The 125,124-nt window shown below is 37.6% G+C and overlaps 1 protein-coding gene across 1 annotated transcript; it reads left to right on the top strand.

Annotated features, from left to right (window-relative positions):
• The first annotated feature begins 44,741 nt into the window (after positions 1-44,741).
• On the top strand, positions 44,742-118,718 carry LOC124166912 (cuticle protein 7-like). The gene is made up of 3 exons (XM_046544623.1): positions 44,742-44,921; positions 105,522-105,699; positions 117,749-118,718. Exons 1-3 carry the CDS (start codon positions 44,898-44,900, stop codon positions 117,985-117,987), a joined length of 441 nt encoding a protein of 146 aa, XP_046400579.1. The 5' UTR covers positions 44,742-44,897; the 3' UTR covers positions 117,988-118,718.
• The last annotated feature ends 6,406 nt before the right edge of the window (positions 118,719-125,124 follow it).

Genomic DNA, 125,124 nt, shown 5'->3' with positions numbered 1-125,124 from the left:
TGCGAGACGAGAAAGTGCTCTCCCTCCACCATCGGTGGCGTAGCCAGGAATTTCGTTCAGGGGGGTCCAAAATCAGGGGTGAAATTTTTTGAAAAACAGGGTACTAATTGTAAGGAGAGGGTTTTAAACTAATTTTAACACTTTTCATAATCAAAATAACTTCATTTGTTAAAGAAATATATTGTATATTCATGTTTTTTCAACATTTTGTTTCTTTTTATGAAGGAAAATAATTGCGATTTTTTTGGGGGGTCCGGACCCCTGGCTACGCAACTCTCCACCAGTATTTACCAAAGACCCTCGGAAGCAACACCCTCAAATTTATAAAAAAAGAAGAGAACTTGACTGCCACCAGCTTTAAGGTGCTTCTAATTAATTCAATTTATTTTTATTTCTCACTCTGAAAACATCACTATATTTGGCCTTTATATCGGGGGGCTACAATACGGAACAATGGGTGACCAGAAGCATCCATGCCTTGGTTAGGGAATATCTACCTATGAGGGGCTCGAACCCACAACCTTTAAGCAGGTGATACTGTATCGTACCACCACTAAGACCGACATTTGTTGTTTCAATGTTTATGTTCTAAGTTTGTCAAACCTGACAAAAATCGCAGTATTTTTCAATTCTTCCTCTTTTTCTCATTCCTCTCAACCAGTGGCGATTATAGATAATATTTTTTTTGGGTGGGGGACTAATACCAATGATAAGTAATCAGTAATCACAATAAAAGTTTTACATTAGTTTTTGGTAGCTTAATTCAGAAAATAAATAAAAATAAAATATTAAGTCGGTTGATTATTAAAATACTGTTTTTTTTAAAGGTAGTAACGCTGTATCACTATTTTCTTACACGCATTGCGTTTATATTTATTCAGATTAATTATTTTTTCCATTTCAAGGGGGGAATCCCCCTGCTGTCACCTCCTTTGGCTTTTCCAAGTATCACTTCTCCTCTCCCTCCTTCTCTTGACAAATACTCAGCCTCCTCCCCACTCTTCGCCGCTGGGCACATCCTTATTCTCGCGGCCAGACAGGCGAGGAGGATGCGTAAGAACGCTCAACCGGAAGCAAGCGAGCCCCATCAGCCAAAAGCACACTCTTCTCAAGCACCCTAGTCCACTACTCTTCCCCTCCACGTGGCTGGCTGTCTCGTCTCCTCCACCTTTTCCCGCGTAGTATTTCCCGCCTCCGCTGTCTCCCTGGCAACGGGTTGGGCGGCTAGCCAGTCAGCGAGCAGGTGGCAGCTACCTTGCCAGACAGGAGCTCCGTTCGATGCTCGCTCCCTCCTCTCCTCTCCCGGACTCCATTGGCGGATTCACCTCAGTGTAAATTCGGATTGCCAACCCTGCCGTATTTTCCGTTCTGTACCGTCTTGCTACAATATTTTTTCTCAGTTCGCCAATGGAATAAATGCCTCTCATGCTAACATATTGGACTTATAAGCAAATGTGCACTTAGTATGTATTCGATGAGTAGGCCCGATTCTATACATTTTTCTAGTGTAAGCGAACAAAATTCCAACCCCCCTAAAAAATAACCAGGGAGGATTGGTAGATTTACTGGACACATTTTAAAATAAATACAAACACTTTGGGAATAAGGGTCGAGACTTAAATGTCAGCGTTAGCTTCTAACGTGCTTTTCCTTATATATGTTGAATGTTATATTTTTAGGGCTTGGGCGCCCTCTTTTGCTTGGCGCCCTTCGCGGCCGCGTACTTTGCTTACTGCTTAAACCGGCACTGCCGATGAGATGCATAATGATTTATGTTAACTCTCTTAGCGCCACCTAATTGGAGAGAAATGCAAAAGCAATTTAAATAAAATGAAACACCTCAGGGAACAAATTTTTGCAACCTCCTGTACATAGTATATCAAAATGCATTAAAAATTATTGTTGATGTTTAAATGCATAATTAATCCTGATTTTTTTATCCACGACTTTAGTTGATGAATAATTATTAATTTGAACAGTTAATTACCTTAACGCCAACATTTCGGCTCTCGGCGCTTTTCGGCAGAGCAGGAAAAGTCGATATATTGGACCGCAGCACTAAGATGGTTAAGTTCACTACTCTAATGAATAATTTCTTTTTCTCGTGAAATTTTGTCGTGTTCCTGTGCATCCGGTTTTTTTCAAGAAAAATTTGGCAACCCTTCAGGATGTAAACCGGGCAAGTATTACGTTAATCGTACTATTTATTTTATATGGCTGTTAATCCCCAAATAGCAGCAATTAATGGATTGCGGTGAGCTATTAAAAATTATAAACGAGCAAAAATATTCTCATTAAAAACTTTTCCGCATGTACTAAAACAAAGAATCACTCTTTCCAGTTATCACTCTCAGGGATTGGCGAAGTGAGGTGAATGAAATTACCTTTAAGTAAATAAAAATTTTGAGTTCTGTAATTTGTGGCCATAACCCTCGGGTACATTATATTACACCGTATAACGTATCCAGCTCACATGTTTTTTTTTATTGGAAGGCATCGCGAAATGTGGTTCAAGATATCTTTTTAAGGGAAAATTACTAATGGAGCTCCACGATTACGAATTGCAGCTAGACCAACGAAAAATAAATAGATAAATTTCTGTTAGAGTAGCTTTTCGAGTCAAAATTAGTTCTTTTACGGAATCAATACCATTGTGGCATTTTTAGTGAACCCCCAATAATTTCTGGTACCCCCCAGAAATTCCTCCGAATTCCTCCGAACTTATCCGCAGAACTTCTCCCGCTAAGGACTTTTCGCGCTAAGGTTTTTCGCGCAAAAGATTTTCGTGCGAAGGCCCTTCGACTCAAAGGCTCGGAGACTGAGTCTCGGAACTCTTGTCTCCGAACTCTGTCCTCTGAAGCTGCCATCCGAAGCAGACATCCGAACAAGCCATCCGACCCAGCCCACCTGGAGATCAAGACTTACATAGCTAGTATGGCGGAATAACTACACCTTGCAATATAGGTGAAGTGGGTGCTGAGTCATAAGAATGCAGTTTGGAGTCAGAAGTACTCCACTTTGTACTATCATAACTCTCTCTCCCTCCAAGACCTCATCCTAATATGTCTTTTCCCTCCTTGAATTCCAATGGCTTGCCTCAATCACTGATCACACCACTTGGCCATGTCTCCCACCCAGGAGATAGAGGAGAAGAAACCCGGCGCGGCGGTACGCCATTCTCGTCCAACACCTGCTTGGATGACGAGAAGTGTTCCAGAGGTTCCAGTCAACACGGGCTCTTGCAGGGAGCTTTTGAATACCGATGCGGCTGACTAGGACATCGCAGTAATCCCCCCACTCCTTTGAAAAATTCCCCCCCCTCCACACTGCCACTGTTCCGGCTCGGGCAGTGCTCTTTGCTCACGAGCGGTCTTCGCGATGACATCGGTCGACTGAGAGAGTGATTTCTGAAAAATCATTTTTGGTCCTGGCAGGCAAACACAGCTTTGTACTTCGCCTTTCAAAGTATTGATAATGTTGCTTATGAGCTTATTAGTTATCATCGTTGATTTTTGTACTAATTTTGATTTTGAATATTTCTATTTGGAATACATTTTGATTAAACATGACTCGTAATTTTGTGACAATTGTTTCTTTGACTGCTGATTATTCTTGTTTTATGGAGTCTTTCCCTCATCCAGTTAGTGACTGGCGATCGGAGTTCCCTTTGTCTGGGCTTACGTTACGAAGCTGCAAGATTTAAACACGTAACGCCACACAATAATATAATTTGATAAAAGCCGAAGAAAATCCAGCGTTCACATTGGTGCTGTGTAAATCGAGATATTGTCAAATCAAGATGGTGGAACTCAGATCACGGTTAGAAATGGTAAACGGCACTTCCTTACATTCCAGCCTCTTTGTTAATGTCCATCCTCCGTTTCACAGACTCGCGAGGCATGAAAGAAATTGCGGCGGATACGAGGTTCACACCCCTAGGATCAAGCGTGTAGGCAGACATTTTCTTCGGAGTTGCTTGGGTGATATGCGGGTTGCCTATACGAGTAATTTGTTACCAATTCTCAAGCATTGGAAAACTATGGATTTGATTATATAAGTTATGAGGTCCGTTTGCTTAGTGCTGAAATTTAAAGTTATCGTTCGTTTTTATCGATACGATCAATTATGGCTTCGTCTCCATAGGCCTTTGTTTATTGCGTACCCCCGCACGAATTTTATACGTTTTACGGTCCAAATATTTTTTCGTGGGTTAAATAATACCGGAGCTCCACGATTATGCCGTGAAATTAGTCCAATAAAAATAAATTTCAAGCTCTATAAGAGTAATTTACGGGTCAATGTTTGCTACTTTCATGAATTTCTTCAATAATTCAATTCGGTCAATAATCGCCATGGCATTTTTCGCGTGAAAAATTATTTTTTTTCCTTTTCCGTCCCGAAGTAGCCTAACATCTCAAAGCATTTTTTTGGACTCCAAACTATCCTTATACCTAATAAGGTCAGTCATCATCTTAGTATGTTTATCTTAGTTTATTCTGCCAAGTAGGTCCCATAAATCTTAAGAATCACCTCCCTTTTTTCTCCTTGTGCCTCAATTTATTTCGCTGATTGCGACGATAAAAGAATTTTCCTGGCGGTATTTCCCAAAGTCGAGAACTAACTCTTTCCTCGCATGCCCCTTAAAAAAAATTCACGCCGCAAATGGTCGCGACTTGAAGTCCAAGCATTGCAGAGTCAAGTCGACAGACTTCTTTTTTTCTCCCTCTCTTTCTCCAGTCCTCCTAAGACTATTTCTTTCGGACAGTCCCGTCTTCGTCGTAGGCACGTCTGCCTTTGATCGTCTCCCACGAATTTTATTGACCCAGCTCCTTGATTTATTCCCGGGAAGTTCCACGAGAAAAGTTTGCTCCTACGTAGATGTCCGCCCGTGTTTCAGTCAGCGGGAAGAAACTCCCTCCCGGCCAAAACTGTGACTGTCCTCCCAAAATTATATTACGAGCGCAAAAACTCCGACGAAGGGAAAAAAAGGACACAGTGTTGGGCCATTCACGGCGTGATCCGACAAACTTTTTCATGAAGTAAACTGTGCTTCACGGGCTGGAATACCAGGAGGATGGTTATTTGATATAGAAGCAATCGACCGACTTTTGACGGAAGTTGTCACCGGGCCAGTGCACGGCCAGTTTTCCAGCTTTTTCATGGCTGTGCGTAGAAATGACGCTTTGATTCGTCAAAATCAATTTTAACACGAGAGGATGGAGTATATAACTAGAATTTACCCAAACTTAACTTAATAAGCAAATATGAAAGATCTTTTTTATAAAACAGAACTTCCTTCCGCTTTCAGTCCAAAAACAGAAGCTTGAAGAGGCGAAAATGTACTGCTGCTTAGGAAGTCGAATAACCAAAAATGGTCGAAGCAAGAAAGAAATAGCCAGTAGAAAAGCTCAAGCAAAGAGGTCTTCCTACAAAAGGAAGAATCTTCTTACAACTGAGAAAACAAGCTTGGAAGTAAGGAAACAATTCGTCATATCCTCTTTATGGAGCATGTTTCACTATGGAGGTAAGTATTAGACGTTGACAGCAGCAGAGTAATCAGGAGTGGAAGCATTTGAAATGTGGTGCTACCGAAATTCTTCAAAAATCTATTTTATTAATTTAATTGCTTTGGGGGAAACCAAAATATATAGAGACCAACTCGCAGTGCAGTTCGCTAGTTTAAAGCAATTCAATTCGTTGCTCTTAGCTAAATCACAAAGCATAATCGTTTGTCTCCACGGTCTATGTGCGATAAATTGTAATAAATACGACCAGTTTTATTACTACGACTAATATAAGAAAAAAATTAAAATATTAGGGAGCAGGCTTCTCTATGGGAGCGACGCTTAGACGTTGATCGAATAATAATGAATATAAAATTGATTGACCGTGTAACTAACGTGTAAGTGCTAAGAAGAGTGGGAGAAAAGAGAAGCCTCCTAAAAACCTTAAGCAGAAGACGGGACAACTTAGTTGGCCACATTATGAGGCACGATGGCCTGATGAAGGCTATCGTAGAAGGACAGGTGAAAGGGAAGAAGGGTAAGGGACGGCCCCGAATGAGTTACATAGGACAGGTTACAAAGGATGTAATAGAGAAGAAATACGTCGCTTTGAAAAGGCTAGCGGATAGGAGAGAGGAATGGAGAGCTGCGTCAAGCCAATCTTAGGATAGACTTGATGATGATGAAGGGGTAAAAAAAATGAAGCCTAAATTCATATTTTTTCTTAGGAGAGAGAGTTGGTAATACTTTTATATTGCATGTAGTGTTTACCATAAACTGTGATAAATTGGTGACCAAATAAAAAATGGTCAAATCCTAGTTTCGACGCTCGCAGGCAAAATTTATGGTGCTCCATAAATAATTATTCAACTTGGACAAAACTGTTCGTTCAAAACTAGGATTGATATTTTTTGGCTAATTCCGATACTATTCACGTATCAGAGCGAGTAAGTTACCATGTATCAAGAGTGATTTTGCTTCAATCACAGCATTAATTCGCTAAAATTCAAAACATTGTATGGTGATGTGCCATAATTTTATTTTTATTAGTTATGATATGGTATAAAGAACATTATATCAGTTTGTTTGATGATGTTTACGTGATATGCACTTCATGTGTCCATCTTCGTAGACTACAGTTTCGCCAGCACTGAGGCCGGCTTCTTTAGGTCGATGAAGTACAGTGCGGTGGTTTCGACCGCCATTTATATGGGAAGCGATAGTCCTCCCATAAAAGAGCCAGCACAAAAAAGTCTGTTTCTCAATAGCAAATTTGAAGAAAATATGTCACAGAAACCTGGTTTTCGTGGACGCCATTTGATTGGGAATAGCCAGAAGAGAATGTTTTGTACTTAACCTAATGAAAATGAGAAATTTTTTGTTCCTAGAATAAAAATTCTTAAACCCTGATGACGTCGAATTAGAATCGAAACCGTTTAAAATAATAAAATATTTTGGAAAATTACCGAGTTTAATCATTAATGATGTCAATACTTCACAAAGCCAATACACTTAATGTCATGATCATAAAAATTTCAAGGTAAAAAAATGCATTGGGTGAACACATGCGGAAATTTGAATTTCAGTGAGCGAGAACTTTATAGGAGTAGGATCTCATGAGTACTCAGTAAAAAGAGACAGATGAAAGAATTTTCTCGATCCCCATTGCTCCTCATGACATAACCGTGTGCAGTGTCGGCATTGCGACAACCCTGAGCTCAGCTGAGCGTTATTCTAGGATGAGGCATCTCGTACATTCTTGAGATTTTGGTATTCCTCGAGAATTCGCGAAGTCGGAATGAAAAAAAGAATACCTTTGTGCTGAAGACCCTTCCACTTATTCCCACGAGAGGTATTTCTGCTGTCACGCACAGGAGGCCTACGGCGGGAAGATGCATCCTTTTGCGACAGATAGGGATGTAACGTCTCGCAAGGAATTGTGGGTTACCGGTGTGAGCGGAAAAATAATTTACTTGTGACAATATGCGCGGTGTCTCCTCGTAACCCATTACGGCTAGTGAAGGAAAAATGCCGGTAAAAATCAATTTTTCCAGAGATCGATGTTTCGATAAATCGATTTTTACCGACGTTTTTCCATTACTAGCCGCAGTGGGTTACGAGGTGACACCGCGCATTTTATCACTCGTGAATTGTTTTTCCGCTCACACCGGTATCCCCGAATTCCTTGTTAGACGTTTCATCCCTATTTGTTTAGATTGGATTTTTGAGAAATCGATTGAAAATCGAAATGAAAAGTTCGACTTTTCAACAAAAATTGAAATTTGAACCGAAAGATCGATTAATCGAAAAAATGGACGGCTCTTTTTTAATATACAGTTTGTACAAGAAAATGTTTATAATGCACTAAAAAAATACTCAAAGTACACATTTAAGATGTGGAAAAAAATCGTAGACATTTGGTACATGCGTAATTTATTTTTAGTAAAAATTTACATATGCACGGACTTTAAGTTTAGGGATCACCGCTTGGAACCATTTGGCCTCTCTAAAACTTACAATACACATCAGCTAGCTAAAATTCAACTAATTAAATTAAAGATTGAACTAATTGATACAATTTCTTAACAATCGAGGATGCGCTCTTCAATTTGACCGGCCTTAGATAAAAGTCTTTCACTTGGGACGTATAACGTTACCGTAGGCCGTACGAGACGCAAAACAAAATGGTGAAGATAGAAGTTGACAAATCGAGTTTGAATGTAAACTAAAAGAATTTTATTCTTTCCGCCACGAGGAAAAAGTACGTATATTATGCTTTGCATCTTCACCAGCAAGTCGCTTGCAGTTGTTAATTTTTTCGATTCACAGGAAAATCCGTTATTAGTTGTTCAGCTCTTATAAAGACGCTGAATTTCACCGGCAGCCTAAATTCCTGTTGGGGGGATCGGGTTGGTGTGGTGGATAGCGTGTTGGCTTTCCATCCCGTGGGCTCGGGTTCAAATCCCGGCGGTGGCAGAGAATTTTCAGAGTGTCCTTGATCCCTGCTTGAATATTGCGTGGAGAACATTTCAAGCGCAACACTCCGTCCGTCGGATGGGACGTTAATCCGTGGTCCCCTTGGCGCCTTTCGTTAAGAGTAGGCTAACGCCGACGCCGGGTTTCTCTCCACCCTAACTTACCTACCCTTCCCCCATGGCGCAAATGACCTAAGCTGTTGGTCGCCGCCTCCAAATACCATACCATACCCGAATTCTTGTTGTGCAGAGCTTCATCTTGATTATCTCGATCTTTGACATTCAGTTCCTTCCCCTGGACCTCCTCGCACTGCAAGGATTTTTTTTAAGGTGTCCATCAAGCTTCACATCGGATCCAAACCTAAGACTCAGCGATTGGAAGCCTAACGTTTTATTCACTAGGTTACCACGACCCGCTATAACGTAGTAATACATACAATAGATTAGCTTTCGAAGCATGGGATTTAAAGAAGGCATCAAAAATCACAGGATAGGTGGTTGGTGAAAAAAATGACGGAAGATAGAAACTGTTTAATCTACATGTGCATAATACCGTGCGAACCACCTCAAGGGTGTTTGGCAGGGGGTGATCAATCACCAGCGTGCAGCATGCAAGATGGTTCCCACATGCACACCACACGGTCACAAAAATGTCACGAATATTTACAAATTATGCATCACACTCATGCACAGGAAAAATTTTCCAGCTATATATGAAGACAATCTGCCTATGAAGCTAGCAAATGCGAAAATTGCTGGTAGAAAATTAAGGTAATAATATTTTGAAAATATTAGAGACATCATTGTAACACAGGTAGCCTAAGCATGATAAAAATAACGTTTTAATTTCGTTTTGCAGTGGAGCTCCCTCAAGACCAAGGTGTATTGTTTTGTGAAACAATTTTCGACCTCCGTTGACCTTTTTGCAACTGAACCATCAAAAACATCTTCCGTCAAGTGTCGCATTGGTTTAGAACGAGGCACAGTGCGAAACTAGCCTGACCTTAGCGTTCACGGAGCCGATGGATGTTATTTTTGGGGCCGCAAAATGCTTCCTTATTTGCCGAGAGCACGGCAAGGAATCGTATATCTCTCGCATGTTTTTCAGACGCTCGCGGGTAAAAAAAGTGGATGGGAAATTTTCCACCGCAGCCCAGCAGAGGAAGAACGTGTAAGCATGAATTGCTGTCGTCGGCTTATGAAAAATGCGGAGCTATGAGACCTCAATATCCTCACGGTGCACCCTAGACGAAATACACGCGGCAGGTTGCTTCAGAAATAGAGGAATATAGGATGAACGCGAGACTCGGTATCATCATAAGCCAACTCGTATGTTTTTGCGCAAAAGCGACCATATTTTCAAAGCACTGACGTGGATTATCTTGAGGAAGGGATACACAGGATGAGCATAAAGTGTTGCCTGATCATGGAATTTATTACTGAATAACCGTTTGACATGATACTTTAAATTTGAAGCTGTTACATATGTCAGTGTTGCTAGTTTTTTCGAGATACCAAGGGGGCACACGTTGAAGTTTACTAACGTAAGTGGTCTTAAAACAACTAGTTAAACTGACCTATGTAGCAGCATCAAATTTAAATTATTATGCCAAACGGTTATTCTGTAATATATTTTTATAATTACGGCAAGACTTTTTGGTCACTGTACTTTATGGGATCCATCCGTCTGCGTTTTATCCTAAAGGGTCATCTAAATTTACACACTACTCCGTAAGCCGCCTACTGTCTGTAAAAAAAGCAAGATACCCGAGTTTGAGGAGATCTAGCGTCTAAACGAAGCAATCAATTTCAATGTTACAAAAAGCACACGAAAGAGACTTCATTTCTACGTTGCATCGTGTAATTTAAAAAATCAAAAATAAAAATAAAAAGATATTGAATATACTGCTGACATTTAACGTGTATCATATACGTACATGCATTACTAACATTTTACGGTAGACAACAGTACCAATCAATTTTCAATTGACCCACTGGTTTCGAAGTTAGCAGAGGTTTGCGTTGTTTACAACAACTCCGTTAATTTTAGTGGTATAAACAATTTGTTTTCGGCAAACTGATAACAATAGATGTGGCTTCTTTTTATTAAAATTGCAAGTTATAAGAACAAAAACTACGGGAATGCCAAGCGCTCGAGGTTGGGCAACTTGATTTTACGCGCAAAAAATGGGTACTTTTTTGAGAAAAAATGAAGTACAGGAAAAATTATTGAGCCGAAGATTTTTTAAAGTACATGATACAACGTAGAAATAAATTTTCTTTCGTATGATTTTTGTTGCATTGAAATTGATTGCTTCGTTTAGACGCTAGAGCTCCTCAAACTCAGGTATCTTGCTTTTTTTTACAGACAGTAAATAGGCGTGTGGTGGGGAGTGCAAGGACATCAGCCGTTTACAAAAATACAGAAAAGAGAAAAAAGTGAGCATTGAGTGCTTTAAATGCTGTGTACCACCAACATTTATAAAAGTCCTTTTAATGGTTCGAAGGAAAAACGAATTATTAAATTTAAACATCGCTCTTGTTTTCTCGCTTCTTTCGGATCTAGAAATATGGTAAAAATAATGTGTTAGCAAGATACCGTACTAATTTTTAGTGTTGTTAGCAAATTAACTCTGTAATTGAAGTAAAATATCGTTAATTTTTATGAAAATGGCGTTAGGTCGGCTCGAATAGTTGAATTAAGTGTAAACTGTTAAAAATATATGTATTGAATTTTTCAATTTCTGATTATCCTTATTTTGATATTTGTCCACGATAAATGTTGTCTAGGATGCGCATAAATGTTTTGCATTACATACGCGAAAAATATATATTTTTAACTGTTGCCAGCCTACCTCCTCATCTACTAAATGAAAAATAGGGATCAATTGTCGCCTGACTTGCGTTGTCGCCAATTGATCCCTACTTTTCTCAGTCAACGGATCAGTCTCTCTGGCAGGGCTCTGTATACTTCAATATGATTTGAAATAATTTGCCATTTTGACACGAATGTCAGGAATATTATTTTTCAATTCATTGAATGAAAACTGCTGTGGAAATCATTAAATAGTGAAATTTAAATTTTATCGTCAGTTCTATTTGGTCCAGTTCATACAGTATCAATCCTAAATCTAAAAATTTACTCAGTACTTCATTTAGGATGAGTCCCTAATAATTAAATTTCAGTACGAAATTCATGGAGACATCATTCGAATATCCTTAATTTTATACAGGTACTAAAGGCGATAGTGGACTGAGCATAGGAAAAGTGTTGACTAACGCTAGAATATCGGTATCATTTTAACAAAATGTCACGTTATATCTTAAGAGTCATGGCATTAATTAAATTTAGGCTAGTTGGTGGAATGCATATTAAGTTATTTGCAAATGGATGCTCTAATTGGAGTACAAATGCTATTTGCTTGGATGAAAATGGCGATAATGTCGGCACAAATACTTGGTGAAAGAGTTAACACATTAATTATTTAAGGTTTGAATTATCTACAGAACATTCCCCGCGTCCTAACTTCGCCTTTTAAAATCAATTGATGCCATCTGTGTTGGGGAAGTTAAAATAATGATAATACATATATGCGAACAGTGTTTGTTTTGAACTGCGCCGTCGCAAAATCCACCTCCTTCGGCACTCTGAGATGGCAATAGGGTGGCTTCCTATTATTTTTTTATCGCCTAAATCGAAAGATTATTACTCCTGGAGTACATATTTCACGCTTTTAGATTTTTAAATGAAGATATCTATTTTTCGCGATTAAATGGAAAGTGAAAATTTTCAAGCGCGCGAAAACGCGACGGGTAAGTATGAATGCCGGGAAAACTCCCGTGTGACGTAGTTCTGCTTCCCGCTGCCGCCTTGTGAGGTGACCTTGGGGCGAGGCTCTGAGCGCTGATACGACGCAGGATGCTAGCAGGTAGCAGAGTATTATGCTAGCTGGTAGCGCTTGGCTTAAATAAGGATTATTAATACCTTTTCAAACGAGGAAAACTTTCCGACCTTAGCCAGTTTTAATAGGTGATTATTAAGACATATTTCCCTGAGCTCTGTGCCTCATGCATGCATTGGTAACCTCAGACGATGTAAAACTCCTATGTACTCGTATAGAAACTAGGTCCCTGTGACGTCACGTGGAGTGGCATCGCATGGGCACCAATCTGGAATTTTCAAATGAGGATAAAATTGACCCTTGCCATTCGTCTAAACCGGTATTTCTAAAACCAAATAATTTGTATATTATGAATACACTAATGGTGGGTAAGGAATCGCAATCAATGAATTTCGTTTTCTTTGATGAAGGAAACTACCCTATTAGCCAAGATACAAATTTCCCGGACATTAAAGGTTGATATGACCAGGAAGATATGTAATCTAATTCCTAAAGACATAAAATATGTGCAAAAATTAATATCTATCGGTTGCTTGTATAAAATGGAATTAGGTTTAGAAATGTATTATTAAGTCCATACTAAAACCATTAATAGTTATTAAACTCGATAAAAAAATATGCATGAAGTGATGGCTTACACCTAATTATTTTTATAGATTAAAATAACGTTAGTTTTCTATCCAATTTATAAATGAAATATATTTTTTATGCCATAGCATGCTGTCGTCATTTCTTCTCATAAAAATCTTTTATTTACATTAAAATCTATTTTATTCATTTTTGAAATTAGAGGGATTGTGTTCTATATTTCAGAGTCAGAACTCTATGTTACGGTTTGCAGTAAAAGCAGATGAACAACGCCTGCGTTGTACAGTCAGACCTGCGGTTTTACTGAATCCTCAGACTAAATTTCGACGCTACAATAGGGTAAGCTATCTACGGGAATTGGTACCGACGTTTAACAAGCTTCGAGGAGGCGTGCTATTTCCTACTAACAGCCTGTCACTAACAGGCAGTGATAACATCTCTCTGGACGAAATGGGTTGTAAGCAATCCACATTTGAGCTAAACCCATCAATGCTCAAATTGGGTGATTTTGCCGGCATCGGTGTTCACGTAGTAACGAAGAATTGTTCAATGGCTTATGCCTGGTGCAATAACATTTTATAGCCTGTCAAAAACTGTATTAATGACTCCAAGAAAACTAAATTGGTAGCCCAAAGTGCGTAAAATATTTTCCACGAATATTCTATACATATTTTCTGCATTATAGTTATCTTAAACATTTACCAGATGGCTGTAAAATAGCTAAATTTAACAATGGTGAATTCCTCTCGGGTTCTCAGCCAGGTTAATTCTGTCGTATAAGCCGAAGTTTCGAGAGACGACTTGTCTCCCATCTTCAAGGCCATGTTACTCAAGGACTTTCAAAGAATTCATCTATAGTATTCATCAGGAGAAATTAAAATCGTTTATTAAATTTAACAATTGATTGATGTTTTACCCGGAAACTTACGCAACACAGAATATTATTTGTGAAACCTACCTCATTAACTCTCCAGGGCTGTTTACCTTGGAGAAATAACATGTGTGTAATATTGATGTGGGCGTTTTCATCACAAAATCCAGGATCTCCTATTTTGATTGGAAAGGATACCACATTATCTTTTATCAAGATCTGATTTGAATTTTTATGAGAGTGCGCGGGTTAGCTATACATTTAACCCATATTTACAGCAGCGAAAAATTCACATGACCTATACATTTTAATTACTAGGAATACTTAGTAAAATAAGGCAGGTAAGAATAGTATAAAAATTTTGGAATGGGCCATTTTCCAGCTCCAACGTATTTAATTTTCTACATATTTTTCCTTTGTAGATGTTTTTGGGTGAACAATTTATGATTCTGATAACACTACTTACATCATTTATCTTCTTCACCCGTAAAATTGTAATGATTATCCGGAAAATAACCACGATCCGCTAATGGAGGAAAAATTAGTTATCACGGGCTAGATATTATGAGCTCAAAAAATGCCATGAATTGGTTCTCATATAGAATAATCACAATTTAATATTCTATTATTTCCTTCATGAGTAAGTAAACAAATTCACAATTCCTTTTCTCCTGCTACAAAAAGATATTATGGGGAAATTCCATATTGAGACAGGCCACGTCCGCGTTGCGGCGATGATTCTGGAGCGATCCAATTTCTTGCAATGTTTTCCATATTAACGATTTGCAATAGCAATGAATGGCACTAAAAGTTATTAATGAAATAAATTAGGAATAACTAGGATTGTAAATTTTGGTGAGAAGCCCTGAGTATAGCTTATTTCTCCGTGAAATCCGGATCGCTTTAAGGTACGTTTCCATGGTCGCATTTTAGGCTAACAATAAGAATTGAGGCAGGAGATAAAATGGAATTTTGTGGGTCATATGGCTATTGCAGTTAGTGTGCTAGTACTGAAACATATAATCTTTGGAGTGCTTGGAAGCGCACGTTGAAAATAGTTTCCTGGATTCACAGAACCGGGGATACAACAGCTCGATTCACACACTTAACCGCAATATCCGCTGTTATGATTATAATCACAATGATAGAATTACGTAGTAAACCCGTATAGCTGCGGTTGTGATTGATATATCAATGGAAATGGAATCGTAGACCTCATTGTGCACGGGGTCAAATGAGATGATAGAAGTTCAGCCAAACAATTGAATTTACTCCGTCAAATTTGGTTAGCATCAAAAGGGAAGGATTTGAAACGCTCCCCGTAGATGGAGTAATTAACTCTTCTCATCAGATAAAGCATTTCGAAATCATATTGAATGCACAAGAAAAGGAATAACTAAACCAACGCTAAATCATACTCTTCCGACAATCCCTTTCATGGATTGATTAATTACATAAGAATTATCATATCTCAATGATAAGAAGCACAGGGGCGCAGCTAGGAATTAAGGCTAGAGGGGGTTTCAGGCGCAACTAATTCCGGGGGATCTGGGGGTATGGAATACCTGCCAGGGTCAGCGGGAGGTGTGAGGGCCCTCCGCCAAAAAAAATTATGATAAAAGGTTCAAAATGGTGAGTTTTACTTTTTTGGCCTTTTGAGGGATATTTCATTAATCCTTACACTATTCTATAAGTAATATTAATACAATTAAATAAAATAGATTAAACTTAAAAGATTGTTTGAGCTCTGGGGGGGTTTTATTCCCCAAAACTCCCCCTCGCTGCGCCACTGATGGAGCAGGCCTAATCAGTGGTATCTCATTTTCATGAACTATGTTTTTTGGCGTTTCACTGCAGTGATTTTTATTCTTGCTTAGTCGTGTTTGACAAATTTAGTCTCTTTTAACGAAGTGCATTACTCTTAGAAATATTTAATTTTTGCGATCAGAAAAAACTTTCTTGTTTCGCGAAAACTTACTGAATTTAAAATAATCTCGTCCATCCATTGTCTAATTAGTTTAAGATAAAAAAGGCGAAATTTACCATTTACCTTTCGTGAGTTAGCGATGTTCCAGTTCACAAAATCGTTCAGGATGGTCCGCAATTGGAGGGTAGAAATCGTAAAAAAATGTAAAAATCTGAACCACGCTAGATTATGCACAGTGTTAAGTAGTAGCTATGAAGTGGTGACCCACTCGGTAGGAGTGAGTGACGTCATCAAATTGTCTTCATAAGTATCAATCGTGACCCGATAAGTAGAAGCACGTGAGGTCATCAAATTATCTTCATAAGTAATAATGCCGTTGATTTTTGCCACAGATAGCTCCATAAGTAGTCGAAATATCGAAAAACGAAAAAATGTGCTAAATTTATTTTTATTTTGACAATGGGAACGTGGTAGCTTTGTGGGTAGAACAAATTGCTGTTGATCGAGGGGTACCAGGTTCAAATTCCGAGTGAAGTCCTCGGACAACATCCCCTCCTACCACGAACGCTTCAAATTCACACGCCTGTGACTTATTCTGGGGTGACCTCTAGCCTCAAAATAAAAGAAACGTTAAATCACTGACAAGGGGAGACCACGTACCTTGCTTTGCTCTTACCGTATTTTTTATGGCATTCGGAATGGCGAGCACATATCGGAACTGGCATTGGTTCAATTGAATGGGCCTTAGTTTGGCTGTAATTAATTAATTTTCATGCGGTACTTTAAACAAGCCTCATATAATTCCAAAATAGCGCATCCCCTTGCAGACGGGTCACGTGGTTTGGTGGTGTGAGTAAGCTATTATGATGGAAGTATTAACGAATAGTAGTTTTTCGTACAGTTTTAATTTTATTGAAACTCAAGGGTAGAGCGAGAATGACGCAATATGTGTCGCAACCGGTTGAGTTAGATAAAAATCTGTACGAAAAATTACGAAGGCGTCATTATTCCCATGATCATGCTGATATTCCACAAAGTTGGGCCAGAAACGATTAAATCATTGCGTAAGTTACATCTAAAAGTTCATCACAATCAACAAGGAAAAGAGAATGGTGATCAGTCTCTCCAAGGAGGCTACATCTACATAATACCCTGCGAGCAACCTCTAGGGTGTTTGGCGGGGGGTGATCAATCACCTTCCTGCAGCATGCAATAGGATTCCCACATGCACACCACACAGTACAAAAAACGTTACGCATACTAACAAATTATACTACCGCATTCATTCAAAGGCAAAACCTGCCAACCACTCATTCAGGTTTTCTGCCAATAAAGCTGGAACAGTACATAAAGGAGGCCCAAATCAATCCTAAGGAAGGTGGATTTCTGTTGCCACTTCGGTCGCTTTTTAATCGGTTACCAAAAACGTCCGTATCGCAGCGATGATTGCGAAGCGATCTACTTTGTTCCAATGTTTTGCATAATAAGGAGTTGCAACAGCAAGAAATGGCACGGAAAAATAATCAATAAAATAGGTTACATCATTAGGAATGTGAATTTTGGTTAACAGCCCTGATTATAATTTATATCTTCGTGAAATCCGGATCGCTTTACTCGTCAGTGAAGCGAGTGGAGATTCTTGAGAAGCCATTTAAATGCGCGGAGGGTGACAACTAGTCCAATGAAACTCCCTTTCTCTTCCCATTGGAGCCCATGTTTTTTATTGAAGTCGTTTCCTCAACCAGCCGCACGATTGTCGGGTCGGCGCCACGCGTTCTGAAGGGCAAGCATTAATGGGTATGTCCATTTACTGCTCCTTAATCGTTTGTTTCGGGCGAGTGGAAATGTTGATGTTTGCAATTTCTTTAGATTTTATTTTCATTTACTCTCCTATGTAAGTTTTCTACATTATTTCCTTTATGTTCTACCGCAATTTTTCGTGCAGATATAGCAGATATGCTAAAAAAGTAAGTAGAAAAATGCCGTAATAGTGTGAGGTACCGACTTCGGGAAATTACTTCATTAATTGACCATGCAAGGGCGAACAGTTTCCAGACCTTATAAATGGAGAGGGTGAAATGGACGGAGAGGAAAAGGAACGACGAATTGCTGGATATGGTTGGCGAGGAGAGGCAGCTTTTAGATGAGGTACGGAGGAGACAGAATGCATGGATGGAGCGAATACTTAGCGGGGAGGGGATGTTGAAAATGGTGTTAGAGGGTAGAATGTTAGGGAAACGAGGGAGGGGAAGGAAAAGAATAGGATTTTTAGATAGATTGAAAGGGAGTAGGCCTTACAGTGAATTGAAGAAGGTAGCGCTGGAAGGAAAGGGAGGCTCCCAGATCACTTCTTTAGTACTCCTTGGAAACCTACCTTAATCGGTAGAATACTGTAATAATAATATATTTTCTAAGACCGTGGTGACAACATATTTTAGAGGCCATATCGAGAATCCTCTATATTAATATTAGTGTTCCTCATCATTATATCAGAAATAACATTCGCCTAATTCGGCTGCGATGTTTCCGTGGAATACCTGTCTTGGCTCATCCGGCCGCTTGAGAACTTCGTCGAGAGGTCGCAGGAAGGTCAGCACGGGACGGAAGTCCGACCTTGCACTTTTCCTCGGCGGCAGGCCCTTCTTCACCCCGCCAACAGGATGGCCAAGGGCCGGGAAGAGGGGAGCCACACATGTGGGAGTTGTTGGGCTGGCGACGGCGGGGGAGGTTGATGGGGGCCTCCCCCGCCTGATCCCTCAAGGTGAGCGGGTCGTAAACACATAACTTCCCCCCCTCCACCCCCTGCGCTCCTTTACAAGCCATTGGGAGACAGCCTGAGGGAGAAGATGAGTCTGCCAAGGCCAGTGGACCCGGAGGAGAAGGATGAGGCACTCCGAAGACTCTCTTTTGCGCGTTAATATTTCCGCTCTGAAAGATTATGGAAATAAATTGTAATCATCTGGTGTTCTTAAACAGTGGCGCAGCGAGGGGGGTTTTGGGGGATAAAACCCCCCCAGAGCTCAGAGAAACTTAATTTTAATCCATTTTACTTAATTTGATTGATATTACTTATAAAAGAGTGTAAGGATCAATAAAATATCCCTCCCAAAAGCTGTAAAACTCACCATTTTGAACCATCTATCACATTTATTCTGGGGGAGGACCCCCGCACCTCAAGCTTACCCTGGTGGGTATACGACAACCTCCAGACTTAGTTTTAGTTGCACCTTACCCCCCCCCCCCCCTAGCCTTAATTCCTAGCTGCGGCCCTGTTGTTAATAATAATTGTTCAACCCCTGCCAAACAACTCTATATGTGGCTTGCAGGGTATTATGTAGATGTAGAAGTTGAGCAAGCAATGATTGAATCATTGCTTATGCTACTTCTTAAAGTGCATCACAAATTTAAATGAACAGAGAATGTTGAATGCTTCGATCCGCGAAAATTTCAATGGAAGATTTACCACTAAATGAATAAGTAAGGGACTTAAGCTTTGTTGACTCGAGACGCTAAAAGCTAAAATTAATTGAAGAGGCAATCGTGGCTTATTCCATTAAAATTTATTTAATTATTCAAAACAGCCGATGTGGCCTTTACATTGGTTAGAAAGCTTATAATCTGAAGCTTAAACAAATATAAACTATAAAAAAATACTATAAAAAGGATAAAACAAAGATTCAGGAGAAGATGGCTTTTCGAATCTGCTTCTTGAAAGTTTCAAAAAGCGTTGAGATATCTACGCAGTGGCGTAGCTAGGGGGGAGGTGCAGAGGGTCCGGACCACCCCTAAGTATAAGAACACAATTACTTTCCTTACCAAAAGAAAACAAATTATTGGAAAATCATGAGTTTACAAAAGATTTCTTGGAAAAATTAAGGTTTATAGATTATGAAAAGTGTTAACATTAGTTCAAAACCCTCTACCAAGTAAGCTGTTTTTTATTTTTTATTTCCCCCCCTGGTTTTGGACCTCCCGAACAAAATTCCTGGCTACCCCACTGAATCTAGCTAGGGGCACGTAGACGAAATGGTATTGAACCAGTTAGGAAGTCTGTTTAAGTGATGTCTGGGATAGAGAAAGACGGGAATTTAGGTTGGTGCAGTTGCCGTGGCCCCATTGGCGCCTTTCGCTAAGAGCAGGCTAATGCCGACGCCGGGTTTCTCTCCACCCTTCCTTCCATACCCTTCCCTCATGGCGCAAATGACCTAAGCTGCCGGTCGCCTCCTCCAAATACCATATCGTACCATTAAAATTTTAAGGGGTATTATAAATAAAAACTATGAAAAGAGATTAATTACAACAGTGAATTGATATTTACCAACCCACAATTTCAGTAAATCAACCTCAAGACTGGTTTCAATAGGTGAAGGTTGAATTAACTTTATCTAGCTTATTTTTTCTTTTCTAACTCTTCGTTGTACCTCTTCCCACTTCACCATACATATTCTCCTCCCTGGCTACATCTCCAACACCTCTACAGTAAAAGTTTCTGAAACAGTCTAAGTAAATAGGAAATAATTTAAAACGCCTAGAAATGGGTAAGAAACTTGGGTAAAATATTTTGGGATTTTTTCGGATTCGGATTTTCCCCCATCTTCAATAAAAAAATCTCCAATATATTCATATTCAATCTCGATCTCGAATATTCATTTCCAAATTGGTGAACGCATAAAGAAGAGAACAGTAAAGAAAAGACTTCCCGCCAAGTAAGAAATACTACCTTTCACACGCATTGAAATTTATAACTCTCCAGGCATGAAAAAAACTACCTGCATGACGTGTTCGTGGTTCGGACAAAACTTCACACCTGCGGCGGTAACAAGTAAAACGTCATAGCGTTTCATAACCTCAATAAGCGAACGACGAAATTAATGGCCACCCACATAAGTCTTCTTCTCCAAAGCTTTACCTGATGTTGTCACCAATGAAAATTAAACGTTTATTTCTCTCAAATTTCACTCACTTGAAAATCTTTAACATAATCAAAGCACTTGCCTATGTACACATTTTTTAAATTTCTACCGACCCAGGATTCGGCACATTATGCCATTTTCAAGGCACCGACAAAGACAGTCTTAATAGCAAAAATAATGACGTTATGTGCCGACACCTGGGGGTCTATTCTCTAACTCGAAGCTCCCGTCGTGGTAGCTTCGAACTAGCCACCAGAATTGGCTACCAACCTTATTCTCTAACAGGGAGTAGCTTTCTCAGACCGAGAATTTCTGGTAGCTTTCTCAGACCGGATATGGGGTATGAGAAATATTTCGTGCGAACTCAGATTTTACTCTTAGAACCAATGAAATCGTTCGTTTCATTTCGTAACCTGCGGGAAAATCATAATGTAGTCGTTCTCGGCTGACTTTTTCTTCTAGTTGAAATTAATGTGCTTTGTAAATTACGAAATGCTGAGTGCCTTCAGCTTTCATAATAATAGAAATACGAATAATAATAGAAATACGTAGACATAATTATATTTGGCTAAGCGGCTTTTATATCAATTCAATAGTTTCGATCGATGCAGCAGTTTGTGTCACGATTGATAATCATGTAGGCCATGTAAATATAATGAAGAGAAAATGTTTATAAACTACCAACACATTAAACCAATGCTATCACATTGTCGTTCTAATTCCCGAGAACTTTACACTCAGCGCTCCTTATGCTTTTGCCTGTTTGATGCAAAAATTTTGATGACCAACTGTTTCTGTGCAGAGATTGTTCCTTCTTGCACTGCGAGAGAATATCGCAATAACATGTGCATACGATAAGTGTATATTATTTCGGGAATATCTTCAACAAAGTTAATGGGAAGGTGGAGAAAATTATGTTTGAAAGTTACGTCATTTCACTCAGATTGGCCTAAGCAATCATTTTAGGCTCACAATATGCTTCAATCGATATTTACACAAAACTCTACTGTCGTGCCGTTCTCACGACGGCTAAATTAATATTTAAATGGTTTTATGAATAAGTATTATATGCCAACCGCCAAGCTTGCACTATTGCAAGCGAGGGCGATTCATTAGAACTTGACCATCATTGTGAAAAAACAACCTATTAAACGTAGTTCCTTCTCCCAATATCAAAGCCATATTATATTATTGTTTTTGTGATGACTTCCTCCGTGGGCTTCTGGAATATCCATGGCTACACTTTCTCAAAATTCAAAACAAATACACCAACTTAACTACCGGCACTGAAATTAAATGCGTATATACGGCCAAAGACACACAAATGAAAGCAGAATGATATCATGAACACATTTATTCATTGGAAGAGCAAAAAATTTATTAATAACTATCATGAAACACCTTACATTGCATTATAACACAATAATATATCCACCTCTCTCCGGTCTGCATTTATGTAACACTAAACTCTCTTCACACAATCACTTCACAACAAAGATCGATGCTAATAATGCACGGTAAAGTTAATCATAAATGATAAAAAAACACTTGCAAAAATAAGACATCCATCTCTGTGCAGTGGATACATTGGCATTGGTAATGATTTCAACGCATCAATTTGTACCGTCACTACAACAGTCTCTCGCAACATCAATAATAATCACTGTTTTCGGGGTTTTTCTTCTCACTAGTAATGACTTCATGCAAAATAAGATTTCACGTGATATAAAATGATTGAAAGTAACATTTTTCTTCTCCAAATAATGAATTCAACTAGTTAACGCGATCGATAGTTCACTCCGAAACATATATGTTTAGTCACGAAATTTGTCACTCATGCCCACTACTTTGTTAAGAATACAATAATTGAAGGCTTCAAATAATTTACGTAGCATTCCCGACCTCATTAAAGAAAATAATTACGCAAAACAACAAAAATAGTCAACACTTTTCTTGTTTACCACTCAATCGCTAGCCGTGTCAAGAAAGACTGATGGGATAGAACAAAAGATTAGCGACACGCGCCACTTGGTTCACGGCGGTTCATAGGAATTCCCATGGAATTCCCTATGTATTTTGATGGTAGCTAGCTGAAGCGCGGGGTTCGAGGGCGCGCTTCGCGAAGCTACCGTGGCAGCTAGTTTGAAGCTACGGAAGTAGCTTCAAATCCCATAGAGAATAAGGGTTGGAGCCTAATAAGCTACCGGTAGCTTCTGCAAGCTCCCTTCGCCGGAGCTTCAGCGTTAGAGAATACAAGTGGGAGCAAGTAGCTTAATTAAGCATCTTTCCACCAGAAAGCTACCGCGCTTCGAGTTAGAGAATAGACCCCCTGGGTCGGTATAAATGAAAGAAATGTAGAAATAGAAAAGTGATTTTATTATGTCAAATATCAAAGATCTACACTGAATTACGTGAGAAAATGTATCTTTTAACGCTTGAAATCACTTTTTTTTTCGAATGAGGCCAATTCAGAGGTGATTTTTGGTACCAGTAAGAACGAGGAAAATTGATTTTAAATTACTTAAACCGTAGTGGCCTATTAGGTAGAGCACTTGGATATTCGACTCCATCACTAAGGGTTCAAATCCCAGGCAAACCCTTCGGTCACCCCTAAATCAGATCCTCGCAGAGCGAGGTTGCCAGGAGAAAGAAAAACAGTCCCGTTTACCCTGGATGAGTGAAATTCACGCGCCAGTGGCTAGTATGTGTGAGTTATACCCTCACCTATCGAAGAGAGCCTTGAGGTTGATCTACTGAAATTGCGGGTTATTTTATATCTATCCAAAGTTATTTTTAATCTCACTTCATAGTTTTCATTGATGAGAGCTAATTCAAAATCCCTCCAAAGCTGTTCCCTGCCATTGATACTTCATAAAATCATCTAATACCTAAGTGGGAAGAAAATATTTCACACAGACTCGAATCTGCAACACATGAGGCGTGGGATAAGCTATACGTTAGTGAGGTGTATGCCACATTATAAAAAATATTTTGGGAAAATACAATACGAGCCGTAGGCACTATACTTGCCGGTAATTTTTGTAGCATTGATCAAATAATGATTTCGATAAAATGCTAACTTTCATGTTAACTTATTTTTGCATCAATTTGACAAAAATCATTGGCAAATATAGTTTCAGTAATTTTAATTGTCGCTCACTCACTTTATGATTTAATCTGAACGTTGGTTTGGTTAGGTGAGGTTAGAGCTCTCCGCGGGCTAGGCCACATAAATGCGAAATTCAGGGTAGTTCCTTTCCGAGGGCCTCCTCGCAATTCTTACTTTATTCTCCGAAAATTTTGAGACACTGTACTATCAGGGTCGGGAAGTCAGTAGAAACTGCATTACAATTTGCACACAATCAAAATATCAAATTTTCCGCTAATACGGTACGGAAAAGAATACTCGTGCTAGATTTAAACTAGAACTAGATTTTTCATTTGAGAATTAAAGTTTACCTTTTGTGTTATAATGTGGTGCAAAACACTTTGTGAAGCAAAGTGAAAAACATAAATTTTTCCTCTAAATCATGTTAAAAACACGTGAAAATAGAACATTAAAATTTTTTAATTAAGAGTAATATAAATTGTCTATAAAATTAAAAAATTTCACTATAATGGATTCTTAAAATGTTAACTTTTATCATGCAATAATTTAAGTTTAGGCATTTTAAAAGATAACACAGGCCAACAAAAAAAAACTTTTTTTTTGGTGCCGGGAGTTTTTGAGCTGATATTAACAATATTAGTGGTGCTGAATCCAAATATGATATCCGTTTTTATGTAACAGCTCTACTTTTTAGATACGGTGCATTTTATGATTATATTCTTTCAAATTTTTTTTTTTCAAATTTCAGAAAATATTTTTCAAATTTAAATCAATCTATAAATAAACTAATTGATAATCACTCTGCAGTATTTACTTTGAAAATCACCTTTATACCTTTGAGAAAGGGGTTGGGGAGGATTTGGCGAGTTTGAAGAAGGGGGAGACAGGCGCACAGAGCTGAGGCAGTGGGAAAAGATACAACTAAGGGATGTGGGAAACCCACGGTGGAAAAGGACCTTAGTCATAACTGTAGAATAACGACCCGTGGGAATAATAAGTGGAGAAGAGTAAAAAAGGGGAGGGTAGGGTCAAGAGAGTGTGGGTCTTTGAAAATGGAGAGGCGGGAGTAAGTAAGCAGTAAGGGGATTTCCGAAAACAAATGGTCAAATTCTCAAAGTTTTTGTAAAGTAGCCTCTAAAAATGAGCTCAATTCGAAGAAGCTGTGTAAATCATTGTGATGTGTTTTGTTACAGTTGTGGGGAATATACTTTAAAAGAAAATAGGAAAAACATTACAGACTTTGTGAAACGTGCATGCCTAGGATATTTTGGTGTTCAGCTTGGTGACCAAGGTAAAAAGTAGGCACCGCATGTTGCGTGTAAAACATGTGCAGAACATCAGCGGTATTGAACTACAGGAAAAAGGAAAAGTTTAAAGTTTGGTGTGACAATGGTTTGGAGAGAACCTACAAACCATATTGACGACTGTTATTTTTGCATGGTAAATGTTTCGGGAATTAATCGAAACAATCGCCACAAATGGAAATATCCAGATTTGCCTTCAGCTAGACACCCGGTACCCCATTCAGAAGAAATCCCGATCCTAATATTTCAGACATTACGAGATGTATGTGAGGATAAATATGAGCCTGATTCTATTGACGATAGTGACAGTGACTACGAGGCAGTATCAACAAATCCTCAACATCAATCAAGATGAACTAAGCAAACTTGTTAGAGAATTGAACTTTCCGAAGGAAGCATCTGAACTACTAGCTTCAAGGATGCATGAAAAGAATTTAATGGAACAAGGTACAAAAAATTAATTTTTATCCCACAATTGAAAAGGATCTGCTACCCCTCTTTACTCAAGAAGACAATCTTACATTTTGTTTAGACGTTAGAGGTTTTCTGAAAGGAATGGGACTACTGCAATATGAAACTAGTGATTGGCGTTTGTTCATTGATAGCTCCAAGCGTAGTTTAAAATGTGTTCTTCACAATGTTAACAAGTTTGGCTCAATACCAATCGCTCATTCAACTGAAATGAAAGAAGAATATGATACAATAGTATTGGCCTTACAGAAGATAAAATACCAGGGACATCGCTAGGTGATTTGTGTAGATTTAAAATTGGTGCACTTTCTTCTTGGGCAGCAATTTAGCAACACAAAATATCCTTGTTTCTGGTGTCTCTGTGCTAGCAGGGACAGACAAACCACTGGATAAAGGAGTGGTCAAAAGGAGAAAATTTAATTATTGGGTAAAAACATTATTGCTAAGTCTTTGGTGAACGGGATAAACTCACCTTACCGCCCCTTCATGTTAAACTAGGCTTAATGAAGCAATTTGTAAAGGTTCTTGACAAGGATGGACCATGCTTCGGCTACATAAGAATAAAAATGCTGCAGATAAGTATAGAAAAACTTAAAGCTGGTAGTTTTGATGGGCCACAAATCAGACACAGATGGGCCACAAAACTGCTTTTGTCAAGCCATTGAATGAGATTTCAAAAAACAGTTGGCTTTCATTTGTTGAGGTAATAAATTTTTTCTGGGAAATCACAAGCGAGAGAAATTATCTTGAGCTGGTAAACAATATGCTCACTAACTTTAAACCACTTGGATGTAATATTAGCATAAAAGTTCACTATACACAGTCACTTAGACTGTTTTCCTGAAAATTTAGGCGACACAAGTGAAAAACAAGGCGAATGATTTCGCCAGGAAATCAAAACAATGTAAGATCGCTACCAAGGAAGTAGGAATAAATATATGATGGCAGATTACTGCTGGTGCTTAAAACGAGACTGTTTTAACAAAGTGCACGCAAGAAAATCGCACAAAAGGAGCTTCCGTAGTGTTGAGTGACGTTTTTACGTCTTTTTTTCTTTAAATTGTTTTATTTCAGTGAAAAATGTTACTATTTGTATTCAATTGTATTGTAAAACTATTGTAATTGTAGGTGATTTAACATTCCTATTAATAAATCAAGTCTTTATATTTTGTGGGTTTTATCATTTATGTAATATCATCATATTGAACAATTTTTTACGTAAGTAACAACATATCTGTATCTTGAAAACTAGAGCTGATAGGAAAAAACTAATATCATATTTGGATTCAGCACCCCAATTATACTTGGAATCAGCTTTAAAAGCTCCGGCACCAAAACCACTGTTGACCTGTGTAATTCAAAAGTAGCAAAATTCTTCAGTCGATTTTTTCAAAACATGGGAAAATATTTTTGACATAATTTTGTATATTAAATTGACAGACGTCTCCTGCTTTAAAAAATTACTTGGGAATAAAATTATTTCAGTATTGTGGTCACTGATTTGAACATATAATCGTTTTTCCATAGTTAAAAGTGAAAAAATCATTTTTGGCCAGCTTTTTTCGATTTCAGCCCACTGTGGGGGGCTGTCTTCAAAACCACACAAACAAAAATTCAGTCTTCATTGCCTTGCCTGGCTTGGGTTACCGTCACCTATTATAATAAATTTAGTCAATGACTTCTCCAGTCAGCGTCCGGCATCCGAAAAAAAATATTATGATGACGATTTCAGAGGTAACTTTTAAAATGTTGGCAGTAGATGAAATCCTAACCCGGCAGGAAAAGCGAGGTTCCTATACTACTTGGATGCAACTTAGCCAAAGAACCTACTCATTTCAAACTCATTAAATAGCTCTTTCCAGGGTTAAAGGAATCAAAGGATAAACTAATATTTAGTTATGATATGAAGGCTGAAGTCAAAGAAATACGTCAATCGGGAATATAAAGTGAATCAGAGCTTGAATGCATAAAATTAACGAAAAGTTCTAAAAAAAAAATATTGAGCTGAATTGGAATAAAAATTAATTCAAGCGAAATAAGTTGAAAATATAAAACCAAATTCAGAGAAACATATATCATCTCATTATAATTAAAATGTATTTCTTGGCTAAAACTGGACAAGATTAAAATTTCCTTGAAAACTTAAACATGAGAATCATATGATTTTGTAACTGTAACACAGTCTGCTTTCATTAAAATAGCCTTACCATTAAATATTAATCGCCAACTGTTCAAATAAGCAACTCAAATTAAATTTGGGTAGCAGTGGTTCCTTTATTCATCCAGAAAAGAGTTGCTTTTGATTCTTCTCACAGTAGAATACTAAGAAATAAAAAGAGGTTTTTAATAGACAGAACTCAAGTCCAGAGGAAATTATAGCATGATATACTGAATTTGAATTGTAATTAAATCTTGACTTGCGCGGAGTGATTAAATTTGTTACCGAGGCACCGCGAAAAAGCGTACACATACATTTGAACTGAGCCTTGACTCGAAAAGTAGCTTTTGAAAGTCACTCAGGACTTTTACATTTCAAAAGAGAGGGTAAATACATCAAGAGAATTGAATAAAATATGGATGTGATTGAATTTGTTAAGGTCGGAGTGAAGCCATTAAAATATGAGACAGAAAGTTTTTATGTTACGTATTAATTACGCAGGAATTTCTTAATTAATTATTCGGGGCCATTCCAAGGCTATGATTTTTCAGATGATTCAAACATTTCAAAGTGATACGTCAGCAAAATATTTTCATGAGAAGATAGCTGATGCTCACGAATTAAAAAAGGAGTTTCTATGTACTACAACTAGATAAATATTTAGATAAAAATTAACTCGCCGGTGCTTACCTTCATTTATACAGAGATTAAGTAGGCTGTATTTTCATTTAAAAGCATTAAGGTTGAGTATAGAGTGTAATCTAAGTAATTCTCTCTCCCAAAAAATTTACTTCTTTCATGTCAAGTCATGCGATTCACTTTAAAAAATAGTTCTACACTTTATTTACATAACAAAAGCTATAAAAGTAATCAAAGGTGCGAAATATAATTTTCATGAATTTTTATAAATCTGTTCCCAAATGGGAACATTGCACCGTTAACGGTTAAATTGTAAGGCCGTTTTACACGGTACACGGAATTGCGCAATCTGACGTACGTGCGAAGGCGCAATCAAAATTGCGTCGTGTAAAGCGGTGAATTGCTAGAACACATGCGAGAATGCGTGGATGCGAGACAGCAAAATAGCCCCTGTTCTAATTTCGTTCATGCATTCGCGCAATTCCTCGCCATTTTAGAAATTAATGCTGCTCTAACCTGCGCAATTCCGTGCCCCGTGTAAAACGGCCTTTACGCAGTGGCGGATACATATGGGAGGCCCCCTTGCGAGGCCACCCGCATTGCCGAAAATTTCAGAACCACAAATGTAAATTTTTCATACCATAAGATAGTATTCTATTGTATATGTGTATAATCAGTTTTAATTCAACTTGACGAGTGATTATTTTTTATTACGATAATAGTTAAGGCAGTTCAAGATAACTTTTGCGCCTCCCCTAGAGTATTTTCTGTATCAAACACTGCTAGCACGTTTTCACGTACCGTGGAAACAGGCCTTTATATACGAATCTACAATTTGTGGAATCGTGGCATGGCTGAAAATATGAAATAAAATGTCGGTGGTTGTTTTCGGGAATTGCTGCGTAGGTAAAATTTTCTTAATCAACGTTTCACTCCTCCTACTGGGAGCGTTTTCAAGAGAATGGGAGGGAAAGCGTTTTCGTTCCGAGCTTATATAGGTTTCGTTAACCCATTGTTGACCCAATTTTGAATTTTCACGGAAGGCGATAGACGTCGGTCAATAGATTGGGCCAGGAACCCTCTCCATTTGCGGCTGAGGTTATATCCATCCTCCCTATTAAAGTTGTTTGGCCTTTTCGCTATCTCGACGGATTCACGTATAAGACGCGGATAATATTCTTTCGTCTTCGCCAATACCCGTGTAGCGTTAAACATTATTTTATGCCCGGGGCTGGAGGCGTAATGTTCAGCAACCGCTGATGTGTCCCACTGAACAACCACCAACATTGATAAAAGAAGCTGTGAAAATCTTCATGCGAAAATGAAATAAAATGGTTATAACTTCTCCCAAACACCACCAATACGCAATCTGAGAATACTAGTATGAACTGGAAACACCTTAGGGGATGTCCATTAGTTACGCGAGGTTATTTTGGCGATTTTTTAAAACCCCTCTCTCCCCACTCGGTGAGATATCGTAAGATTTGGCTCGAACCCCTCCCTCTAATCTCGCGTGATATTGGAAATAAAAGAATAAAACTTTGTAAGGCTCACTTGTATATTTAAATAGGCACGACCCGAGTTTCGTAACGTAGTTACATCTTCAGGTAAATATACAAGTGTACCTTAAAAAGTTTCAATCTTTTACTTCTAATATGGAGAGGTTTAACATAATCAAGCCTGAAGTTATCAGTTATATCACGTGATATTGTTCAAAATGCATATTCTCAGCGTAAATACGTTAATCTATCCTTCGTTTTATTGGATTTACTCAAAAATAATTTATTTAATTATTTTTATTTAAGATTACTTAACACTACCATTTAAGATTACTTAAGGTCGCAATTTTACGCAGTTTCTCGTGGAAAAAAATACGTAATACTTGCCAGGACCCCATCATCCCCCACGTAAGATTGGGTGAGAATCGACTTGACCATCTAACTCCCTAAACGCCTCACCTAATTTATGAATGTCTTCTCATCTTGGCATGGCTGAAAAATGAAATAAAATCGTTATCACTCCTCCCAAACGCCATCAATACGCCATCTGAGAATCCTCGTATAAACTGGAAACACGTTACTGCTGACGGCATGACTTGGCTCTCGCAGAAAAATGAAGGAAGGCGTATTTATAGATGTAAATCGCAATTCGCTCCCGGATGCTGGTAAAAAAGGACGGTATGTCAACTCTCATGCCGGTGAAACGTAAATTTTGCTATACTCAATCGGATGAGGTCAGAGCGGTGACCAAGACTTCTGACGTAACCAACGACTTCGGGACGTCCTCTCCGCACGGCCAGTGGCTATTTCAAGGAAGACCGCTCGCGAAAAAAAAAGACGCACGGCTCCCGCGACATCGAAGTTGCATCCGTTCGCAGACCCGAACTACTTCCAGTTTCATTACAAACCCCGTGTTGATCACGTATCTCGACTTCTGAAATTTATCGATGCCTTTTCACTGGAGAGAGATCAGGAAATTTTGCGCGAGGATTTTCTGGATTTTTGCCAAAATCAACAAGGCTAACTTGCCCCTCAAGATCTCTCGTTGGAAGCTAAATCGCAAATGAATAGCGAGTGCGAACATAAAAATAAATGAAAAAAGACTAAAACACGCTTTTCCAAGTATGGTATAAAATGTACTAACTAGTAAAACTTAAAATTTACATCAGTAGGAGAATAAAACGTGGGTACTGACTAGATTTGTTTTAGATGTGATTGTAGAAGAGGTGAGAAAGGATTGACAAGCAATATTAATATCTAAATCCAATCAGCACCTACGCTTTATTCTTTATTTAGTGATGAAAAGCTTAATTTAAAAAAAATAATGCATTTTATTACGAGGGTCGTTTTTCAACCTCCGATACCTCAGCCAAAACATCATACAAGCGACAGGCGGGTAAACTGCGTAGATAAGGCAACTGCGCGTCCTCCGCTCCATACGCTCAAGTGATTCCTGGCCTTAAGTTGTTAGTTTAAGGTTAGTAGCAATCACATTAACTACCCTGCTTCAATGGATTCTCCCGCCAAGGGTGCATTTTGGAGCGACAGCCAGAAAGTAGTAGCAGCAGTGTTCGGGTTCGTCGACGGCTAGGTCCGTCCGTTAAACAAGTTTTTGCCAAAAAATATAACCCGATCTTCTTTTGAAGAATTTTAAAACTATTTTTGACTCAAAAACTTGTTAATTAGAGTACAATGGAACAAAATTGCAAATGCCTGAATATTTCGTATTGCATTACCATTAAAAGCAAGCAAATGTTCAAAATTTCAAGCCGATCCGACAATGGGAATTAGGTTAAAATCAGTTAAAAGATTCCATCGATGAAAAAAACAAAGCAAGTGAAGAAAAAGCGAGTAATAATTACACAATTGAAGGCGATAATGAATAGTCAACCTGTTTCTCACGAAATCTCGCAATAGAAGTAACGTCGCAATAGCTGCTTCATGAATAAGATTTTCCATGCATATCGTTGACAAGTACCAAATGAGGTAAATGAAGTTTCAAGAAAATAAAATTTCAAATTATAGGAAAAATGAAGGCAGGGTTTTTTTTTATGGGTTCATTAACTTAGGTTTTGTACACAATAATTTAGAAACATATCTTCGTAGACGTGAAATAGGTGAAGGTAAATTTCAATCAATCAAATGTTACTGGTAAAATACACAAGGCTTTTTAACCAAGAATATAGCTGCAACCACTTCTCGATTTTGAATGAATTCGCAAAATTAGTGTAGTGCTTTGAGGTTCAGATTCTTTTTCAACAGCTATAAAGCATGCAGCGAGAAATCTGTCACCACCAGTTCGCACAAAGGTTGGATTTTGGAAGAGGAAATTCACCTTTGACCTCAAGAGAAGAGGTTAAGCTAGGGTCAGAAGACAGGTGTGAAGGGATACTCAGATAACAAGTCGAGAGGACCTTCCGCCTTGGAATAATTGAATTAAAAAGCAATTTGCGGTATAAGTGGTTATTCCTTTGAGCTAACTAGTGAGTTGTAATCATTCGCGATGCCTTAATCAGCAGTCTTTTAAGCCGAAAAATATTTCTCAACTTTGACACCACTTTCCGATACATTTACAATTTGCTCGAGAATATTCAAGGTAATTAAGACTCCTTTCAATCAAATCTATAGATAAAGGAGTCGTGTGGTTCAAAGCAAACGTTAAAAAAGTACAGAAAATATTTAATGAAAACTTAGCACGATACGGTAATTGGCTCTGAATATTGCCGCATTCATGAAGGGGATTGCGAATTTGAAAATGCATAACATGCCCACGAGTTTAATTAATAAGATTATATTTTACAATGCTCTCTATCAAGGAAAGATCAAATTTCTTATTATTCCTTAATAATCTTTATTCTTCTAATGCGAAAAATTTTCTCCAGCAATTATTAGCCTAATACATACCGTAACCTTTATTCATAAGAATACATCATCTTATCAATTCAGAAATATTTACGTAAAATAAGATGCAAAAACAGATGCAATTTCAGTAATTGCTCAGTACATACATATACACGATCGATAAATTTTTATTAATAACTCTCTAGCCAATCAGATGCCTTTTGGAAAAGGGTCTGGGCACGCACATGGCTTTTCAAAAGACAGCAAAATACAAAACCTTAGGCAATAGGTTGCATGGTGATGAAAGTTCGACAAAGAAAAGGGAGAAAAGAGGAAAAAATGAAGGTTTACACGAGGTAAAACTGGGAAAATATGCAGGTAATACGATGGACAGAAGATAAGTTAACTATCTTTAAATGAAAACATAACTCGGCGTAACTTCAAGAGACTTTTAAGCTAAGACTTCGCCCAGGGTTGATAACGGAACGAGCGGGTTAGCTAATTTTTTTCTAATTTTGCAATGGACAAACCGCAATCTATTAGAGATCGAACAGAATCTATTAGAGATATCGCATTCACATAAATGTTTTTGGAATGTAAGCATCAATATTAGTCCACAAACGTAATATATCATGAAATATATTGGCTGCAACCTTTGTGGACCTTAAAGGGTTAACACATTCTTTTATGATAACCCTGCATTTAATGATAAAAATGCTAAATAACAGGAAGAATTGAGTGCACAAGATGATAACTTCAGCATGCACGTGAAATTCTCTTGATCAAACGAGCTTTAAAAAGCATTGTAATGAATGGATTGTCATCACTACTTAACTTTCAGTATTACTTTTGGCTACCCCAGAAACTCTATCACCGTCTAAAATGTTAACCAAGCAATAAATTCAATTTGACCAGTGCCATAAATGGTTTGCATCTTCCCCCCAAACAGTTCTGTAGGCCATCCACTGCCGCAGTCGGCGAATAGGATATGGACCGAGGTCGTAAAATATTTGGTCATCGACCTTCAATTTTTGCTCCGTGGCCGTGAATTTCGAATGCTGACCATGATTCTTAGTCGTTGTCACCAGATTGAGGTCGCAAATAAGAATCTGGAGCATTGGTTAAAGGAATTTCGCTGCCCTAAGAAGGACGGTAGACTCGTGTCATAAAAAAAACCCGTTTCCTTTCCCTCTCCGCTAATCTGCAGATGTGATCGTAACAAAGATTTATGACAATTTCCAAGATTAAATTTTAAAGGAAGCAAATATAATGCTATAGTGCTAATGTAAAAATGAACTTAGACACATCAAGTTATGACTCCACCCTCTAATTTATTAAAAAAACGTAAATTGTGGCTTGTGACTGGGGAAATGTTTACTCTTGTATTAGTGATATGAAAATACCGTGCATATAAACAGCTTTATGGTGAGTAAAGTAAATCTGAAAAGAATCTTCCAATGAGTTGCAATTAGGATCGGAAGGGATGTTAGTAAATAAACTTTAAAGTAGTACTCTAATGTACCAATACTATTTATTTTTAATCCCCAAAGCAATAGATAAAAGATTTTTTTTCTCCTTAAGTCGCCTAGAGATTATTTAAAGTGATTAAAAATAAATGAACCTCTTACGGTTCAAGGAAATTTTTGATGAAAGCTATGTATGAAACACATGATCAAAAAATATTTGTTCACGGGCTTAATTACACTTATTACAGTTATTAAAATTATTACAGTGTTAAACTGGAATATATTAACCCACTGTAAGCAAATGTTGCTGCTAAGTAGCATCAAAGAAGTATAAATTTTCAGCTCTATTCAGGAAATATTTAAACTACGTGTTCTTTTGTGCTGTAAACTTTAATGGTGAGCTATGTAGCTGCCACAATATTATGAGCAGAAATTTTCGCATTTAAAAAATGAGAAGTCTTGAAATGCAATTTCTCCCAGAAGCAGGTTTGTGTTAGAAATTGTTATATTGCATTACACAGCCACCACAATGCATAGCATAAAAATACCTCCATATCCCCATACTACCTCCTTGAGAATCTACCGGCTCCTATTCTTCGTCATGCGTTTAAAGTACGTAAGACCACCGAATCAACACAAGCGTATTAAATCAAATAAATCCTTTGCGTTTGTGCAACAAGAATATCGTACGATTACTGTCGGCGTAAAAAAGGTAGAGCGCTGAACTTTCAGTTGTTGTACGAAATTATGCCAAAGTTCCGTAGGATCGTGGTACATATTGTTTTACTAATTGTTTATTTGGCTACAACAATGAATAATTTAACACTGTTTAAACGTAAACGTTGTTTTCGTCGTTTTCAAAAATCGTCGTTTTGGGCATTGCCGCGGGGCGTTTATTGTCTTTTTGGTTTATTTTGAGTATGAGGAACAATATAAAAATTTCCTTAGATGAAAAGTTTAGAAATATTTTTTATTTACAGCATACGTAGCTTCAATATTTATGTATTCTTCGAAACTTCGGAAATTGAAATCTACCTTTCAACCATTTTAGAAATCAAGAAATAGGTAAAATTTAATTTTAAAAAGCTCTTTATAATTCGAAGATGGCGTTCTCTCTAAAATAATACAATGAAATTCACCAATCAAATATTTTTCCCGTGACGAGATGAAAAACACGACCGTTTCGCCGTTTTCATAGTTTTTCGCGAGTTCTTCTTCACTCCTTCGACCGTAGAAGCTAAAAGTTTACGTTTAAACAATTTTAAATGATTTATTCTTGTAGTCGAATAAACAACAAGTAAAACCATACATGACACGACCCTATGGAGCTTCGGCAGAATTTTATTTTATATATTTTTTTATCTACCTTTCTTGCGCCGACAGTAGACTTATGTTCTAGAGTGGGGAAGATAGAAAGCGAACATCTTGTAGTGAAACAGAGCGGTTGCAGTGATGACAGAGGTAAAATGTCAAGGGACTGGAGCTCTCATTCTTCCAGCGGAAAAATTCATAAACAACGAAGGAGGCGCTATCCAGGGCGATGCTCGGTGGTGAAGGCGATTTTTCACTCTCAGCTCTTTCAAGAATGCGGACGGAACGGACGCCGAAAGATGTCTTGCAGCGTGTTTAATGGTCTAACAAGTTTCTTCTAGCACCATACCATACAAGGAATGACGGTGCTATCCTATTTATGATCAAATAACATCAAGCCTCTGATAAATTTTACAAGCATTCCGCTAAATCTTGGCCTAGGGAAATTTTAACACAGCTGCTTACTTATTTAAAACAAGCTAGTACAATTTATCAGAGGCTTGATATTATAAATAGGATAACACCGTCATTCCAAAATTCCTAACGGTAAAATTTCCCTAGGCTAAGATATAGCGGAATATGTTTCCGTAAAATGATTTCCAACTAATGTTTATAGTACGAAAATCCACAGAGAAACAATCACTCGCCTTGAGCAGGATTCAAACCCGGTTCCCCCGACTTCTGGTCGAGTGCTTTAGCCAGTTAAGCTACCGGGTTCGAAGCCTGGTCAAGGCGAATGATTTTTTTCTCTGTGGATTTTTTTGCACAATTTGTGCATTGCGGGTGACTCCGAAAAGATATCACCGTAGCTAGTCCCGGCATTCTTAACATAATGTTTAGGTATAGGTACAATGCGTGGTGAGCATAAATTTTTAAACTAAATAATGATGTGAATGTCGGAATTTTCCCGTTCACATACCCTTCCTACGAAAATTAAGCATAGAATATTTTCCTGGCTCTCCAGATATGCTATTTCTAACGTTATCAAAAAAAAGTACAATGACTTCCGATGGAAATAAATTTTGATGTTGTGGTAATAGAAGCACAAAATATAAAAACAAAACATTTGGCGGAGAAACTGAGATAAGTATACATCGCAAAAATTCAATAAATATCACAAATATCATAGGAATGCGCCAAACATCTACTTCGCCTTCCACCGCGAAGTTGGTCCAGATCTTCGACACTGCGCTGAATTGGAGCTTGGTGGAATGTTTTTAGGTATACCAATATATTCGAATACTCATAATGTTGCTAATTGATTTCATGAGTATTATTTATAATGATCAATATATTATTATTGAGCAGACCAGAAAATTATGAAGAGTTTGGCTCCGGAAAAAACGATTTATAAGATCAAATAAAATAAAAAGGTGTTGAACGAGGAAGTATACAAATAAATAACAGAAGAAAGGTCAAATTGGAGCATCACGTGCGAAAGGTGAGCATCTTTGGTGAGTTAAGTGATGAGCAGCTGCAATTGCGCGTGAAAAATATTTGTTGGAAAATTTGTAAGACCTCATTAAACTAGATAGACTTGAAATTAACATTAGATGAACCCTCACTTCTGAATGCATTTTCATAAAAAATAAAGCTATGAGCCAATTCATAATTCATTTTGAATGGCATTAACAGTGGCTTAAAATGTGACTACGTAGGTTTACGCGGTGTCGAGGTTCCAATGTGTCCATTCTTCTGGTGCTACCGCGTCGGTTGTTAGTTTAAGACAGCAGTTTCGCTGGCACTGCTGCCAGCGTCTTCAGGGCGAAGATGCCGGTCCACGATTCTCGTCCTCCTTATATATGGGCTCAGTCCCGCCAGTTGTGGCTGCTGCTCTTTCATTGGCCCGTTTAATCAGTCTCCTCCAATTGGTATCCAAGTGGTAGCCATCGTCCTTACTAAAATTATTTTTTTTTCATCCCCACTTTCAATTACACTCGACCCGATGAAAATTTATCTTCAAGTTTTTCGACGGCTAAAAATCTTTGTTTTAAGAAAAATTTGAATGACGAAAATTGGTAATAATCAATGCATTCATAAATTACTAGATTTTGCCTATACATGCATGATCAACAATTCACAAATATAAGTTAGGTTTAATGATATTCAAATAAATAACGAATATTGGTAATAATCAATGCATTAATAAATTACTTGATTTTGCCTATACATGCATGACCAACAATTCACAAATATAAGTTAGGTTTAATGATATTCAAATAAATAACGTATCGAAACCGGTAAGAAAATAAAGCTAACAAGTTAAATCATGCAATAATTCTTGAAATTATATTAATCAAGGCCCAAATCTCAGCTACATTCAGTGAACAGGTAGGATTAAAATTACATTCGGAACCAACGGAATTTTTTTTTCAAGTTTTCCACCAACTTCAAATCTCTGTCTTTAGTAAGAGCGATCTGTGGGAAAGATTTGGTGGGATTCCCTTGGGCAGACTCAGAGGAAGAGGGATAAATGTCAGGGCGGGCCGTTGACCGACCGCAGTTGCGAGAGAAGCTCGTTTCCCACAGCGAGAGATGATCCGTGCCTCTCCTCAAGTACCCGGATCGAGATGAGAGTCACAGCCTTGGGATGAACCTCTGCGGCTATTTAGAACATCTCTTCCACTTAGAAATAGCCCGGATAATAATCAGCAGCTGCAGAGCGAAACTAAAACCCTAGAATGAGTCATAAAGGAGGTTTGTAGAGGAGGAAGCAATGTAAAACAAATGGGGAATTTTCAACACAGGAAATATTCTCAAAGCAAATAAAAACCAGCGTGTATAAGCTATTGAAAATAGACAACATCTTCTTCTTGAGTATTTATTACGAAAGGTTCTAGGTGTAAGTTCAAGTAACTTATAATTTGATTCATTCCACTCACTTTAATACGCACGGTGAAGTTTGGGCTCACTTTTATTCGAGTGCTCATTGCACACAAAATTCGACTATACATCCTAATCTCTGGTTCTATCAACGTAAATAATCATCCTAATCTCATTATGCACTTTTCAAAATCATAAGCAGCACATTTATCTCCTCAGTTATCCAATTTTAATGTCACATGCATATGCTCAAGCAAATCCTATCCATGGAGCTCTATTTCAGACGCAACATCCAAACATGTCCATCTAATATCCAATTCTAACCAAATTGTACTCTGTTTTATCTGAAGAACTTAGCGGTAGAATCCAGGAGGTTACAGTGTAGGTTTTTATGCCGAATGCAAATGGTTGATTTAGTATTAATGGTAATGCGAGAGTATATATATGCATGATATCATCCATAAATATCTATCACTTCCAGACTAAATTCGATATTTCAAATTTTAGACCAAGTTATGGTAGCTTCTGATTGTTTGCGTGAATAATTGATTTTTAAATCTCTTAATTTTTGAATCTATTGCCCTTATTTTCTACCAAATCTCCTAATTAATGAAGTTAGTTAGTTATGTCGAGGTCATGTATGAAAATATGAGAGGGAAATTTCTCAGTTTAGCTAACGTCTCAATTAAATAATTCTCTATTCGTTCGATTCGATAAGCTATTCTATAAGATTCCTTCTACGTATAACCCGACCCTCCTCATCCTTGCTTTCATCTATTTCTGTATATTTTCTCTTTTCTTTGAGATTTAATTTGGCTTTTGGCGCACTGTTATCTTTACAACTCATATTTTCTTCGGGTCCTTATGATATATATCGCGCGTGTTTTGGTGGTTTTGGTCTTTCGTGCTGTTTTTGTTGACGCCTTGAAGCGTGCATGAGTTGACATCACTCTCTTTGGCACCTGTTTGAAAAATAAAACTACCTTATTTTGCTGTCTCTCTTCTCATTAAGATAGGAAAAGGAAAACTGTGGTTGGCGAGGAGAGGAAACTGCATTATTATTCGGGGAAAATAGGAGGATTGGGATGGAAGGTATACTGCGGGGCGAAAGTTAAGTGAAAACTGCACTACATGAAATATTTTACGCAATGGGGAAGAAGAGCAATAGATTACTGTCAATAAATAGGAAAAGTGAACTATAAGGAAATAGAACGAAATACGATTAGATAATAGAGGTTAATGGGGAAAAACAATACATTTGATGAGACGGATTATAATAGAGACTTCATTGTTAAATGGAATGAAATTAAAAAATTCATGCACATAATTTTGCTATGTCTACGAGAGATATATTCCTCCTTTGTTCCCAATCAAGGTCTGTGTACACTGCATGGACAACAGTTCCACTATGTCGCAGATAGAGGTATAAGCAGGTGAAATAATACAGAGTAGCTCCATTGTTAAAATGGCATTAACTGGAAGACACTGCTTTCTCTACACGGAAGGAATTGCCAAGTTTTGAATGAAGACGGTCGGACGAATGGTTAAATTTTAGTTCAATCCCCATTATCCTTGTAAGGAATTGCTCAATTCCATTTGCTTCAACTATTGGGATGCTAATTCAGATATAAGGTGCTTTCAGCAGATTGGGTCTACCTTATAAAAATTTCCAAGTAAAAATTAGTGATAAGTGCTCAAGTTAATTCCAAGGTGGTTCGACATTACAAAAATAAATGTTTTCAAGAATTTAAATATGTGTTTCTTTCTACCTTATTGAATTTTTCGTTCTTTGCCATTTGAATAGCCTCACTAATGAACCACGTTAATCAGCACAAGTGTTAAGCATAACTTTAACATGAATAAACATGGAATTAACCGCTTAAAAAATCAATGCAGGTGAAACATCATTTCCAGCCAAATAATTTTTCCTAGCATTCATTAACTTTTATCCATCAACCTAATTGTCGCATAGAAATAATTCATTGTGGGGTTACAACAAACTACATTTGAGGACCACAAACAACCATGCCCTATTCATAAATATCCTATTCCAATACCCTTGCGGGACTCGAACCCGCAACCTACTGTATGGCAGGAGAGGAGTGTACCTCGCCGTCAAAGGCAAAGCTTAGAAGTAGCTAAAAGGATTTACTTTATAATAAGAGATGAACCTCTAAAATTATTAGTCAAAGCTTCAAAGAAACAGAGAGCTGACAGTGAAATAGCAATCATAAACTTCATTTCTTAACATCTCGAAGGATGCATCCCACAGCACCAGCTTCCTCCATGACTCCGCATTCCACGAATACTCTCGCCATAAGATTTTACGAAATACGCGATGTGATATGCACATAATGGTGAGTGCATCATGTGCTCAGCGTCCTTGCAGTCGTTCAAATCTCCGTGCCCGGCCGCAGTCCATTGCTCAACTCGTCCCCACGCCAGCCTACTTCCACTCTCCCACAACCCACTCGCACGCCAGACCCCCCCTCACCTAAATCAAGACTGCCTCACTCTATGGGCCTCCCTCACACCATCCGGATGACAGGGAATGCAATGGCTCCAAGAACAGAGAATGGTAATGTTGAGTTTTTAACCTTACAAGATCAAACGATGTTTTGAAGCTTCAAACTGATGTAAGCTATTCGCTTTATCTACATCTGCATCATACCCTGCCTCATTAACACTGTGTTAAGCATAACTTTAACATTTAGAGACGTAGAATGAATTGCTTAAAAAAACTAATGCAGATGAAATGTAATTTCAAGCCAAAGAGTATTTATTCATATTTTCTTATCTCCATCACCCCAAAAGCAGCTCTATTTCGCATTTACATCATGGGGTTACAACAAACAACATTGGAAGACCGCAAACAGCCATACTCTGATTAGGGATAACCTAGCCAGGCAGGCAAACCATGATACGTCTATCATAATACAACATAACAAATCATAATAACTATAGGGTGTTTGGTAGGGGGTGATCAATCACCAAAATGCAGCATGCAAGAGGACCGCCATATGCACACCGTATGGTCACATATATAACGCATTATAGCAAAATTTACGCGTATATTCATACAAAGACAAAAATCGTCAAAAAGTAGTAATTCCTATAGCAAATCATTGCAAGGTGGAAGAAAAAAACATGCAATGAGTCGAATTACGCCATTTATTCTATTAACTGTGACACCGTTGCATTCCCTAACATTACGAGGGAAGAACGACCTTTTAAATATCTCTGTTTTGAAGTCAATTTAGTTTATTTTATTCTCATGATCACGCCTACCATAGTACGACGGTAAACGCTGGATATGTTTCTCCTTGTCTGAGAAAATATCTTCTCCAAAATTACAAAGTAAATATAGCCTATTTCTATCTACGCCCACCCCTTCCTGCCCGTTATAAAAAAAATTACGCACAAATTATTTACATCAATGTTTTTTCACCACACTTATTTTAAACTAACTCCGCCCTTAACGAGTGAAAAAGTGAAATGGGTAGTGGGTCATTTGAACCATTTGTCGAAGGTCAACGTGTTCTGTTGACCTCCGACCTTCAAATCTGTGTTGCTCGTAAGATGATGGTCACTTATTTTCATTGGTGAGTAATTAACTTTGTATAGCCTGTGGATATTCTCACGTCGTGAGCATCGAATAGTGAAATGTTAATAATTAATGTATATATGTCCATTGGTTAATCATATACCATTTACCAATCCTATTGCTATCGATACCTACCGTCAACATCGATGGTGGCAAATTCCAGTAATTTTCCGAAGTTACCGAAGACGGCTCCTATCTTCAAACATGTACCCATTTACGTATACAGTGGCACCAACATAAATAAGAAGTGATGCGCCTGCCTATCGAAAATAGTGCTTTTAGGTAGCATGATTAACATGCTAACAAGAGAATTTAATTTTTTAATAGAGCCAAACCATCGCAGATGGTGGCAAATTTCAGCTGTCACCATCGTTTTATGGGTAAGAAACGCCAAATGGATGTTCGTGAAATATGTTAAATCCTCATGTTATTTGGTGGCCCAGGGAAAGGAAACGCTACCCTTACTGCAGGGATTTTAAACGCCTTTGATTTAGTCTAGGGTAGGCTCTAACGTAACTCATCGAAAACAACCTTAAGGGTGAATGGCAGTGAAAATGTTGCAGGTTCTTTATTAAAAATGGCTGTATTATACCATTATTTCAGATAAATAATTACTATGGTTATGAAGCATTTGGAACAGGCAACGAGGGATTTGAAAAAGAAGAAATTTGTAGGTATAAAAAGATTAGCTGATCGAAGAATTGAGTAAAGAACTGCATCAAACCAACCTTAGGCTCGTTAACCAGTGATGACGGTTACAGAACTAGAGATAAATGGAGCAATATCCAAGATTTGCGGCGTAGCTTCGATCAAACTCCGCATGAGATGGATGGAATGATTATTTTTACAAAAGCCTTGACTGATCGGAAGCTCAAATTAATAGAGATAACGAAAACACAACTGTCGTAATCTTTAAGTGTTTGCAGTCCAAATTTCCCATTTGGGAGCAGATTTATAAAAATTGATGAAACTTATATTTCTTATCTGTGATAACTTTTATAGCTTTTGATATGTAAATAAAGCATGAAAGTATTTTTTAAAGTGAATCGCATATCTTGCTATACATTGGTCGTTAATTATACCTTTTCAAAATTTGTTATTTCCATCACCTCTGTAGTGTGTTTGCGGTTTATTCGATATTTTTCCCTACACTCGTTCTCCTGTAACATATGCTCATTTATTAAAAAATCAATAATATTACATTGACAAATTTAGTTTTTGGGCAAAAGTATGTTTATTTTTAAAGCAACGGCAAAAATTTGTGACATGTTCCCATTAGGAAACATGCTTGAAAACGCATTTAAAATTTTTTCCCGGGTTTCCTTTCATAATATCTTTTAATTAGTCGTAAATAAATGGGATATGCAAAAAATAATAAAAATCAGTAGGTAAGTTAGTTCGATCTTTAAAGGGTCAAGAGCCAATAAGTCAACACACTTAATTAGTTACTTGTCTAGGCTTTCACGGTGTGGCGAAGATGGCGAGAATATTTATATTGCTCACGAGAAATATAGAAATTAGTCGATTTTCCCGTACCCGATCCGTTCACGGATTCTGGGTAGTTTGCATAATGATCTGCGAGTGAGCAGATAGCTCGCGGCATGCGGTTCGAGACCAGGGAGAGTGATTTTTTCTCATGTCAACCGATCCTAATTAATGTTCCATCCCCTGAAATAGGCACTTTGAAATGATTTCCCCTTTATTTCCTCCGTTTGTCCCAAGGATTCAGCGGAGGGGTTCCCGGGATTTACACCGCGTGTATCCATATATGCAGACGACAGTTTCACCAACATTGCAGCTGTCTTCTTTAGGTCACTGAAGGTCACGTATTCAGTGACCTTAAGAACCCAGCTGCAATAGGGTAGTTTCCTTCATCAAAGAAAACGAAAGACATTGATTACTATTCGTTACCCACCATTAGTGTATTCATAATATACAAATTATTTGGTTTTAGAAATACCGGTTTAGACGAATGGCAATGATCAATTTTATCCTCATTTGAAAAAGGCCATATTGGCGCCCATGCGATGCCACTCCACGTGACGTCACAGGGACCTAGTTTCTATACGAGTAGATAGGAGTTTTACATTGTCTGAGATTACCAATGCATGCATGAGGCACAGAGCTCAGGGAAACATGTATTTATAATCACCTATTAAAACTGGCTAAGGTCGGAAAGTTTTCTTCGTTTGATAAGGTATTAATAATCCTTATTTAAGCCAAGCGCTACCAGCCAGCAGGGTACTCTGCTACCTGAAAGCATCCTGCGTCGTATCAGCGCTCAAAGCCTCGCCCCAAGGTTGCCTCACTTGTGGCAGCGGGAACCAGAACGACGTCACACGGAGAATTCCCAGCATTCATACTTAGCCGTCGCGTTTTCGCGCGCTTGAACATTTTCACTTTTCATTTTACCGCGAAAAATAGATATCGTCATTTGAAAATCTAAAATCGTGAATTACGTAGGTACTCCAGGAGTAATAATCTTTCGATTTAGGCAATAAAAAACTGATAGGAAACCACCCTATTCCGAGGAAACTGTCGTCTACAGAGATGGACCCATGCGATGTAAATCCTGTTAACCTTTCCGCTGAACACTTAATTAGCAACTGAAGAGGATAATATCTACAACGGTCAGGCGATAATGCTTCTACGGCATAGCTAGCTCTATTCTGAGGCTACGTGCTCTCGTAGACCACACCTCCACTGACATCTCCGGTTTCCCCTCCTCGACTTCCAGGCGTTGAAATCTCCACTTCCATCTCAACCCCTCCCCCTCCACCTACCTCCCCCACTTCCCCCTCCAGGCTCATTAAAGTGTGCCTTCTAGAAGAGGCCGAGGGAGCTTTCACTCCGTACTCACGGCGATCCACTCAAAAGCTCTTCGACGTTCGACCAGCGAGGACAGTGAGAGAGAGAGTGTTAAGATTCTTATCCATATCTGGAATATTTACAGACGGCGGACAGATCCCGCGAGGAGACAAAAGAAGCGGACATGTTTGGGATAAGCAATGCCAAGGTACGTGCCACACTCCAGTGACAACCCTCGAAGTGTCTTCCCAAATAATCCTTTTGAATACCCTTCGGATTCTGAAGGAATAACTCTGTGATTCAGGGAGATATCTAGCGACTTTGACGCGTAATAGCGAAAGCACGCTGGGTGAAATTTTCGCGCTGTGGCGTAACTTCGTGAGATGGACCCATGCTTGTTTTATTATTATGATACTTCAATTAATCTTGATTAACTGTCTTTTAGTGTGATTGTTGGTATCTTCCATATAGTTCACACGTCTCAGTTGTGACATAGATATGTGCAAAGTCTCGTTACTTCTGATTTTTGTCCTGCACGATCTTTAAAATTTGACCAGTGAGTAAGACAGCAGAAATATGTGTCATTTTCATGGATTTATGTGGTAATAACATTTTTAATGTCAACATAACCGTAATTTAAAGCATACAAATGTCAATTTACATTAAACTTATTATCATATTATACAAAATGCCAATGTAAATTATGAATACCCCATGGAATTGAAAAATCTTCGACTACTTTCAATCATCACTTTGATCTTGTAATAAGTTTAAACGCCTCCTCCTCTACGAATATATTAAAGTCTCACAACGATTAACATGTTGGAAACCCCGGTACCGTCACATTGGCTTATGAGGATTCATATTTCTTAAAAGGTTTTCAAAAGAATTTAGTCACAGATGCGATCAACTATTACAGACTTGACGTTATGGAAGTCATTAATATATAATTGAAATGAACTTTGTACTTATTCGAACTTTTGTTTACACGGTGCCTTGGTGCGAACCTTATCGAAAACTATTCTGGCATAAAAAAGATATCAATCTGGCCTGTAGGGCTCTCCTTGTTAATACTGTTTCCTCAGGTAACAGGGGATCTCAACTAGGCTTTTACTAGAAAGAAACTTTATGCGTTCCTTATAGTTGGAAACATTAGTTTTTATTGAATTATGCAGATTTTTTTCGATGCCCATTCGATAACTACTATGCAAAATAGCTCAACAATAGCCCACCGCATCAAATCCGCTCATATATGCGCCCAGCAATACGAATGCGCCCAGCTGGCAGTAGCCGGAGCATAAACGCTTACCTCCAATTTTCCAAGCTTTGGAGGTGAGCGTTTGTGCTTCAGCTATTGCCAGCTGATCGTAAGCGTATTGTTGGGCGAGTAGATGAGTGGATTTGATTCGGTGAGTGATTGTTGAGCGCTTGTGCAGTGGAGGTATCGCATTGTTGACGATCTATCTGCATGTCTCGTTTTAATTAGGACATTTTTATACTGCCAAAAGTCTCTGATATAATTACATTTGAGGTTATTTTGGTCACTAATGGATCAATTAAAACTGTGCCAAATCCATTGCTCATTTTCTCCAAATTAATTTTCATAAGAATGTCAACTAAAACCCTGACAAATTCTCAACACAATAAAGACTGACGTTAACTGGTGTTAATTGTGAGGATTATACAAGTTTTTACAAAAACCATTGTTCCAAAAATGTCATTTAATTGGTCTTTCGATCAAAGATCATTGTGTCCGACTCAATCAATTTAAATTCGAAGTTTCTATTGCTTGTTTCAGCAAAGTTTTTCAGTAAGTACATTGAAGGAGTTGGCCGAAAATTTGGTGCTCTAATCATAAATCTGGGAGGAGATATTTTATATTTTAAATGCAAGCGGAAGGCCAAATTTCAAATTCATTTTCCTTTAAAATCACGGACTAGTGAAATTTTTGAAAGGCTGTCATTATTAGTGCCATTATTATTCAATCAAGGTGATTAAGATAAAGACATAAGGATGAAAGAAAAAAGTTACTGCACGACTGTTAAACAAACGCATGCCTTAGAAATCTAGTGAATGGCAGCGGATGCGAAATAGCTTTGAGGTTAAGGTCAGCGAGATTAACATTATTATTTATTTTTGGACCCAAAGACTGGAGCTGGAATGCGCCCGAAACTGTCGTCCGCCAAAAATGAATCGACGCGGAACTAACCCGGAAAACAAACATCAATTATTGAAATATAATTTGCCGAATTAAAAATACAGTCTATTATCTACCTTCAAAAAGTGACAGTCACATAAAACAGGGAAATATACTCTTAGCAAGTTTTAGGACTTTATATTTCTGTGCTGTACTTTAAGAGATGACGAAGGAGGAAAAGGATAGCGGATGCCATTCACGTGTCAAAATACCCACATATCAATTATTACCCTACACCGATGAGGAATGAGCCGAATAGAGAATAGATTATATGGATGATCCGCTGACATTTAGCAACGTTATCGTTTTCTTACGCCTTGCTTTTTCCTAAGTCACCTCAACCTCTCCTGGCTGGTGCTATCACATTGGGTTATTCATGTTCCACCGGAGCCATCCTGAGTTTAAGCTAGCAAGTGCTGCATAAAAGTTAAAGGTAATCCGAAAATCTAATCTAAGCAAGTGACTTTATTCGACGATTTGTGATTAGTTGTAGGAGAGGATATTGCTTATAACTCTAGAAGTTTATTGACTAGTCAGAGATAATTTATAACTCTTTATCCATTTGATCTATATCCTAAAATGTACTCTAGTTAGTTCAGTCTCCTAAGCAGCAAGTGGCTTGATTCGACGATAAATGATTAGAGATCGGAGAGAATACTGTTTCTAACTCTAGAGGCATGCGAGCATTGAACTTTCTGCATTGCGTTCAGGTCAACGAATATAAAGTAAAAAATCACTCTTCCATTAAGGTTCTACTTTCATGAGCGTTTCACCACCGTAACCTCCAAGACATACAAATTACCGCTATTAAATGTAACACGTCGAAAAAGGGAAGGGAAATAAAAACTGGGCTATGAGCAGCGTCTTACCCATGAAGGGCCAAATACCTCGAAGACTGTTTGTTTTTTGTAAAACTTAATCTTGGCCGCGCATAACTACAGGTGAATATTTTATGCTTAAGTTTGAAATGCGACTTATCCTCATATAAATTATAATTTTTCGCAATATGTTCATATTATGATTCATATGCTTATATTATCCTATCATCAACATATGAATTTATATGTCTTCTCAACAGAGTTTCGTAGAGGTTGAGTTTTCACAAACAAGAAACACACCATATATGCATTTAAAGTTTACGAAAAAGCATTTTATTATACGTGAGCACCCATGCAAGTGATACGAGCTTCCACCAAGCATACATCGCTTCTGACAACGAATGAATCTACATCACAAATACTCTCCTATAGTACGCTAATATATAAATATAGCTTTAGGGATAAATGAGTTTAAACAGATGAGGGTAGTATCGAATTGTTTATCACAAAAAAATTATAAATTATTAAAGAAGAGTTACAAACACGCCACGATAGACCATCAAATCATTCTAAGAAATCATCACCAGTTCCTGGATATCAAATAATATTCTAAAGTTAAAAACGTAATGTGAAGGACACCATTAAAGTATAAATAACAGCAGAAAATGCTTTATGGAACAATGAAAATTGATTCAAATGCAGAGTAATAATTATTGGACACAATCTCATTAAAAGGTGCACTACCAACAAAAAATAATTAAGTCATACGAAAAACTTTCATATTCGTGGCCTTCCCACGAGTGGTGGGATTTCAAGAACATTCGTGAGCTGTCAATATTGTGTTCAGAAGGCCTCAATGATTGAAATCAGCACTCAGGAAAAGCGATAAAACTTCACCGATATACCTCCATGGCGATAATGACTTTAAGTAAACCATATCTTGTACCAGCAAAAAATTATATAATTAATTTCAGTGAAACGTCTTTGATAATTCAATGAACAATGTTCTTGTTGAGCTAAATTAATTTATTTTCACAAAAAAAGCGAAGCAATACTCAACGCAAAATAAATATTAATAAGAGCTTCAAGTTATAAACCGTGTGGATCTGCCATTACATTACATTCTACGAAGGTTACTGCGTCAACGAATTAAAAGTAAAAAAACATTTCTCGAATTCTATGTGTAGAATCCATGTGTCTATGCGTAGCATTTTAGGAGTGAACTTTTAGTGTAATGGCAGGTCAAGCTGAAAAAAAGCTAAAGCTCTTACAGGAATGCCAAAGAAGCGCGAAGATCGACTTACGGATCGGGAAGAAATATATGACAGAAGAACTTAACTATAAAAGAAGAAAGAGAGAAAATCTATATTTGATGATGCAGTCACTGACCATTCGAAAAGGGACACTTTACTTGGAATCTCATATAATTTACAAGAGCGCCAGGTAATAAACCATACAAGGTAGCAAAAACTTCCCTTCTGATGTATTATAAAAAAGTGAAATACATATTATTAATATTTTGATAAATTATATTATTATTATTATGAATTCATCGGTGAGAGAATAGTATGGTCATTTGATCGAAGTTCGACGGCATATTTGGATAATGAATAAAATTGTAACTTCACCCTCAAGATAAGCTAGCACGGACATAATCCAATCTTTACAGAGACCTCATTAAGAAATAAGATAACGTCCTTTCAATCAATTTCAGAATTAAAAATCGAAAAAAAACTGAGCTTGTACATATATTTGACTATATAGAACCATAAAAAACAGGCCCATAATATTCTCCACTACTCCTTATGACTGTAAAATCGATTTACGCTAAGTAAAAAAATACCACACATGATTAATTTTCCGATTATAGTTCTTTTTTATGCCTTCTTGCATCGAACTTTCCATTGCCCTCGGGCCATTTTCACTGGTAACACTACTCATGACTTTTAGTTATAAATCCCCGTCAATCTGTTCTCTTAAGATATTCATCTACATATGTATTTATTTATTTATTTATTTTTATTTAAGTAAATTTCACATACAGCCGTGACGCCAATTTACAGTGAAACTTTTAACATTGACATACATGAATTAGACACAATACAATAACAATATAAAAACAAACAAAGAATTAACCAGTAGGGAAGTATAACATTCAATTAGCAGACATATGGGTCAAAGCTTGTGCGGTGAATTTTTTACGTGACAGGTAAAAAGGATCTATGGAAGGAGGGAGCGAATTTAGAAGGGAGGAGAGGCGATATAAAGGTGAGCGCTTGGTCAGGGAGATTCTGGGAATCGGTAGGTGGAGTAGGGAGAGCGAGCGGGTGGAACGAGTCGGTATTCTAAAATTCAACTGTGAGAGGAGTTCAGGGCAGTCAAAAGTCGAGTTCAATATGTTGTGTAGAAAGTTGAAGTCCGTTTTAAGTCTGAGATTCTGCAGATTAGACAAGGAAAGAGAAGACAATACAGCATCAGAGGACATATTGCGTAAGTGAGGGATTCTATGCCTAACTATTTTGGCAAAGAAGTGGGGGATGCAATCGAGGGATTTTAGGTTAGTCGGGGCTGACATGGACCAAATTGGAGAGCAATACAAAACTATGGGAAGGAGTGGAAATGGAATGGAATGGAATGAAATGGAATGTATCCTGATTATCGCCTCTGAAGTACTTATCAGGAAGAGAGGTTGCATCAACATGCACTTTAAAAACATCTACATATTTATTCTACAAGCAAAATAGCTTGCTAGATAAATTTCGACACCAGGTTACAAATACCGAGAAGTCTCATCGTGAAATCTCAGTCTCTATTCAAAGATAAACTCTTTAAAAATGGAAAAAATACAACTTCAATAGTTCTAACGAGAATGCCGATTAATTAAATGGATTTCGTCTCTATTATTCTTCCCGATAGCTTTAGGAGAGAATAAAATGCCATTAATATTTCGTTCTACAACTATCTCTCTCTGATTGACGAAACCAACTAAACGCTCCGTCGCCATTTCAATCGCATTATTACAATACCCGTTAAATACATGAAGAGTTGCCCGGTACGTTCGAGAATACATCTCAGAATAACATCTACAAAAACCTCAATTATTATTGAAAAACGCAGTCTTCCACGCAAGGATGATTTTTAGATAGCAATATTTTATTCAGGAAATGTACTTAAGTGGAAGAATTTTTAATTTTAAGATCTTTTACGTTCGTTTTTCTCCATCAATGAAGGCTTACAGCGACTCGTTTATGAAAGAAGAAGAAAAAAAACTACAAAGAGAGAAGGACACACCGAGAATATTAGATGTGTGAGGGTTCCATTAAAACCTTTTGAAAGAGTTGTGCCAACAACTAAGTAGCTTAATTTAAAATGCATACGGTACGTGTCACCGTTGAGAGGCCTTAGAGTGCAGATACGCAGCCAAAGATGCCTTGACGGATTCCTGCCAAGGTCAATGATTGAGAAATTTATGTTTGACTCCACTTCTTTGACATGCGAAGGATATATAACGTAATATATAATTTAGTTACTCGTCAATGCGATGGTACTGCGCGAAAGTTCATATTGACCTCGATTATCACTAGCTCATGAATATCGAGGATGCATAGACGATCATTGGTCCGCTAGAAATCGCCTCACAATAAATTATAATAACTCAACCTTTACGTCTTCCTTAAAAGCAATGTTGACTTTGCGCTACTTCCCGAAGCTGAGCCCGTGCTTACGCTAAATAACACGTTTTTAAGTTCAAAGCGGGTAGAAACATGTCTTCAATTTTGTAAGGGACTGATGTCCCCGTCTTGATCGGCCTTTATCGAGATGTATTATTTGTTACGATTTCGTTATCACCTTGAAAATTTAAGAATATATACAATAGATCTTTGTCAATATTTGCCTGGAGTCAAAATATGAGTATCATACCTAAGTAGTTTCTATTGGAATAAAATGTTTATATTTGAGATACAGATAAATGAGGATCTTAATAATTTGAAACTTTCAAAATGATGATGATGATCATCATCACTGGTCAACAATGCAAAGATTGGTTTGATGCAGTTCTCCACTCAATTCTCCGCTAATCTTTCTTAATATTTCTTCTCTTTCTCATCCTTCTATACTTGTTCCATATATTTTGTTCTAGGTATTCCTTTTCCGTTCTTTCCATACACTTGTCCCTCGACGATTGTCTTCATCAGGACCTCATATCACATTATGTGGCCTATAAGGTTGTTCCGTCTTCTTATTAATGTTTTCATGAGGCTTCTCTTCTCTCCTACTCTTCTTAAGACTTCCTCATTACTAACTCGGTCGATCCATTTGATCCTCATCATTCTTCTGTAGCACCACATTTCGAATGCCTCTATCCTTGCTCTCTCCGCTGCTGTCATTGTCCATGCCTCACATCCATATAGGGGCATGCTCCTAATGTAGGTTCTTATAAATTATTTCCTTACTTCGATATTCAAGTTTCCCGCTGTTAGCAGGCCTCTCTTTTGGTGGAATGCTCTCTTCGCTTGGGCTATACTTCAAAATGATAGCACATCGTTTTAAACGAGGAATTCGTCACGAAAAAAGATGGAACATGATTTTATCAACGGGAGTGACGAGATCTCTTAACTTAAAACCTCCGCTTAAAATTCTTCACAACGAAATTAATTGCAATATCTATAAAAGCTATATTTTGTAGCACAGTTAAACTTTCGCAAATTTCGGGAGCTGACTGTGGCCTCAAATCCACTCAAGTATCTTTAATCAAAGTAATCTCTTTGGAAGCACGAATACACCACCACGGTGGCCAATGTAAAAAAGTATATTCAGATGGTGTGAAGTCATATACCAAGTCAGTATTCACATCAACACGCACACGGATATGCTATACACACCGTGACGTAATCATCTCCATCGGTCATCGTGGTCGAGTCGTGAGGAATCGTTTGAACATGATCGTACGAAGAAGACCACGAAACCACAAAATGAAATCTTCAGCTAGCGTCATTAAATCGGGTCAATGCAAGGTAAGGCTGTACATTGACACTAATACGATATGTTCCTGAATTCAAGATCCTATGGGGAAGGAAATATTTGAAATCGACGCTTAAGATTAAGATAAAATTTTTTAGGTAGATCAAGTGCTCATGACATTCAGTACCTTCCATGTATCACAAAATATGCAATTGTTTTGAATAATCTTAACCCATTTCCGCCCAGAATAATGCCTGAAATTCCTATTTGCACCCACATTTTCAAGCAAGTGGGATTACGTGTACCATCTTCAAAAATAAACTAATACATGGATTAGGTCATCACAGCTTTTAGCAGCACATTTGTAGTAATTTGAAAACAGAGTATAATAGTAATATTTCATGGACTAATTGTAACATAGGTAATGATCAATTTAAAGTATTCCATCTTAGAGAACATGCCCGTCACATGGAATAACATGATTGCACTCTCTATATTTTTTGGGTCATCACTTTAATACTTTTTATTTTTTGTCTTTTATGCTAGTAAGGATTGTTTTTGATAAAAGATGTAAAGCACGATGAATATTAGAATAAGATCCTTTATATTCCAATACTATTTATTTTTTCGATCGAATACATGTGAAAAATCAAAGATCTTACTTTTACGCTAAGAAGGATGAGTTTCATATTTTTAGCATCGTAGCTATTAGGGAATTTTCAGAAAGCCACAAAAGCGCCAATTTCCACAGTCCTATTGCCATTTTCTGCACTTTATAGGCATGAGGAAACATGAAAACGCTATTGATTCACAAATTAGATTTCCACACTCAAAGATACAGACGTTAACAGTCTCAAGGAGACCTTTTTTCCGCGACGGAAAATGTAATCAAATACTGGTCAAATGAAGAGTTTCTAAGAACGAGATTTTAATCCAGATATTTTATAGAGGGGTTTCCTTTTAATTAACCCAGTTATTCAAAGTCCCACCCTAGGATGAACTTTTTATTTGATAGCCCAGATTGACCTTTTAACTTATTATACATTTTTCCATCTCAGCATGCTAAAATGCTATGTCCTCTTCTAGGGCGACACTAAAAGTTTAAACCGACGTTTATTAATTAGGGTTTTCCCACCTGACACAATCTTCATCAAAGTTATTCGGAGACTCGAAAAAAATGCTCTTCCGTATCAACCGTAGAGAATATTTTTTTGAAATTGTTTAATATCTTCCACTTAAAGTCCCGCTTCAAAAATTCACTAAAATAACATAATATCAACAATATTATTCAATAAGAGTGACGATTGTTATTGGTAAAGGGTGTCACTTATGATGAATATAGGAATCAAATTCTCATTATGAAAAATATGGACTTAATATTTAGACTTACATTTAAACCTATACTTATTTTTGATCTATCACTGCATCAGATATTCTTTTCAGGTTTACTATTGTGCTCAGAAATATGATTGAATCCTTGGAACATCCCCAAAGATGTAATCAATTGGAGAGTTTTCGAAATGCCTTTAAAGCGCACATTTCAGAGCGTAATATCTAATTTGTACTCTTTACATAAGCGTGAGAAAACAGGAAAATACAATTGATACATGGATAAGTTTTCCAGATTCTGAGATACAGCCGTTAAAATCCGGAGAACACCTTTTCCGCATCGTAAAATTTAATCAAATAATGGTGGGATCAGTAGTTTCCATGAGGAGAATTTTTCTCCGCACATTTTCTTCCAGACGGTCTTCCTCCTTTATAACCCAGTTACACAAAGCCTTATAAATCCTTGGAGATCGTTTTTTCTCGGGTCCAATTACAGCGATGGCGCAGAATCTCGACACAAGAAACGAAAAGGATGAACTGGAGATACCGCTGTTTTTTCGCTCCTTATCACTTTGAGACGGCAATCAAACTGCATTGAGCGCTCACACAGAAAGGCGGAGAATTAGGGCATATCGTGAAGGAAATGAAGCAGTCCAATATCTTCGTGTGCGCAGTTTTTCTGTTAAAATACCTCTCGTGTGACCGACGATCTTGATTTTCATTTCCTCGTTTTATCCGGAAAATGTTCCTCAGAGGAAGAGCGAGATTAGATTAGTCAAAACGCTCCACCATTTCCTGTTCTTGACGGTCACGGAATTTTTTTCTCATCATTCGACTTGTGCTATGAGCAAGAAAAAAAATTATTCACGTAGAGTATTTACAAATGCTTATTTTCCAATATCAGGGTAAATATCAAAATAGAGGGCTTTTACAATTTTATGAGGCTAAGTATGAAGGCTTGTTTAACATAGCACGTAACAGATGGTAATATGTCCACATTGTGATTCAAAATACCACGGTGAGGTTACATTGGAATTATCTTATACTTACAGGGGATATCTTACTTTTAACATGGTTGGTATTTATACAGGTAAATAAAAAGTTTTACATTGTGTTCCAAATAACGTGTTATTTTGAATCACTTTGCGATGAGGTTAGAGTGGAATTCTCTTATGTTTACAGGGGATATCTGATTTTTAACATGGTTAATGGAAGAAATAATCAATAGAGTAAGAAGGCATATTGAGATTTCACAACATCATGGTATAAAATTTCCTCTGACTAGGTATGGTAGCTAGGCGATTAATAACTCTCTGCGTTATTAAAACTTAAGAAAAGCTGTATTTCGCGTATTATCTTTGAGTGTATACAACATTCACTTGGCTAGACTCATCTCCATGACTTAAATAGTGCAGTTAATTTGTTTCCAGAACTGTAAAGGATATTTCCTAATTCATTAACTCTTTTTGATGCATAGGGCTACATATACTTGATGAGATGTCCAATCAGTTGCTTGGAGGCGTATCTGTTCGCGCTAAGCGTAGCGTGACAATGTAGTACAGAGTGTATTGAGTTTGGTTAAAACTTACCTTTCGTCCAACACCCTTGAGGTATCTCTCAACGTATAACGCAGATCTAGAAAAGATATTGATCACAATTCGCTAAGCAAACTTTTAAAAATTCTGCCATTTCTATTTAAACGGCAAAAGGTCTTATCAAAAATAATTATTAAATACTCTTGGAGAGAGGTAATTGGTATAAATTGCCGTCAATGAATACCCTTTTTAACACTTGAAGAATATTCGAAAATTTGGTGTATCTGGATTGCTAAGATTAGATTCTTACTACCACATATATATTTAAATAAAATACTGAAAAAAAGAAGAAAAAAAAACCTTAGGCAGGAAATTGTAGTATCTACCAATTTAAATTACTATCTAAAGGTTAGGGCTCCGATGGCATAGCCTGTGCTTATATCACATGAAGGTCAGAAAAGCTACTGAAGTATTTTTGCACAGAAGTCTCATGGAATTCCGAAATACTCATAGTACCCCATCTTCTTATTGATGAGTAGTTATGAGTAGCGCAGTGAAAGGAGTGAGTTAGCTTAACTGTAAAAAAAAACTCAGCGTGGATTTATAAAAACATTGGACTTTATCTCGATAAAATTCAAAATCAGGTGAGGAATAGGGTAAAGGTTTTGCTTTGCACACCGTGCTTAAAGGCGTTTACAGAGGGATCATTCAACAGATAGCTAATATTACTAATAGGCTGAAGGGAAGTGCGATAAAAATGCATGGCGCTAAGATAGATATTTTGACAGGAAATAGGTAAAATCATGAATGGAAGACGGCAAAACCGAGCCTAAATAATCTACGTTGACTAAGGGAGTGGCTTATAGTCCAGAATTTGTGTTGAAGCAATTGATGTGAGCCATTTAATCTATAGATTCATTGGGTAAGAAGTTTAGCGGTATTCACTAATTAAAATGACACTGTATATCGAATAAATTTCGATGCATGTTATCAAATTGGACGAAAACAAATGGGTGCGTTGCACGGATTGCAGACAATTGCACGGGTTAATGCGTAATTAGGCCTAACTGACCAATTGGAGTGAAGTAGAACTGCTATTATATTTAATTTGGATGAATTAGTGCTTATGTATGCGCAGGTTGAAACACATAATATTGTTCCCTATTACTTAATTATTATTATTTAATTAATAGGGAACTTAATTAATTAGGATTATTAATTAGAAATAACAGGGATCACTATAGTTAATATTGTTCCCATCATCGCCAGCACAGTTATTATCATTCCATGACATTTCGGTATGACATAGAGACAATTTATGGATGTTTAATTGCTTACTTACGAGTCTAATATTCAGGTTCCAAATAGGATGACAATTAGGAACTTCTGATCCATTGAGCAAGAAAATTCACTTATTTTCGAATACGGGGTTGTTTTCACTAGTCAATTGGTATGATTACCTTTTATATATTGAGGAATAAAAGCAATCAAATTATGTGAATGGAGATTTATTGCCGATAAAATGGCAAGATTTTGGGGTAGAAGTTGAAGGAAAGATTTTGACAAATTTCAATAAAAATTGAAAAAATGTACATACGTTTAAGATGTTGATAACTTGAACTTGTCCTCAGGAAATACGGCATTTTATTGCTGAAATGATTGTGTTATTTATCTGGAAACATCGAATTTACTGGAAACATCGGAAAGAATACAGGAAAATTTATTGAAAATGATTTTTGAGACCGGTAGTTAAAAACCAAATGTTAAAAAGGTATGTTAAAACCATTTTTTGGTGATGTAACTTGGTGGGTTTTCGCAATCATTTTTCACAAAACACTTAGATCTTTTCTACCAATAAGTTAATAAACCTAAATTGGATCTTTCCTTTGCAAATCTGTATTCTATCTTTTATAGACCTTCATTATGAATTCAAGAATTTCACACATCTCTGCGAAATTATAGTGATACTCAAAAATGATTATAAAGTTTAAATATGAGCCAAAATATGGTGTAGAAAGCGCCTATACCAGCAAATATCATTAAAATTCATTTTTAGGAGTGAGATAAGTTCGGTAAATGGACAATCCATTGGACACCAATTCGCTGTTTTAGCTCAATCGAGTATCATATTTGAGTACACAATGCGATAATAAAATATTAACCAACATTACGCGACCAATCCAACCCAGTTACTCCGAAAAGAAAAGATTATATGGTTGTATTTTAAGTTTTTTCCTCGTTCTAAAATTTTCATTCATTACACCCATAATCAAATTAAAAAAGAACTCATTGTTTCCGTTAGGAAACGCAGTGTAGCAGACTTTTTTCTCATTGTAATTCATATCGCGTGGTCACGCCTTGTTCAAAGCAGCCGCCTGATTCTTATTCCCATTGCTATACTCTCGCTGGAGGCCATGTGAATGACTTTTTCCGTATCCCAATTCCCAGTATATTTATTTTAAAGACCGGATACTGTTTGCGACACCACCTCGTATCCGTGGAAACAATGCCTTCTAAGTTCTCATTCATTTCTTCAGGGACGGTCATTTATTTCGGGAAATATACGCACAACAATATCGCACACAAGCGTGGGTTTTAAAAGCGGAATTTCGCGTTACACAACTTATTGTCATGATAAAGTTCACTAGATATTATCAGTTAACTCCATAACTTAAAACTCTTGATATTGCAAAGCATCGTATCCTTTGCCATCCAAACTGTCCGTTGAAAATTATCTTTTATATTTCATGTTCCAGGTATTCCATCTTCAAAAATATTCATATCCTGATCCCTTCCTAATCAATCGTACCCTAATGTATTTATTTTTATTATGAGACATTTGGAATCCATCCTTATTTACTCGAACCTGATCCAACTTGATTAATTATTCCTCATATAGTTATTGAGGAACAAGTTCGTATAGTACTGGGAATAAAATTATTAATGTTAACTTAATGCAAGTAACAGGGTATTTTACATTCTGGTGTAAATGTCGTTTTAATAGGTCTTCATGTAAACGTAAATGTCACAACACCAAACCAATTATCCAAAATTTCCTCTGTATAACTTTATATTACCCTAAAAACCACTTGCAAAAATGAGGGTGAATTTTTAGTTCCGATGACAACATAAACAGGCTTGCAAGGATTTAAACAACAGCGTGACATTATACATATTGCGATAGGCAGACGTTGTTTAGTGACAGTGATAGTGATACAGTAAAATACATTTTCCAACGTTTGGACAAATTATTGAGCTTTATTTACCGTTATTAATTTATGTTATTAAAGTCCTTATTGACGTATAACATAAGATTCAATTTAAGTTTATTGATCCTCAGCATTTACAGATTTAAAAGTAAATATTCCCAAAAAAATTTGCCTCACTATTCAAAAAACTTCGTAATTTTCAACAATTTTGAATAGCAAAAGAAAAACTCTTAGATAAAGTAAAGAATTCCACGTAAAGAGAAAATTAGGTGCATCCATGACTTCAGAAATTAAAGTTAAATAGTTCAAAATTTGGATTGTATGGAAATATAACAGAAAAAATAGGATGCTTTCTTGACTTGAAGGTTGAATTCCTTGAAATGTTGAAGGTATACTGAACTGAGAGGCTTGTTCACATTTCGTTGCATAACGCAGGGCGTTAACTTAATTTGAAGAAGTGAGGTCACGCTTTAAGTTCTCTGTCCGGGAATTTCCAAACTGGGAACAAAATGCCTTCGGCTGGAGCCGCGAATACCGATAATACGATGATTAATCTAGAGAAAACAAGGTTAGGCTTTAAGAATCCCCGCACACACGTTTTTTTCCAAGAATGAAAATTTATAAATTCTGTTAAAATTTGAATCCTTGATAGTATCTGCGGAAGCCAACGAGTTCTTAAGTACTGGAGATTAGTTTCGCTGTAGCGAGTGTGACTTCATGGAATCGGCTTGATGTAACGGAAAGTAAAACACTTTGCAATCCCACATGAATTTATGACCTATGTTTCGACGTGGCACGTAATCATCTGGTTATGACGAGCCCCGTCTACACCCTGGTCGTAATTAAATGAATTTATGTTGAATCACAAAGTTTTTAAAATTTTCATTTTAAACTGGTTAAAAATGGGCCGAATTTTGTTAATCAACGATTTTTAGCCATTCTAGCAATAAATAATTTGATTAAAAATTTGGGGTTTAAATTTTTAATCATAGTTTTATAACCATAAGAATATTTTTACTGCAACATTAAGAAATTATTTCTTTAATCACATAAAAACATTTAGTAAGCCAATATTCATGACAACGCTCAGTAGTTTTAAGTGATATCATTATAAACTATCCAACCTACAACTTATATTTAAGGTATTTCATTTTCCGACCCCATTTATTACTGAACACCAGAGTTTCTGCAGAACTTGTGGGCCTTCAGAATACTTATTGCGGTCTCTCCTGGGCACAATAGTCGAAGTTTGGGAATGTATACACTGGAAAACATTATTTCTTCTTTACAAAATGATTTTCTCCACCTAAATATATGTATCATGGACACTCAAAGTGACCTTCTCGTGAGAAAATATAAGAAGTCACTAGAAATCGACAAACCTAAGTAAATTACTGTTTTTACCCTCAGTTGAAGTCATTTATCTCGCGAAACTCAATAGTAATTAAATAAATACGCCGATGAAACCAGCTGAGGTCCTATGGCACAAGAAAGAGTAAGTCGTTTCCCTTTCTTCATGTGAGAAAGCCATTGCATTGCGTGCATTCAGACCATTGAGCTTTGTCTCCGACGCTACGTTGCATGCCTGTGACCGCAATTTCTGCAACTCAACTGAATGCCTTAGAAACTTGTTATCATCTCTGCGTGAAAGCTATACTTATTAATGCCGTATTCTGTGCCAATTTAATATTTGCTCTAATAAAGAGCATTCACATCCGAAAGGAATGACCTTCGAGAACATCTTTCGAATATAAACATTCGGTTCGATTCGATTATCCGAACAGTAAAACGAAGACTACAGAATATATGGAAATATTTAAAATTGAACTTGCGAGTATGAATGCAATTTCACTGACGTAACAGTGCTGTATAAGCTGAAAATATTTTCGTACACTATTATAATAAAAGTACGGAAACAAAAATAAAAATTGGTCAAATGAATGAATCGCAAAAAGTTCAATTACAGGGAGAAAAATTCATCAGATGCTTTGAAATATTCATAGAAACGGAAATGAGGGTAAAGAACCACTTAAAAACCGGGTATGGCTGTGCTATTAATCCAGAGGAGGCAATAACAAAGCAAGCTGGGGCAATAGTAGGGATGTGGGAGGTTGAGCAATTTCTCTCTGCTGATTGTGAGTGTGCCTCAATCTATTTAGATTTCTTTTTGAGCAGTGGAGTAACTAAGGATAGAGACTTTCAAAATACGGTGCTGCAAAAGAATGATGAGGATAAGACGAATAGACCGAGTTAGCTATGAGGAAGTGCAAAGAAAAGTAGGAGAGAAGGGAAGGCTCATGATAACACTAATAAGAAGACGGAACATCCTTATAGGTCACATCTTGAGACATGGAGGCCTGATGGAGACAATCGTTGAGGGACAAGTGGATCGCAAGAGCGGAAAAGGAATAGAATAGAATATTTTTATTATGCTCTAGGTAAAACCTATAAGAGCAAAAAATAGATAATACAGGAAATGTTCAACTCTTAATAAAAGGCATTTTGACAAAAATAAGGCATTATGGAGATTATTGTTAGGCTAACAAGTAGTAGATACTTAGACAAAAAATGCAAAATATTCAATACTAATAACACAAAAATATAAGTTTTAACTTATTGTTAGACAGTAATGAACACACACATACATATACACATTTATGTGGAGAGTTTTGATATCATAACAACTTTAAGATGATAACTCTAATGACTTGAGGAGGCTCGAGGAAGACCTCGAACAAAATCTGTGGCTCAGGTTAAGAAGGATTTGAAAGAGAAGAAATACGTAAGTGTGAAAAGATTAGCTGCTAGGAGAGCTGCGTTAAACCAAACTTAGGATTGTTGGCTGGCAATGATGAGTGTTGCAATGCCGAATGCCCACAGCCAAGCCTAAAGAGCTTGCAGCGATGCATAAAACAGGCGGCGTCTATAGATGCAACTGCCCGAACAGGCTGTTTTTTTTTGCTACTTGGTCCCTAAACAGGAACTGTGCCACCGATACTACCTTATACTCATCCACATATCCAAAGTGCGTTGCACTACCAGAACTTCACCGTGCCTTAACAATCAGACCTTATGCTAACATCTGATGTAGGTCAACGGTCTTTTTCCATATCAAAAAAGGTTTGTAAACATCAGCGCTTGTATGGTCATGAAGAAAAAGCTAAAACACCCTTGAAATGGAGACAAAGAAGCTGTCAGCAGCGGATTTTAAATAACAGTAGATTTATAAATGAAGTATTGTGAAAGTTCCATTTTTTCATAACTAAATAACCCCTAATAGTAAATGAAAATCTATCGATACTTTATTTTGCATGTTTTGCTCTTGCACATAGTGTTTCGTTCGGCTTACCAACTTGTCTTCAATACTGCCACTGGCAGATAAACTTTAAATGAGTAATCAAGTATGTATAAAAATAAAAGCATATGAAAAACATTTTTCCATCATTTGAGACTTTATTGTGTTAATTCGACTATGGCCATTTTAGCTTCCAAAGCACATTGCTACACGAGCTATCCTAGGGTGCGTAATTCCATTATATCATAAAAGTTTGATCAAATCGGCACAGGGTATTTCGCAATTTTTCTTTGTGCTGTATTAACTAGGCTAACACGTCACTCTTACTTTCAAAGAGATTTCTATGAAAAATGTATTTAATAACTAACCAAACGCACGCTTTTTTTTCCTCCTATCTTTCAGTGAAACTGAATTTCTACTAGGAATGCTTATAGCATCTCCAGTATTTGAATCAGATCACCACACTACCTTAAGACCACAGTCAGCGAGCTGACCGAATACCTAAAGCGAGAATAAAAAAGCAATGAGCACCGCATACTTTAGGAGGTCATGAAAGAATCACTCCATTGCTTGAGCTCATACGTGGAATCATTAGTGACTACGAAAAAAGGGCATAGTGAAAAAGAACTGGCTATAAGAGGTCAGTTCTCTATTTCCATTTAAGACGACTTTCGCTACAACGCCGATATTGCATTAAAATCTGGTGTATGCCTTTTTTTGGCCACATTATGATCTCACTGAGCTCCTTATTCCTTACTAATTGGTGAAAATATTTCGTATTAACTACACGTAGCATAGTCAACAAGATCCGAAGAGCAGCCTGATTTAGTGACAGCCTATTTCACGTAAAAATTATGGGAACTTGAAACTTAAGTACGAATCATGTCCGTGGAAATTACACACAATTGGCTCAAAGGAATCGAAAACAGCCATTATTGAACGATAAATTCATTGAGAAAACTGTATTTTCTGTACCAAATGAACCTTTATTTCCCTTCTCGAAAGTTTCATGCATAAAAACTGTGGAACGTATATTATGAGTTGGATTTAAATGTGAGATTTAAATGGTACTTGGTTCTAATGGATGCATTCCTTCCTTGTTTCACAGCATCTTAAACGACGTCACTCAACTTATGATAATTATTAGTTGAAAAAGATTCCAGTGCAATTACAAATGTCGAATATGTTTATCTCCATCAAAAATAGACCTCAGGCTTCGTTTGTTTAAAAAATCGCAAATTTTAACCCACTTCCCGAGTTGCTATCCTCTGAAATTTTCAGGATAATTAAGAACCAGACTACAATGCAATATTCTTACACTTTTATCATGATTGGCAATGTATCTAAATTTTTATTCTGCATTTAAAAATAAACATTGATATTAGTTCTAAATATAGCCACCTAACCCAATGGTGGAGCAGCGGTCATTAAAAGGAAGGAGAAAATCACTACAACATTTTTTTTACATCAAAGGTTAGTGAGAAATTGTGGAGAGGAAAATATTTTTTTATAAAAATTATTTATATGCTGTAATTTATTCTTCATGACCATTCAAGGGCTGATGGAATAGCGGTCACGGTGATTTTATTTCCCAAGCCAGGACATCTCCAAGTTCGGCTTATATATTGCAAGAAAGATCGACTTGATATCTCACCGAGTTACAGAATAACTTTCGGCAGAGACAAATGAAGGGCGTATTTCAGGGAGCGCATTAATGAGGTGGGCGGTGGCGGCACTTCCGTCGGCCGTTGAGCTCTCCGCTTCGCCTTGGGAGAAAAGAGAGAGCCGCCGCGGAGGTCGTTGCGTAACTCCGACGCTTCAAGGGAATTGGCGACGCAGGGGGCATGCTATCGCATTCGGGCTCACTTAGCGCCGCTCGCGATGATTGCATGCCGAATGAGGGAGTGGCGAGCGATGACGTCAACTCCTATCAATATACTGTAAAACCCACTTCCGACAACTGACTGATCGACTGATTCGTACAAATTTTTGGGCTGAACGAGACGAGATACCACAAAAAGCCATCGCATCAGCCCCCTCTAAATTATCTTATTGCCAGTTAGTATTTTTATTCAGCATTCATGAGAATTGGTATTCATGAAAATCGTTCGCACAGTTTATTTCAAGAAATAGATTGAAAAACTTATGTAATTCATCCATCTATACACAATCGAACCTTGATAAGGTAGAGTTCAAGGGACCGACATTTTTTTCTCGCCCAAAAATGTTTCTAATTTACCCAGTTTCTCACCAACAGAGGTTTCGGAATGACCTCTCTCACTCACTGAGGTACACATAAGGACGTTAAGAGAGAGTGAAAGATGCAACAATGTAAACTTCTGAAATTTCTTCGAAAAAATATCTCTGTCTTTCTTTCTTAACTTCCGTCAAATTGTGTGTTAGGAATTGATATGTGAGTTAATCTCTTGAAGAACATGTTCCCCTCAAGTCAACGTTAACTTAAATGTATACAAATCTAAAGCATGAGTGTGACATAGGTTTCCCATCATTCCACATTGAGCTGGATAGCGTGCACATATTTCTTCGCTCGAAGTATGCCAAAAAATCTCGCACTTATTCCTAGATTCTCTCTTACAGAGGCTTTTATGGGTAAAAATGACAGTACCTGGCAATGAGTCCCACTCATAGTGATTTCTCTTTTATCCAGGTCTCCCTTATCGAGGCTTGACTGTATATAAAAAAGGATGTCTGTTTGTTTGCCCGCTTTGCATTTCTATACAGCTGCATGGATTGCAACCTAAGTCAGTACATAGATGCATCTCATGCTCCCAAAGCGCGTAGTACTACTTCTGATTGTGTTATATGCGTCCTTTGCGTCGTTTTCTCATTACCGTTTGTTAAGTCACGTCATACAACTTCTGTGGCTGGACATCCTGACGGGTAGGCATACCTCTTGACGCTATCAAAGGGAAAATATAGCCCTAAGGATTCTACACTTAACTATTATTCTTCCAGGCGCAAACGTTTTCGCTGGGGTATGCGTTCACACGACATTTATAGTTCACGCACGTGCGGATACATGTAATGATCAATGGTGTGTAGCGGAGTATAAGCTGATCCCGAGCGCGGTAAACGAAAATAGTACATTCCATTGTTTGCAGTTACATATGTCCTTAAAAATCCAGAGCGCTCCGGGGCAATTTTAAATCATGGCAATTTATGTGAATTGGAATTCAAAACCCAAAATACCTCCAGGTCACATGCCGGCAATACGGATTTAGTACACGCCCTAATCCTTCAATCTAAAGTCGATATTTTAATGAGTGGTTTTACTACTATGTTGTAGCTACGCGGGTTTTTTTTTCGGGTTACAACCCCCCTTGAGCCTTCTAAGGGGACTCTCGGACTTCTTTTTGCCCTGGGATGTATTCCATACACCCCAGAAGGACCCCGAAATCTTCGGTTGATCCCCTCTCATTTTAAAATCCTGGTTACGCCCCTGGGATTAGTCTATACCTAGTTGGTATATTCTTGCCTTTCACTTATAACAACCGTAAAAATATTTTTCTTCTTTACATATTTTTCGATAACAGATATTTACAGAACGATTTGAGTATGAAATATTTTTATTGAGCAAAAAACTACCAAATTTGCGCTGGAATTACTCTATTTGAGTGAAAAAAATATTTCACACTTCAACTAAGAACTACTAATTTAGCAGAAACTGGGTAGGTTCCTTTCAGGCTTAAGGATTTTCAAATGATTTAAACCCAAGGCCGAAAGTTGTTAGGGCAGGGAGCTGTATTAGGAGTGCGTGCTTCAGTTATTATGTTGACGCGTGATCATTAATCAAATCGGAAAAAAAACTATCAGGAAATAGAATCTATAACGAATACGAGTTATAGTTTTTTTGAAAGGTTCAAAGCAAGATAGCTCGGAGGAAAAACGAAAGTGATATACCCTCAGGCACTCTCGCTGTTTCCAACGAAAGGAGGCATAAGAGAATTTTAGCTCGATATAGTGGACGCGTTGATTTTGCTCACGAATATGCGGGCTCAAGTGAAAATATCCCTTCTGAAAATAATTTACCTACTTTTTGAGACTAATTCAATGCAATAGCGTTATTTTCAACGCAATACGCATACAAATTGGGGTTTAATCGGATATAATGGGTGAAAATATTGTTTGGAATTTGATCGTATCAAAATGAAGATATTCCATGCACCGCAACGATCAGGTTTAAAAAAATTACGACCAGGGTTTCAATGACACGATAAATCACCCTATTCAGGTCTTATTTCACCACTAGATCTACATATAGGACTTGAAGGTGTTGCGGTGTCATTGTAACCATGGGCAGAAGTCAGTTGCTTCTTGATTTTTTACGGAAAATTTTAACGGTTGCGTTCTTTAAACTGATTTTCATTCAATTTTGATGATGTTCTGGAATCTATTTTCCAATGTACTTTCAAGTTTAAATATTTTTTTTCAGATTTGTAGTTTTAAACATTACGCAACTGAATAACCTATAGCCCGCCCACAACAAATAGTTTCAGCGTAAAATGAATTCATATCACCCAGACCTACCTCTGAATTATTACGCCAATCATAGCGTAATTTTACAGTGTTTCAAACATGAAACCGATATAACAGAACTTTTGATGGTTCAAGGTGCTGTCGAACGACATTACTCTCTACCATGCTTCTGGCTACTTTCATAGGAAATTATTCCTTTATCAAACAATGAGAGAAATAATGAATTATGATATAAAAACTTACGAAATGATAACTTACAAATAATGGGTTACGGCATCTAAAGTTGCTATGATCCAGCCGAAACTCCTCTCAGGTTATAAACTCTATAGTTAGGATAAATCAAGTTATTGTGAACGAAGCCTTAAATAGACGGATTTCCAACTTCTTTCTCTAACACAAGAGTTCAAGTTAAAAGACAAGAGAGCGTTACGACGCCAGGAACAGATTTGTCAACTGATATTTAGTGTTTAGATTTTCCAAAAACTTTAGATGAATTTCTTCCTTTCTCTAGAAAGTCCTTCCTTTTGGGTTTTATCTTTCATTCATGGCATTCTCATATCAAGCCAGTAAAAGAAGACGTGGGCTGGTGACTGCATCATTCAAAATATATCACTTGCGCATATTATATCAAAGGAATATTTTACCCCCATAGGTGACATCCATGTCCATCGGCATTTGATACTGAATGAGATTTATGAGTACAATACTGAGTGAGATTCAATGATATGATATATAATAGAAAATAAAAATATTCAAATAAATTCATAGGCACGGAAAGGAAGGGATATGAACATAAAGTAGAAAAAGAACGGGGATAACGGTGCTGTGGTAGATGGAAAAAGCCAGAAATCAGAGGGTAAAAATGCGGCATTTCTGGAACACGAACCCAGAACCTCCCGGTTGCCGGCCGGATGCTCTACCAGTTGCGCTACCAGGACGCTTACATTTACCATTAGTAAATATCTTACCTTATCTGTCTCCTCTTTTTTTTTTAAGTTATCGTTTAAATGATCACAGCGCCGTCATCAGATTTGGTGGCCATTTTTTCAACTATTCTCCATGTTTCATTTTAAATTCGGAATAGCAATTAAGATACAGTTAAAATAATAATAAAAGTGTTAGAATATTGAATCCTCATCTGGTTCTGAGTTATCGTGACAATTTTAGCTGGATTAATAATCGGAATGTTGGTTAGAATAGAATTGCAAGATTTGACTCAGGCAAGATGACAAACAGCAAAGCGAGTTTATAAAAAATCTAAAATAAAATTGATCAAAACGGTCAATTAAAACAAGTGCAACTATAAAAATTTTCTGAGTACAAAAATTAACCATCACCAGAAACATGGGGACTCAATAGAGGAGGCCCAATTCTATCCCATAAAAGGATAATCTCCGTTGCCACTTCGGTCGCATTTTAATCGGTTTTCAAAAATATCCACGGCGCGGTGATGAGTGCAATGTGAGCCATTTTTTCCAATATTTTGCGTTAAAATTTTTATAATTGCGAGGAATAGCAATAAAAAGTTATGAATTTGATACATTACAGCATCACGTATATAAATTTCGGTTAACACCCCTAATTATACCTAATTTATCCGTGAAACTCGGATCATTTTGTCCGTCAGCGACGCGAGTGGCGACTTTTGGAAACCCATTTAAATGCGCGGTGAGTGGCAACAAATTTAGAGGCCAACTTGAGAATCCTCTTTTTTAATATTCGTGATCGGAAATCAAAGGCACAAAATGTCCACATCCATTGAAAGTCAAATTAATACCCGCGAAAAACAGTTGAAAATCGGTGAAAATATTCCCATGTGAGTGTTCAGTGACGCCTTGTGCCCAATTCACGTTCGCACGACAGCGGTCTCACGGATATATTTTCGGGCGTGGTTTTTCTATTTATGCCCCGTCACTTCCCACCACGCGACGACTCGGACTTTCTATTCCTTCGAAACGACACGGCATTGTTTGCCCACCTTGTTTTCCACGGCGACAATGCAAATAAGCGAGCATAAACAACTGAAGCGAGATGGAAGACGTAATTGAGTCAGCCCCCACACAACTCTTTTCTGGGCTATTTACGCCTAAATAAACTCACGTGCCCTCAAATTTAGGGGTGGGCTCGCTCCGCAAGCATTTATTGACCTTCAAAGGAGTGCTAAAAACGACGCAATTTGTGTAATAATGAATAGATCGCTTGTCGAATCAGAATTGCAGTATCTGTATCTATAAAAAGAGTTAATACTGAGTATTGACCGTGAAAAACTTGCAGCTTCACAAATGATACGATATTACCTACGAGGGAGGAGGAGGATTTGGCCGTAGTGAATTCATTGATTGCTAGTTTGTGCCACGTGCGACTCATTCTTAATCCAGTCTGGATGCTTATTCACTCGGAATGCATTTCAAACTTCACATTTTTAAACTTATTTTCAGGGTGACACTTGTGTAATCGTACAATAAGAGTTCATTAATGGAAAAATGTCTATACGTCCTTTTAACAAAAATTGGTCTCATATTCGTTGTACCTGAAGAATGCCGATAAAACATAAAACTTATGGACGGAAACCAACGGACTACTTTTTGAATTATGAGATGAATAATGTAACTGAAATCAAATGACGTTAATCAACAAGAAAATGGCTCTACGGTTAGCTGACATCGGTAAAAAAATAAAAAATAAAATATAAGGATTGATCATTCCCAATAGCTTGCACTCTTATCTTGTTTTATAACCTCATTGGGCATCAACTATTGTGGTAAAACATTCTTTCGATGACATATGAGCAGATAACTTATTTTGAATCCGTTAGTCTCCATCTACTTGTAGCAATGGCTTGTTATGAGTTTGCCATGAATGAAAGAGGAAACCCAAGAGAGAGGAGTTAATACTAGTATAAGGATGAGATTCGGAAAAGTGTGGGAAATCGCAAGCTGTTATTGTTTTGTTCTCCTGTTGCCACGGTCACGAGCCTTTCCAAGGAAATGATATCCCAAAGCCCAGAAGCCCTTAAGGGCACACTAGGCTGCTTTCTTATGCATATATCATCATGAACTTCCGTGAGTTTCTTCAGTCATCCATTATCGGTTGAAATTTAATTTACTTCACGGTACATTATCCGTAAAATAGTTACCATTCAATTTAATGGAATATGCGTGAAAAACAAGATTCATCAAAGAAAAAATAATTTATAAAACGTGAATTTAGTATCCTTTTATGATATAATTGGCACCTTTAGCTTTTACCCTCATTGAACTGCTGAAAAAAATGCTTTCATGGAAAGATTACCTCTTCTACACTATAAAAGGTTCCATTTAATGAACTAGGTTAGGAGGTCGATTTGTATGTAATTAATGGATCTAACATACACTATTCTAGTTAAGTTCGCCAAAGGTTCAGTAATTTAAACGATACACTATCAACATATACATTCGAAAGATGTTTATTTCAGCCTTCAAATAAGTCAGAACTTATGAACTACCCTTCGTAATCACAACAAATACGATCCTAATAGAAATCTCCACATCCACTTCGTAGTAAAGTGGTGTTGTCAATACAGTAAACAAGCTCCATTAGTATATTGAGTGGGACCTTACCTCATCATGTCAAGGCCAACATGATCAATAGGGAAAGGATTATGACATTGGCTTTCAGAATAAAATATGCGAATTTTACTCTCGACCGAGGTCGAGAAAATCGGCCTGAAAATTAAACCACAACTGGCTCAAACGAATAGAAAACAACCAAATTTAACCATAAATTTATTGAGAAAATAGCATTTTATGCACCCATACCGAATAAACCATTTATTTCCTTTCTCGAAAGATTTCTTGCAAAAAAGCAGTAGAATAAATATGATGAGTTGAATTTAAATATGAGATTTAAATGGTACTGGGTTGTAATGGATGGCATTCCTTTCTTGGTTCACAAAAACTTAAATTATCATTGTTTAAGTATTCTACCGATTAAGGTAGGTTTCTATGGAGTACTTAAGAAGAATTCTGGTAGCTTCCCCTTCCTTCATGTACTTCCCTATTAAATTCACAGAAAGGCCTACCCCCTTTCATTCTATTTAAAAATCCTATTCTCTATCTTTCTCTCCTTTGTTTACCTAACGTCCCATCCTATAAAGGCCGTTTTACAAGGTACACGGAATAGCGCAGTCTGACGTACGTGTGAAGGCGCAATCAAAATTGCGTCGTGTAAAGCGGCGAATTGCTAGAACACATGCGAGAATGCGTGGATGCGAGACGGCAAAATAGCCCCTGTTCTAATTTCGTTCATGCATTCGCGCAATTCCACGCCATTTTAGAAATTAATGCAGCTCTAACCTGCGCAATTCCGTGTACCGTGTAAAATGGCCTTAACACTGTTTTCAACTCCCCCCATCCCCGGCTAACTACTCGCTCCATCCATGCATTCTGTCTCCTCTGTATCTCATCTCCTCACCCACCATGTCCACCACTTCGACATTCCTCCACCTTTCCGTCCACTTTACTTTCTCCATTCTTTTCCACACCGACATGCCGAAGGCCTCCAGTATTCTTTCATCTTCCTTCCTAAGCGCCCAAATGGCATACCCAAACTTACGATAGTTATTAGTTCAAAAGGATTCCAATTGCAACTGAACTCTGCCATAAAAAATCACGAAAGTTTGATAGGTATGTAAAAGGAATAAAAAATATCCTCAAAAATTTATTCCTTGATTAATACGTTGTTAGTGCTGTGATTGAAGGAATGCGCTAATGACTGATATGGTTCTTATTGAAGTGGTTCATAGAAAGAAATTAGCGTGGAAAGGGTGCCATTTATAATTATTCTGCAAGAATAACAGGAAATAGCGGCACATGTACTATCGAAATAGAGTAGATTTGTTTCTTAGCAATATAGGTATCTCACCCGGAGTATAATTCTTCATTAAAAATGATATTTGTGGCGGCCGCACCTCCTGCCTCGCCGCCACACCGCTTGCCCGCAGGCAAGATAAATCGCACTCTCTCATCGCCTCTCATCAAGAAAAGTATTTATCAGCTAGCCCAGTGGTAGCGCGGTCGTCTCCCAAGCGGACGGCCCAGATTCGATTCCCCGTGCCGGAAAGTGAAATTATTTCTTGATTTTTCTTGCCTTATAGAATACTTTTCTAGAAATTTCTTTCTTGTTCGAGAACGGTAACATGCAATATTCTGGAAGTGAACCAACAGAATAAATACTGCGGCCTATCGGCCGACAGGTCACTCTTGTATTCGGAACGGATCAATAAACATCGTCCCAAACTACTACATTGACTTCTCATTGATAGCAGACTCCGACGCCTGCTACATATTCATCTCATTTTTAACCTCAAGGTGCCTTCTTGTATGAGTCACCATTTGAAATAACATAGCATAAGTAAAAAGCGCATAGCACACTCAAAGAAATTACTGCAACAGTGCTTGTCCCTATAATTTCACGCTCATTTTTCGTCGATTAAAAACAGACCAAACCCCGTGCTAACTTGCGCACGAATACCGCCATTTTTACGCAGTTTTCTTCTATGAACGAATGCTTTCTGGAATCTCAAGCTAAGGGACACCGAAATAAAATTTTTATGCCGTTTATTTCTGCAAACCAGTCTTATATTTAAGTTAAGGCTAATTAACCCTTGCGAAATTTTCGCACTTTTACTTGGATTTAAAATAAAAAGTGCGAAATTTTCGCACTTTTACTTGGATTTAAAATAAAAAGTGCGAAATTTTCGCAATTTTTATTTTAAATGTTTTTTCCTACTTACATGTTACGTTTCTTTGGTTTAGTTATGGATTTAACGGGTCTTCTACCTTTTTTTGAAGTATAGTATTAAAATAACGTGTGACGTCGATGTACCTCGATCGAGTAATCGTCATGGAAAAATCGAAACTTTTAAGGGAAATTATTCGTTAAATAGTGAAATTTGAGATTGGAATTGTATTTTTCGTCAAAAGCCGGTGATTCAACGTTAAAATGATGCGTAATTTATCACTGTAGGTTCAGTATTAATGGAGAATATGCCGATAACTCAAGAAAAAGTCAGTGCTGAATTTTTTATACCTGTTCTCGTCCTTCCCATTTTCCTTTTTTCTCTTGTCTTGACCTCTTTCAATTAATGATAAAAAAATTCCTGGAGTAAAGGTCATATAATGCAAAAAGTTTTTTTTGCCAACGTTTTGGTTTATTTTAAAACCTTCCTCAGGGCTATGAATGAAAAAAATGAGAGTAAAATAAAAACAATAATATGCAATATTGATTCATAAATAAAGGCTACAAAAAGTTATTTTTACAATAATATAATAATAAAATGAGAAGGAAATACACAAGAATTTTGAAATACCTTAGTTTTGCACATATTTATTTACGATATAATATTTCTTGGAGTTTAGGTCAATTTTAAGACAAGTTTCAGCCAACGTTTTGATTTATTTTTAAATCATCATCAGGGCTCTTAACTTTGAACATATTTATTTATTTTTAAATATGTTCAAAGTTAAGAGCCCTGATGATGATTTAAAAATAAATCGAAACGTTGGCTGAAACTTGTTTTAAAATTGACCTAAACTCCAAGAAATATTATATCGTATATTAAACAAGGTCAAGAAAAGAAAAAAAAATAATAATCATATTTATTCATTGATAGTAGGTAACTAAGCTATTACCTAACTTAGTTACCATTAATTTCGATTAATTAAATAAAAATAAATTTTGCTAAGATTTTCAATGTCTGCTTTTTTATTACAGGTGTTAATTGATCTAGATATGTGAACTATTTCTTTGAATAGTCTTTTCATCAAATTAACCTCATGATCTAAAATTTCGGCGTAGTCAAAATCGACAACATGGCCATTGTTTATGCCAAGGAGACTGCACAGAGGAGGCCCAATTCCAACCCATAGAAGGCTGATTTGTGTTGCCACTTCGGTCGCATTTTAATCGGTTTTGAAAAACGGCCGCGGCGCGGTGTTGTATGCAATGCGATCCACTTTTTACTAATATTTTGCAGTATAATGTTTGTAATGGCGAATAAAAGCACTGAAAAGTAATGAATTGGATAGATCACGTAAAAATACGTACACACTTCCGTTAACACACCTAATTATATCTCATTATCCCCGTGAAACTCAGATCAATTTGTTCGTCAGCGACGCGAGTGGCCACTTTCGTAAACTCATTTAAATGCGTGGTAAGTGACAACACATTTAGAGGCAGACTTCAGAATCCTCCATTGTTATATTCGTGGTTTATGCTATGGCTAGCAAGGGCACACATTGTTATACCTCCTTTTATTGATCCCATTTTCCAAAATTCCCATTATTTTCTAAGCACACTTTGTGAGACTAGTTGGAACAGGAGTGACGCGTTCCTTGAAGAAGTTCCGGTCCCTCGCGAGAGGAAGGGCCAGTGAGAGTGGAATGTGGGAGGCAGGGGGTGGAGTGTGAGGGGGGAGAATTCCCTTCCCCTCCCGCGTTAGCGATGACCTTCTAGCTGAAGACGAAGGTGAGGATGCGATAGAATCTCCCATTCAACCTTTCCCCCCTTCTCCCTCAACGAGACTCGTATTTGCACATTCATCGTCGCCGCAACCATCCTCGGCCGAATGATCATCGCCGTAATCGTATTCCTTTCTTCCCCAGACTTCTTATCGTCCGCCTGGCGATGTGGCTATAAAATACTTCGGATAATTCAGACTTCATACATATCTAAAGACGCAAAGCTTACAGATAGCGTTGTACAAATGAAAAGGGAATTAGGCTGGAAGCCGCAAGAGAATCGGAGACTGCGCGCATAGATCCTTTTCTCAGTTAGTAGATCCTCATGAATAAGTTAAAGAAACTTCAATTCCTGCGAAAAATCCACCGAGAAAAAATCATTCGCCTTGACCGGGATTTGATCCCGGATCCTCCAATGTCCGGTAGAGTGATGTAGCCAGTTAAACTACCTCCCAGTTCATTCCTCCCTGTGGATATTTGATGACACTACCGGACAAGGTGGTATGGATTGATGAGCAGTGGTGTTATGGAGCCGGAACGCGCCGAACGCCTTTCCGGCACTGGTTAACGAAAGACATAATAGTCAAAAAAACACTTTTATCAATTTTGATGCTGCAAAATTTCTAATATTTACATTCGTAAAAAAATTTTTTTATTATAAAATTTAAATAATAACTTGTAGTAAAAGGACAAAAAGAGTAGGATTTCACATCTAAAAAAAGTTAAGGGAAGTGCGTTCCGGCACAATTTTGCCATGACGTCACTGTTGCTGAGCAAATGATGCCACAAGGAGTCCAAATCGAACGCACAGCTTACAGCTGGAGAGCAAGTCCCGGACTTAGAATTGATAGAGGCGTTAGCTCTCGACTAATTTTGAGTATACCGGGACTAGCCACGGTGATAACTTTACGGGTGTCTCAATAGTTTAGGAAACAGCATTCCTCTGTTTACGAAATGCAAAAAGTGACTGACATTTTTAGTGTAAGAAAGGAATGATTTATTCGAACCAACTTCAACCAAATGACTATAAAATTTTCTGAATGAATAGATAGCCACTGGTTATAACTCAGCGATAGTCATGTTGGTTTTCGCGCATAGTAATTTGATAAAATGAACGTGTCTACTTCTGCAAGTGGATTAGAAACGATTATCCAAGCGTCGTTCGAACTTTCGATTTTATTTTTGAAATGATTATCAAGGTGAACGACGTCAAAAATATTTTTAAGAGGCATAATTAGCGTGATGGATTGGATGAGGATCGCTTGTGAGATTTAGAAAGGAGAAAACACTTGCATCAATTTCAACTTTTTTTTAATAACCCTACAACTCATTTCACCTCAAAGAGTTTCAAAACCTGGAACAACATCGAAATGCGTACCGTGTTTATTGAAAATTGTGGAGAAGTAAGAACTAAAGGCGTTTAATGAATTGATACCTTCAACTACATTTAGCCCGAATTTTTCTAGAGAGGAGATATTTAAGAAAACTACTTTTCTCTAAACGTGAAATAATCTGATTTTCAAAAGATCATATTTCATTAACCACATTGATAATTCGTTGAGCTCTTGCCCATTTACTCCTAGAGTAGTTACATTAATGACATTAATGTGAGGAGAAATATAAAGATACACATGAAATGGTGTACGCCTTTGGTTGCATAAGGAAGTCCATGGATTCACTATATCCAGTCTTTTTTAGTGCAAGGAATATTGAACTCAAGGAGAGAGCAGGGGCTATATTTAAGTGAGGCACAAGATTCCGGGGCCTTTCCCCTAAAATGAGGAGAATATTTACTCAATCCATAACGCTAATTACACCTCTTAAAAATATTTAATTATTTCAAAGTTAAAATTGAAAGCTCGAACAACGATTGGATAATCGTTTATAATTGACATGTTTCAATAGACTTATTCATTTTATCAAATTACTATGTACGACCACCTCTATGACTTACGCTGAGTTATAATCAGTGGCTATCCATTCATACAGATATTTTTATGGCTATGTGGCTGAAATTAGCTCTAATTAAAGATATAATAATGTTTTAAGCTCGCCAGGTTCCGAGTGTTTCAGCTGAAGACAGGCGTACGAAAAATGACAAAATATACGCACCACCCGCGTCGTGATCGAAGATTACGACGAGTCGATACGGACTTAAAAGCCATAAAAATACCATTTTATCGTCCGTTTTATCAAATTAAAATGCATATACATCTACGTGCCTTACTCTGTGTTGTAATAAAATGCATGTACATTTACGTAACTTACTCTGTGTTGTAATTGGTGGCTACCTACTCATACAGATTATTTTATGGCCATGTAGCTGAAGTTGGTTTTAATAATAGTTCTAAAAAGTTTCTAAGCTCGTCAGGTTCCGATTAAACTCAGTATTTCAACCAAGAAGACTGCATAGAGGAGGCCCAATTCCAAACCAAAAAAGGCTAATTTATGTTGCCAATTTGGTCGCATTTTAATCGGTTTTCAAAAATTTCCGCAGCGCAGTGATAAGTGCATTGCGATCCGCTTTTTTCCAATGGTTTGAAGCATAATATTTGCCATTGCAAGGAATAGCATTTAAAAGTTATGGATTTGATAGACCACATCATCATGTAGTATATATATATATTTCGGTTAAAACCTCTAATAAAGCCTTATTTCCCCGAGAAACTCGGATCACTTTGTTCTTCAGCGACGCAGGTGGCGACTTTAGTAAACCCATTCAAATGCGCGGTGGTTGACAGCAAATTTAGAAGAAGACTTGAGGGTCCTCTTTTCTAACATTCGTGGTTTCTGCTGAAGACAGGCGTGCAAAAAAATGACAAAATAAATGCACTGCGCGCGTCGTGATTGTTGATTACGACCCGTCGATACGGTATTTAAAAGATATAAAAATATAATTAGTATCGTTAATTTCATAAAATTACAACGTAATAATATCTGCATGCCTTACACTGTGTTATAATTAGAGGCTACCCATTCATACGGACAATTTAATGGACATGTGGCTGTAGTTGGTTCTGAAAATAGTTCTAAAAAGGTTCTAAGCTCGTCAGGTTCAGTGCTTCTGAGTAAGACAAGCGTACAAAAAATGACAAAATAAATGCACCCCGCGCGTCGTGATTGAGGCTTACGACGCGTCGATACGGGATTTAAAAGCTATAAAAATAAAATCAAGGCGGCGGCATTGAGAAACCTTGATGGCTTGACCTACTTCTCGGACATGAGAGAAAAAGAAATGCCTGATTTTACACGACGGAGGCGGGCGGCTGCGGTCAATGCCACTATAGAAGTTTTTTCATTTCGGCCCCTTTGAGAAAAATTAAAAATCCTCGCTCCTTCACGCCCGGGTGTGCAAGACAGGAACGCCTCACCTTGTACTCGCTTTTGAAGCGTTGAAGTTTCAAGCGGTGCGAAACCACGCTGTGGCGTCAAGTATTCATTCACGATCCGACCGAGTAACCTGGGATGTAGCAGTGGAGATAAGGATGTAATAGAACTGGGTAGACCGCGGATACCTCGATCCTTTTAGTATCACTCTGTTGTAGACAGAATAGGGTGGTTTCCTGTTACTTTTTTATATCCTAAATCGAAAGATTATTACACATATATTACGTATTTCACGCTTTTAGATTTTTAAATGACGATATGTATTTTTCGCGATTAAATGGAAAGTGAAAATTTTCAAGCGCGCGAAAACGCGGCGGCTAAGTATGTATGCCGGGAAAACCCCGTGTGACGTCGTTCATGTTCCCGCTGTCGCCGAATGAGGTGACCATAATGCGAGGCTTTGAGCGCTGATACGACGCAGGATGCTAGCAGGTAGCAGAGTACCCTGCTAGCTGGTAGCGCTTGGCTTAAATAAGGATTATTAATACCTTATCAAACGAAGGAAACTTTCCGACCTAAGGCATTTTTAATAGGTGATAATTAAGAGATGTTTCCCTGAAGTCTGTGCCTCATGCATGCATTGGTGATCTCAGACGATGTAAAACTCGTATCTACTCGTATAGACACGAGGTCCCTGTGACGTCACGTGGAGTGGCATCGCATGGGCGCCAATCTGGCCTTTTTCAAATGAGGATAAAATTGACGATTGCCATTCTTCTAAACCGATATTTCTAAAACCAAATAATTTGTTTATTATGAATACACTAATGGCGGGTAACGAATCGTAATCAATGCCTTTCGTTTCCTTTGGAGAAGGAAACTACCCTATTGTTATATTTTTTATTCTCTTACTATCGAGAACAGCTCTACACGGCCCATTACATCGAGGTTTACAATACACTAACAATTTTAACGTACAGGAACAACCATGTCCTAGATAGGAGCAACGAACCCAGGCGGTACTCGAACCCGCGACATCTTGAATCGCAGGTGAGGAATTCACCACGCCGCCACAGAGACCGACAATTGATGGTAAAATTGAGTTGCACCGCATTTAACGTAGAACTAGATTCTAGTTTAGCCTGTCTATGTGGATTGAAAAAAAATATATATCACTTTGAGTGGGTGTTATATTACGTCAGGCGAAATTGTTTCATTTCTTGCGATGGACTTAATATTAAACCATCCGAAAAATCGTAGTTGACCATTTTTCAAACAAAGGATAACCATTAAATCTAACCTCTCGATAAACAAATGAAAAAAAAGCAAAAGAAAATTCAACCTTTAAAAATGATACCAAACACCCATTCCTCGTATCAAAGGTTGGTTGTTAAGAAATAACATAAAATAATTGAAAATGGACTCCTCTAGGGTAGAGATCTACAATTCTAAGGTCAGAACGGTAACTGTTAAAATAATTAATTTTGGCCGATAGAGCTATAAAAGTGGCGTCATATTAAATTACGATATGTCACAAATCATGGGATAATTCTGATCACCTTGGGGCAACTCTGATCTTGGTAGTTGTTATAATTTGTAAAACAACTGAAATGTAGCACATTTTAGCCAGAACATAATGCTATTTTAGCCAGGATGTGTTAATGAAAACTTATTTAGATTACTAATAAACTTTGACCGATAGAGAGGTACAAGTGACGCCATGCTAAATTATCATGCCTCAAATGACGGGATAACTAAGATCCCCTACGGGGCATTTCTGATCATTGTATTTTTAAAGGGCTACGCCAAATTTAATTCAGTTTATCAAATTTATCTATAGAGGACAATTATAGACCAAAAGTGCCATAAAAATAGACTAAAATGTATGATTTATTTTTTCTCGGTTTTTGAGAACTATCAGTGAAAATTGCTACGGCCTTATATGGATGGCCCTGGGAAAATTTCTTTTCGCTTTTACACAATATTTTTCCTCCTATTATCATTAAATTTGGTCTAGATATCCCATGGGGACATAATTAGATTAATTGATTATTAGTTAGACATTCGTTGCAATAGATTGTGGTATGTTTGCTATTTTATTTTAAGTAGAGTCATAAATTAATTGGAGGAATACGTATGATCTAAAGTAAGGATGACAAACTTTATTTCAATAAACCAGAAAATTACATAGTACCTAAAAATGTTTTGTTTAAGGCGTTACAGCCATTTTTTATGAGCATTATCATGCAGTTATTTGCACTGATAGCTTCTGTAAAATTCGGCTTGCATTAAATGAAGCGTCAATCTACAGGCTTACACGTACTCCCTACACTTGAATCAGATCTGGATTTTTGCATCGGGCGTATTATTAAGTTTGACCGAAATTTTTTTCGATCCATTTCGGTGGTACCTAATGGCGTTATAAGAAACTGGTCCTAAGGACGCCAAATTCAACCAACCTTGAAAGGCACAAATAGTACACCCTTCGTTAAAAAAATCATACCATTGTAAGCAGTGACGTCATGGCAAAATTAGAAGTAACGCACTTTCCTTAGCATTTTTTCAGAATTGAAATAACACTCTTTATTTTTTTATTACTAGTTAAAATTTACATTTTATCACAATTTTTTTTGTTTTGGTTACGAATGTATAGAAAGAATTTGAAATTTTGAAGCAGCAAAATTGATAAAAGTGTTATTCGACTATTATGTCTTTTGTTAATTAATGCCGGAACGGCGTTCCGGCTCCATGACATCACTAATTGCAAGTGAGATAATCCCAAAGGATAGAAAAACATGGCTGCCATTCATAACCGGAGGTGACATATTAGTAAAATATGACGCTTCAATATATGAAAACTTAAAGAGTCAAAAGATATTATTCATGGCTTAAGCAGAAGTGTACCACTTCCATTGATAGACGAAAAAGATGCTATTGTAACAAATAGTCTATTAAATATGCTAATTGGAAAAGAAATTTAACCCACAAAGGTACCGCAGTTTCAGTGAATGAATGAAAAAAAGCATAATATTTTTGAAATTATTGTTTTTATAGAAGACAAGCACCGTGAATTTCGAATATGTATATTTTGAGTGAGAAAATATATATCTGATAGTAAGACTAGCGATGTCTCCATCTGATTTGTCGAAAAAAACCAAGCATATGCACACGTAAGGAGTCGAACGATAGCTTGTTCACTTCAGTCAGTGCAGCGGTTTAGTAGATACATGCTATTCCCGGTCTGAACTGGAAGAGAAAATTAGATAAATATACCCTTCTGTACGTTACTCTCGCTAAAGTAAATATTCCAACAATAGTTTGTTTGGATACACTAGGCCGGGGTAACAGAAATGCACAATCCTCTTTGCCAGCCGCTCTTGTACCTACCATCTTGTGTGTTATACTTGCGAATAACTTTTTTCACACAACCAGTTAATATGCAGGTTTCCTTTTTGATTGTAGCAAAATTGTAAATATAATTATGTGATAGAAAACCATTCGAGGAACCATAATGATTTTTAGGAATCCACCTATTTCCTTACATTTATTTCAATTCAAAGAATCTTGTTTTGCCACAATTTACTCTAAAATGAATTTGAAAAATTGCTATGAACAAGTGCCGTGGACAAATTCATTGAAATGAACAGTTGCTTCATATACGAAGTAACTCATTGCGATAATAATACTGAAGTTAACGTTCAGTTTTCTTCAAGTTAAAAAAAAGTGGTATCCCGATATATTTGACATTTATTGTGAAAAACGCACGTCAAACATAATCTAATCTAATCAAGTGTAATCTTAATGACATAAAAGCACATTGCAGAATGGGGGTGACTGATAAAAGGAGTCAGGTAGCGAGAGCAACAGAAAATAATGGGCTGGAATAATTGCAAATGCGATAAAAATTCAATTGATTTAATTTGAATGCTCCGTTTTATTCTACATACTCGCGACCTAAATGCATCCAGATATATGCAAGTACTTCTAAAAATGTAAAAGACTTTGTTTATTTATTTTGGTAGCACTCAATTTTTTTATAGAAACAAATATTGACTCTCATCAAATTCGACCCTCAATTTTTTTACAAGCATATCCATCATATAGGCAGTTGCTAGGTAAATAAACACAAAAATTTGATAGGTGAAGCGAAAGAGTAAGGATTGAATTCGGGGCTTGGGTAAAGAAATTTAACACACAGAGGTGCCAAAGTTTCGGTGAATAAATGAGAAAGAGCATAATATTTTTGGAATTATTGTTTTATAGAAGACAAGAACCGTCAAGTTCGAATAGATATAGAAAAACTATACCTGGAAGTAAGTGTAAATAGCGATGCTTCCATCTGTTTTGTCAAAAAAACCAAACATGTGACGACCTGGTACACATTCTCCTGCATCATATCCACTGACGTTAACGTTAAATAGACATTTCTGTAAGACAACTTCATAAAAAATATAGCCGGTTATTAAGCTATCTAGTAAAATTTAGGATATGGCTGATAACAGCGCATTACTATTAAGGTACTTGAAGGTAAGGTAATTGAAAATGCGCCGCAGATATTATTTTGAGTCAAAAAGGCATATAAGATTTTAGGCTATTCCGAAATGAAAATTTAAGCCCGGAAGCTATTCGCGTTACTTTATAAAGGTGAAGTTATTTATAAAATTTGATATTATCCATAATAGTGTAAATTAAACACTGGGGACAATGAATCAAAATTTCACGTAAAGAGTCGTTTTGTTAATATTTCAATTTTAATGATTAAAAATTAACTGGCTCTTCCTTCAATAATGAGCCAAAGTTTAAGCGTTGACAATTTATTTTCTACAGATCCTCTGAAAAGCAATTTAGCTGTACGCATTTCTCCTGGAAATAAACGGTAATGCCTTAACGTATGCGAGCCAAGGCAATTGAAAACATGCTTCTGCACTTCGTCGTGCTGCAGAGCTTTCCATTTTGTCTATAAAAAAAAGCAGCTGTTAGTTGAGGGAATCGTTCCAAATGAATTTTTGCAGCGGTTAGTACCAATGCTGCGGAAACGAAAAAGAGCGTCTAATTTACTATTTTCGCGTGAGTAGTTTCATTCCATTCCGTTGCACTTTAGCGACACCTTCGCGACATAAATGAGTATCCACATGACTCTATGTTCTATGCCATGAGTATACTACAGAAATGCCGATAAAAGTAAACTCTAGTTTATTTCAGAAAAAACAATGCCAGTTTATCAAAATAATTTTTCATGGTCATAAATAATTTAAACGAAAGTTTTCACTGATATAAACAACTGCATGTCCCGACCTAACCGCCGCATTCCATGATGGTATTGGTCTCAAAATTTTACCATATCAGTGTGAGGTGCGTAGAAACTTCAAAGATCCATATGAGAGTTACAATACCAGATTGCAGCCGATTACAGAAGGTATACTCATAATTCATCAATAACGCTTCGGTATTGCGCAAGAGGCTAATTGACAATGATATTTTTGAACAACATGTGAGGAGTAAAATGCTTGTCATTCTCAGATTTAGTGTCAAAGAATTGTATTTTTGATAGTTGAACCATAGTCTCTTAGGAGTCTATGTTGAAAATTTTTTCAAAATTAATACTTAACTACTTAAAAAACTGCCATCTGTGTGAAAACGTAACTTGAGTCAGTTTTAGAAACTTTCAGACTACATGCTATTAGCATTTATTGATCAATAAAACAGGTGTAAATTAAAAATAAAATAAATTTTATAAGATTTTGCTGATACATCGAAGTCTTATGTCATGTATTTTTTATTTTTACGTTAATAAATAACTTATTTTTACCTTATTACACGATGAGATATCAAACAAAAATGTACCAAGCGAAAATTTTCCTTTCGCATCAGGAGGTAAGGTTCCTTTCGGATGGGCAGTGAAGTACGGAAATGATTATGTCCGATGTAGCGTGATTGACAGATGAATATAGCGACTGAACCAGCGAGCCTATTCAAACTGTCCACGTTGCGCGCGGTGAAAAATTGAGCATTTTGTCAACGCAACAAGAAAATCATTTTGTCCATTCTCTCGAAACAGAAATTCGCTTCTATAGGTTAGCGTGGAATTTCGGACCATTGACGCTAAATAAAAGAAAAAGAGGCATACGAGAGAATTTTAATTTTTTTTTGCGTTCTAGTTTTTTCCTTAATCGAGAGTGCTTTCTGCTCACTAGTGCTTTGCTCATTAACGTAGCGGGAAAACGAGGCATGGAATCTGGTGAAATGTCCGTCGCACGTTCTTTTATGGTGTCTGCCAACCATAACGACGTAAACGTAATTAAATCCGAATCCAATCTGTCGTAAAAAACAGATCACTACCTTGAAAAGCTATTTTATTCTCTAATACGACTCGAAATTGCTAGGTCAATTTAATCTGAACCTGATTGAAACCTAGAAAATAGGTAATACGTCGTAAAAATGGGTATTCAGATTTTTGTTCTGAATAAATATTTTTCTCATTAATTCTCAGCAAATCTGTTGTTGCCATCTTAAGTTAAAAAATGCATGAATAAATACATGTATGGTCAACGCAAAATCGCAACAAATCTAAAAAACTCGCATATTACAATGTAAATATCAATGTGTTGTCAATTATACCCATTGCACATTTAGTGCCGCATGAGGTTACGACAGGTTATTTCGAGAAACATTTTAACACCATCTGTTGCATACATAATGAAGTAACTTATCAAAAATTGTTGCTAATAGTCATAATATAGCAATAGATAAAATTAATTAACATTATAAGACTGAAAAAAGAAACATTCTCCTGAATAAGAAAAACATATTCCGACATTATTAATGAAATATTAATGGAATAACGGCACAACAATCTGCGTATATTTTGTTTTTGTGATTACCCTCCATCAAACTTTATGTTTTGACCTCTTTTGAATGTTTGCCGAATTAAAATACGTTACTTCAGACGTGATCAGAGTAAATGGCATTGTAAAAGACAGAACACCAAAAATAAATCATGAGATTCTGAATTTAAAGTGATACTGACCAGACTTTTCGTGAGTTGGTGACGTCATTAGTTTTAATCTTCTTGCGCGTTAAGGGAGAGGTTTTCATGAGAGGAATAAATCTCTCGTAAGAGTGTAACAACGAATCACACGATACCCATGGACAGGTCCTATTCCATCACCCAATATTTTCAGAAAATCATTAATAACGTGATTAATATTCGTCATGCTTCATTTATTGGCAAAAATGAAATTTATTTAAAAAAATTATAAACTTGGTGACTTTCTAGGTGACAAGAGGAAGCCCGTGAAAGATTCGGCGCATTAATTCACCAGGGAAACATCAAATCGTGCATAATCTACACTATGGGATACCGCACTCCCCCAAATATTTATAGCAAAAATCGATTTCTGAAAATGGCATACACGGGGATTGCGTAGAGGTGTCCCAATGCCATCCCATAGGCTAATTTCTGTTGCCACTTCGGTCGCATTTAAATCGGCTGTAAAAAATGTCCGTGGTGCGGAGATGAGTGTAATGCGATCCGCTTTTTTCCAATAATTTGCATAATATTGTCTGTAAATGCAAGGAATGGCATTGAAAAGTTACGAATTTCATAAATAACATCATTATGTATAAATTTCGGTTAACGTCTCTAATTATATCTAATTTCCCCGTGAAACTCGGATCAATTTGTCCGTCAGCGACGCGAGTGGCGACTTTTGTAAACCCATTTAAATGCGCGGTGGGCGACAACACATTTAGAGGCCGACTTCTGTAATATTCGTGATGGCATATGCACACGGAGGAGAAAAATTGTTTCATGAAATTTCAACCATGGGTAGATGATGCCTGTAGGTACCAAAAATACCAATGAATTCTAAGTCGAAAATACACCATTTTTGAACTGCAAAAACATCGCCAAGTGCTTCGATTGGCCGAAAGTTAGCCCTGTTGCCGGATGGCTTGAATTCATCGCAATTTCCGGCAGGCGAAACCAAGGAGATTGTAAATATCTGGAGGCGATGTTTCCGAGTTTTAAACGTGGTCAAAGTTCCGCCATCTTGGTTTGACAATTTTTGGACTTAGTCTCCGACTGATATTTTGATGTAGCTAATTTGTGTTCTGAAAATGGACTACAAAGAGTGAAAATGCTACTACAATCACCAGTATTTCGCCCATGGTTGTTATTGGATTTTTCTCATCATTCGCGATACTTCCATTAATGTATGAACAATGTGTCTGATAGCCACTTTACTAGTAGGAATATCCTTGAAAATATACTGTATTATTGTAATTTTTAGATTTCCGTTGGCTATAATAAAATTAAATACCAGTATAAGTGCAGGTTAAAGACTAGTTTACTCTCGTAAATTTTATTTTCATCTGAGCTGGTTGAAGAACGTAACCGTGGTGATTGATAATAATTTTTTCCCTGTTTGAGTCATAACTTCTCGAAGCCTACCAATGAAGTAAGAAAAAAGGTTTACATTGTGCGTTCCATAGGTTATTTTAATGTGTTAACGAGTTATGACCAAAAATTTAACCTAATAGAAAGCATTGACCCTTATAGGATTGTCAATGTTTTGGTGGAAGTGGGCGTGGCTTATCCTACCCAAGCACCCTCATTTCGGCCACACTTCGCTCCACGCTCGAAACCAGTTGTGCCCCCTCCAGGATATTTACAACCTCCTTGGGAAAAACATTCGAAGTCATGAGTTGTCCAGAGCATCCGGCAACAGGGCTTACTCACGCAAATCGGAGTACTCCGCGCAAATTTTCTGTATTTTAAAAAGTGGTGCGTTTTTTTACCTAAACATCATTGGCAATTTTGGTTCCTAAAGCTCGTCTGACACTTTCCAATTTATTGGCCAATCCATTGGATGTTGGATTGTGGTCCAACTAACACACACCAATTTCTAGTCCAATATCCTTATCCCAATTTTGGACACAAAATCTCGCCCAATTTGGAATTTAAAACAGGTTCTATTCACTCGCGGCCAATCTCCAATCAGAAGTCAGTTTTGTTGACACCTAGTGGCCAAAACAAGAAGCTCTTTGTAAAATATCCGTTTGGCTGTACATTTTTGGTTTTGTTCCGAGAATTCGCTTGCAATTTCTAAAATGTGAACGAAAGTAGTTGCTTCACTATTGACTGTAGCGTACAAGCCATACGAATGCCTACAAAACGTAAAATCATCGAAATAAAATGGCGTTATCTAGCGGGACATTAGAACACTATTTCGGCCAATATTGGTGTAAATATTGATACGTGCCGCACGGTACTTAACACCCAATATTTTAAACAATATTGCGCGCCGATTTATCATCCAATAAATTGGAAAGTGTCATACGGGCTTAATGGCATCAGCTATTCAAGGTTAAAATTTCTTGAGACAATTTCCCTCCACCGTTTATATGCCATTTAAAAAAACGATTAGCGCAATAAATATTTGGGGGAGCGCGGTAGCCTATATATGTACTGTAGAGTAAGCAGGATGTGATGTTTTTCCGGTGAACCACTTCGATGAATCTATATAGTAATAAACGTCATCTGCCAAAATCCCAGCTGAAGACGACGGAGACTGTTATTGAAATGGCACGTCACAGGCGACCGTGTTCGTCGCATCGATCAAAGCCAGTGCAGATATGGCCAGAAGCGCGCGGCTGCATGACCCACAATGCCCCCATCGCAAAGGGACCGGACGGACGAGACGCAATTGCCTTCGCACGGGCGACATAGGACGCCGGGAGCCGTGACATGATGGCGCCAGATGGCGCTCCCTTGACCGCCACCTCACACTCCCATCAATATACGTATATCTCGCCATCCTCTAAAGTATGCACTGCAGCACTAGCGTAACCAGAGAGGGGTTGGGGAGGGATAAAGGGGTACAAATCCCGCAGAAATTTTAGGCAGATGAAGTCTTGGAGATGGGAGAGGCAAGGGTCTTCAACGCACGGCCCCCTGGATAATCTATTGTGGCCTTGGAGTCTAAAGAAAAAATTGTATCGCCCCACACAATATAAAATATATATCGACACACTCGTCAAAAATGAACAAAGCTAAAAATCGCATTGGTTTGAACTTTTTAACCAATAAAGATTATTGCACTTTGAAATTATGTTTAAAAAAATACAATTCGGAGAAGGTGAAATGGAGAGAGAAAAGGAGCAACGAAGAAGTGCTGGACATGGTGGGTGAGGAGGGGCAGCTTTTAGATGAGATACGGAGGAGACAGAAGGTATGGATTGAGCGAGTACTTAGCGGGGAGGATATGTTGAAAACTGTGTTAGAGGGTAGAATGTTGGGTGAACGAGGGAGGGGAGGGAAGGGAATGGGATTTTTGATAGATTGAAAGGGAGTAGGCCTTATTGTGAATGGAAGAAGGCAATGGTAGAAGGAAAGGGAGGTTCCCAGATTACTTCTTAAGTACTCCATGGTAACTTACCTCAACATCATTATCATCACTGGTCAACAATCCTAGGATTGGTTTGACGCAGCTCTCCACTCAGTTCTCCTATCAGCTAATCTTTTCACACCTACGTATTTCTTCTCTTTCACATCTCTCTTTACTTGTTCCATATATTTTGTTCGAGGTCTTCCTTTTCCATTCTTGCCTTCCACTTGTCCTTCAACGATTGTCTTCATCAGGCCATCATGTCTCAAGATGTGGCCTATAAGATTGTTCCGCCTTCTTATTAAGGTTTTCATGAGGCTTCTCTTCTCTCCTACCCTTCTTAGGACTTCCTCGTTACTAACTCGGTCGATCCATTTGATTTTCATCATTCTTCTGTAGCACCACATTTCAAAGGCCTTTATCCTTGCTTTCTCCGCTGCGGTCATTGTCCATGCCTCACTTCCGTATAGGAGCATACTCCAGATGTAGGTTCTTATAAATTGTTTCTTTACTTCCATATTTAAGTTTCCCGCTGTAAGCAGGTCTCTCTTTTGGTGGAATGCTCTCTTCGCCTGGGCTATTCTGCTGATAATTTCTTTCTTGCTTCTCCCGTCACTAGTTATCTTGCTTCCCAAATAACAGAATTCATCCACCTCTATCAGTTTTTGCCTCCCTATTTTAATGTTGGTCTTGACTTCTTCTCTTCTGCTGCGGAAGAACTTACCTCAATCGGTAGAATACTATAATAATAATATCGATGTAGTGGTCAAGTGACGTGGAGCATTGTGGCCTTCCGGAAGATGTGAAATCGAAGTTTAGCCGTTGCATTAAAAAAGGTTGAACACCCCTATCGGATGGTAAGGGATGGTATTTGGAGGAGTTGACCCCCATCTGAGGTTATCTGCGCCATGAGGTAAGGGTATGGAAGGAAGGGTGGAGAGAAACCCGGCGTCGGCACTAGCCTGCTAATACAGCTAATCTCAAAATGGGTGAGATTTTGCAATCGAATTGTTGATACTCGCTCACAGGTCTCGCTTAGTTAAGCTCAAAGATTAATTGTTTCAAACAATTTTAAATGCACACCTTCTTTCAAACGTAATTATTGAATGTCCTTAAAAATCCAGATAATTAAATAAAATGTCGAAAAGGCTGAAAAAGGAGAAAAGAAGAAATATATCGTCTCTACAGGTAATGAGAGTGAGAATTACCGCAGAAACGATAAAATGGGAGATATATTTTGCAAAAAGGATAGGTATAGGAATTATTTCTTCCTCCAAATTTTCATGCACACGTTTCTTCAAGACTTATGTAAATGCTTGGTGGAATTTGGGCCATCCAATCTCTCACAACGAGCCCCCTCAATCTTTAGCCTTAGTTAAACGGCTGGTGTCCGAATATCCCCTCCAAATGCCTGTCGAAGGTATATATGTTGTATATTTTGTTGAGTTAAGATTTAGATTAAGTTTAATCCCAGTGGAAAAGTTACATGATTTTTAGAAAATGTTTGCTCTTCTTGAGGACCCTTAAAAATGTACACTCACTAAATATCTGACAGTAGCGAGTTGAAATCTAAAACAACTCACAAATAATGCAGCCTTGAGTTTGTTGAAAGGGAAACCTCACAAAAACGGTGTTCTGTAAGAGGTGATATAATTAAGTAGTAATTTCTCTATCGTTTTAGCAGCGAAAATAAAAGCGAAAGCGCGATCATAGCCAATGATTAGAGGATTAACTTCCCAGGAAAAAAAGTTTCCGTTGGGGGTAAAGTTTTAATTTTAACGGTTATTTCATCAGCTAAGTCGTTACATGACTGCAAACTTTGAAATATAGATCTGAGAAGCATAATTCCCTTCATTTTACGATTCCACCCGAATTTAAAATTACGTGAGTAGAGCTTTCCCCAGATCAAGACAAAGGAGAATGAATTTCACTCGTTTAGGATAAGAAGCCAGCTTATTTTCCTAGGTAACGTGGCACTACGATATTTCTCACAGTTCATAAAATATATATTGCATAGCTTTTTCATTGTGGTCTCCCCATTTTTCGCCTCACTTGTGGGATATATGTGCCAATAATTTCGTGGTTGCAAGTTTTGTTGCAGCAATACAGGACCCTAAACTCTCTAACGTATTGAACAATATTCTTGGATCACTTTGCATTGGGCGAGGAAGCGTTACCTGAGCCAAACGCCAATAGATTGGCTCCATCCTGTATGACCTGGTTCAACGCGATCAAAGAGCTGGGACCGTTCAAACAGCAAGTTGAATGGCTAGAATTTCCTGAAGAGGTCCTCTAGCTGTCGGCAACAGAGCGGTGCTTGGCTTCCAGGGTGGCTTATGAGAATCACTGTGCCGTTCGTCTGTGAACTCCCGCTTGAAGAGGTATCGCCTCACAAAAGGTTTAACCGGACCAAACGCAAGAGGGAATAAATAGCACATTGACCCTCAAGCTATTGGAAATTTTCTGGAGCACATACAGTGACCTGGATAACAATTATGAACGACAAAATCGAGGAATTTAGCACAAAATAAAATGAGACACATGTAAAAAGAAATTTTCTTTTAGATTGTTTGCAATCATCGATCGATTCGCGGAAAATAGATATCAGATCATCGTGGTCAATGAAGCTAATGATTTAATCACTGATTTATTTCGATTGTTTGAATAAATTTTATAATGGAAACGAAATACATACACCAATGTGTGCATTTTAGTGGATTCAGGATGACGTAGATATATTTGAAAATACCAAAATATTTTTTATACCCAATGGTCTTTCAGCCATTACTTAAATTTTCTTCCCACAAAACATCCCTGTTCATTTTGTTTGAGAAGATTGCGAGATTATAGGTGTATAAGTATAAGTTCAGGATTAAATTTGTGGAAGTTTTTGATGTTTATTTTCAAAATAACTTTTTTTGTTTATTTATTATGTTTTGTTTATCTTTATATAACTATAGCTAAAGGCCACAGTAAACCTTTTTTCTGTCATTAAGGAAAGGCTTCGTGAAAATGTGCCTCGAATATCTTTTCCCAAGGAAAAAATATTGCCAATCACCACGGTTCCGCTGTGCAACTAGCTTAGCCGAAAAAATTTTACAAGGGGAAAATATCCATTTCCCTGCACTTTTACTGGTAATTAATAAGATTACAGGCTATGGAAATCTTACGATAGCGGACCGGTCGCAATAATAGTACGAAAGTATGCTCACGACGCGTCGCGACGATATATTATCACCACGATATGACTCTGTGGACAGTTTAATATACAAAGTAGTATGACGAACGATCGGAAAACTTCGACGACAATAAAAAAGTAATTGTTACATTTTCATTTTATAAATCAGAGGCGATATAAGGAATAGAATACTTGATCATATATGCACACTGTTTGAGACTAATGTAAGTCCGAAAATTGTCAAACCAAGATGGCGGAAATCTGACCACGCATAAAACTCGAATACAGCGCCTCCAGTGTATTTACAACCTCCTTGGTGAATTCAATCGATTCGGCTTTTAGTTGATCTTCATGCTGGACATTTTACACAAAGTCAAGAAGGGGAGGAAGATGGACGTCCTCGAAGAGTTGGAGATTTAAAGAAATTTGAGTTTGGGACATGTCCTTAATGACATCGTCTTCCTGAGAAACTCACCTCTCATTACCACTGCACTTGACTTTCACAATTTACCCTGCCTCTCCTAGCGTGGGCTTAGTCACGCATCCCAACCATTCCCTCACCAACCCTCCCACTCCTCCCCAAATTTCCCTCTGTATAACCCTTCTCCCTCCCCCCCTGCCAGAATTAGGGTATTTATTGGATTTTCGATTCTATGAACAGTGTTATTGAGAATGACGTCTGAGCGTCGAAACGCGTCGTCCCAATAAATAATTTTCCAGTGAAAAGTTACCAGGGTTGTTTATTTTCATTTCACCTCATTGGTGTATGCAAACAACAATGTCCGCAACAATCGTAGATCCCGCCAGCTGAGAAGTGCGTTCTGCCATAGGATTCTAGTATGGAAAAGGATTGTCGGCTGCTGAAAGTCATCACGAGTTATGCCTAGTTTATGGACCTACAGTTATGACTGAAGGAAAGGTTAGATAATGGTGCCGTGAAATCAACTCGATACAGTACTTCGGTGGACAAAGTTTCGAAACCGAAGAGGAACTCAGGAAAGGCATTGTCAATTGGTACAACTCTCAGGCCAGTGGCGTGGCTAGGAATTTATTTCGGAGGGAGTCCAAAACCGGGGAACCGGGGTGGGGATTTTTGAAAAACAGGGTACAAAGTAGAGGGTTTTAAATTAATTTTAAACTAAACACTTTTCATAATCGAAAAAAAACATTTGTTAAAGAAATATTTTGTAAAATCATGATTTCTCAGTATTCTGTTTTCTTTTTTGAAGTATGATGATTGTGTTTTAATATTTCGGGGGGATGGGGGGAGAAGCGGTGGGGTTCGGACCCCCTGACTACGCCACTGTCTCAGGCGGAGAGATTCTATGCAGAGGGGTTAAAGAAACTGGTGCAGTGATAAGAAAAATGCCTATAAGTGAACGGCGATTACGTAGAGAAGTGAAGTAGGCTTGTAGCCAACTAAAAGTGCCAATAAAATGCGTTTCATGGCAGAAATTTTTTTTCTTTGGCCAAAAGGCCCTTAAATAATATTGTATATGCCTCGTATCATTTTCCGCTGTAAGTTAATTGTTGTAAATATAGGAAAAAGTTTAAAATTCCGATATTCATTTTGAAACACCCGGTATTTTGTCTTTATTTTAATAATTTTTTTTAATTATCCTGACCTCGTTTAATTCATGTTAAAATAGTTCTTGGAGTGTAGGTCAATGTATGTTATGAAAAAAAAACTATAGCCAACGTTTCTGTTTATTTAAAATCATCATCAGGGCTATGAAAGAAAAACATAAGAACAATATAAAATACAAGGTAACAAAGATATACAATACATAAATAAATGTTACGATAGCGTTTTTTTACAATAATATAATTAAAAAAACTATAAATTTTTTTGCATAACATACGTTGACCTACACTCCAAGAACTATTTTAGCATTTATTTTAATCGAATGTAAGGATGGAGTGATTCCATCGGATTACGATTTCGCGAATGATTGAAATAGACTTGAAGGAACAAAAGGCAACTCCTATCGTTAGTTGACGGAATGTTTGGCTGAGACCGAAACCGAAGACCGTTTTCATCCGAGAAAGGAAAAAGATATAGCGTGGCTTCGACAATGATAGCGCGCAGTGCGTTGTACGGTTTTTGTGCCCAGATATTCGTCTCGATGCCACAAAAAAGGGAGTTCAGAATCCCCGCGAAAATAAGCCCCAGTCATAAAATTCGGGACTTTGGACCGGAAAAGCGGGAAGTTGGCTTTATCGAATGGTGGAAATTGTCAGCCAATCGGATTACTCACGCAGCCATCCAGCCGTAAATCCTCTCAAAGGGGATTCGCGATTTCTATTTTCGAATCACATTCTCACAAATGGCCCGGCAACTCAGCCATATCTGTTGTTACACGGCAAGCAGCGAAAAAGGCCAGAGTGGCACGAATTGTTTATTCACCCGAGATAAAGATGGGAGAATATAAAGACTAGGAATTTTCATGAACTTTATAGTTTAGAGTAAAGGTGACGAAAACGCTTTTTACTCGAATCAAGACTGAGTAACAGGTCCATATTTAGCACTGATGAGTAGAGTGCTCATTGATTGTATCAAGCACTATATAATTAATTATAAAAAAAATTCTGAACAAGACATTTAACCCCACTGAACTCGACTTCAATGCGTAATTTTATATTTTCATTTCTTCATTTTTGCAACGCATGTTTAAAATTTGGACGTATTTTTACTTGGCCCTCTAAACGAAACCTTGAACAGAATTATTTAAATAAAAATGTATATAATATTTTATTCTAATCTAAAACAGTACACTGCTAGATGTAGCAACAGTAATGCCAACGATTTGACATTGAAAAAATCTGTCTAATCGGAATTCCATTATTTTTAAATGATTTTTTTTAATCACACGGGCCTTTCTTTGATACTCGACTATCGGAAAGTGTTAATGCTTTCCTACTATATATAAATTCAAGACATTATATTCCAAACACTTTATATCATTCCTTACGCATCTATTTTCTGGATAATGTAATAGTAATGTTACACGTTTACATTTCATCGCGAGATGTAGCCCGAGCTTACAAATGGAATTAGACTAATTATACAATCTGGAAATCAGCAAAAGCCAATACGCAAAGCCAACACGAACGTTTTCCTTCCATGAAAAAGGAATATATTCCCCTCTTCGTACTTAGTCCTTTGAAGACAGCTCGAGCCTCGATTTCCGAGACATCCTTTCCCGAATACTCTTAAGGACGCTAGTTCTGGAATCCGAAACTCACTAAAGGACTAGTACGTTCACTTCCAAGGAAGCCAATAGCACTTTGAAGATGCTTCAGACTCTCTAAAATGTCCCTTCAGATCCCGTAAATCGGTCTACAAAGGATATATTCGGAGATCGAAATGCATGCTTATTCTCTTTGTTGCTGGAATGAAGAAAAATCAAACGGATAGCTATCTCGGTTTCCCTTCACAAAGGGAAAATTTGAAATGAATCCGCTTTATAAATTCAGCATACGACAAAACGAAGCTTCGATTTACATTAAGAGCACCCACTCATCTCTCTGTCACAGGATTTTGGTTCTGGCGTCGAACTCATTTACTGCGATTTCAAATTATTCATTAGACAGAGTGTATTATAAGAAAGGAAGATAGGATAGCGATGAAAATTCATGAACAAATAATTTCAGACTGGAATTAAGGGTACGATATCATAAGCAATGTAGGTAAGTAGTCGGGTGAGGGTAATCGCATTACTTGTGACGATTACTTTAGCAGAAATGTTTACTAGTGACGTTTATATTTTACCAAATGTAATTTTTTGTCTTTAACTTACTTCTTAAGTTGAATGAGGAAACGTTAACTTCATTGTAATCGTTACTTGCTCGTAATCGACGATTACTGATTTCTCTGATTTACTTTGGCCTACAAATAACTTCGAGTCCCTGCGTACCACAATTTGCTTGTTTAAGTTGAGCCAATCTTATGTTCTAGCCCACTTATGATGGACATAAAATATGAAACCCCTTGTTTTGTTACACCAGCATCATAGTTGTATGTATGGCACGTTATATGACTTAATCATTCCACATTTTTACTGCAATATTCGAGTTTTCCAGGAGGTCTCTTGAGTGGACAGTCTTAAAAGAAGTAACTTTTATTGTAATTTTACTTATTGCTTTTTAAAATCAGTAATTTGTAGTCGTAATGGATTACCTTTCTTACAAAGTAACTGTAATTGATGTCAGTTACATTTTCTCAATACTTTTAGCAACACTGATTATAAGTAGAAAAAAGAAGGAATCGGGCTCAATCCGACTCTCTGAATTGTTTCAATTGTGATTTGGTACAAAGTAAGTTCAAAAGTTGAGATGAAAATATGTTTTCACGGCTCCTAACACTTTGGCAAAAACTCAAACCAAGCGCTATGAAACTTGAAGTTCAACTAAAAACTATTAGAAAATATTGAAGCAGCATCCAATTAACGCTATTTGCTTCCTGGGCTTTAATTCAACTATGACATTTCATCTATTAACTCATAGAGAGAGGGATCTCAATTTAGGTAGTGATGAAAAGAAGAGATAGTTTCATTCAACACTGATATGCAAAGAAAAACTTGCTATTTGGAGTTCGCTCCAAGCACAATAACTACAATCAAGTAGCAAAATTTTCGGATTATAAAACGAAGAAGTCTTAAAATTTAATTTATTTCAGAAGCAGCCTTGGGTTAGTAAGCATTAACGCTTGTGGCTCTAATGGAACTATGAATGGAAAACTAGGATATAAAAATTCACTTTCTGCATCTCATACCGATACTTAATTCCAGTGATGTTGTGTTGTTACCTTGATAGTGACATTAAACCGTCAAAATCATGCTTTAGAATAAAATATTAGTATAAAATTCACATGGTGATTTTCATTTCCTATTCGGAGACATTATAAACATCGAGGAGTTTGAATACAGAGGAGGATTTATTCCTGCAGTCTTCGCTGGCTCTCGAATACGTCACACGATGAAATCGTGCTAAAAATATACATGTAAGACACCATGACGACGCGTCGTGAAATTTAATTTCGCAAGATTGATGACGCAAAAAAAAATCTGGAATATTGTGCGATAACGCAATATTCCATATTTTTTTAAAAGGGGAATCACAAAAATGGTTAAAAATTCTTAAAAGGGAAATCCTTTTGCGCAGTTTTAAGGCTCGTTCAGGCTAAAGTCAAACTTTTAATTTTAAGGAATAACTCGTAAACTCTGCAGAAAATAATTCTACGGAAATGAGGCGTGGACAATGACAGCCGTGGAGAAATTTAAAATAGAAGCCTTAGAAATGTGGAGCTACAGAAGAATGATAAGGATCAAATGGATCAACTGATTTTAGTGATGTGGAAGTCCTAAGGAGAACAGGAGAGAAGAGAATTTTCATGAAAACCTTGACAAGCGGACGCAACAACCTTTTGAGCCATATCTTGAGACATGATGGCCTGATGAAGACAATATTCGAGGGACAATTTAATGGAAAGAACAAAAAAAGAAGACCCCGAACAAAATATATGGAACAGGTAAAGAAGAATGTGAAAGAGAAGAAATTCGTAGGTGTGAAAACGTTAGCTGATAGGAGGGTCTGCTTAGCACCTCAAAATATCCGGAGCACTAAATCTCTCCTCACTTCTCATGAAATCAATGAGCATCAGAGCACTCATTTTAGGCACAGTATCAGAAGTAGCCTTCACAAAGCCGCAATCCAAAGCCATTTCTCACCACGGCATCCACAAATTCAAGCATGGAACGGATAACGGCGTTCACTGTAAGCGTATAGTCAGCGAAGTAGCTGTGTGTGACGTCAGAGCCATTCGAGCCTGAATTCCTGCCGGAACTGGCCGTTTCAAGAGCGAAAAAATGTCATCGGGCCAAAAACAAAAAATGTAATGCACCTAATGCAGAAATTTTTTTCTCCAATTTGAATTATTAGCCAAAACTCACCATTAGTATCTACTTAACTGGGTAACTTCGTTTGAGGTAAACACCCCCAACAGGAGAGTGGATATATACGTCAATCCAATGTTAGGATTGTTTATTTATGACGATGATGATCTAAGAGGGCCGTATTTCTCAAGCTCCAATGGGTCCTGAACAGATGACGAAGTGATCGAATAAAAATTATTTCACTGCTGAGTTTTGATCACACTTGTGGTGTCCTTTCGACATAATCGTCTCGGCGATTGACGAATTCGTCGTGCCTGTGGCCAAGCTTTACAATACTACATCGCATAAGAGTCCACACATAGGATGGATTATTTAAAAACAACTATTAAAAAACTCTTTTACGAAAATCACCGAGAATAAATATTTGTGTTTGCTTTTTAGCTTTAACGTGAATAAAATATTTACATAGGATACAATTTCCAGCGCAACTCGATGGAAATCTTTGATATTTAACATAATGAAAGCAGCTATCTGTTTCCACCACACCTTTTTATTTCAACCAACCATGACCTATGATTTTTCTGTGACATAAGCAGTGATGAAGAAAATTTATCAATGAAGAATTACTTTTAGTTATGACCCATCAAAAACTCTGTACAGGCTTATAAAAATAGAAAAATATGTGTTCCCTGAATGAGTTCTAATGATGCAAATAGCATCTGGATGCATATATCTAAATACGAGGATTTTTATTCAACCTCCGATGGGTCATGAACAGAAGAAGGAGTGATTGATTAAAAATTATTTCATAGGTATGCGAATCTTGAGTACACTTGTGGTGTCCTTTTGACACATTCGCCTCGGCGATTGAGGAATTCGTCGTGGCTGTAGACAAGCTTTACTGTACCTTCTTCATAGGATGTTACCGCCAATGAATTCCAATGAATTATACCTTTGTCCTGCAGCTCATCGCCCGTTTGAAAATGCTTCCCTCCCAGCCACATCTTCATTTCAGCATACCGATGGAATTCTCACGGCACTAGATCGGCATTACACGGTGGGTGATATAAAATGTCCCATTGAAATTGCTCAAGAGACAGTTGGGCTGCATCAGCGCTAAGATGACGGTCATTAACATGGATCAGAACGCTTCCAGAAGTCAGCATGTCTCTTCTTTTGTTTTGAATGGAAATGGACGTAATATTTCACACTGTTTCACACTCTAGCCACAGTACATTACAGAAATTTTCTCTTTTATCGGCATAAGGTCAAGATATGTCAACGCTAAAGACATTCGGCGTGTTTTCTGTCTCTCCGCTGTGCACTCTTGGCCGGAGAATCAATTGAGGCAGTGTAGTTTAAGAGATTGCCACTAACCTTAAACTAACAATTTACGGTCCAAAATGATTTGAGGATGTGGTACGGAGGACGAGCAATTGCTCTAGAATGCCCTACTACGCAATTACAACCTCCCTCTTATAATCGGCTTAATGTACATTTTTAAAAGACTTACGTAGAGGGTGAGTTTTCAAAACAGGTAACAAACCATACATATACGAAGAAAGTGTTTTTTGAAAAAGCATGTTATTTTACGTGAATACGAGTTGCCACAAAGCATTCATCGCTTCCCCCAACTAATGAAACTACATCTCAAATACACTCCTAAAGGTAGTTAAAATATCAACAGATTTTTAGCGATAAACGGGTATAAAAAGGTTAAAGTTAGTATGAAAGCTGAGTCATACCAATATAAGGATTTTTGACCAGTGATGGACTTAAAAACGAATTTTATAAACTATGCGAAAGCTAGCTAACACTGGAAAGCAACGTGACACAAAAACTTAAAATATCAACTCTCTTTTCCGGCAGGCGCGTCATCACAATGACAAGTGGTAACACACCGCCCCCTTGAGTATATGTCCTGAAGCCACTATTTCATTCGCATACATGTCCTGGAGCCGTGCCCTGGGGTGGGGCCGTATGGAGTGCCACTAAAAACGTCATTATCATAGAATGAAGTTGGGGAGGGGATGACAGACAGGGAAAGAAATCTTCGCGGACGTTTCGTAACGCGTTGCAGTCTCTGGAGAAAGTTCGAGTCCCGGGCGGTCCTCCGGGCGGTTGGGTCGCCAGACAGTGCGACCACGGGGAAAGCCATATCGGGGCGCACGCATATCGCCGGGAGGGAATCTGATCCAGATGTGTCATGCAGAGCGAAAGGGATGAAAACGAACGGTCTTTCCTCCTCTCAGCTTTCTTCAACCTCACTACCTTACTAGTTTAAAACACCTTGCGATATCCAACTTAACACCTAGAATACACATTGGCCTTTCAGGATAAAGAAAATTTTGGAGGGAATTTGATCCAGATGTGTGATTCTGAGAAAAAGGGACGCAAACGAATGGTCTTTCCTCCTCACAGAATTCTTGGACCTCATTACCTTCCCAGCTTCCAAATAACACCTTACGATATCCAACCTATCACCTAGAATACACATAGACCTGCCAGAATGAAATATTTAGAAATGCTATGAGTAATAAGCAATCTTCAGTACCAAGTCATCTGATTCATGTTTTACACGAAAGCAGGACACAAAATTTACTAATCACTTCAATCTGCTGCCAAGAAAACGTTGAAAGCTTCCTGAAAGTATTTCAAGTACACTTGTGAGGAAGTAATTGTTGCTAACGCGCAGGTAACGATTTCAACGAAAGAAACTATTCCTCTCTCACCGTAAGGGGTAAATTACAAATAAAAACTACATTTCGTAAAATAATCATCGTTACAAGTACAATTAACTTCAAAAGTAATTATTACAAGTAATTCGTTTACTTTTAGTGATCCTCTGTAGAAACATTCATAGGATCACGATATTTGAGTGGCCCGTCGATTTATAAAAAGAAAAGCTTAGCGACGATGACGATTTATTTCACGACAACAGCTGCGCCAAAGGCGCGTTTCAGAGTGGTTAGAGGTTTTCCCAGGTCTCCGGTGATTCCAAAACTCACCCCAACCAGCCAGTGTACAAAAGAAAATGAATTAAAAATGGTGAATGTGCATCGTTGGTCGTGTAAAATGATGTTTGTGAGACAGAGAAACTTAAATCAATTTTTTTACAAATATCAGAATCAATTGATCAGAATATATATTATACATTAATAAAGGGATAAAACTTTGCTAAGTTCACTATTATATAGTGAACTATTATATATTGAACTATTCACTATTATAATAGTGAACCTTAACAAAGTTTTATTCCTATATTTCAAATATGGAGAGGTTTCACAAAGTCAAGCCTGAAGTTATCAGTTATATAATACATTGAGAAATGAAGTAGTTTAAAATAATATATTTTCAATTTTTTATTATTTTTTGGTATTATCATTCTGGTAAATTTCTTTAGATTTCTTTATTCATTTTTTTCACAAATTTCAAGTGAAATTTCAGAGTTTTTTCGTCGATTTCGTACGTATTTTTTAAAATAAAAAATATTTTTGTTGAAACAATTATTTCAAATTGAATGAAATGACATTACTAATCAATATGATATGATTAAAAGGAGGTGAAGACATAGGAGAGACTCATAGATGACTTGCTTGTTGAGGCAGAGTATATATGTTGTTGGGATACTTATGAACGATCAAACTTATCTTCGTATACAGTAGATCGTTTCTTAATCGCCCGATTCAACACGAGGGTAAATTGAGAGACAATACAGCTCACGACTTTTAACACTTTTGGGTCGATAACCAAGCGGAGAAACTCTCCGGGATACATTCATCCGTTCTATGGTCCATTAAAAAGTTTGCGACGAAAGGACGAGGCACTTTCAGCCACTCGACCCGTGAAAACTTCGACGCAAAAACCTTAAGGGAGGATGAAAAAATTAAAAAAATACGATAAGATTACCGTATATATTTTTTTTAAGGTTGAAAGAGGGAAAAATGAATAATGACACAACTTGGTATCTTTCAAGAATGGAATATTTTTTTCATTCCCAAGGAGATTGACGAGGTATGGAAAAAGGAGTTACACCATGATCTTTTTATGAATCAGTGCTGGTGAGTGGCACAGCGTGGGTCCAAATGAGACCAAAGTTTCAATTTATCGCTCAATAAAACAAAATGAAAAGTTTTATTCATCGACGGAGCAGTTAAAACCCTCGACGAGACTTTAACAAAACCTTCTGAAGTGCTCTTCGTAATCATCACCGAGCGAAAACGTTGTCTTTACCCATTAAAAGGCATTCACCTTAAAATTATCCGGTATATTAATTATCGTCAAGACTCTTTTTGTGCACATGCTGGTGGAACGAGTTAAAATTTCCGGTAATCTGAGTGTACAGAAATTAATAAATTCCACATATTGCTATCTTCAGTTCAAAGGCTTCCTCATTGAATTGCTGTACGTTTTATCTTAGATTTTTTACCTAATTGCTTGGCTCTGAAATCTCCCATTAAAGTTATGGCGACGCTTATGTGAAACACAAGGAAAACTATTTCCCATAATAATGACATGATGCCGAAAAACCAAATGAATGAAGTACCTAGTCATTTTATTTTTTCCCAATAGGGGTACGGTATTTACAAGTTATCTAGTAATATGACGAAAATATACAAAAATATGTTACTTATAGTACAAATCACCATGCCGAAAAACTCAACATTAGGTGTGCCATTTGACTAATTTCATTTGACAATTTTTGATAATCAATTTTAAAAAATTAATGATATTAGCCAAATGCAAGCCTTGCATATTAAAACTGTAAAATAGAACTTTTAAATTACAGACGCATTTTAGGCAGAATTTCCATAATTAGAGAGAGGAGAGGCATACAATTTATTGATTCAGAAATACGGAATAACTCTATTTGACTCCAGGAAGAAAAAGGCCTCTTCTGAGAAATTTTTGGCGGAGCAAAATGGTCATGACGCATATGGAACAGATGAATAACAGCTATTTAAATGTTCATATTATTAAAATAGAGGACATTCATGATTTTTCGATATGATACAGCCGTATGAGCGATTATTTTCCTTGAAAACAAAATGGACATTCGATGATTAATGTCAACCATTGATTTGAGTGATTTAAGATGAGAGACTATGCGATAGAATAGGCACGGAGCAGGAAAATATAAACCCCCATGGGGAAAATCTTGTCAAGTGCATCCATTTCAGAGTATCACTTGAAAAGGGGATTTGCAAAAAGCTGCCCACTCTAATAAGATTGCGACCTCCACATGGCTCGTCTTCTATCCTAGTTAAAAAATAAGCTATTTTTTTTAGCGGTACACGGAGGCAGGAGAATTTTAGATACAGGCTTCAGTATTGAATGATTTTATACAAAATTCTAGGTATTACATTCAAGGAAAGATTTATTTTGGAGCAGTATTCCTAATCCGATTGGGAGGAGTTTTTCCCCTAAACCCACGCTTTCATCGCAGCTACTATTTCTTACTATCTACTTCGAAATATATGGATAGTTTTATATATGAATGTACGAAATATTAAGCAGAAATATAGTTTTCCGAAATGGAGAATCTTCAGATAGGCCTACCCATTGGTTTTACTCCGATTCTCTCCATTCCATTTATCTTTATTCGAAAATAAATTTGAACATAGATCAAGATAATTTTTTCTGAGAAATTGTAATAAAAGATTACTTTTGTGAAAAAATATGCTTCCTGTAACGCCTTTTCCGACACTAATGCATCATGCCAGGAAAATAAAATATATGTTTTCACAAAAAGGAACGAAATAGAGTATTGAAAGGAGAAGCATAAACAGATTTAAAAAATAAAGAAAAAAATCATCAAAAAATGATACTACTAAGTATATTCCAGCAATCGAAGTCCATAAATTAACTTATGAGAATTAAATTCACCTGCTAGCGATGCGGTCACTTGGCGCGTCATGTCATCGATCTTGTCGGACTCAAACTATATGAGTTACTCTGGAAATGTGCATTTATAATGGCCGCTACACACGGTGAATGATCATGCGGAAAAATTCGCGAATGAACCGTCATGCGCATGACCATTCAGTGAAAATTAGAATATGTTCAATTTTGTTCGCATGATCCTGTGAATGGGCATGATCATTCACCATGACCATTTACATGATCATTCACCGTGTATAGTAGTCTTAAGTTTCCACTAACTATGGGCATTATGTAAAAAACGAAAAAATAATGCTCACCTGTTGCAAGAATGCAGGTAGCTTGCAGACAGGATACTCATCAGATGAGTTAGTGAAAAAGGGAGGTGAGACCAATTAGTGTGCTGATTAAATTTTAAATTAGCCCCTTTTATGAGTATATGGGAATGAATTTGGCTAGTTATATTATTATAATAAACGTATGACAAAAATAAAGGACAGGTTGAAAGTTAAACTCTTTGTCACATCGAAAACTTCTGTTTGCAATATATCTTCGAAAGTAAATGTAACTATCAAAAAAGTAAAAAGTTGAGTACAACTAAAAGAACAGCTAACTATATCCTTAAATACTTTCTATATGAACATAAAAACTAGTGCGTGGTGCTAATTACATTTTGAATCACATGGAAATGCCTAAAATTGAGTTATCACACAGCCGTGTACCAAAGCCCTCATCGTCTGACAAACGGGCCTTCAAGAGACACGGGTACACATATATAAAGAGGTAAATGCGCGCGAACCGTGGTGCGGTGTTGCCAAACCACCCCGTCATTCGGTGCGGGCTCTTAAAATGAATTTCCCTCGCGCGGGAAACACCGGAAACCACTTCCTCCACCTCCTCTCCGTAAGACGGCACCACCATCGGGGTCCGGTTGCCCCTTTCATACACCTCTTTGTCTCCCATCGCCGCTCGTGTCCTTAAACCACAATGGTCCCACGACAACGCTCCCGTTCTCCTCAGCACTAACCACTACCAACTGCTCACGACTACCTCCGGGGACGATACAGCGTTTTTCTCCAGATAATTCACTCTACCAAACAACACCTCTTTCTTGAACCGGTACTTCCTAGTTATCTAATATGGATTCACTTAAAAATTACTGTATATCAGGTGAAAGGTTGTATATCAATGAATTTAAAGCAAACATTTTAAAAATATCACGCGGATCAGTGGCGCAGCGAGGCGGGGGTTTTGGGGGATAAAACCCCCCCAGATCTCAGAGAAATTTTTAAGTTAAATCTATTTTACTTAATTGGATTAATATTGCTTATAGAATAGTGCGACGATTAACAAAATATCGCTCAGAAGGCCGCAACACTCAATATTATAATCATTTATCTTAATTTTTTTCTGGCGGAGGGCCCCCGTACCTCCCGCTTACCCTGGCGGGTATACCACACCCCCAGGCACCCCAGTATTAGTTGCGCCTGAAACCCCCCCTAGTCTTAATTCCTAGCTGCGCCCCTGATGCAGATAACAGAGAAATATACCTAATAGATATAGCATGGAGGTTAGGTATGCAAATATGCAGACAGATAATTGCGAAATCAGTTAATATTTAAGTGATCTCACAAGAGGGGGTGGGAAGCCAAGGGGTACAAGTAATTTTTTTCTAAATTGAATTAGGTACAGAAATTAATAGAATAAATATACTAACTCTTGGTGGTCAAGGAATACGAGCGAGTTTCTGTTCTGTGCTGACAGCTAGTGGAAAAATGAAATGCATCAGTGACTATCTAGTCAATCTCGTTAGTTTTATTTACCTAATTTCATCAGCTAAATCCGTTTAGAAAAAAATCAATCGTACCCCTTGTCTTCTCACCCCCTCATATGATATCACCGGGACTTTGCATTGCAAATGCATTTCAAGACTTTTGTTTCTTATTCATTTCATACCTTTCTTACACCTACATTTAATTTTATACATCGTACATACTCGAAAAAAATCAGGTATCCCTACTTTATCACCCTAAAAAGAGTTTGTCCCATTCCAATTTCGACGTGTGAAATACCTTCCCAAACCAACCTTCGGGTTGAAATAATGCCACCGATTATTGCTCTTTACCGGCCTACTTTCCTCAAACATTCCCTTGAGAAATATGATGATACCCATATTTTTTGGATCTTTTGTAATTTAATAGTTATACTCTTTATTAATGAACCTAGGCCAAAAATATTAATATGGATAAATACAGTGGCGTAACTATGGAGGGGATGAAGGGATCTATCCCCCCGAAAGCCTTAGAGAAATCAAAAGAAATATTTAAATATCCTGTCTGGATTTGATGTATAATAACTGCATCTACTTAAAGCTGAATTTTAAGTGCAACAATGATGTAAATGCATTTTTAGGCATGTTATTTTTCAAAATTTTGAACTCACCGTTTCCTGGGGGTATAGCCCCAACTAACCCTCCTCTTTCCCCCCCAAATCCCCGTCATCCCCCCAAAGCATATTCCTAGTTACGTCACTAGATAAATTTGATCTTTTGGTAGAATACACCTCCTATACATATTTATTAATTTTTTTGTGCTACAACTATCGACAAAGTTTGGACTCGTATGCTGGGTAATTGTTTTACTGTTAAATTGTATTTGGATCATTCCGAACTTTAGCATGAGTAAATTTCTCAGCAAGGGAAGTCACATCTTTAGAATATTTCAAATTAATCGAAAAACACGCGATATGCAGTGCAACATGAGTAAAATTTCTTAATTTCGCGTCTCTCTCCACACAGGTGATTTTCGTGCTGGCCGCGGTGGTGGCGGCCTCCGCGGACGTGTTGGTGGAAGATGGAAGCTACGTGGACGTGGAGCCGCCAATCCCGTACGCATTTAGTTACGCCGCCGGCCGCTTCCCAGGCCACGTGGACAGGACACACTCGGAGACTCGCGACGAAAACGGAATCATAAGAGGTAATTGTAATTATAAGGCAGAAAGCAATTGAGCGCCAAGATGCAGAGATAATGAAACATTTTGAGAGGGGGAAAATAGCTAGAGATGAGTCGATTCCACTTTTTTCGCTTCCGATTTTAATTCCGGGTCTTTTAAATGGATATCCGATACCCGATTCCGATTCCATTAATTCTTATTGATATCTACTATCAGGTGTGTTATCGATTTTTCAGTAGATTGCTGTCACTAAAATTAAAGAATTGAATCGAATAAAATAACAAATACAATTAAGTGGGCCAAAAGTATCTTAAGTCTTAAAGTCTTAATCTTATAGCCTATTTTCAAAATATTTGTCTTCCTCGAATCGATGGAATCGGAATCGACTTTAGGCGATCGTTTATCGATTCCAATTCTGTGCCCGAGAATCGGTGGAATCGAGAATAGACATTTGGAATCGACTCATCCCTTAAAATAACCCATTCCTATGCTTTCATGATTAGGAGGAATGGAGATGAATATGGTATGATATTTGGAGAAGGCGACCGATATCTTAGGCCATTTGCACCTTGAGGGAGGCTTAAGGAGAGAAACCCGGCGCCGCCATTAGCCTGCTCTTGTCTAAAGACACCCCGGAGACAACGACTTAACGTCTCATCTGACGGACGGAGAGCTTCGCTAAAAGCGCCCTCCACAATACACTAAAGCAGGTATAGGGCATTCTGTGACAAATCTCCCTTACCGTCGGGATTTGAGCCTGGACCCTCAGGATGTGAACCCAGCACTCAAGCCACCACATCAATCCATTCCCCAAGGGGGGATTATCGATTTCTATACCGTTCATTATGAAGAAAAGCGGAAAATGATATGAAATAGATGACAAAAATGACAGGGGAAAAGGTAGGGTTGGAGCGAGACTTAAGTGCAGGACTAAGAAATTATTTCAGCTAATTGTTAGCTATAAAGTCTATTCTAGAAAAAGGGAGGAAATTTTGAAAAAAATTGGTACCTATTTCGCTTCTATCCCTTGAATTCGCGTGCAATGCAAAAGAACAGAATTTCCTACTAACAGCGGTGGATCAAGTGATATGACAACAGAACTAGGGAAATATATTCAGAAACGCTGAGGTACATCGGGAAATAACGGAGGGATTCCAGGAAATGTCGTCGTTATATATGGACTTGAAGAATTATTGAATTATTCTAAAATATAATACAAAACTTAATAAGCAATCTGATATAAATTTATAAGAAATGACAAATACCATTATTTTCCATCTAAATAGGGTGGAGGTTTTTTTTATGAAGACACAAATAACTTTAAATAAGCATTCATTTCAGCAATAGGTCCAATTAAGGGCGTACCCAGGATCAAAACTGGGGGGGGGGGGGGCAAGCCATGGATGTAAAAGTCATAGCTAAGATTTAAGCATGGATAAGGTGAATACAACAAACATTTTAAGGAAACTGTAGTAGCTCTTTATTAGTTTTTAAAATAATTTGCTTAAAAAATATTATTTTCCTTAAAGACATTTGCGATTTTTACTTTTAGGGGGGGCAGCTACCCTCTCCTGCCCCTCGCAAGGTACGCCCATGGGTCCAATACTTATAATGGAATATGAGATAAAAGAGGATCATTTCGTAGCGTAAAAAATCAATTTCGGCTCCACGGCGGTGACTGAAGACCTTCTAGCAATCTAGTTGACAGTCGGAGTAGTTTATGGGAAAAATAGTCCATTCCTCTTACTTCGCGGTCCTTTTTTTCATCCATTGCCCTCGCTGAAGGTATTTACGGCGGAAGATAAAACGTTGCTCGTTGCGAACTGCGAGATGACACATAGCACACCCGACCTTCCCGCCCATCCATTCCTAGGTCTCACAACTTCGTCGTCTCTCTTAGACCCGCATTGGCCAGCACTGATGTAGTTCAAAAAAATAGTTAAATTACACTGATAGGGGGGAATACGTAAAGATGGGTTACAGGTTCGCGGCTCTTCGATGGATTTTGCTGGTAGGGATTACGAATAAGGAATAATCAGAGAATCAGGTATTTTGAGTAGGTATAACAATCCGAGAATATCTGAAATAATTTTACGCCACACCTATAGCTAGAAATGAATTGTTCTCCAAATAAACTCCGTATGCTATAATGGGTTTGCACTAAGTTTTAATCAAACTCATTATTAATCAAGGTTTAATCAAACTTTATCCGTGATTAGAAGTAATATTCTCCATCAATTGGCTTACCCCGCGAGCCACCCCATGGGATCCACATACTGTTAGTGGGAAGTATATTAAAACTGGTCGTTTGTATTGCACTCTAGTAGCGAATTCAGTGGATAAGGAGTGAATTGTCCATTACCCCACCACCGCGAACTAGATATAGCGTCCTTGATTTCAAATATACAAATTGAGAAAAATATCTCTGAAATGGAACAGGCGCTCGGCAATAGCTATAAACAATGCTAATCTCAGAATTAAGATAATCCATAGTCAGTAACCATTAATAATTAAAAGAAATACACAAATGCATGGAGCCAAAACACTTCTGTTTTCCAAGATATTCGAATCACCACTTCGAAATCCCAAAACTAAATGAAATGAAACTCCAACGTCTATGGTGCTAGATTTCGGGACGGTCCAGCCAAGACAGGAGTTCAAAGAGATACAGGCCTCCAAGGAATCAACAACCCTTTATAAATCTTATACCAAACCCATCAGGATAATTATCGATCACTATGAATCTTTTCTCAAAGCTATCAAAGCGGATTTCATCGCTTTTAACGTGGTAAATTCGAAATGCCTACATTATACTCGGGAGAGTAAATTTTAGCTCTTGATATTATATACAAATAAGGTAAAGTATCTAAAGTATGGTTTTTCATCCCTTTAACCTTTATAAGTAAGTGTCTCAAGATCTAGTAGAACTTTTCCTTCTGTTAGAGATACTGAAAGGTGATTAAAATTATTACAATGCAATTTCATTAATTTATTCACACAATGCCATTAAGCGAGTGTATATAGAGAATACCGACCCTCTTTTCAGCTTACATCATTTGAAATATAAGATATATATTTAAAAAAAGTGTAATAAATACTGCTTGATAACATAAATATTTTTGATCTTTCACAGCATGAGTGTATGCTTTATTTTTGGAAGAAACTAAAATAATATCAATTATATCTCTCGACGTAATCACTCCAACGTTAAAATTCCTTGCAACATTACTTCCTTCTCTGGCCGCTAGGGTGTGGCAGGAGAGTGCCGGTTGTGAGTGACGGTTGCTAAGCGCGGGAAAACATTCTTTTACGTATCCATGTACGTATCCCTCACTCCCCCTCCGCCATCTTTCCACGGCAGATTGATGCGCCAGGGTTACGAGCACGGAGTAGGGGAAAAAAGGGTTTCGCTGAAGGGACTCTCAAAGGGTATGGGGGGGGGGGGGGGGGGAAGAAAAGGGTCCTTCGCCAACTTCACCCGCCCCTCCCCTTTGTGCGAGACACGTCTCGTGCGAAACAAGTGAATGGGGCCAGGCGCGCCACTTTAATTCTTGTTTCAATGGGCCGTTTTCCCCCTTCTGTTGTTTTTCGTTTATACACATTTTTTTCCCCTATCCCTTTCTTACCGTCATTTTTCCTTTTTTTTCATTTTCCATTTCCGACCACGCTTCCAATCCACCCACACCTACGTTTGCGTACGGGACGTACGCACCTCTTACTTCACTTGTTTTTTTGCTCGTCTTCTTTTTTTTAATTTTTGCCCATCGGGAGTAAAAAAGAGATCCTCCCACGGTGATGAGAGATGGAACGTCGGGGTGCGAAACCCACTCTTGTTCTCCGAAAACTTTTTCTTTCTTCATTTGTTTTTTTTTTTACTTCCTCAGAACAACCATTTCCCAACTTTTTTATTTCCACCCACCAGTCCCACCGCATCCCGCACCCTCTACTGGAACACTTTAAAATGAATGCTACCCTCGAAAAAATAAGTAGTGTTCAGAGGAAGTGCAGACGAAGCAATGAGATGCAATGTGTCTTACCTGCTCTTCTCGCAGGCCCTTTTACTTGGAACGTTACCATCAGCCTTCCCTTCTTCCTCGTTCTCGTTGTTACCACGGGCGTTGCCATGTAGACTTCAGTATCGGTGCGAATGAGATGACGTTGCTACGCGGGTAACGACAGCACTCCCATTAGTTAAGGAGGTTGGTCCGCTCAATGAAACTTGAGTCATTTCCGTGGATATTTAAAATTACGATCATATAATTGCATTTAATCCACTGATGGTAACAGAAATATATTTTAGGTGATTATATTGACATGTTTTAGTTGATAATTCGCATTTTTGTTCATGCATTTAATCCAAAATTAGTTTAATGTTGGCTTTAATTTTGTTGATTAATGAAAAAAAGTTAGACGTTGTTTTGACAAACTCCAGGAGTAATATTCATCATACCAAAAATCATTAAAAAAATCAAACTTGAATCGTCATTCGGTTGTGTTTTGAGTTATTCACAAATTGATGCCAAAATCGAAATAAAATCACGATAATTTTCTATTATATGGTACGGTAAAATACCCGAGACGTGTTGACATAAAAATATTAGGATAAAAGAATCCACATTCCCTATGCTTTACTTCGCTATTTGACCAAGTTAACCTGAAGATATATACTTTGAGAATGACATAGTGTAATGTCGAAACCTGGGTCGGTTACGTAAACGTCTGTGTAACAATACTGTATCTTTTACTTCTTGCTGTTTGACCCCGAAAATGATGGGAATAAAAATAGGAAACTCGGCAAATTTTGATTTTCAATTGCTATTAGTATAAGAAAATAATATTAATTAGAGATTAACTTTTATTTCGATCTGGAGATCCGCCAATACATGGTTTTAATTGAACTCCGTATATTTATAATGCCATAATTTTGCAATGACAATTTCCGTACCCAATGAATAGAACGATTTCCGCGACCAATCACAGCAACTGTTGGAAGTTACTCTACAAGGAGCAATCGAAGGAAAAAAGAAGACTTGAAGAGGTTTAATTAAACTTTTACGGCTTCGAATGCAAGCACTGAGATCGATGGTAACCTATATTTCTTTGAGTCTCCCGTTCCCCGGGAGACTCAAAGAAATTCCCGGACAGCTAGGATGCTGTATTTGCCGTCTTCAGACTGGATGAACTTCGATGGAGACAACTTGTTATTTCGAGCCTTCTGTCACGGAGTCTCTGCAAGTCAACGAAGCACTTCCAGGAACAGAATTTCTTATCGGCAGGCATAAAAATTTTACTGCCGCGCGTATTTTCCAAGGCGGAAATGAACGAAAACTTATTATGCCAAAAAATAAGAATCTCTCAAAGTTCAAAGAGGAGTGTGTTGGAGAAAAAAATATCATCGTCTCTTTTCCATACGCTGCTACTGAAAAGCGGAAATAGGTGATCAATATCAGACCGATTCCTCGTCCATTAATGTTAATTATTTGAACGAGATGCAGTTGAAGAGAATTTATAACTTAGAGTTATTTAAGGTTTAATTTGGTGGAAAGCCAATCGATTGGTAAATTGAAAGTTACCAGCACCTGGACATATATATCGAGGAAATGATTGAAAGTGGTTTCTGGATAAATCTAGTTGAATTCTAGCATTTTGATTTATTAAAAGTTTACTGGAAATTATCAACAAATATTTCACTTTCAGCGGACATAAGTGATCAATTTCAGGCCGATTCCACGCCCATTAATGTTCATTTTTTGAACGAGATGCAACTAGAGAGGAATTATTTCAGGCAGTTATTTTAGGCTTAATTTGGAAGAAATCTAGCCTATTAGTAAATTAAAAGTTATCGGCATCTAACACCCGAAGATATATACTGAGGAAATTTTTGACAGTTGTCTCAGGCCAGCCGCGAAGTAAAAATAGATAGAAAGATGGTTCATTTGACAAAGGACTTTTCCTTAGGGGCATCGATAGCTTTACAAAAACTCGGACAGATTATGATAAAAAAACACACATAGTAATAATAATAGAGTATTTGTGGAAAATTGGCAATAACTTTTTAATTACTGATGTGATATATTACCTTGCATTTCAGACACAAAAACGTAAACACACCTCTATAATTATTTTTCATAATGCTGGACATATGCTTGTAAATTAACCAAAACTGGGCCAATAATGAAGACTAGCTACTCCGGGAAAAATCCAATATCACCTCGGAAATTCGGAGAAAGCAGATTAATTGATTCTTGTATACATTTTACTATGGCATTCCGAGAAAAAGCTGCGGGAAAGCATAACGGAGGCACCCGTCATGACATTCAATCTGATTGTGCGCGCGGACACTGCAATCCAACGCCGAAATTCAAATTTCTTATCCATGCAATTAGCCAATCAGCGTTCTCACTGAAAGATAGCGTAGCAAGAGAGTCGAAGAGGAAACAATTTAGAGGAAATTACCGCGAAACGGGCTCAAAAGTACTCGCGTTTTATAAGAGAGGTATTGCTAGAATGCATCTGTGGAGAAATCAATTAGATGAAGAATACACTAATCAAATGAGGTACCCTTTCACAATCAGGCACGCCTTCCCCCAAGGTATACCACAGCACCGGGTTTCCTTAAAAATTAACGCAAGCCTTTATTGTGGACTAAACCAAGGAAATTATTTAATCCCTATGTATAAGCTTTTTAGCAATAACAACTAAATTTCAGTACTTACTTAATCTGTGTCGTAAATTCAAGAGATAATATATAGCATTCTTATCCAAAATTCTAAATGATAAAAACAAATCATTCAAATTATCACTCATTATTATCCTTACTCTGAAGCCGAAATATTTACTTATTTCTTAAAGGAAAAATAAAATCTATAATATGTCAAATTCTCCTTAAATGTATCGTATACCATTACTGCCAGCAGTCATTTTCAAATAGCTGCGTGTCCCAAAGCCGACTCTATAAACATCGTGTACCCTACCATCAAACGGAAAAGTTTTTGAAAATTCTCTGCCACTGCCGGGATTTGAACCCGAGCCCGCCGGGTGGGAAGCCAACACTCTAGCCACCACACTAACCCGAACGGAAATGGAAGACCAAGAACAAAATATATGGAACAAGTAAAGAAAGATATGAAAGAGAAGAAATACGTATGCGTGTAAATAGTAACTAATATGAGAGATGAGTGGAGAGCTGTGTCAAACCAATCTTAGGATTGTTGACCAGTTATAGTGATGATGATGATGATGATAAAGAATAGGTCATGATTATAAAAAATCTTTCGGTTAACCCTTTCTAACCCAGAGCTGATTCTGGGAGAAATCGAATTTCAAGATTTTTCATTTTGAAAACTTCAAAATTTGACTCTCGATTATGATTATCGTTGCAGCTTCATATTTCGTTACTAAAATTTACACTACAAAATAATGGGTAGTTTACATATTTCCTAAATAGAGCTGAAAGTTTAAATGTTTTTGATGCTGCTTAGAAGCAACATTGTGTTATAAAGGGTTAATAATTCTGAGCACTAACGTATGAGTGTGATTAAACGCTGAGTGCTTTAAACATAGTCCAAAATATTTTTACTAATACTGCCCAGAAATAACACCTCTGTTCACGGGGCTTTGTCCTGTTATTTTAAGACCGAAATTCAGATTTCGAGGAATAATGTTAAACCAATCCCCGCTTCCCTTTCAAAGATATTCCTCTCTAATGGAGCACTTCAGAATACGAGGAAATGTTGAGAAAAAATATTCTCCTGAATGTTTAATAGTATTCCACTAAAAATGAAAAAAGGTCTCCTATTAAAAGCGCCACTCTCACAAAGGATTATTTATTCAAAAGGAAAGCTTAATTTGCAGAGAATTATCTCGTAGCCATTGAATAGAATGTCATTTAGGAGGCCTTTAAGGTAGAATTAGATGTGAAACAAAGTTTTAATTTATATTATAATATGTGGATACAAATAAATGATTCAGAAACTCTTTTCACACTGAATTGCTTCAATAAAAAGTCTCCGCTGATTGGAGATATAATTTTGGCCATGAGGAAATGAAATATTTTATTAACCAATTAAACTAGTAACAACATTGCATGCATGTTAGAAAGAGAAAAATTTACAGTTATTTTATAACGTTTTCGTTGACAGAAAGTATTGAAGTATTATCTGCTGCTAGCTAAAATTATGCCACGTATAGGAAAATAGACACGGTAACCAACTTATAGTTTATCCTCAATCAATATCTGTGAACCAGGAAACAAAATATATCGATTACAAATATTTTAAAAGAATAAGCATTGGATTTTAGCCAGATTTTCAGATATTTTAAGCGTACTGTATACATAGATGTTATAAGAAGGTAATTTTATACGTTTCTACGAATGTTCATACTTTAAAAAATCTAGGAAAGGGTTTAAGGAACTATTCAGCAATTGTTAAAACCTGTTTACCACTTGACTCGAAATTTAGCAAAACCATGAATATAAATACTTGAATCTAAATTAAAAAGTTAGAAAATATATAAATAAAATATTTTCCGCATGCACATAGTAATGATTGATATTTTCAAGGGATTGTGACCACAGATTATTTCAGAGAGCGTTAAGTAAATTTTTACATCCTTCATCCATTTTCTGAACGTCATTAGCAACCACCTTAAAAAAAAACTTCTCGAATAGTTCAAGCGTTCACCATTTGGCAGTAAGAAGGCGTGCAAGACCGTAGCGTTAAGGGCCCAGCAATAAACGCGTTTAAGGAGAAGCTTGTGTTGCAAGAAATATAGCATGCTTCATTTCTCTTGATGCTATCAATAAGACGAACGCTAGGATGCTAATGAACAAGAAACGCTAACGGCTGCATTGTTACAGTCATCTTACTCCCAGGGAATCCCTCGTATTCTTCATTCCCGAAGGTTTTTAGACGACCCTCTTTAACTCCCTAAAACTGGCAACTTAGTTTAAGCTAGGCCCCCAACTGTTACACCTTCATCCTTCTTCGAGATTAATGGGCTGAAAACGTTTCCATATTTCACTAAAGAGACAGGAGAGATTCTCGGATCTTCAGGCATCCCCGAAAAGCAGCAGTGGAACGTCGAAATCCTCATATATTCCTTCCCATCCCAAGTCACTCCATTAGCTACGTGATAAGTCTCACGCCTCGACGACAGAAGCATGCCATCCCGAATATGACGGATGATTGCTGGCGAAGAGAATTAACAAGCGTTATGACTAATGAACTGTAAGAAGACCGACACGGAGATCATGGACTCCTAACCCTAAGCGCGATACTGACAGTGTAGTTATGATGGCTACATCGCTGGTTTCTTTCTTATCAGGAGAAACTGACCTCTCCGAGGGTCGCGGGCAGACATAAAAGCTTTCGCCAAAAAGTGCCACGAGCCGATATATAAGCTTTGAGGTTGGTAATTTTTCAAGTTAATAATTATGCAGCCACTATAATTTTGATTAAATCACCAAGATAGATTATTAGCTAAACGATTAATGTTAAAGAGCAGGTTGATGCACCAAACAGAAACTTTAGCCGAGGATGTTACATGTTATTTGAATATCTGTGGCATTTCTCGCAACAGCCACTCCAAGTAGGCGGCGCAAAGATGATGAATGTAACCTTACAGCTGCACTTTACTTGAACCCCTTCCCCAGTTTCAGGAACTACTTTTGGAAACTTAGAACACATCTTGAATAACTTTAAACTTAGTATATTCCTCATAACATTTAATTCTTTACGAACTTTCAACGTCAGTGCATCATCATCAGGTACATATTACCATAATGCACCTGATTTTGACACCATGACGTGGTCGTAAATAAGATAACTAAGTAGCTTTTGCATAGAAAATATTAGGATTTAAAATTTTCAAGATGAATAAAAACTATAGAAATTTCAGTGGAGGTTTTCCGGATTACTACCGCGTAGATTCATCTCTGAAGACCACAGTTTCGCCGGCATAGCGGCAGTGAAGTGACTTCATAGACCTGAAGAAGCCTGCTGCTATGCCGGCGAAACTGTCGTCTTCAGAGATGAATCTACGCGGTAGTAATCCCGAAAACCTCTACTCTGAATCCTGACCACACCGCGAAAGCCTACGCAAGGATATAGAAATTTCGTATTTCGTGTTTCCCAAGTCATCAGGGCGTCATAATTAGGTATATATATACGGTGATTAACCTGATGATAACGCCTTGACATTGAAACTATGATCGTAAATAAATTAATTTTATGTAGGAAATACGAAGTTAAAAGTTACTCAAGGTTGATCATCATCGGCTGGCTTTCTGCCCTTCACTGGCAGATCCCAAGCACCAAAGTCCACTCCACCTCCTCCTGTCCGAGGCCTTCCCTTTAGTTTCCCAGTAGCTTCTTCCTATCTAACGATTTGATCGTTGGATTATTCTTCCTCATAGGATAATCCTCCGAAGCTGTTAGAATAGCAATGGCTGATGCCTGGTTTCGCTGATGGTAGGACCCGCCCGCCTTTGTGACGGTGCGGGGTTCCTCGTTCCTTCCCTTCCTTCTCTATCCCGTCCCAGGAAGCGTCGTCGGGCTCCTATCGCGGCGGCGCCTCCTTCCTCTCCTCCCCCTTCTGGGTTCAGAGGTAAAAAGACCCTTACAGACCCTGCCCCCGAGAGTGTATCCTCGCGTGCCCGCCCTAGGAGTCTCGAGCCAGCTGTAGCTTCTTCCTAACCTCACCGCGTCTGTCATCTTCAGCCATCTTCTTCCTCTTCTCTATTTTAAAATCTAAATATTAAACACATAAGAATATATAGACTACAACTTGATCTTTTATTCTCTCAATGATCAAAACTTAAGGGTGGTTTGGATAGGTGAGGTTAAAGCTCACCCCAGTCCAAGCCATTGGCGTGTGAAGTTTGCTCAATTCCTTTCCCTAAGCCACATTTTCATTAGGGAGTGTGCACAGGTTTCACCTGAGATTCGAACCCGGGACTCTTCTATATAAAAGTAACAGAAGCATGCGAAATGTAGTGGAATGACCTCCTGTAAGTATTAAAAGAAAATAGAGCTGGCACTTTTCCAAAAGGTTAAACCTGTGCCATCTCTATTTTCTTTTAAGACTCTTCTATAAGTAGCACAACTCTCTCTTCTGAAAAAGTAAAGAAAATAAGTCGACTGGAGGTTGTTATCATCGCATTAGAAAAAATATAGCTATATATGAATTCATCCGAAACTGCATAATGCCTCACTTTGTAAATGTATCATAAATATGCATATTTTAATAAAAAATTGATCGTTTTTGGAAAAGCACAGACATTCAGCCCATCTTCATACTCTTCTCTTTTCTCCTTTCACTGTTCCCTTGACTGCTGCATTCAAAATCCCCTTCCCTCTCAAGCAATGCCCTATCCAATCCCCTTTTCTCTTCATTACAGTTCTCTTTACAGCACCTCCTCATTCCTCAATTTATCCACCCACTTCACTCTCTCAAGATGGATACAAACTATATAAATTTCATACTTCACGTTTCCCAACTCATCAGGGCCTCATCATCGGGTATATATTACGATTGCGCACTTGACGGCCCCCTGATTTCGAAACCATGGCCGTAAAGTATAGATATAATTAAAAAAGTGCATGGTAAAGTTATTCAAGATGTATACAAACCCTCTAAATTTCATAGCTTAAAAATTTATCAAACTACAGTCGACATGTTTCGCTGCTCTGCAGCATTATCAAGACTAAACAAAGAAATTAACTATACCCTAGGGTTAAATAAGGCTAATAAATTTTTATGTGGAAAGTGCAGTGTTTCACTTTATATCTCATTATGGATCTCCACAAAGTATCTGCCTCATCCATCCAATTCATAGTTAGTGTTTTCTAAGCCTCTACGACCCTGATTTCGACGTCAAGGCGTCATAATCAGGTACATATTTCGATTTTCACCTAATGATGACGTCCTGATGTCGAAGCCATAATAGCAAAGAAACTAATTTAATGAAAAATACATATTTTAAAGTCATTAAAGATGAATACAAAATTAAGTATATTTAATATTTCTCTTTTCCCAAGTTACCTTTGAATTTTATTTCCTTTCTTACAGGCTCCTTTTCTTACGTCGATCCCAGGAACCAGGTCCGCACCGTAGATTACGTCGCGGACAAGCAGGGCTTCCATCCGGTTCTGTCCAAGGTGGCCCCATCGGTGACCGACACGCCGGCCGTGGCAGCAGCCAAAGCCTTGCACTTGGCACGATGGGAGAAGATAGCCGCAGAACACGCGAGGATAGCAGCGGAGAGGGCGCTACTCTCCAAAAACAACGTGCAGGACTACTATCAATGAATATACAAGGAGGGAATAAAAAATTATTGAAAAAGTAAAAAAAAACTAATTTTCACGTACCTTAAAGAACGTTCCATGTATATTTTAAGCGCAAGACAACAAGCACCGACCAGGGTACATCACAACAGCGAAACCTGAAGGCAGTTTACGACAAACTCCAGCCACAAAAGTGAATTTATTCAAATCACCGACACAAATTTAATGAATATTGCATAAAAAAGCCTGATCAAGCCATAATTATGAGGGATCATCACAACTCCGAGATTGGAAGACCTCCAATGTTGATTTCAATCAGATTCAAGTGAAATACACATTTAATGTGCCAATTGCACAATCCTGTTTCAGGTTCTTTGTAAAACATTATTTGTAAGACTCATTGCGCTGATACTTCATTGAAATCATCAACCGATGCATCATGACTGCAGTAAGATTCCCTGGTCCGGTGATGATGTATTATTATATTTTCTAGTATTTAAGTGACTTGTATGTGCCTTATTTTATGTAGTATATCCTCAAAATGGCCTCTCAGGGATACAAGGTATTGGGAAAAATGCGTAAAAATCTAATGCTAATTCCTATAAACCTGAGTGCTGGAGCCAATTACTTAAAATTATGATTTCTATCATGTCAAACTTTCATTATAATATTTTAAACTTCATGTGAAACAAATATTTTATAAAGTGTAGTATTTATAAGTACAAATAAATCTCATTAAAGCTAAAAAAAAAAAATATTCTTACATGTTTAGCTTTAAAGTAATAATTTACTTGCCTACACTAGCAAAATACGAATATCCATATGTTCATTGGTTGAATACGACTTGTTGATCATCCATTCTTATATGCTTCGAGAAAAAAGAACTCATAATGTTTTCTTAATTGAAAAATGGAATAAAAAAGAATGAACGTGAAATTGGATCGATACCAATCAATCTCTCTCGAAATCTAGTGTGCAAATCCACTTACTCGTCTGATTCATGGCACATTTGGAGCACCTATCATGTCACCTATGCCCAATGTTCGCCATTAATATTCCCTGCTTCGCGGATTTTTCACAGCGCCGGAAATCAATTTGTGCATATTTTAATTTCCCAATACACCAACCTGTCACTCACCACCAGTGATCCCTCCACCAGTGGAAGGGGAAGGTTGCGTAAGTACTCTCCAACATCAACTGCTGGGATCAAGGATTAAGTGAAAAGTACTCGAGTTATTCGAGCACATTTTAGTATTGAAGTACCCATGCACCTAAGTATAAAAAAATATATATTTGCAATTTAGAACACAAGAATTCGCCGGTGTACTCAATAGCTATGGCAAATACAAGAACACCAAGACGAGTAGACGAACACCCACTTTTACAATTACACTATTAGAGATTCAAATTATCAAATTACAGGTGGCAGCCCTGAAGGAGCTGACGTATCGAGGATAGTGATGTGATGAAACCATTGGTCTAATAGGAGGAATCGCCATGCCTCTGACAAAGATTTAGTTATTTATTAAAGTATTCTACCGATCAAGGTAGGTTTCTATGGAGTACCTAAGACGAATTCCGGGAGCCTCCCCTTCATCATGCATTTCCTCTTCAATTCACAAAAAGACCTACTACCTTTCATTCTATATAAAAATCATATTCTTTTCGTTCCTCTCCCTCGTTTACCTAATATTCTACCCTCTAACACTGTTTTCAACATCCCCTCCCTGCTACATATTCCCTCTATCCATACCTCCTATCTCCTTCATAACTCATCTGAAAGCTGCCTCTCTTCACCCACCATCTCCAGCGCTTCGTACTCTCCGTCCATATCACCTTCTCCATTCTTCGCCTCACCCACATTGTGAACATCTCCAGTCTTCTCTCGCCCTCCTTCCTAAGTGTCCACGTTTCCGCGCCGTGAAGCGCTAAACTTCAGATCAAACTCTTTATAAGCCTTTCCTTTAAATTCCTACATTACGCCCCTCTCATAAGCTCCTTTCTGTTCATGAGCGCCTCCTTTGCTAAAGAAATTATCTTCCTGATGTCCTTGTTGCTGTATCCGTTTTTATCTAATGTACTGGTTAAGAAAAGGTATTTAAAAAATTATTAAATATTAGGAAAATAACTTTACCGTAAATGAAAAATGCTTAATTTTCCTCGAAAAATATTTTGTCTCGGAATTTATCGGATTAAGTCGTTCTTCCTCCTTTTCGTCCACTTGGCCTTCTCCATTCTTCGCCACACCCACATCTCAAATGCCTTCTGCCCACTCTTTTCTTCCTTCCTAAGTGTCCACGTCTCCGCACTGTAAAGCGCTACACTCCAGATCAAACTCTTCACTAACCTTTTCTTTAAGTTCTTACGTAGCAAACCTCTCAGCAGCTCCTCCTTTGCTAATGCAATTCTCTTCCTAATGTCCTTACTACTGTATCCATTTTCCTCTAACGTACTGCATAAATAGTTGAACTGCTCAACCTTCTCAAGTTTTTCAACACCCACATTTATCTGAGGTCTCACATTCCTCGCTCGTGATGCGTACCAAAAGCGCATAACCACTACCAAAGAGAAAGTAGAAAATTTCAAGGAAGATTTTTCTTGGTATTGAGGACGTATATCGATACTTAGGCTCGATATCGATTCTAATTATAGTATTCTAGACATGAATCACCGATGGCAGCGCTAAAGGCGCTGACGTAATTTTCCAATATGGTCGACGCATCGAGGATAGTGCTGTGATCATGGTGGGCCATGGCTGTGATGATGACAAGGACATAATGGGAGGAATCGTCGCATCACTACCAAAAATAAAGTATAAAATGTCGCGAAAGATTTATTTTTTTTAATTTTAAATAATTTTTTAAAAGAGATATTTTATTTGGTTTGAGGAGGTATTTGCGTATCTAGGGGAAATGACCAATAATTCAGGCCATTGAGATTCAGGAAGTAATAAGTTAAAGCTGAAATATCCGCTACTACCTCACAGCGATTACCTACTTATGATGAATATATCCTTTACGTAATATACAGCCAACGATTAGCATAGTTGCAGGGTAGTGATGAGCGATGTATCGTTAAATGTGATTGAATCACTGTTACTGAGAAGAGGCAGTAAATGCCGGCGACTTAATATTCGAAATCACCATGGTTTTGGATTCGGTGAACTGGATGCTACCAAATGATGGGCGATATATCACTACCTGTGATTGAAGAGAAGTAGCCATTACTGCCAGTGACTAAATCACTAAATACTCGAAATCACTGCGACTGTGAATACTGTAAAGATAGCTTCGGCAGCTACCAACTGCAGCAATGTTAAGTATAATAAACGATGTCTTATTCATCTTTTATGACGAATAAGATATCCTTTACGTAACATACAACTAACCATTTGAATATAATTTTTTTTTAAAATGCCGACGGGATTTTAATGATTGCCACTTATCAATTCCTTCACCATATCGAATTTCCTTTATTATAGTAATATAAACTCAGAATCAGAACAATTCCGTCAAAAAATATATTTTGCATAGTTTTCAATAAGTTTATTCGTTCCTTTTGCGGAGAGCTCATTTATTTGAATTGAACAATATAGCAGGAATAGCAGCGCTACGAATCACGCCTGACCTTTATGAGTTATTTTCGTCGGTGATCACAGTCAAGAATCACCGTTACTGATGAGTAGCAGTCACAGGTAACGAATTGATTGGAATATCACAGTTCCGCTGCTCACTAGTGCGGGGAAATTAACATTGAAGATCATAGGAAAGTCCAAGGGACTAGGATCTCACCTCGTTTTAGGCAGAATTTCGTTACATGCGCGATGCGTTATAAGCAGTGGCGTAGCTAGGGGATGAATCCAGGGGGTACGGACCCCCCGTAATATAAAAACACAATAGGGTAGTCTCCTTCATCAAAGAAAATAAAGGCATTGATTTCGATTCGTTACCCACCATTAGTATATTCATATTATACTAATTATTTGGTTTTAGAAATCCCAGTTTAGACGAATGTTAATGGTAAATTTTAACCTCATTTGAAAAAGGCCAGAATGGCGCCCATGCGATGCCACTCCACGTGACGTCACAGGGGCCCAGATGCTATAGGAGTAGTCAGGAGTTTTTCAACGTCTGAGATTACCAATGCATGCATGATGCACAGAGCTCAGGGAAACATCTCTTATTAATCTCCTATTAAAACTGTCTTTGGTCGGAAAGTTTCCTTCGTTTGATAAAGTACTAATAATCCTTATTTAAGCCAAGCGCTATCTGCTAGAAGGATACTCTGCGCTACCGCCATGCTCGGCAGCAAGCAGCTTGCATCGTACTGGCGTTCATAGCCTCGCATCCAGGTGGCCTCCACAGCAGCAGCCAGACGTCACACGGATATTTTCCAGCATTGATACTTAGCCGTCGCGTTTTCGCGCGCTTGAAAATGTTCATTTTTTATTTAATCGCGAAAAATAAATATCGCCATTTAAAAATCTATTAGCGTGAAGTACGTTCTCCAGGAGTAATAAAAATAAAATAAATAAAGATTAAAATAAAGTAATAATAATAAGTAGGAAACTACCCTATAACTTTATTTGATAAAGTACAAACAAAATTTTGAAAATTCATGTATTTACGAGTGATTTCTCTGAAATGTGAAGTTTTTTCGATTGTGAAAAGTGTTGAAATTAGTTTAAAACCCTTAACTTGGTATCCTGTTTTTCAAATAATTTCCACCCTGTTTTTGGACCCTCCCGAACAAAATTTTTTGCTACCTTACTAATTAAAAGCGAATTTTACTGTACTTAAGTATTGAAGAGACTTTTTTTTAGATTGCCGCATATTATATCGTATACACCGATCTGCCAGTCGATGCATCGAAAATTCCCGCCAGCCATCGCGGAGCGAATCTTTCCGCTGTGATGAGGAAGCACTTCGACTGTTCCGCATAGCTCGATTCGGAAAGAGACTGCGGATTGCCATTAATTGCGAGAGGAGAGCACTCTGGGCTCCATGTGCATCCACAATGACACTACCACCCTCCCCCTCCCCTCACTCCCCCACCCCAACCCCACCCTTCATCACCCCATCCCCTCATCGATCGAGCCCGGACGACACCGTAAATTTGGCAACGTCGTCGGCGACAAAGCGTAATCCAAACAAACCCCCACCACCCCTCTCTTTGAGCACGAATACACAACATTCGTCCCCTTCAACCCTTCCGGTACGTACGACCGTTCTGCCAAACACTTCTGCGACACTCGACGAGTTGTGAAGTCGCGTACATACCACGCCCCCAACAGTCCATTCTTGAAGCATGAAGGTAAGGCGTCTTCCATCAAGGAAGTAGTGGCCATAGCAACGTGGTGAAGTCGAAGCTAAGAAGATATTTGAAGCCTTATAATATGCAAAATAATAGTAAATAGATCATTGCAGGCAAAGATGTCCGCAGGCAAAGTAGAGCGTAAGATTCAAATGCGGGTAGATTGGACGCTTAAGCAACACACATATGACCACTCCGCCAAACACTTCTGCGACACTCGACGAGTTGCGAAGTCGCATAAATAATACGTACACGCAATCCTTTCTTGAAGCATGAAGGTAAGGCTTCTTCTATCAAGTAAGTAGTAGTCATAGAAGCGGGATGATGTTGATGCTAAGAGGCTCTTAGAAGCCTTATACTGTGTTAAAGAAGAGTACATAGTTTATTTCAGGCAGAGATGTCCCCAAGCAGAGTAGAGCGTAGAGTATTTATCGAGATATGGGTAGATTGGACGCTTAAGCAACACACATATAAACATTTCGTCAAAGACTTCTGCGACACTCGACGAGTTGTGAAGTCCCGTACATACTACGTACACGCATAGTCCCTTCTTGAAGCATGAAGGTAAGGCGTCTTCCATCAAGTAAGTAGTTGTCATAGCAGCGGGATGGTGTTGATGCGGGAAGAAGGTCTTCGAAGCCTTAAAATATGCTAAAGAATTGTACATAGATTATTGCATTCAGATATGCCTTCCATTAATTACGTTTTTGTCATAGCAGCAGATGATATTACTGTTCTGAAGCTATTTGAAGTCTTCCTGCATTATGCTAAAGAATTATTTCTGGCAGATATATCCGCAAGTAAAATATAGCGTAGGGTATTTATTCAGATGCGGGCAGATTGGACGCTTAACCAACACACAAAAATTCCGCCAAACACTTCTGCGACAGTCGACGCGTTGTGAAGTCGCTTACATACTACGTACACGCCTCCCCTTCTTGATGCATAAAGGTAAGGAGTAGAAGCATACGCCAAATGTATGTTCTTATGAATTTTTTTCTTTACTCCGATGTTTAATTTTCCCGCAGTAAGCAGGTCTCTTTTGGTGGAATGCTCTCTTCGCTGGGACTATTCTACTGATAATTCCTTTATTGCTTCTCCTATCGCTAGTTATCATGATTCTCAATTAACAGAACTCATCCTACTCTACCAATTTTTGCTTCCCTATTTTAATATCAGTCTAGACTTCTTCTGCTGCAATACTAATATCTTCGTTTTCTTTGTGTTTATTTTCAGCTGATATTTATCCATTTCTCCTGCCAAACACCCTAGAGATGGCTCGCAGTGTATTATGAAGACGCATTAACTTCGTAACACCCACAAAATCCATTAATTCCTTCGTAGTGACTACGCGTAGCGCGCGCACTATGACCCTCTGAAGAGATAGACGCTGATTAAAGTAGTAGCAAGCTATTCCGTCATTTGAATGCATTTGAACCCCGAGATAATATGCACGACGCTGTCAACTATGCATATTCACACAGAGTGTGCCCCGTGGGCTCCTAGTGGTACCTGAAATTGTGTTCCTCCTTAATATTCAGCAAAGGCCACTTGATGGCAATCTTCACTCAAAGTCCACCGAACAAACAGCGCTACAGAGACGAGACATCGACGTGACTGTTTCGATGTCCAGAAAGGTCTATGCTATCATTAATATTAATTGGTTCCGCTAGCAGACCGTATTGGTCCACAGAAGCGTACAAACTGAGAAGCACCCATTTAGATTCATAGAAGCTTGGATGGAAAGTATAGAGGTCATAAAGGCTAACAAATTGTATAATTTGAGATTTATCATCAGCCGTTAACAATAATTTACTAACTGAATTAGTGATCGTAATTTTATAAAAG

This window comes from Ischnura elegans, chromosome 10 (genome assembly GCF_921293095.1).
Source record: "Ischnura elegans chromosome 10, ioIscEleg1.1, whole genome shotgun sequence".
NCBI lineage: Eukaryota > Metazoa > Arthropoda > Insecta > Odonata > Coenagrionidae > Ischnura > Ischnura elegans.
This window is presented reverse-complemented; position numbering and strand designations above follow the sequence as displayed.

What these genes read in the sequence shown, in the direction of transcription:
- LOC124166912 (XM_046544623.1), top strand. Translation starts at nt 44,898, where the DNA reads ATGTTTGGGATAAGCAATGCCAAG. An exon ending in TTGGGATAAGCAATGCCAAG is followed by an intron (nt 44,922 to 105,521) that starts GTACGTGCCACA and finishes CTCTCCACACAG; the next exon opens with GTGATTTTCGTGCTGGCCGC. An exon ending in CGAAAACGGAATCATAAGAG is followed by an intron (nt 105,700 to 117,748) that starts GTAATTGTAATT and finishes CCTTTCTTACAG; the next exon opens with GCTCCTTTTCTTACGTCGAT.